Source organism: Eublepharis macularius, chromosome 2, assembly GCF_028583425.1.
Source record: "Eublepharis macularius isolate TG4126 chromosome 2, MPM_Emac_v1.0, whole genome shotgun sequence".
Taxonomy (NCBI): Eukaryota; Metazoa; Chordata; class Lepidosauria; order Squamata; family Eublepharidae; genus Eublepharis; species Eublepharis macularius.
Window position 1 is genome coordinate 233,243,158 of NC_072791.1, and position 121,896 is coordinate 233,365,053.

The following is a 121,896-nucleotide window of genomic DNA, read 5'->3' on the forward strand; positions in this document are numbered from 1 at the left end:
CAAAGATCCACCCATTTCAGTTGATGTAGATCATGATCAAAGGTTTCAATATTCAGCAAGTTTCGGGAAGAGTCAAAGAAATTGTAATTGCCTTAATCTGTCTTCTGGATTTAAAATAGCTTCATGTTTCAGAGGGAAACTTTGATCATGGTAATTTGTGGCATGATTTTTCCAGTATGCTCAACTTATATTTAGCCATTGTGGTTTGGCCCTTCAAAGCCTGACATTGTTGGTATAGATGGACAATGTCTTTCCCCTGCCAAGTCTTTGATCTGATACAGGCCAGGCTTTCTTTGGAGTTTCCACGGGGGGGGGGGAGGAATCTCCCAGGTGTTCTCAGGAAGTCTGGAAAGACCACGTCCAATTGGGAGCTCTCGAGCACTCTTAAATCGACCACCCATTTACCCCCTTCCATACGTTTGCAAAAAGTTGGGGGTGGGGTGGAACCATGGCTTTTTTTCAGCGGGAACGTGGTGGAACGGAGTTCCAGAACCTCTTGAAAATGGTCACATGGCTGGTGGCCCCGCCCCCTGATCTCCAGACAGAGGGGAGTTGAGATTGCCCTCCGCGCCGCTCAACAATCTCAACTCCCCTCTGTCTGGAGATCAGGGGGCGGGGCCACCAGCCATGTGACCGTTTTCTCCGAGGGCAACCCACTGAGTTCCACCACCTCTTCCCCCCCCAAAAATGGTCTGGGTGGAACTGATGACAAGGAAAGCTGGGGATGGCTGGTACCAAAGCAAGCTTCAGCGGGAATACTGGCACAGCTTTTTGGAACAGGGAGTTTCTGCCCTCCCTGCCTGGTGTTCCCCAAACTCCAAGATGTGCCAAAGAACAGCCTCATCTTGACTCGGAAACTGATGTATTGCTCAGAGGATCAAGGCCATTTTTATCACTTGTATAAACAGAAGTGCCCTGACCTGGATAGCCCAGGCGAGCCTGATCTCATCAGACCTCAGAAGCAAAGCAGGGTTGGCCTTAGTTATTGGGTGGGAGACCTCCAACGAAGACCAAGGTTGCAGAGACAGGTGATGGCAAAACCACCTCTGCAAATCCCAGCAGGTGTCACCATAAGTCAGCTTTGACGTGTTGGCACTCTCCTCCACCATAAACAGAAGTATTTTAACAACACTTACTTCCACATAATTCTTATCATGGCAACCTCAGGGAAGGGTTTTCAAGGCAGGTGAGAATCAGAGGTGGTTTGCCATTGCCCTCCTCTGCTGAGTCTTTCTTGGTGGTCACCCATCCAAGTACTGACCCTGCTTACCTTCCAAGATCCAACGAGACTGGGCTATACCACACCATTCTACACCCCCTTAGGATTTTAGGATTCAGGAAATTTTCAACCCAGCCGTATCATGCTATTTAGTCAACTCTGCCCTGCCCTCGTTCTTGCAATGTATGCCTTAATGTAGCCATTTTGTCAGGCCTGGAGTTCTAGTCAGTGCCCCCCCCCACAAATTCTACCAGCTAAAAGTGATGGCCACCACTCAGAAAGGATCCCTAAAGCCCCTGTTCAAGGTCCCGGGCGGAGGCCAGATCAGGGTGAGCGGGGGAAGGAGCCCCCTCTGGCCATTCTGGACAGTGGATAGGAAACATCTCACTTGAAAGCCAAACATTTGTACTCGGACCCAAAGCTCATGTTCATGCTGCCTGATCATGGGGGCAAAGGTGGGTAAGGGGCATTTGGGGGGCACCCTGAAGGGGAGTGGCGCATCCCCTGGTGCTTCCCATTGCCCCCCCTGTACATGGCCACATCCCAAGGGATATTTTATTTATGTAGCAAATTTATACGCCACCATCTTCAGAAGAACTGCTCAACTTGTCTTGCAGCACAAAAACAAGTAAAATCAATTAAAACCACCCCCCAAACAAACCTAATCAGCAGTTTAACAAAAATCCCAATCCTGCCACCATAAACCTGCCCGTGGTGGCTGCATACCTTTCCCAAGGCAAGATCCTCTTCCCCATCGGAGAAGGGAGGAGGGGCAAGAGGCACCGTAGACGTTCCTCTTTGCTGCAGAGAAAGATGCTCTTTTGATACTTGTCCACAATACTCTCCACTTGTGTCGCTTTAACATCACCCTCAGCAATCTGACCTTTTCCTTGAGGGGTTGTTTGATCTGCTGGGGAAACAGCCATCCGGACTAGAGTCCCGTTGTTTTGTTGGGATACCGTCCAGCTGAAAAGGCCAGAAGTTTGCCTGCAAGAATGGATTTAGCAAGAGATGACGAGCAGCAACTCAGCAGTTAAAAGCCCTTTCCTTTCCTGGCACAGCTCTTTTGGCCATAGCCTTAAGCTTGATCCTACGTTAACAAACAAACAAACAGTTAAGTCTTAGCTGTACATCAACAAAATAGCAGGTAAACACAGGAGTAAGAACATCAGTATATTTGCATTCTATGTACAGCAGGGGCACCCAGCCTTTTTGAGCCTGTGGGCACCTTGGGAATTCTGAGACGGGGGTGGCCACAACCACAAAATGGTTGCTGCAGGTGTAGCCAAATGCAAAATGGCTGCCACAGGAGGTCAAGCCAAGCACAACTCTAATAGAAATACTTCAACATATCAGAAAGAAGCTCTGCTTAACAGGATGCGTTTAAAACCGAACAGAATGTTTAATAAAAATACTTTCTTACATACAAACAGCTATCTTTCACTCATGAAGAAAGGATCCTTGAGCCATGATGGCAGCTGCTGCCCAAAGCAATTTTTACAAATCTGTTCAGCCAATCAGATCTCCACTGGCCAGTGAGAAGCTCTGTTGGGTAAAAGTCTCCCATCTGGCCCTATCCATCTTCTAAAACATTTGGCGGGCACCAGGAAACATGTCTGCAGGTGTCATAGGCACTTCCAGCCTTGAAAGATAAGACATTCTTAGGCTGTTGAGGGGTTTTTGCCTCTTGCCCAACGCTGTTCTTGAGGGTCCTGTCTTCCAACTGTGACCTTTCAGAGAATTCTTTGGGCTGCAGCAGCAAGGAAGAGGCAAGAAACTTCTGTTCTGCCGGCGGACTTGCCTTCTGTTCATGAAACACCCCCTTTGGATCCTAAATCCTAGATGATAAACCACTGTGCCTCTGCATTCATTAACCCTGCATTGTAGTCCAGTTGCATGTGTCAGGGTCTGTTTGTATAGTGCCTGAAAGGAAGCAACCTGAGTAACGCCATGTTTAATTCTGTAGTTGTTTAGTCTTCTTTTCCCTCTAGGCCCCACCACCTGCGAGGAGCCGATTCCATGGGAGAGGATACTGTCTTATCTATTCTTCAAGCCGATTCGACCTTGGCTGGTGTTCCCACAGAGAACTCTCCTGCTATGTGAACTCTGGGGGGAGGTTGGGCTCTGAGAGTGTGAACTGTAACAACTTTCGTTCTGTGTCTCATTCCTAACAATGCTTTGTTCAGCCAGGATCTCTAATCCTGGAATATGGACGTCTGGGCCTGAATGCTGTCTTTCAAAATAAAACCTTTTGAAATCAAAAGACCTTGTCTTCTTGCAGAAGGGAGTAAGACAGACTCTCGTGTCTGGAATGCCATAGTCTGACAGCGTGAACTACTAATCACAAGGATCCTTTTTGAAGGAGGTGCACTAGTCCCTGGCCGCCGGTGATGCTCAAGACTGGCCGAGAAAGGCTATCGTCATGCCCAGAGCAAAAGCCTGCCTTGCCAATGACCTTTTCTCAAATGAGGGGCTGGTCCATTTGAGCCACTGCTTTGTACCCCTCTTTATTTCCAGCTCTTATCTCAGAAGCTATTTCCTAGCAGTGGCAAACGGCTAAGAAAGGACGGGGAGATTAATAGAAACCATCTTTGAAGACTGCATAGCCCCTCTGCCCCAGCACAGGGTAAAGAGTGTTACTATCAATTATTTTGTAATAACTTTTCTGTCCCCTCTTCTGTTTGGATACGTTTCCAAACAGACCAATGTGATTTTTAACAGTTATTGGCTGGTTGCAAATAACCCTTTCCAGGCCAAGGTTGTAAAGCAGCTAATGGTCTTGTGATTGCAGACATTCCTGGATGAAGTCAGTTATGTGGACGATTCGTCAGGATTCAGAACCGTCGACGACGACTGGTTGCCTTGGAACCAGATGGAGGATCTTTGCTGAGAAAGAAAAATAGTGGTAGCATGACCCGTTTGTTATCTTGGTCCTCCCTGTGGCTTTCAAAACTGTTGACTATGAGTGGAACTACAAGTGACAAAAGGCACAGGTTGGACACTTGTCAGCTTCCCTCAAGTTTTGATGGGAAATGTAGGCGTCCTGGTCTCGCAGCTTGGCTCTCCAACTGCTGTCCCACGGACTTTTCAACTGTCACTTGTCCAACATTCCGCCAAGCTGCCTACATTCCCCATCAAAACTGGAGGGAAGCTGACAAGTGTCCAACCTGTGTCAGGCGTCACTTGTGGTTCCGCTCTAAGATAACCTCCTGGACCTGTCCTCCAGGACTAGATTTAGAGGCTCCAGTGCTCTGGTGGTTCTATTCCTATCCACCTACTGTTTCTAGAAAGTAATGCTGGTTCCGATGCCCAGAAAGTTCTGTTTTGCCTCCCAACTATATGAAACTGCTTCAGGGAGGTCATTCAGTGACTGGTAGTGAAATTAACTAGCTGACAACATGAAGCTCTATTGCTATATTCATTGGAGATTTAAGTGCTGGAGCTCTCATGGGCCGGGTGAGAGACAATACATTTAAATATGATAAAACCAAAGATTGAGGATTCAGCCTGCTCTTTAGGAGAACTTTAACCCTATCTAAGGCTGTTTCCACACTGCTTACCGGCCATGGAACATCGCACCAAGCTCCCAGAATGACAGCGTCTTCCTGGCGCAATTTCGTGTGAGAACTGCAGTTCTCGAGAGAAATCATGCCAGGGAAACGTTCTGGGAGCTTGGCGTGATATTCTGTGGCTGGTAAGCAGTGTGAAAATGGCCACAGATAAAGTTCACACCTTATGGGAATTGTTACATTCAGCCCTGGACACCCACATATCTGTGACACAAAGCACTTACAACCAGCTTCAGGTTATTTGCCAGCGGCTCCCTTCCTGGAAAAGTGGGACCTGGCTAGTAACTCTCTGGTCACATCCAGGTTTGACTACTGCAGTGTGTTTTAGGTGGGACTGAACTTGAAGAATGTTAAAAAGCCACACTAGCTGCATTCTGAACCAACAGTAGCTTCTGAGCAGTAACTGTTTCCGCCCCCCCATAGAAACAACAGTCACTGCAGAGCAGATTTATAAAAGCCGTAAGACCACCCTAATTTTCTTAGGAGACAGTGATGGCCACAAGCATATATGGTTTTAAAAGGGAGTTAGACAGATTTATAGAGGAGAGGTCCATCAGCGGTAACTAAAGGGAATCTTCATATTCAGAGGCAGTCAACCTTTGAATACGAGTGCTCGCAGGCAGCAACAGAGGATGGTCCTGACTAGACATGGGCATGAACGGAACGCCCCCCCCCCCCCGAACACCCTGTTCGTCGATCGGTGCCATCCATGAACAACGAACATGGACGAACATGAACTGTTCCCGGACATGTTCGTTGTTCGTGGGGGCCAGCCCCCCCAGCCCCCCCACTTAGCCCCCTCCCCTCAAACCCACTTACCTGGCCCTTTAAAGATCCCTTTAAACTGTCAGCTGGCAGGGGGGATTCCCCCCCTGCCAGCTGATAGTTTAAAGGGCCCTTTCCTGCCAAGTGCAAGGGGCAGGGCCCTTTAAACACCCCACAAACTGACCGTCCCAATGTCCAATACCCACCACATTTGCAGGGGACATAGTCCTCACTGTCCTCTGAAGACCCCCCAAGTTTCAGAGAGATTTCACCCCAGGAAAGGCATGATCCACGGGTCTCCCCGTTGGGTGTCATTTTCTCTTCACAGTGGCAAAAACGGGACTCTCTGCTGGAAGTACTTTGAAGGGTTAAAGCCAGAAGGAAAGCCAGAAGGATTTCAGACAGAGTTCAGTCCCTCCCTGTCTCCGGTTGCCAAGGGGATTGATTGCAGCAGATGCCAGACTGTCTGGCTTGCCAAACGGCTGCTGAAGGCAATGAACGAGGCTTGCAACGACCACCTGTTCGTTTAGGATGGGGCCTCACGAACAGCTTGTTCGAGAACAGCAGATTAGGCTGTTCGTGGGTTTTTCTGTTCGTAATTCTGTTTGTGCGCATCTCTAGTCCTGACATCCAGTCCCTGCTTGTTTGGCCTGCTAGAGCAACCGGTTTGCCACTGGGGGAAACAGTATGCTGGACTAGATGGACCACCGCTTTGATCCAGCAGGCTGTGCTTATGTTCTTCATTCAAAGGTACATGTTTCAGATTCCAATTCCCACCCACGGGTGGGATTTGTGGATTCCCCATTGCTGGTGCGGCTGCAGATTAAGTGCAGCAAGTGACAGGGTTTCCACATGGCAGGTGCCCCCCCCTGTTTCCCTGCCTCGATCCTCCAGAAGTGGCCATGCCCCCTCCCCTGGACCCCTGGGACTTTTGCATTTTTTAAAAAAAAGAAATAGGCACTAAAATATTGTTATACCAATAAACCATTGTAATGATAGGTGCAATGATCGATGCAACAGGTTCTCTGAATTCTGAATTTCCTTTCTTAAAAGGGCAAGTCTCTAGCTCCTTCCCTTGTGAAGATAATACCTCCCCCCCCCCCCACACACACAAAACAGCCATCCTGTCTTTAGTGTGAGTCAAAAAGCTGGTTTGGGAAAGATTGGAGAAGAGCTGAGGAACTCCCTGGAGGTGCAGAAATGCACTGTGTAGCTGTGGGGAAACAAAGGTGGGGACACTTCCCCAAAACACTGAACTAATAGAACCAACTTCTGTTCACTTCCATGATGAACCTTCAGCTGTTAAAGGACTTCTGTTGTACTCCACTCGTCAATCTAGTATCAGCCAGCACATGCTCTGAAAGGCTGGCTGTCCATTGCCTTCACTGCCTGTGCGTTAAACAATTGTATGGTGTAATTTCCTGGATCTGCCTGATGTAATACAAGAGAAAATGTGTTCCAGTTCTAACTGCTACGGGTATTTCATTTGGACGGCATCACCTTGAGCCATCCTTTAATGTCGATTTTAAAAAGCTTCTGGAATCTGACAGTCAGAACTGTGTAGATGTCAGGTGTTCACCTGTCATACCCAACAAGACCCTGTGTAATGTTTGTTTGTGCTCTGATGCTCTGGGTATCACTAAAGGCTGAAGCTATTTCTTGAGGGGGGGGGTGAAAGTACGCAAGGGAGGGGCCGTCTCTACTGTTATCTGTCTGTTCTCCTACACTCCTCTTGCCTGAGCCTGGGAAGAGGTGCTTGCATGAACGCCCGTGACCTTGAGACTTTTCCTACATCAGCTCTGCTCTTTCCTGCCTCTTGAAGTTAGCTGACCGTTACCTCAAGTGGGTGAGGATTATAGAGAAACGGCATTCCTGTCAAAAGATGGAGTAAGAGCTGGAACTGATAGCTTATCAATAAAGTTCTTTAACTCATGCAGTGAAGTCTTTTTGAGGGTCACATGGCAGATCCTTACAGTAACATTAAATTTAACCCAACTGACTATCTGTGCAATCCCAAGGGAAGGTGTGGAAAATGCACAGGGAGAGAACTAAGACTTGTGTGGGCTTAGATGGCACTTATGTGGGCGTAACCCCCCTTCACCAGCGGCCGCCTGAGGTGCACTACCACAGATAGATCACCGCCGGCAGGCATGTTTGTCGGCCAGGTGGAGGCATAAATGCGGTGCAAGGTCCCATGCCGGCAGTGGAGGGGGCAGGCCACAAGTTAGTCAACTTGCAAAGCCACTCCAGGCCCAGGAATGCCTCCTGCAGCGGCAGAAAGTTATGCCATGAAAAAAGGAGGTGTACCCCACAGGCGCCCATTGAACGGGAAAACTCGGGCCATCCTCCTGGCGCCCTGCCCTGCCCACACAGCCCGAATGGGGCATAGGATGGCAACTGCTGTGGGGACCAATCCATGTGCGCTTCCAGGGTGGGCAACCCCCCCTCCTCGCATCCAATCAGCTGCCCATGCACCCTACATAAAACAGGGTTAACATACCTGTAACTTATGTTCATCGAGTTCTTCTGTGCCGACACACATGGGTACTGCGCACGCGCAGGCCAGCCGCCGGAAGATTTTTTATCGCTTTCCCAGCTCCGAAGGGGCCGTTTGCCGCGCGCCTCAGCGACCGTTTCCCGCCCAAACGGTCACATGCTCCTCAGCGGCCAACGGCCCCTTCCCTCAGTTCTCCCTTGCCGCCGCTCAACCAACACACAGAGCCATAGCCCCGATAAGACTAGAGCCATAGCCCAGCCATAGTACAGCGATCTGTGTTGGAGTTCACAGCGGGGTAGGAGGGAGGGTTGTGTGTCGGCACAGAAGAACTCGATGAACATAAGTTACAGGTATGTTAACCCTGTTTTCATCTTCGTTCTTCTGTGCCTCCACACATGGGAGAGTACCAAGCTTCACACAATAAGGAAGGTGGGGTGAAATCCAACTCAATTTTATTATACAACAAGAAAGGAACAAAACAACATATATACACGTACCCATATATTACCACAGAAAATATATCAACCCCACAACATCCAGCAAGTATAAATACATATCAATATATATATATATATACACCATATACAGCGACTTCACCTCCCCATTGGAGTATATTAACCAGCATACTCCTAGGGAAACAAGGAATGGAGGACAGCCCTTGCAACAGCTACATCCTCATTGGCATTTACATCCACAGCGTAATGCCGTACAAAGGTATCGGCGGACGACCAAGTTGCAGCCCTGCAAATATTAGCTAAAGGTATACCCTTGAGCAGTGCCGAAGACGTCGCCTGGGACCGTGTGGAGTGAGCCCTGACACCCAAAGGACAGTCCACCTTAGCCGTGGCATAGGCCTTCACAATGGCTGTCACAATCCAACGGGACACCGTCTGTGCAGACGCCCTGCGGCCCTTGTCCTTCGCCCCGAAACACACAAAAAGGTAGGGACTGTTCCTGAACACCCTTGTCCTCTCCAAATAGAAAGCCAAAGCCCTCCGCAGATCCAAACTGTGGAGGGCCTTTTCCCCTTTAGTTGAAGCTTCAGGGAAAAATACAGGCAGAGAAATCTCTTGTGAAAGGTGGAAGGTTGACACCACCTTGGGCAGGAACGAAAGACATGGTCGCAAGACCACCTTATTCGCATGAAAGCGAAGGAACGGGGGGTCTGCCCTAAGAGCAGCCAGCTCGCTGACCCGTCTGGCAGAAGTGATCGCCACGAGGAATGCCACCTTGTAGGAGAGTAAGTCCAGAGGGCACATAGCCAAAGGCTCAAAAGGGGGCAACATCAACCTGGCCAGGACCAGGGAGAGAGACCACTGGGGCACAGGGGGTGACACAGGCGGGTAAAGATTAAGCATCCCCTTCAAAAACTGGCGAGACTTATGGTGAGAGAAAACCGTGCAGCCATCCACCCGATCATGGAACGCAGAGATGGCCGCAAGGTGCACCTTCAGAGATGCTACACTAAGGCCCTGGTCTTTCAGCTCGCAAAGATAATCCAAGACCATCCCCAAGGGGCTATCGAGAGGCGCCACCTTCCTAGAGGCAGCCCAAGCCTCAAACCTACTCCACTTCGCCTTGTAGGCACGGCGTGTGGAGGGCTTCCTAGCGTTCAGTAGGACCTTCCTGACGGGCTCAGAGAAACCTAGGGACGGGGCCGAATCCGCCAAGCGGTCAGGTGTAGTTTCCTGGGCTCGTGGTGAAAGAGCTCCCCGTGTAGGAGGAGATCCCTCCGGGGCGGAAGGGCCACGTAAGTTCGGCCGGACATCTCCAGCAGCTTCGGGAACCAGAGCTGCCGTGGCCAGAACGGAGCCACTAAGATGCAGTCCGTGTTGTCCCTCTCCACCTTGCACAGCACTCTGGGTATGAGAGGGACGGGCGGAAACATGTAATGTAGTCCCCGGGCCCAAGTAAATTGGAAGGCATCCCCAATAGAGAGGGGATCGCTCCCTGCCCGAGAGCAAAAGACCTCGGCCTTGGTGTTTGACGACGTCGCAAACACGTCTATGCTTGGGCGACCCCACTTCCGAAAGATCGGCCCAGCGTACTTTGCGTTGAGCCCCCATTCGTGATTCAGCATGTGCACCCTGCTGAGAGTGTCCGCCTGCACATTGTCCGACCCAGCTACATGAATGGCGCGAAGCGTCACCCCATTCCTGATTGCCCATTCCCAAATGAGCGTGGCCTCCCTGCAGAGGATCATGGACACCGTGCCGCCCTGTTGGTTCAGGTAATACATAGCGGTAGTGTTGTCCGTCTGCACCAGCACCTGATGGTTCTGCAAGATTGCTGTGAACGACATAAGTGCAAAACGAACAGCCCTCAGTTCAAGCACATTAATATGGAGACCCTTTTCTCTCTCAGACCACACATCCTGAACACATAGCTCCCCACAGAAAGCCCCCCACCCCTGCAGAGAGGCGTCCGTGGTTACGGAGAACTCGGGATGATGGAAACCAAAAGGGGTCCCTTTAAACAAATTAACATCCGACAACCACCAGTTCAGAGAGGATATAACGGCTCTGGGAACAGAGAATTTAGCAGTCGGAGGATGCTGTAAAGCATTGTATCTCCTCACAAACCAATTCTGGAGCGGGCGCATCCGCAGCCTCGCAAAAGGGACCACCGGAGTCGCAGCAGCCATATGCCCTAACAAGCATTGAATCATGCGCACTGGCTGATAGCGATTCCGTTTAAACAGGGTTACCAGTCTCTTCAAAGAACGTGCCCGCTCTGGAGGCAATAAAGCCTTGGCCTCCCCTGAGTCGAACACTGCCCCAATATAAGGCACAACACGGCTAGGTGACAGCTTAGATTTTTCAAAGTTAACCAGGAGGCCCAAGCGTTCGCAAGTGTCTAGCACCAATGCCACATCTTGCAGAAGCTTAGCCTCCGAGCTCGCCGTTATGAGCCAATCGTCGAGATAGGGATAGATGGTACAGCCCTGCTCTCGAAGAAAGGAAACCACAGGAGCCACGCACTTAGTAAACACACGTGGGGCTGTGGAAAGGCCGAAGGGGAGAACCTTGTAACGGAATACCCGCTGCTTGTAAACGAAGCACAGAAATCTCCTGTGCTCCTCCAAGATCCCCACGTGGAAATACGCGTCCTTTAAATCCAGGACAGCGAACCAATCCCCCTTCCTCAAAAGGGCAATTACAGCAGGCAGTGTGATCATTCTAAACTTGGTGACCCTTAGAAAGGCATTTAGGCCCCTAAGATCCAAAATCGGACGTAGACCCCCATCCTTCTTAGGGACTAGGAAGAACCGGGAAAAGAAACCCCTCACAGACTCCACAAAGGGCACCTCTTCCACAGCACCCTTAGCCAAGAGGGACCGAATTTCATCCTCCAGCTCAACCAAGGTATTATTCACCGCACTCAGCGGTGAAGTACACATCGGCAGCTCAGTGAATTCTAGCCCGTACCCCTTATCAACAATTGTTAAGACCCATGAGTCAGATGTTATTGACTCCCATTCAGACAAAAAAGGACTGAGTCTGTCCGAAAAGTTCAGGGCTGCCGCAGGGCCGGGTCTTCAGAACTGCCTTCCAGCCCCTTGCGGATCTTTCTGCTGGGGTGGAGGTTGAGACGAGCGGGGCTTGAACGGCCTACGCCTCCTGCCCTGGTGTTGAGCTGGGGTATACTGGCGCTGCGAAGTAGGGTACTGCGGATAGTACGGACGGGGTTGGTATCTGCTGCGGTACTGGTAGGGATTATACCTCGACGAGTACCGAGACTTGAACGTGGACCTGTCCGCCGGAGTGACCCCCAGGGAGCGAGCTGTTTGCCGGTCCTCCTCCTTCTTCTTAAGCGCCTCGTCGGTGGTGGTAGAGAAGAGGGAGTCACCCTCGAAGGGCAGACGTTCAATCTTGGCCCTCACCTCCTGCGGGAGGGCAGTTGACCGCAACCACGAGTGTCTCCTCAGAAGCACCGCTGACGCCATACCCCGAGCCGCCGTGTCAGCTGCATGACTTCCAGCATTCATCTGTTGTTTTGATAATCGTACTGCCTCCGTCTGCAGCAACGACACCACCGCCTTCTTGTCAGCAGGGAGGTCAGTGACATAGTTGGCTAGCTTCTCCCATAGGTAGAGCTGATAGCCCGCCATAATTGTTTGATAGTTGGCTATCCGGAGGGCTAAAGCAGCGACTGAGTACTGACGCCTACCCAGTGCGTCCATTTTCTTTCCCTCCTTATCCGGTGGTACGGAGGAGGACCCCGACCTCTTGTGCTGAATCTCCTCGGCTATCAAGGATGATGGTGGAGGGTGCTTGATGAGAGACTGCCACGTCCCTTGTTTGATCTTATACATCTGTTCGATGCGTTTGGACGTGGCAGGCAGGTCTGATGGTGACTTCCAGACCTTGTCGATGATCTCCTCCAAGCCCTCCAACATAGGAAAACCTACTGTAGCCGGGTTCTCTCCATAGATTCTGCACAGCAGCTTGTCTTTCGTCTTCGGGACCACGGAAGATACGTCAATCTCCAAGGCCTTGGACATGCGGGCCATTTGGTCTGCATAAATCCGCAGGTCCTCGAAGGGAGAGCTGGTGGATGGGCCAACATTGTCGTCTGGGGATGGTTCAGAGAACGACTCAGAGCGGTAGCCGGACCCCACATCCTCGTCATCCTCATCAGACGGAAGAGCTGATACTTCGTCTCCTGGGAAGGGTGGGGGCAACCACTCACGACGGCTAGACGACGACGGCCCCGGATCCGATGATCTGAAGCCAGGCGGAGCCCCTTTCCACTGGCACCGAAAGGCCTCAGGTAGATCTGTAGCCTGTTGATGACGCGCAGCCACAGACCGTTCGGATCCGACTCGCTCGGATCCGACACTCCCCTCCGACCAGTACCGCTGACTACGGGCAGACTGTGCAGGCGAAGGATCCCTGGTCGCCTCTCGGATCCGACGACGCGGAGCCGGGCTCGATTCCGGTGTTGGCGAACGCCGCCCACTCGACAGGACCACATAGGCCCCGGGATCCGGCACCTCTTCTTCAAGGAGGGGACGGTCAGGGGAGTCTAGGTGAGGCGACGGCGTAGGTGGAGACACCAGGACCACCTCCTCTGCAGGCCGGCGCCGAGGGGACCGAGAACGATGTTTGGTCTTCTTAGCCTTCTTCTTCGGCACCGATTCGGAGGAAGCTTTCGGAACCGATGTCCTCTTGGTCGACGCCTTTCGCGCAGCCTCCGGTCCCGGGACTGACGCAGGCCTTTCGATCGACGCCGGGGCTGATCGTATCGGATCCGACTCGCCCGGTTCCGGCCTCGGAGTCGACCTCCCCGGTTCCGACCTCACCGACGCCGACTTGTGCGGGGACTTCGCAGACCTCGCCACCGAGCTTGCCCTCGATGCAGGCTTGTCCGCCGGGCGGGATGTAGCCACCGATTTTGAAGAGGCTACAGAGCCCGCTCGCGACCGGCTCCCGACATGGGTGGAGGTTCGACCAGCCTTCTCCGCGGCCCCAGGTTTCTCCGCCTCGGAGGGCCCAGGGGCGTCCAAGACCCGCTGCCACAGTGAAGCCTTGAGGCGGGCGGACCGCTCCTGCCTGGCTTTATGCGTAAAGCCCTGGCAGATCTTGCAAGTGGGGACTACATGTTCCTCCCCCAGACAAAGCAGGCAAAGGCTATGTCCATCCGTTTGGGCCATTTTTGCACGGCACTGGGCACAGTGCTTAAACAGGGCTGTAGAAGCCATTCCAGGGGCAAACCAAAAGCGAAGTCACACAGTCCGGGTCAAATACCTCACCGAGATCAGTCCGTCCAAATCAGTAAACAGAGAGAAGTCAAATCCAGTCCAAGTCAGTCACGAGAAAGCAATCCAAAGCAATCCAAAGCACAAGAAAAAAGCACGGAGCTACAAGCGAACGTTCTCCTCAAGCGGCGGCAAGAAGAGAACTGAGGGAAGGGGCCGTTGGCCGCTGAGGAGCATGTGACCGTTTGGGCGGGAAACGGTCGCTGAGGCGCGCGGCAAACGGCCCCTTCGGAGCTGGGAAAGCGATAAAAAATCTTCCGGCGGCTGGCCTGCGCGTGCGCAGTACCCATGTGTGGAGGCACAGAAGAACGAAGATGAACCTCCAGCTACGCCACTTATGAACTCAGGTAAGTGGGTGGCGGCCGAAGGCTCTGCCTGGCAGCCTTCTGCCGCGGGGACTTTGTGCACAATGCAGGGAGTGGGTACACCCTATGGCGGGTCACGAGTGCACTGGGGGGAATTATCAAAAAATTGGGAGCACTTTGCACTCACTCAAGGGAAGAAGGGCAAAGCCCAGGGAGCAGTTTCCCACGGCAGCCCGCATCTCACACTTGCCCCTGAGAGGGCAGGATGAGGGATGGATTCTGCAGCTCTAACTGCAAGTTGCCTTGCTCCTTTTCCAGCTGAGGGACATTGGCAGGAAACACGTCCAGAGAACCTCTTCACCTTTTCCGGTTTAATAAAATATATGTTGAAAAATAACAAACTGCCTGTCTGTTTCCTTGCTTCCTGACTATGACAGTCACCCCCCCCCAACTCCCATGAATGTCTTTTACCCCCCCCCCTCCCTGGGGTGGGCTCTGCTGCCAGGAGGAGCAGGTGTCAATTTGCACCCCACCCAGCTTCCCTGCCCCTTCCCCCCCTCAACGTAACTTCAGGCAATGGGGTGGGAATTTGAAGCGTGGCTCATGAATGTCTGGCAGGGCGGTGGTGGTGGTGGGGGCCTCCGCTGAGGACTTTCATTCTCTGATAGACCAAGCTGCTGGCATCTGACAAGCCAGGCAGATGACCGCTGCATGTGGGGAAAGGGGGAGGCTGCTGCCAGGCGGTGGGGGATGTGGGTGACATCTTGGGATCTCCGGGGCTCCTCCTCCAGGAGGACAGACCACCCTCCTTTTCGTTGTTTGCAGAGGCAGGGATGGGCTTGGGAAATCTGGAGTGGAGAGGGAGTGGACAACGGCCCCTGGAGCAGTTTCTCTGCTCCCACAGGTCATCAGTCCACTCTGGAGGGGGAGGGGCGTCACCCCAGGACCAGACCATGGCTCTCATGGTGCAACCCACTTTCTCGCATCTTTGTGATGTGCTCAAAAGGCACCGCCGCAAGTCTGTGGATGCTTTTCAGTCCCATTGGGCCTTCTGGCCTCTTGTGTGGTTTCCAATGGGTATTCCTGTCACTCACTGAAGAACCCGCCCCCCCCACCTGCCTCTCCGGAACCTAGGGGCTGATCCCAAGTGCTGTGGGCTTCAAGTTCGACCCTCACTGGGTCCTGCTGTCTTTCTGATTCCACTTTTTGGGGAGGAGGAACCTGTTTCTCACGGTGGTGGTGGTGGCGGCAGTGGGGGGATTTGCAAGCGTGCGGAGGTGCAACCACCAGTCTGGCCCTCATCGAAAATAGGGGTTGGACAGGTGAGAGGGTGGGTGCCCAATCCACACCTTTAGTGTTACCCCTGCCTCCCCCCCAGCCCCCACAGCAGGGATGCCTGCTCCCTGACAGGGGGACGGGGGTGTTGATAGGCAGCCGGCATCGTGGCCTCCCCATTGGCTGTGCCCCTCACCCGCCTGTCAGGGGAGAGGTGCAGCCATTGGCTGGTGTGGGCGGGGTTGTCAGGGGAATGGCGGGCGGGTGCTCTTGGTGGCAGCCATGCTGCTGTGGCTCTCCTGCAAAAGTGTGCATGTAGATACCACAGAAACCTCGATCTGGCCACATTTTGCCAACTGATTTTTTCTGTTGTGAGAGCCAGAAAGACTAACTATAAGCAAAGAAGAGTTTTGACTCTCAAAAGTTCATAGTCTGGAAATCTACAGCTCTCCACCTGAAACTGTAAGCGAAGAAATGAAGCAGTGACATCTACTGGACAGACCACAGAGGTGTCACCAAAACAAAACAGAAACAGCCGTTTCATGAAGGTGATCTTTAATAAATGGATTAACGCATCATATTACAGCAAGCCTCCCCCCAACCTAAAGAATAGTTTTTTTAATGTTCTGATCCAATTTCTTTGTGTCCATACAGTCTCTTTATATAGGTTCATATATACCAAAGCATTTTGTTACAAGTATTCATAGAAAACTCTGTAGTGGCTTTCAACAACACCAGCTTCCACAGTGGCATCCGCAGAGGATTAGAGGAGCAGGGACCTGCGTTCATAGTCCTACTGTTCTGTAATACACAACTTAAACAGCATAGCAAGGTATGGGGCAGCTTATACAAAAGTAGTAAAACTGATCATTTATAAATTTAATATTACAGCAAAAATATGAGAGAGGCCACCATATTAGCAATCAAGAGACCTCTGAAGAGATGAACATCGGTGGGGTCCTCCTGCCCTCTGGATGTCTTGCTGCAGATGTGGGGCTGGCAAGTAACTTGACATTTTCACAATTAGAAGAGATACACAGCATCATATTCCACCTTCTACAAACATCAAAATAATTTTTTAAAAAATCTAACATTTGCTCATTGTCCTAATTCCAGCTTACTTGGAGCCGAGGGAACTCCCTAATTCAACAGCCATTGAAAGTTGACCCTTGACCTTATAAACATGCCAATAACAATGCATTTCCCCCAGTCTGAAAAGCAAACATGTTTAATATTGTTTAAGGGATACAACTTAAAACACATCTGAAAAGAGGATGGAATTGCCATTTGTTTTGTCAGATTCCTTTGCAATTAAAATCTGAATGCCTAGCAGGTGAAATTTTAAGTGCTACAGGTATGCCGACCTGATCGCAAACTGCCAACCGCGGTATAGTGCATACCTGCTACTGGTGTTCAGTAGCGTTCTTTGATGGACATGAAGACTACAGGTTACCAAATCTGAATCAAGAGCTTTAAAACTATCTAGGAAAATATAGGAAGTAAAAATATTTGGACTGCAATCCTAAGCAGAGTTATAGCCTGCCGACTCCATTGAAGCCAACGGGCTTAGAAGGTTTGACTCTGTTTAGGATTGCACTAATTTAGCTGGGCTTTGTATTCTGTGATCTTGCACTGGGTCCTGCTCTGTCGTGTTCAAGTATCACGTCCCCTGAATCCCATTTGTCTTTTAGACCTAACTGCACATCAAGCACATCAACTTTCCATGCCCCTTCATTCTGCTCTGGCCCCAGCCTAGGAAAGTCCCTGCCACAAGGTACTGTAAGCCCCTCAGGACCATTTGTTCCAATCTAGTGACTTGTAAAGCAGAACTGCAGGTGGTTTTTCAACATGATTCTGCAGTACAAGCTGTATTGAAAAAATGCAAAGGGTATGCGTCAGTGGAACGCTGAAGGCTATTATCTAATTTCTGTCAAAACGTTTCATACAAATATTGACTATATGAAACTCATACTCTTTAACAGTGCCAACTACTGCCATCCCAAATCTTCAATTTCACTGGTTATTCTAGAAGAAGAAAATACAGAAAGCTGTTTAATATGGTTCTTTGGAACTACTTCGCATTTTGATTAAAACAGAACTGCACTGGACAAAACGCTTTGTTCGGCTTTCCCCCCTTATTAATCCCTATTAATTAAATTACAGTTTTATGCAAAGAATTTTTTAAAAGCACACAGGAAGTGTGAAAAATGGAAACTGGCTTTTGGGTTCTGCACCAGATGCCCTGCTGGGGCCCTTCTGAACCACTGAAAAGGCCACGCCAGAGACTGAGAAGAGCAAGAGTCTGGAGGCACCTATAAGATTAACAACATTTGCGGTGGGGTGTGAGCTTTTGTGAGTCGCAGCTCACTTCTTCAGATGCCGGAGACTGAGACCAGTTTAGGCAGAAGCCACATGGGACAGCAATTACAGGAAAGAGGGGAATTGGGAGAGACTGAGCAGAGGCGCTGACAGGATCCCATCGGCTGAGTCTACAGGGCAGCGGCTGTGCTGTTGTTACCCACGGGTTCCTCGACGAACACAACCAGCCCTTGCGAGATATTCTCGCAGAGGAGAAGCAATTATTTCCCCAGGTAGCAAGAAAGGCTGGTGGGAGGGCGGGGACAGGGTGCTCAGCCCCTCTCTGCCAGCCATCTTTCCTCTCCAAACTGCCACCCTAAAGCAGGGGAAGGGAAACAGGGATCGGTATCTTTTCTCAAAGAGGAGGGAAAGCAGGAACAAGGTCAGCAGTCTGACTCATGATGGTGCAGTTGACTGTTACATCAACGCATAACTTGAAGCTCAAATCAGGGCTCAAACTGAAGCTCAAATTGTTTACATTTGATGGCCAATGGAAAAACTATTATAGCTGTAGCCCACTACTTATCATTTTTCATACTCATGCAATGTGTTTTGAAAATTGCAGTGGAAACCTGAGGAATATTATCTACTGGAAAAAAAGTTATTTATTAAGAGATGTTCTTCTGCCTTAGACAGGTTGATGTAACTGGTATTCATAAAGTTTGGAATGATGCTACAACCTGTGAGTAAGCACACGGAAGAAATCCAAAACAGAAAGGGGCCCCTTCTGACGCTGTACCCATCACCATGTTGCTGGCAAGTCATTCCTTTCACAGACATGAGTATAAAATTTTGTTTTCAGATTTATGCACCCTACAGCATTCAGTATTTTAAAATGCTTCAGGGAAATGCTGGTGGCACTGCAGAAGACTCTGCGGACTTATCCCTTTCGGGGCCATTCCCTCCAGAAAAAGGAATCTGCAGCGTTGCCAGTGAAGCCGTTCCTAGATGCAAGTGAGGAAGTGACAACAGGCAGCGCTGATCAAGACATTTGCAAAATCTAACACAAGACGCGTGCTTTTTACATTGGCTTCTCTGTGAATTAAAATCTTGATTACTGTAGTGTCTTTTTAAAATCTTTCGATTACTTCTACAACTTAAGCACAACTACAAGAGTGCAATTATTTTTTAACTTGTGCACTGTTTCCTTTCCCCTAAATTACAGTACAACAAAACAACGTTTGTTGGAAAAATTACAGGGGGGAAAGATGAATCTACCACACTAGAAAAATAAATATTCTCTGACTTCTTTAGTAATGGAACTTTGACACAACGCTGCTATCCATTTGTCCAAATTTGTCTGCACAAAATAGCAGAAGGAATGCACTTTGTGATGACGTATATTCTGCATTCAAAATAGAAGTTCTTTTCTCTGCGAATGACTCTACTGATTGCTTTCGGTATTACTTCACTGGAGGGTATTGGGTGTAGGGGGGGGCGGGCGGGCTACGCAAAGATTATCCTGCAGCTAAACCTCATTTTCAGAGTGAGGGAAGGGATGGTGTATCACTTGAGCAAAGTTTCAGACTTGATACATCCAGCTATGCAGATGTGCAGACATCAGCGACACTAAAATCCAGCCAAGGAATCCTTGTCAACAGATCTCCCCAGCAACCGCCTTCAGCCTCATCACCGTTTGCCCGTGTGGTGGTGGAATCCTCCGCCGAGGACCTGGCCTTTCAAGCAGAGCCTTTGCAGTTGCTGAGCCAGATCGAGGAGCAAAGCCCTGGCCCAACCCAGCCGCTCTGGGCAGCCTCATTCTGGGTCTCCATGCAAGTCCTCCCACCAGGCTTTTTTAATGCGTGGGGCGTGTAAAGGAGGCCTCCCGCGTCCTGGCTTGCTCAGGCTGGGAAGATGAGCTCTTGGGGGCTTGTCTGGGGCTGTCCAGCTTCTTCTTCGAAGACTGGATAGCTTTTTCCAGAATGCCGCTTTAGAACTCCCTGCATAGATTCCGCCCCCCCTCCTATTTCCCTAAATTTGCCTTTCAGGGCTGAAGCAGAGATAGCAAAGCTATTTTAACAAGGTTTTAATCAAACCAATTAAAAAACAAGAAAATCGCCACCTGCTCTGAGTTTCACTGGCCGTTTTCACACATGCCCTGGGAGACTGTGCAAACTCACGGCATGAAGCATGATTTCCCAGCACGCCCTCCTTTAATGGCCTGATGACGTCAGAAAAGGGGCCAATAAATGCCCTGCCCCCCCATTTCCCTAAATTTGCCTTTCAGGGCTGAAGCAGGGATATGGCAAAGCTATTTTAACAAGCACCACAGAGCTTCTCCTGGAGTTTTATCATAAGGCATGCTTTCAGGAATTCCTGTCTCCAAGGGTATGGAGCTGTTCCCTGTGAAACAGACTCAAACTCAAATGTTGCACTGATTTCTTGAAACTCAGTGTTGGCAGGGCAACACTTAGCCTGAAAACTGACAGCCACAAGTATTCCACTCAGCCATAACCAAGGACCACAGGGCTACAAACTCAGTACATGCACAGCTCCCACAAGCATGACAGATTCTAAAATTCTATCTGTATTTATTGTGCTGAGTAACTCAACTTACCTAAACCAATCTAAGAATATTCAAATGGGCCTGAAAGAAGCAACTTATTCTGACACTAAAATTATGCAAAAATGGGTCTAGCTCTGCGTAGCTTGATGCATGCTACAAATGCAGAGAGCAGTGGGCAGGAGAAGAAGGAAATAAACCAATCTTACAGTGACTGAAGAAGAGCATTAAACAGCCTATCAGAAGACAGAATAATCGGTTGTAGGGATTCTGGTGGGTGGACAGAAGAATCTTTGCAGAAGTCTAGGGCTGTGATAAAAACACACCCAAGACTCTCCTTCAGAACTGTATCATTGAGAAAATCTAGCCATCTCTCTTTTTTAAAAATGTCTGAACAACAACTAAGACAAAGGGTTTTAGTGTCACATTTATCCTGAATGCCTACCCTAGAAAATGATGTTTTCTCGTTATAGGATGAAGTAGTACTCAGTCACAATGAACACTGGTGTGTGTGTAACCTGAAGGAATGCAAACCTTTTCACAACACACTCAGACCAGTCAATTATAGTGCATAGAAGCTGACTGAAGCCAACCTGCTCTAAACCCACTCTTTAGGCAGCAAAAACAACAGAAACATATTATCTCATCACATGACTATCAGGCCAGTGAGTCGATGTTTAATTCTTCTACATAAAACAAAAAAAATCTACCTACAGTAAAAGTTTTAAGATAATTTATATCCAGATTAGGTAAAAATGTACTTTTCAATATACACTGAAAGCATTCAATTAAGGAAAAATGTACATAAATACAAAACCATATTTAAACTGTGAAAACTGTGTAAAAGATAAAATGAAAAATGGTAAGACGTTTAGGCCAATTTCACACACAAAACAGTTGCAACACTCACAAGTTTCTTGATTTTGTGAAAGAGATTACTACAGATTAGCCATCCCAGCTAGAGTTTTGATGTCTTGTGAACCTGCCAATAGGAAGCATGTTTGTTGAGTAAAAAGCTTATTGGGCAGATCTCGATGATCTGTACCAACTGGCCCTTAATTAATTATATTTGTTCAACACTTTCTTGTTAAGAGTTTTTAAGATATGCATGATCTATTGTGGAGAAAAATTGACATCTGCTAATTTGGAAGGATGAAAGGAAGGGGAAAATGTTCTTTATGATCTTTTAAAGCCAGCCTTTTCAAGGCAGGGAAATTCATGCCTTAACCATGACCTTGGCGCGCGCACACAGCCACAGATGGAGAGAAGCAGCTGCTTCAAACTGATTGTGCTGTGCAAAGTTCACAGTTGAGGACCACTGGTGGCTGAACTGTTAGACTTCTTTTTTTAAAAAAGGTTTTAATTTGAAAAGGGAAAATGTTTAGAAGGGTTGAAAACACAAAGCATACTGCAAACTACAGACTATTGCACATTTTAACGTAACACAAGTGAAAAGTGGGGCGTTCAAAAGATAATACACTCTGTCACACAGAAACATACAAACTAGCTTTTGCACAGAACTCAAAATGTGAAGAGCAGACACCACTGCAGCCAAACTTGTCTTATTAATTGGCTTACGCGTTTAGTGACCTTTAGAATCCGGTCCAAAACTGATTATCAGCAATACATTTTTTTGTTTTCGTTTTTTAAAAAAAAAATATTTTGAGACCACAGCATTTGATACACCTATATATAATTCTGTGGTCAAAACGGACAGATGTAATTTTGCAATACTAAATAAAAGTGCAAAAAAACTTGTTAAAAAAATAAAAACAAAATTAAAAATATGGAAGCATAAGCTAAAAATTGTCTGCATAGCTGAAATCTATTTAAAGCAAGTCCTCGGTAAGGGATGCTGACAGGAGAAAGCAGTTGTTGTTTTTTTTTAAAAGTCTTCCGTGTGTTTAATAGGATGCAAAAATGTCATTTTTTGTCAGCTTTCGAACAATTCACAGACAGTTCACTCCTGCATCTTTAGACACCATAGTGGTGGCCGTACCTCCTTCTACGAGATAAACAGCTGTGCTGGACTTGGAACTGACCACTCTCTCACTACCATTATTGTTGACCTCACAGTCCAGGGGTTCAGCGGAGATGACCCACGTGGAAGGGCGCCACCGCTTCAGGGAATAGGGTGTTTTCACACGTTTCTTGATCTTTTCTCCTGAGCCGGGTTTGCCATCTAGGGATGACTCACTCACTAAAAAAAGAAAGAAAGAAAAAAAGGAAGAACAGACAGAGCGTCACACAGAAGAAAAGACCACAAGAGAAGAGGCACCAGAAGAGAAGAAAAAAAAAAACCCTGGTCAGAAGCAGTGAATGATAATATAGATAAGATTCGGCACTGAGCTATTTCTGGCAGTAAGTAACACCCAAAGAACCAAAAAATAAATTAAAAAGGCCAGCTCATCTTCCACAGGTAACATCACAGTGCAATCCGATGTGGAGTTACTCCAGTCTAAACCTGTTGTTTCCAATGGATTTAAAACCAAAAGACCGCACAAGACATAGGATTGTACTGTCAGTCACCCGCTTTGCCACATTTCCCCTGCTCTAGGAGGCGATGTCCCTGTTTCCCTTGAAGGTAAGCAAACACCGGCAGCAAGCAAAAGATTCAGTCGTTTTCTCAGCACTCACACCTCTGGGAAAGAAGGCAGAAGATGTTACTGAGCTGCTCACAGTTCTTTGACTGCCTAGTTTGCGTAAGCACAATACTGGCAGGCCTAAAACTCTGGAACTGAAAGGATACTCTTGACTGGAAATTTAACTGGGGAATTATAGCACTGGGAGTTACGTCTGCCTTGGTGCCGAGAGCCTGTGACAATCTGGGCACTGTGACAATCTATGCCAACATACTTAAGTCCTCATCAAGATCTACTGATAAGTCCCACCAGGACTCACACTGCATACTAAAGCCATCCAAAACATTTGTGGCTGAGAGATCCAAGGAGTTGGGTCTCTGTGCTCTTCTCGTGTGGGTCTGTCCAGAATTTGGTGCTGTGCTCTGGTCGCTACGGACAGTCACGCCTTGCACTGGACACGGGTTACTGTTGTTGTTGTTGTTGGCATTTGGTCGGCCGTTATCCAGGGACCGCTCTCTCCTGTCCACCAGACGGTCCAGAATGCCCTCGTCCTGGCTCACTTGCTGCTCTCTTCTCAGCAAAGGCTCGTGTTCATCCGGGCTCGAGTTGATGTTCAAGCGACCGTCCTCCCCACTGAACTGGTTCTGCAGTATCTCCTGGGCCCTGTGTGCCACCGAGGCGGCCGCCTGGCCAGAGGGCACTGTGCCGTTGACGTACTGGGCTGGTGCAGCGTGAGAGTTCACGGGGTGGCTCCTCCCTGCCACTTCATTTGTGGTCACTGTTACCACGTGGGGTTCTGCAGCATTGATCGTGTTCATCTTGGCAACTCCAGTTTCTACTTGCTTCAAGTTTGATTTGTGCTTCCCTCCGAATTTCAGCCGAGGCTCCTTAGTGTTTTTGGTGTTTAAAGGCAGGCTAGTAGGCCTCTTTGGGAGGTTCTGCTGCTTGGGAAGAGGGTAGACCTGAGCCGGCCGGATGTCTGGAATCAGACAGGCTTGACCGATCCCAGCTTGTGCAAAGTCTTGTTGCCCTGTGGCTTCTACTGCCAGTTTTATCAACGGGTACAGCAAGCTGGAGCTAGTGCTGCTGAGTGGATCTGGGCCACTGAACTGCTTAAGGGAATGCTCCATCAAATTCTCATCAGAGCTTTCCTTTAAGTTCTTGTCCACTTCCTTTGGATCCAGCTTGTTGGTCTCCAAGTCTTCCTCCGTTAACTGCAGACAAACAGGAGTCGGCCCAAGTGGCTGCAGGCCATTTGCAGCACCGAGGTTGGTTTCTCCTGAGTAAGGCAACTCGGATATGGTGGTCATGCCAGTGCTTGGAGTCAGCCCCGTTGTGTTGGTGGTGGTCGTGTTGGTCGACAAGCTCGTGACGCTAGTCTCTGGGCTCGGAATACGGGTTTGTGCTTGCTGCCTCTCATAGTTGATGGAGTTCCTGTTCTTCTCCCCAAGTGCCAGCGGTGCCGTGGTCACTGAAAGCTCAGAAGAAATATTCTTCACTATGCTGTCAGCGTGATGAACGGAGTCCTCGATATACGACGAGGAAGAGTAATCTTGATACGGTCTGATCTTTGGCACACGTCTGTGGTGTGACAGATTTCTTTGAAAACAAAGCAAAAGAAGAGCAGTGTTAAGTGGGCAAAACATTCTTTCAGTTTAAGTATCTCATTCAAACGCAAAACTGGTCGTTCCTCCAGCAAGCATAACAGGCCTGGGCATTCTGCTGTGAAGAGAGCAGTGATGCCAGAGGCACAGGACGCCGTGGGAGATTCTAGGGGGCCTCCCTCCTTCCTGGTCGGAGGCCGTTGGATCACTTTCCAAGTAGACATACGCCAAAAATAACTTTTAATCACGGCTATCCTATTAATAGCACTGCTATTTTCATCCCTCTTTATTAAGTGGGGAAAAGGATATTACTAGATAAGGTTCAGTGTTAGTGTGTGCGGACCTTGGTCTAGGAGAGCCCTCAAAAAGTGAGAGTGGCACGCAACAGCTGCAACTATTTTGCAATACTTTTGGGGGAGGGGTGTGTGTGTGTGCGCCTGTCTGACTTTACCTCTCAAGCCCTTACATGACGTTGGCAGTGAAGGAACCGTGTTCTGGATCGGTTTTCTCTTGGAGACAGAGATAGGCAGGCCTTTTCAGAGCGCTGCAGTAACTTCAGTCACTATCTGAGACCGAAGCCGGCTAGAACAACAGGCACACCTGAACGGTGCCAGAACAGAAGTCGTGTTTCGCAGGGTCCCACACTAAGCGACAGAGCAATTTAGACAATGTCGCACTATGCCTGGTTATAGGATGTGTGGCCATTTCAGCTCTTGGGGACAAAGGGGTCTTTCTTCACAGCATGCCGTGATGGCGTTTCAGCGTCTCCGTGATGCGCCTGCAAGTCCTTTCCCAGTCCCCGTACTGCAGCAGCTTGTTCCCATGCAGCACATGGGAACGAATGGGAAACATTTGTATTTTAATAATCAACCTTTGAATTTCTTGCTGCAGAGGGACAGGTCACCTCATTTTTCTTATCATTATCTGGTTAGAAATGCAAGCATGTTGGATTGGGAGTGGTAACAGGCAGCTGTGGAACAAATCATGCCACAAACAATCTTCTGAAGGGCCCGTGACACTCGCAGAGCCACACTCCACGCCACCAATCGTAGCGTGTCTGGAGGCGCTATCTAAGGCGGAATGGCATTGGCCCAAGTACCAAAGCAGTGGGGTTGAGGAATGAGAAAACACGACACTTGTAACCGACACACAGCTTGGCAAAAGGCACATGGGCTGAGAGGTAACTCAACTCATCCCAAATCGACATGCAAGTCTGGCGCGGAGTAGTGGCTGAAGGGGATTTGAATCCCGGCTGTGCCACGAAAGCCTGCTGGGTGCTCTTGGGCCCGGCGCGCCCTCCCGAGCATGCCCACACACAGCCTAACCTAGCTCACAGTGTTACCATGAGGATAAACTGGAGGAGGGAATGATGTCAATCACTCTGACTCTTCACTAGTGAGAAAGGCAAGATATCAATGAAGTGAATAAAAATAAAGTAAATAAGTCTGGGATCGAATCCTGGACAGATATGATTACATACCGCTCATTCTGCATAGCTGTAGACGTCGGGTTCACGGTTGGGCTGACAGATTTATTCCTCTCCCAAATCATCATGAGTTCAGCCATTCTCTCTTCGGCGCACTGGGCTGTCAGCCGCGCTTCTGCATCTTGATCCCAACAGTCTTCGATTGTCTCTTTCAGCGACCTCACAGCCTATAAAATAAAGTAACATTCTATTTCCCACCCCTTTGCTAAACTTACTAACCTTTAATACACCTGCTATAATTCTATTATTGGGTTATTAATTCTTAAAAAGTTACTTTTAATCTGTTATATTTTTGAAAGGTTAGGCAGTGCTACAGAAGTAACAGTTTTTATAATAACGTCACCATGAGCACACTTGTCCACAACCTGCCCTGGGGCAGTGAAGATTCTCTTTATCTCGCTTACTCTTTCCCTGGCAGCAATTGTGCCAACGGGCATTTGACAGCAGTGTTTCCAGTAAGAAACTGCAGTATGAGTCCTTTCATTATTAGGAAACTGGGAATGTTTCTTAATGTGTGTTGACTCAACAAGAAGTTTTGGGGGTGTTTTCAGTATCATTACAACGTTTCCAAATGTGTTACTACATCAGCAGTAGTGACAGTGATAGTTCAAAACACAATCTTACGCACAAAATCCTACTAGAGAGGCAATGAAACGATAACTGGGATATCAAGAATGAAGATGCTTCCATGTGTCTGCTTCTATGGTGAATGTTAATTACTTCAGAAGCAGAGAAGATCAAGGAGGTTTTCATCAAACCAATAAAAAAACAAGAGAATCGCCACCTGCTCTGAGTTTCGCTGGCCGTTTTCACATGCGCCCCAGGAGATGGTGCAAACTCACGGCATGAAGCGTCTTCCTAGCATGATCTCCTGGCACGATCTCCTTTAATGGCCCGATGACGTCAGAAAAAGAGCCATTAAACGGGATCGTGCTGAAAAATTGTGCTAGGAAGACGCTTTTATGCCATGAGTTTCGCGTGATCTTCTGGGCGGCTGGCCGTGTGAAAACGGCCACTGTGTTGGTCCAATACTGAAATGATACTTTCAACTTAGAGTCCAGTTTGTTTCATGGCATACTAACATATAGCAATGGCCACACTAATTTGGGCACAATCGTAAGTAGAAAAATTAACATGGTATACACTACTTCCAAATATATAATCCTTAGAACATCCTCACATTTTTCACTTTAGTATCACATTTTTTACCCAATAAAAGCAGCAATTACGTTTTTGAACAGTACACAAATGCTCCCCTGCCCCTTTGGCTCCATGTTGTAGAAGCTTAAATATTATCATCAAAAGAACAGAAAGGAAACCTTTTCTACTGCTTCTCTCACCAGGCTGTTCTCTTTCCAGGCCTCTGGGAATTTTGGTCGTTGCTTTTCCCTTGAAACAAGGACTTGCATATCTTCAAAAGTGGGATGGTTTCCAACTTCCATTTGGAATGCTGTCTGGAAATCCGGCACAGACTCCCCTGTTCATAGAGAAAGTCACAAATATATTAGGATGAAGTACAAAAAACAACCTAAGAAAATTACCTACGCTCTGAAATGTCAAGATGTGGTACAAATGAGGCATTTTCTTGTATGTTCCTCTCCTGTGTCCGAGCTAGGACTTGCCCTGTAATCTCAGATTAATCAACCTCTGATTTACCACAACAGGCAGACATGTTTCTTGTTTGTTGTGCTGGCATATTCCTGCCCCCTCACCCAAAGTGAAAATGACTTCCATGTGAAAAGGAGCTCCCATTGCCTGTGATGTTTGAGTGCTGGTGCCTAGACCAACTTAATTTTGCTTGCCTTCCACAATCTAGGATTCTAAGCTAGCCTTGGTTTAGAATCTTAGCTTGCAAGTGGCAAAGAAACGCCAAGTTGATCACGTGCCTGCATTCAGGTATCACAGACATCCGGAATTTGTTTCCGCGCTCTGCCCAAGAAGGGAAAGAAACAGAGGCCAGGGGAGTGCACGGGCATGATGTGTGAGCTGCATCTGCACCTCTCCTGGCAAATGAGGGCTTAGTGTGACTTCCGAATGCAGCCAGCGGAAGTTTTCAAAATTCCTCCAACTGTGCACAAACTTCTTCCCTGCTCACAGCATGGCCATCTAAGGTGATGGCCTGGGAATAGTGTCCAGCTGAAGAGAGCCAAGACTGTTCCACTTGCAGATGACTCTGACCTTAGCTAGATGGATCTACGTTTCAAAACCCACACCAACAGGCTGCAGTGGCACTTGCAATAAATAAGGGCTGCTGAGTTTCAGCTGCTCAGCCCAGCAGGTCAATGAGTCCAAGGACATTCTGCAGCCCAAAATACATCCCAGGAATCTGCTCTAAAGGGACAGAAGACCCCCAAGAGTAGCACAAGGGGGAAATGGGAGGTCTTCAGCAGGAAGGCGGGGGAGGGACTGGCAAAAATCACTCCTGTCTACAGAAAAGCTCCTTTATGTGAGAGGATGACACATTCCCTACAGGGGGTGGGATCCCTGGTTTTTCCTGGTCTCCCCACTGTACCAGTGTCCTGTCTCTGCAATTCATGAGAAGCCTCAGGAGGGGCTTTTGAAGGAGGGGGGCAGGAAAGCCCCGTTCCATGCGTGGAGCTCTGCCTGGAACAGTCTGGGCCCAAACCACCTCTGCCCAAGCACCTGGCATTTCACTCTTCAGCATGGTGAAGTTTTAAGGGCAAGTCTCAATGGCAGTTCTCTACACTTCCGGTTTGCCCCAGAAGCAGCACCCAAAACATCGAGATGCCATACTGTGTGGGGTTTTGTGTACGTTGCATATTGTGCAGTTTTGTGCCCGTGTGGTATAGTGGCAGCGATGGACTAGAGTGGATGAAATGAGTGTTCAAATCTTCCCTGTCTTCTGAAACTCACTAGGTTGCCTTAAACCTCTCTGCCTAACCTACCTCCCAAGTTTGCTGAACTAGGCACACCGCTCTGACCTCCTCAGAAGAAAGCAGGGATAAAACTCAAACAAGCATTTCCCCCATGTCGTTTGTATAACTCATATAGGAGCTTTGCTTCACCCAATCTACCATGCACTCTGCAAAGTGCAGCTGCATTTGGAGGGAAGGGATATACCTGAAATGGCATCACAGAGCCTCGGAAAACGTCTTGTGGATAATGCCCTTGGTATCCGTTCATCTGTACTGCCAGTAAGCACGTAAGCTTTCCTTAATGCCTAAAGCTTATTGGTAGGATTAACTTATTAAGTGCAAGGCTACAGTATTTCAGTGCAAGGCAGACAAAATCCAACACTAGGGGGCAGCGGCTTAGTTGTGATAAGCCAACAACGGACTTGGAACTGAGGGTTAAGTATTTTTTTTTTAAAAACCATAAGCTAGCACAAATGTAATCAGGATAGGAAAATTTCAGAAATTCTTCCCTTACCTGGGAATAGGTCAGTGCATCTCATAAAAATCTCCCAGTAGATCAAGCCTAGTGCGTACATATCGACTTGTTTCAGAGCCGATTCGCAGTCTCTCAAGTTCACTGCTCCTTCTAGCACTTCAGGGGCCATATAGCGGATCGTACCAACCTGTAACATACATTGCACCATTCTTATACTAGCTCAGTAAATTCTCTTCATTGCTCGTAGCTTTTAAAAGAAGTCCATAGACAACTCCCTCCCACCTCGCCCAGCTACGTTCCCGTTCATCCTCAAGCTTAAACATCATCCACTTGAACAGAAAGTTCTTTCTTGAGCAAGCTGGTTTGTCTTGGACCTGTTGCACTACATTTAAAGCACAACAGCTACACCCCTTTTAGTATACCATCATTCCCAACAATGTCTTTGGTGGCGGGTTCTAATATTTCTGAAATCACCATGAAACATTAAAGGCCAACAGAAGAATGCTGAGCTAAAAAATCTGGTATTTCCTTGACCTCAGAATTAATGGCAAAACCTCTCTTATTTCCAGCAGGTGCACGGAGGGGGACAGCTGCACACGCAGGCCAGAGATCCATAAAGGAACACATTTATTCATACTCATTTATTCATATTCATATGCATCTGACGGGGAGAGCTGTGGTTATCGAAGGCGCATACTGCATTGGAATTGGATGGTCTAGCTGTTTTGCTGCTACAAACTAACACGGCAAACTCCTTTGAAGCCAACTGATCCCCACACCAAAAGGAGATGTTTACATTTACTAGCAAAGGAATGTTTTGGTTGCATCCTCCCTCTCCCCCCCTAATTGCATCTTCTCTCCCCCCCCCCTTCTTTTATTGTAGCTTATGCTACAATAAAATTGGTTAGTCTTAAAGGTGCTACTGGACTCTTTTTGATTCATACTGAGTAGGTGATAAGGATCAGATCATTTCTCTCCTCTCTCCAAGAGTAACAGGAAATTAACAGGAGCAGTTTCTCATCATTTTTAGATAATGGTATGCGGCAGAATTTTGTACCACTCTTTGTGAAATGCCAAGTGGTAGATCTGGTATTTACGGAAACTGCCAACCTCGAGATTACCACAGAGGAATGGCATTCATATTGCCCTGTTCTCCTGAAATAAGCATCCTCTGGGTTACTAAAACAACAACAACAGCAGCAACAGCGAAGATCAGTTCCTCTCTCTATTTTCTCCTTCGCGGTCTGGTCACCAACCACCATTCCCACAGCCCGGGGGGCCCTCTCTTCCCCGCTCGGGTTCAGCACACAGTGGATGAAGAATTGGAAGGCCAGTTTATCATCATGAGTATGGGTTTTTTTTAACGATCACCGTATGAATGGGGAAAAAATGACACCCATCACAAGCAAGGAGCATCCCTTCATCCCTCCAAGTCACTCAACTCGACTGCATCAGTGACTATGAGGATTAAGGCCAGATACTCACAGCATACCTTTCAGAAGTGAGAGACACACCCATGCGTGGAAACAGACACGTCTTGAGCCAGGGTGGGTTCTAGGCTTTGAGTTTTTTTAAAGTATGCATTCAGTTGCAAACCTGGCATCCCGGGTGTCATCTCCACTCTGGTGGGTAGAGAGAGGAAGCGCCCCTCTCTTCCCAGCTCAAAGAAAGCGAGCAGCCAAGCTTGCCTTGCAGTCGGCAGAAGACGAGGGGGCCACAACTACACAGCCCTTCCACCAGCTCACTGGAACCAAATGACTCCCCATCAGCAGCAGGCCAAAGGAGAGTGAGGGTGAGCAGACCCTGCCCCATCTATTTACTGGGGCCAACGGCTGCTTGTTTCGGCTCCTCCCAGCCCTGAGACTGCCAGGGGTGAGATTGGTTTTACAGGGGCAAAAAGGTCCAGGTGAGGAATTGCCCCTCTTACTGGCCCAGCTGAGACCAACTGTATTTCCATTCCTTTTCGCCTCCTTAAGTGGGATATAAGTACAGAAAAACAAACGCTAGCATTTCTCCCCGCTGACAAGACACATTTGCACTGGGCCAGGCATGCAGGACGCAGGAAGCGTTTCGACCGCAGCTTCCTTTATGCAAAATACTTGCAAGGAGCCACTAAGAAGGGGCTGAAGTCCTTCCTCTGAACATGCAGACGACCAAGCCGTGCCTGACACACCTGCCAGCGCTCCCTGCCCCACAGCTGTCAGGCAGCTTCTGCCTCCAGAGGGCAGAGAACTCTCTCAAAGCTCTCCCTCCGTTCGGGGAGGAGCCGCCCCACGCCGGAGGCTGTCAGCGAGGTGGTGGAGGAAGTGTCCAAGCAGCTTCCTTCCGCGCCGCGTTACTTCACACCGTTCCCACTTGCAGCCTCCATTCATGCTCACCTCACTGATGGCAGCATTGTCCTCCTCACCGGGGCGCACCAGCCGATTTCCCGTCAGTTTCATGGAGAGGCCAAAATCGCTGATGACGCACGTCCCGTCGTTCTTTACCAGCACGTTGCGGCTGTTCAGATCCCGATGGGAGATTGCGGGCTTGTAATGGTCTGTTGGGAGTATATGGAAATGCTATTTCAGATTGCAATCGTCTCTCTCACTGGGTCATAAAAACAAATATAGGCATTTAAAGGCAGTAAACAATTCTTTGCACTTACAGGGAGACCGTATAATGGGAATATTTCCCTGCTCTATACTGCATGAGCGGCCGTGTTGGCCCTGTCAAAGGAGAAAAAGTACAAAAGGCTGCTCCCTCCACAACAAAGAGTCATTTTGTATTTTAATTGAGGGGGGGGTAAGATGTATATTTGAGTAATTATTTTGTATCTTTTTTTTGAAAACAAGAAGTCAAAGAGCCCCCCCCAGGAAGCCTTCTGCAACCACCACCCATTTCATCTGGTCAATTGCAGCCCAAAAAACCCAAGTTCACTCAAAGAGAGGCAAATGGCACCCACAATCCCTGCTTAGGAGGGTCTTGCCTGTATGCTGTGCACACTCCCCCACACACGCAGGGCGCTGCCATGTATTACCAGGCACAGAGGAACAGGACCAAACCTTGCGAAGAGGGCCGCCTGTCTCATTTTCAGTTTACCCCAGCAATGGAAGCAGAGGTAAAGGGAGACGAGGTCTTCTGCCCATGGAGCAGAGGCAAAAGAGCTGCAGGAGTTCAGCTGTGGAAGCTGTTTTGCTCTGCAAGACTATCTGGTGGTCCTGAAATAAATCTGTGCAAGGGAGAGCAGTCTCGCTCGTAAATTAGCTCCTGTAAGTTTTGCTGAAATGTCTGTAACGTTCTAACGTTGTCACGGCTATACTGTTGGGTTTTTTTAAAATTCTCTTTGAATTTCTATCTGTCAAAGGAAATAGCTTTGGAAAGGTAATACAATTTTCAATGTAATTTGTTACCAAAAAAATCAATCTGTAAATGCCTAACAGACAAAACTGCTGCAGAATCCTACTATTCTAGAGATAAGACTAATGATGATTTCAGAGTTAATGAAGCACATGAACTTGGGAGCAAGGAGGCATCTGTGCTAGCCCTGGATGATTTAAGCACCTCACTCTTCTGTTTCAGAGAAGAAGGAATGGCTGCAGTCAGAAAAGACAAGACCCCCCAAGACACGGACAAGCCAATCATTCTGCTGCAGACCTAGGCTCGAGCCATTTGATGGCCTGGCGCAAAAATGTTGTTATTATTTTGGCACCTATTTATATTGAATTCTTATGCTAGGCTTCCTTAAAAACATCCTACACAAAAAAGCAGTTCTTGAAATGTAAGCGTGTTGATTTACTTTCAGCTTCTCAGAACGTTTTTCTCAGGTTCTGTATTCCAAGATATGCTTGGCTGGATCCAGTAGAAAAGTGCATGGAAGGAGGTGGCAGAACAGACTGTCCCCCACATCCCCCTGAAAAACCAGGCTGCCGCCTGTTCCCAAACCCCTCTCCACAAACACCAGGCACCACAGCCCAGCGCCCAGTCACTGCCCCCCTCCTCTTCCCAGGGCGGAAGCTGCCCGCGGAAGGAAAAGGCGGCAGCAACTAGGCCTGATTTCCCCATGGAGCTACAGCACCCAACTTACGATGCGTTTTGCTTAGGAAGCTCCGTCCTGACCCTCCAAGCACCAGGCCATATGGGAAGCGGAAAGGTGGTGAAAGATCCGCTCCACCAATCCTCAGCAGCAATGACTAAGGCTGTATTTTACCTCCTATGCATAAATATATAAATGCCTTTAGGCATTTTGGCCTGAAGCCTACAAATGGCTTACAAAAAACAAATACATGAAAGCCCAAGGAGGAATAAAAATAAAACAATAAAAACAAAACACATAAATAGGACAGTAACAGAAATACCCGTGTCATCTTAAAACATGGGCCTAAGAAAATCTTACAATTTTACTGCCCGGTAGTCGGTCTTATCTTTATGCCACACACCCCCCCCCCCGGCCCGTCGTCACCCTACCTCCTCGAGGTAACTCTGTGTGAAGGTAAGCCAGGCCTCGAGTGATCGAGTGTGCCAAACGACAAGAGCTCACCCAGTCACTGGTGTGGAGGCTCAAATATCTGCATAAAGAACCCTGGAAAAAGAATAAGGACATGCCCTTGGTTAGGCACAGCGACGCAGACGGGCGCTTCCAGGGGTTTTCGGGACCACGGGGGACTTGTGGGCGTCGTGCCAGTGGGGCCAGACCAGCGCACTGGCTGCTCAGCTTATGTTGGAACTGCTCCATGCTCACACAGTCCCCTGCAAGAGATCCTTCTCTTTTAATGGGGAGGAGTAACAAGGAGTGGATTTTCAGACGCCCTCCTGCTCCCGCTTAGGGCGGCCTGGCTGAGCACATCCCTGATGCCCAAGCTCAGCGCCTGGTGAAGATGCGTCCTCCTGAACGCAGCCCGAGGAGCAGGCCCCTCCAGACCGGGGCCGCACAAAGGAAGGCAAACACGCCTTTCCGCACGAGTATCACTGCACACACTTGTTTTCAGTGCATAATTTCCCCTCTTCAAATATTTGCACAATAACACAACAAAGTGCGGGCAGAAGAGAGCAGATTTTTTTTTTGCACTCACTATTCTATTCTAAAATGTCAGCTGAATAGTGGCGGAAGGAAGGTATCTCCCCACCTGACTGCACAACTTTCAGGTATGATTTCACTGTGATGACAGCTGTACTCCAGTCCAATATTTATCTCCCCCCAATAATTAATTTTTTCCATTTTTCAATCAACTAACTATTGTTGAATGTGTTATACCAGAGATCCAGGGGGGAAAGTTAGAAATGGCATTAAACAACGACATTCAGTACATGAATGCTCATATAATAACAACAACAATAATAACATCTGATTTATATATCGCCCTTCAGGACAACTTAACGCTCACACAGAGTAGTTTACAAGTGTGCTGTTATTATCCTTACGACAATCACCTTGTGTGGTGGATGGGGCTGAGAGAGCTCTGAGAGAGCTGTGACTGGCCCAAGGTCACCCAGCTGGCTTCAAGAGGAGGAGTGGAGAATGAAACCCAGCTCTCCAGATAAGAATCCTGCCGCTCTTAACCACCAAACTGGCTACATATACATTTACTAGCAAGATGATTACTACAAACATTGTTTAAAATTCAAAACAACAATATTAATGCATATTTTAATCTTGTTATCTGGAGCCTTGTGAGTGGAGCAGTACTGGGAACATAAGCGGGGAGGCAATGACATTCTCCTCCGCTAAGACAAGATCTCTTCTACAACCCAAAAAATCACACTGCCAAAAGAGACACTGGAGGGTGCCACCGGCTTCCTCATCCCCTCGTGGCACTGAAGTGTTCGCTCATCACATTGACCCTTGCTGGCAAGTGCTCAGATGCAGCAGTGGGGAGCCCCCTACAAACCACATGCCGATGTGAATGTTTTGAGCTAGGAAGGCTGGGAGAAAAGTAGCGCCCAGGCGAACTGACACACAGCGTTCTGCTCCAACTATTTTAATTGCATTGTCTCTCTCTACTGATAAGATCTAGACACTGGATCAGGACCGCAAGACATGCAGCAATATCAAGCCTGCACTTAATTTAGTCAGGTGATGTCTTCAGAGCCATCAGCTTAGCACCGATTCCCTGTTTTGTGTGTGTGGTGAGAGAGAAAGAGAGAGAATGAACTGAGCCTTTCCTTTCCAGCAAGTGACTGCTGAACAAAGAGAGGGACACACAGAGGTATACGCAGACGCTTATAGGCAGGACTCTGGACTGGGGATATGGTAGTCTCCCTCCGCGTGTCGGCTGTCAGGTGACAATCCATGCACCACCCTGCCATCGTTACCCACGGGCCCACACTTTTACTTTGCCCCCAGAAGATTCATCACTGAAGTCTCGTAAGCACCGAGCTGGATCCAGCCATTCTGTGAACGGAGCCAATAGGATAGATTTCTGCTGTTTTTCCTTGGGGAAAGCATGGGAGTAAGCACAGGAGCTAAAGGAAGAAGAAAAATTGCTTCCTTTTGCATGAGTGGACTGAAAGCCCAGAGAGTAAATTTAAGTCCTCTGTGTTGTGTCCCACACTATTCCTGAGGTTTCCCGAACCATCAGGAGTTGCGTTTCGGGGTGTGGGCATGCAGGCATCTGTACTAGGAAGGAGAAGGAAGGAAATATTCCTTCTGTAAATCTGAAAGATCTGCTGAACGACTGGATCCAATGTAAAGTTAGGGGCACTTAAAACACAGCGGAGTTATATACAAGCTCTGTTTATGCCTATCGTCGCCAGTGAGAGATGCTGTCTGAACGCAGCCAGTGCGATGAGGGTTTTCATACCCCTCTTTGGGGTCAGCGAGACAGTGCAGGGCAGGAGGCTAGCAAACTCTGCATGGTTCCTGTACTTCATTTCCCCCCATGGATCCAGCCACTGAAAACCCAGAATGCTGGGATATGTCAAGCCCTGCTGCAGGCCTATTGTTGTTTAAGAATACTGTTGGGCATTTATGAAAATGCAAATACTCATGCAATATTTTTACATTAACCATGACAAAAGTTTGTTCTCTTTAGGTGTCTAACGTAACACTTTGAATTATTACTTACATTGGGATAATATTCCATTACTAATAAATATTCCATCCGCCCTTCTGTACCGAATCTCTCATCCCCTACAATGAAACGGGCAATGTTGTCGTGTTCCATCAGTGGGATTCTGTAGATGTTCCTCTCGTTGATAAAGTTCTGGCGATTTGTGAAAGAAAATACTTTTACAGCCACTGCACGCTCATCTAAAGAGCCTTTGTAAACTGCTCCATATCGCCCTCGACCAATCAGCTGAGAAGAAAAGTATAAAATAATCACTGGCTGCACTTCAAAGGAACGTGGGATATACATTCTGGCAACAACCCAAGGCAGCGTTAAGTGTATTTGGTTTAAATGAGCTTAAACACACGCATGCCTGTACTGAACTTTCAATTGCCAAGTACCGCATTTCACCGTTGCATGTGCAGCATTTATTTCTGAATCCAGTGGCTGGAATCCAGACAGCCAGGCATACAAGAAGAGGATACATACAGCATTCAAGGGCTGGTGGCTAAATCTTGCACGGGATTAATACTGGTCTGCGTCTCCAGGAAAAGTGTTTGGGGGGCTGTTTTACCCTGAGAAGTTCCTTTGCATACAAATACAAAGAAGGAAAGAGGCATCCCGTGGGGACGCTCAGCACCTTGGCAGACTTGTGCATATACTAGCATTTGCCTTTCTCGTGGCCGGCTGCAAACCCAAGAGACCTCTTCTCTTCTTAAATGTTCACCCGTCCTGATACTGCAGAACAGTGAATGCTTGCTTCTAGAGCACTCCCTGAATTGTCATCAGCCTGCCTGCTGTGGAAAGGTTCCAGAGTCACTTGTACTGTGTTACGTGACCATCTGATGGCAAGCAGATTAGACGGTTTGTACAGTGAAGTGCAGAGATCCCAAAACTCCAAAAGGCGTATTTACCTCCAGCATCTTCAGATTATCTAAGTCTAACGAGGGTTCTGATGTTGCTGCTTCCATCATGTTCATACTGTGCAGACCCTGTTTACGGTCCCCTGAGAAAGAAGAGCCAGACATACTAGAGGTTAAAGACCTGGTTAATTGTACACATCAAAACAGCCAGGTTGGATCCTATCACCTGTTTACTGCAAGGGCGCTCATGGATGCAGGTCTTTCTGATTTCCATCTTTCCCCAGCAGCCTCCATCCTGAGATCTCTGGAAAGCTGACGCTCAGATTTATGGGAGTTCTGCGAACAAAATGTAACAGGGCATAGGGTCCCTCCTCACTCTTCCGCTAGCAGAGCTTCTGCAGATGCAAGAGGTTCTACCAGTGCAAGGAGGAAGTGGACAGTGCGCCCACCACCCATGCCCCATAGCATTTTGTTCATGGAGTTCCCCTGCCTTTACTCTTCAGAGATCTCCAGAGGCTGCAGGAGGAGAAGGAAGAGGTGGGGAAAATCCATTCTCATAAGCACCTTCTCCCCATGCTTTGTAGGATCTAACCTGACACCGATAGTAGCACTGCCTGTTTTGACCATGGGTCCATTTATCCAAGATACGTTTTTCAAACATCTTTAAGAGCTACAGAAATGGAAGACTGGAAGCATCAGCAAGGGCGGCAGCTGTAAGCTACACCTGCAGAGGTCATCTGGAACGGCCACCAGTGTCCTGACTGAAACGCCTGCAAGAAGTTTATCACACAGATCTTATCTACCACAACAGAGTTTCTTCACCAGTATCAGATGCCATCAGCAAGATCCAGTTCTGGCAAAGAACCTCCCCACAAGACAGGAAGAATCTACGTAGCTGAAGTGGGAGTGGGGAGACAGGAGGAACCTTTCATTCTGTTGATGGAAGGGCCTTCCATTATGGAAAAACAAAGAAACCGGGAATGAAGATTTTGGTTGTTGTGGGTTTTCCGGGCTGTATTGCCGTGGTCTTGGCATTGTAGTTCCTGACGTTTCGCCAGCAGCTGTGGCTGGCATCTTCAGAGGTGCAGCACCAAAAGACAGAGATCTCTCAGTGTCACAGAGTGGAAAAGATGTTGGCAGGTCATTTATATCTACTCAGGAGGGGTGGGGTTGAGCTTAGTCATCCTGTAAGAGTTTCCCAGGGTGTGGAATGCTAATGGCGGGAGGCTTCACTGTATCCTGAGGAGGTTCTTTTGCATATGGATTGGTACTTGATGTGCTAATCTTCTCTGCAGGGCTATTGTCGGGGATAGAATGTTTTGTTAGCCTGGTGTTTTTCAGAACTGGAAACCATGCTCTGTTCATTCTTAAGGTTTCTTCTTTCCTGTTGAAGTTTTGCTTATGCTTGTGAATTTCAATGGCTTCCCTGTGCAGTCTGACAAAGTAGTTGGAAGTGTTGTCCAGTATTTTGGTGTCCTGGAATAAGATACTGTGCCCTGTTTGAGTTAGGCTATGTTCAGCCACTGCTGATTTTTCAGGTTGTCCAAGTCTGCAGTGAAAACATGAAAGACATTGGCATTGTGACACTGAGAGATCTCTGTCTTTTGGTGCTACACCTCTGAAGATGCCAGCCACAGCTGCTGGCGAAACGTCAGGAACTACAATGCCAAGACCACGGCAATACAGCCCGGAAAACCCACAACAGCCATCGTTCTCCGGCCGTGAAAGCCTTCGACAATACAATGAAGATTTTGTTTTAATTTTTCGAAACTCATCGAAACTTACCTGCGAGCATCCTGTATCCGAAGAAAAGAGCAACCACCAAAACAGCCAGCACAGATACTGATGCCAGCGCAATGACAATTGTTTCATCTCGGTGAAATGAATGAGATGAATCTGAAAGAAAGGAAGAAGTCTGTGATGCCCTCTTCGTACTGCACAAGTTTTTCAGAAGGAATCTGATATCCACTACAGAACAAATGAGAGCATATCTGTTGTATTTATGATGCTTCTAACTGCAGGTGAGAATCTAGGTATCTGCCTTATCAGTCCTACAAGTAGTCCTTAATCAGTCTTAAAAACTCTGTGGATCGACTATCATTTTAACTAATACAGTGACTGATGCCTCAGCGTATGTTGGCAGGGGTAGAAAATGCTTCTGGCAACCCTTACTGTGGGTTTCCAGGCAAGAGACTAACAGAGATGGTTCGCTATTGCCTGTCTCTGCATAGCAACCCTGGTCTTCCTTGAAAATCTCCCATCCAATTAATTACTAACCAAGGCTGACCCTGCTTCGTTTCTGAGATCTGATGAGACTGGGCTTGCTCAGGCTATCCAGGTCTGGGGGCGTGTATATCATGCACCTCTGAAATAGTTAATGGGGCCAGACCAAACATCATTTTATTTGAGAAAATTTCAGAGTATTTCAATTCTTTTCAAATATCTAGCACAACATAGCTCAAAACGTATGCCATGAAAAACATCATTGAAAACCACCGCTGTTGAGGAGTTTAGTAAAAGATGCGGCAATGCAAAGCCCAAGGGTTGGCACTGCGCGGGGAATTTCACCTCCTCCAGGCTAACTTAGAACAAACTCTCCTCACTCACAGTTCATAAAGAGAGAACCTCTCAGCGGGCTTACTCAAAAACAAGTCCCACTTTAGCCTCAGGAAAGTATTCTTAGGGCTGCAGTGTTAGTCTTACCTACTTTGAATGATCTAAACATAATGGGTTTGCTGGTTTTTAAGAATATTTTAAAAGTAGCCCATTTAATACCAACTCAGAAGCGATGTAAGCATCCTGATCATCAGTTTAGTCTTTTCTCACACTTCTAGGGAGTCTTTGGGAAAGTATCTTGACAGCATTCTAAAAGAGCGGGGGGGGGGGGGGGGTTCCTTCCCTTCCTCTCTGGACAGCATCGTCTCCATGAAGCCCCCGGAAGCCCCCAGCTCCTTCCCCTCTGCCATAGTTGAGAGTAAACTATTCTGTTCTGGTGGATGCAAGCTCCACCTATGCATCCCAAATCACACAGTCCCTTGCTCGCAAGGAGAAGTATATTTAATTCCTCTAATCCCCCCACAAAATGTCTGTCTCTCTCTCTCTCTCACACACACACACACACCCTTGGCCTCTAGGCAGTCTGCACCTCCCACCTTCCTCATGCTGTCAACTTCGGCCATGTTCAGCACAGGCTGCTTTGCTTTTTGCCTTACTATGAAATGAGGAGGAGAGGGGGAGAGGGCAGCACACCTCCTCCCTCTGGCCCGGCCCTCCTAGCTGTTGCACACAACCTGCGGTCTTCTTTCTAGCTCTTTTACAGAGTACAGTTCTCATAACATCAAGCATAATATCAAGCAAGAGGACGTATCACCTCTTTGCTCACAAAAAGATGGCGCTTGCCCCCTTGGGACCAGTCACAGGCTCTCTTAAGTTAACTACTCTTGCTTTGCCCCTGCTTCAAATGGGCTTGGCCGGCTTCCACCACAGACTCTCTAACCTGTCCCCCACCCCTGTCACAAATATATGCCTGTAATTGACTCCAGTGTCCTTCTTATCACCTCCCTGCGGACGAGCTTCAGCAACGACTGCAAATCCAGTCTGATCAAGCTGCAGTTGTCTCACACAATTCTTTAAATACACAATTGTTTAATTATTCATATTTTGCTTTAACTTTGAGAAAGAAGTTTGGGCTACATTAAGTTACTTCAAGGATGAAGCCAGCATCTAACTGGTCTTTGCACAACTCAACATCTTATAGTTAGAGCTTCTCTACAAATCACTGTGTGCAGATTCAAAAGGTTTATTGCTATTACATTGGTATTGTCAGTTCCAATATTAATGAGAGTCTCAGAGGAAAAAAATAGAATAACTCTTAGGCTTTAGTAATGGTTTGTGGCAAATACAGGTTATGATTTGAAGAAGAAAATGAAGCTTAAATTCATCTCTAATCCCGTCATTGTCTAACACTCCGCAGCACTAAGCTGATTTTCTGGGTATGGAAAAATATAACTGATTTTTTTCACTGTGATGACTTTATGCTCAATATATAGCTAATCAACTAGCTGGAAAAATCATAGTGACTGTTAGAGCTTCTATGAGCCTTAATAACTGCTAGAAGCCCCGAGTTTAGTAGGTTTACTTCTAATGGATTTTATGCTACAAATGCCACATATTTGTTAACTGTGGGTTAAGAGGCTCAGAAAGGAATAAATGCTCCAACTAGAGTCCCTAATCCAAATTTTTCTTCCCAGCTTAGTCATTTTCTGAAAAGCGATGTTGGGAAATCTTTATTCTACAGATACTCTCTCTCTCTGTGGATCAAAGGATTATACTGACTGTAATTAAACTGAAGCAGTTTCATTTTATTTACAACATGTCCTAGATTGCTGTTCACAACCGTTAGTTTAAACACACATTCAAAGCATAGCAAGATGTAGCCTTTTCATGGGTAGTGGGAGAATTTTTGTATTCTTTTATTTATTTATTTATTTATGTGAAACACTTTTATGGCACCTTGTCACCCAAATGGGGTCCCCCAAGGCAGTGAACATTTGAACATTAAACATTCTTCCACTGTTGTACCAATCCAGCAATTATTCACTGGCAGCCATTTTATGCAGTTTCCCCTTTGCAAACAGAGACAGCTACTTCACGACAGCAATTAAGACGGCATGTTGCATTGAATCAGCTTCACCATCTGAACCATGGCAGAAGGTAGATTATCCAAACACGTCTTGAATTGATCACATACACTCTACTGACTTCCCCTTTCACGGTCTTAAAGGGGGGGTACATTTAAGTCCAGGCACTCTCCTGACAAGCTGTACTCCTGCAGGCAACTATACTTTCTTTTCATGGATCATTATATTTCCTCTTGGAGTTCTTTCTCTGTGCAGATAAAGTTCATCAGAAAGCTTGAAGAGCCTCTAGCAACCCTTAGCATCTCTTTGACCATGGTTGTATGAAGTCATGAAATTAAGATGAATATCACCACCACACCCCCAACTTTGACAACACTGTAAATCTCTGAAAGGTAGATAAAGTATCTCTCTTTTCAAGAACAGGACAGGGAGGATCACTAAATTAAGCTGAGGAGCAATGTTTGGGTCCAACAGCACTTTAGAGACCAGCTGGATTTCCAAGGTATGAGCTTTCGAGAGTCAAGCTTTCTTTCTCAGATACTCTTCGACTATAGACCAACACGGCCACCCACCTGAAATGACATTAAATTGTGGTAGTGGAGGAATGTTAAGGCACAATCTCTTGCCCTACAGTACTATAAACATAAGCAAACATTGGGTGTCGTAACCCATTTGAGGCATGCCCAGAATCAGTGCTTTGCTCCTAACGATATTACTATCAAGCAGAATTATAGATTCCCAAGAATCTGTATCTGGATTCTGTATCCAGAATCAAATGGGGGGGGGGGGATTCTACAGATGCTATTCCCTTCTCACCCACTTTTTTTTGGTCTCACACAGAACCACTGGGGGGGGGGGGCGTCCCCTATCCTTAAAAAATGTAATTTCATGCTATACTGTATACACAGCATTTTGCAATCATTTCAGTAATATCCTAAACATTAATTTACTTCTGATGTTTCAATGAGCGATTACATTAATTACATCCCTCTGTGAGTATAAGCTTGAACTATCGATAAGTGTTTGAAAAATGTCAAGAAGGAAGTTAATCAGCTGGATTGCCGGCGCTGCCTGTTTTATACTTGGGCTTATTTTACACTGTTTTTCACCTACTCATTGTTCCACAGGTAAAAGCTCAGTGCAAGTCCATCAGTTGGTAGATGAGGTAGCAAAACCCAGGGCTGCATCTGTCTGTCCCTAAGAACACATCCACACCCCATCACAGACGGTCCTATGGAGGAGAAGCAATGGCAGCTGAACAACAATCCGTTCTACGGCACACGGGATACTTCCATGGTGCTGCTGCTGCTGCTGCTGCTTGAAAGGTGTGTACTATAAAACAGCCAAGTACTGCCGTCTTGCCGACTGGGCACAGGTTATGATGATGCCGAGAGGTCGTGCAGGCAGCTAACAAAGGACAGACTGAAAAGTATGATGGACACTGAGAAAGCAAGGCTGATCTCCCTCAAGCCAACACCTTCAGCTTGCTTCTAACGAACAACACGTACTGAGACTGAACCAGAGTTAGTAACTCTGTTTAGGATTTCACTTTCAGTCTCGGGTTGGGGGGGCGGGTGGGAATAAGGATTTGGTGTTGAGAAAAACTGGAAAATTGAAAATTGAAACTGGAAAATTAACCTAACCATACTTAGGTTATGTGGAGCAGGAGAAAAAACTAAGTGAATGACATTTGGATGGACATTTCATTTCATTATTCTACTACAGTTTGTCTACGGGTGAGGGGAGCCAATAAACCAAGGAGGATATTAGAATACTGATAGCTAATCTCAGCTCAGAGTTGACAGGAATACAAATCTAATGAATGATAGATAATAAAAGTGGGCTTTTGTGCAGTCGAGGAGGAGGTGTGCATTTGCTGCCAGTTCTACTTGACATTAGGGAAAGGAGGAGAAAGATAAAGGAGATGGTCTAATCTCAGCTAGACTATAAAGGTATGAGACTTCATACTTTTATAGTATTACAGCACAGACTGAAATCAAATGACGATGGGAAACAATCTCTCATCCTCTTCTAAGAGGATATGTGCTCTTAAATTAACATCAAGCAATCAGCATGGAAACTCACAGTTACATCATATACACAGGCATATGCAAAAGAGATTTTCCAAGTGCTGGTGAGTTTGTATGCAGGAACTGAATCTAATTTTTCATACAACGGAAGTCATACTACAAAAGAGAAGCGTTATCAAGCAGGATGCAATTGTGCGCTTCTGGAATGCTATTGAGATATTAAGACAAAAGGGTGTGGAATAAAGCAAACTGATTTTGTGTATTTTTTTCAGCAGAAGAGGGTTGCACGGCAACCTAAGTAGATACTTCCTCTCTTAAAGGCACAGAGGTAGCAAGCACCTTTAAAAGCAAACTCCACGACATTTCTAATTAAGACATATATTTAGTAAATGATTGCATTAGATGATGGTTTTGAATATACTGCAGAATCCTTTATTAACCCAGCAATTCACTTCGTCCAGCCTGAGCACTGCTCGCATCAGACTGGAATTGGACACCTCCTCGTCAGAAACTCTTGTGGCTGCAACTGCAGAAAAATCAGCAACGGATGGGTTACGTTCTGTGGTAGATTCACATGGCCTTGTAAATATTATCTCAAACGTGTTCAGCACAGTGTTGGATGAATTTTAGTCATGTCTACATAACCAAAGGATACAAGAACGGTTAAGCTGTTATCCCAACTTAGAAGTCCTGGACTTGTTTCACTGATGCAGTCTAGGGATCATTGTCACTGGTTAACTGCTTGTGTTTAGTGCTTGCCCCCCCCCCGCCCCCCTTCAGTCTAACAGGGAGGCCTTGCAGGGGTACCTCAAAGGCCAGCATTTTCTACACAGAAAGAACTACCGTGTAAGAAAACGGGACAGCAGGCAGTTTCTAACATGAGAAGTAAACTAAAATACCAGGGAAGGTATTATACTGCAGTCGTATGTGAAGATCTTTTTAGTCATACAACCAAGATCAGACGGAAGAAGCCATTTAAATAGCCATTTAAATGCTGAATACTTGTGGCTTCTCCCCTGTATCACTTTGCTTGAAATACAAAACACAGAGAAGGCAGTAACGACAACATGGTTTCTTTCAAACTCATTAGAATATTATTACAGTGCCTGCCACGTGTGTCTGTGTCCAGGCACGAAATGTCTGCAGCACGGCAAACTGTTCCTGAGGTAGTTGCACCCCAAAGAACAGAGTTCCCACAATGCTGCTTTGCAATTAATAGGGATGTGTGTGAACAGGTGCAACTTTCTAATCACTTTAATAAAACTAGCAAGTTAATCTGGAATACCCTGAATTTCAAGAAACACACACTAATAATATTTTGTGTATGCATTGTTTCTGTGACCAACTTTCAAACAAAACTGAATGTCAAAATATGAAAAGCTATACCATTTAAAAAAAACTGATTCGGGTCTTTAACAATGTTAATCAGCAGAGCATTTTATTTAATTAAATCAGGTTCTCAAATCATTACGCCATATGACTAAGCTTCCTCTAAAGTCAGATTATAGCTGCATTCTGGGGCACTTGATAGCATTTCCCTTCAATGTAATAATGTAAACTAATTTGAGCTATCTTTAATTAAGCGCAGTTTATTAGTAAGTTGAACATCAAGTAAAGCAGGGCTATACCAGCTACAAGTTAAGCAAAGTTACTGAAAACATACTAGGAGGCTGACCTAAAATAAGTAAACATGACAAAATATCTCATTTCTTACGCCTTCATTCCAACGTGTCCCTTAATGCGGGTGTCTCCGATATGATGCCGCCACGGCATCCAACACCTTTCCCGGCACTCGCCAAGTGTTTTTAGAAAGTGGGTGGGGCTTTTGCCAGGAGGGCTTCTGATTGGCCACTAGAGATATAACTGGATGAGCAGATTTTTAAAAAATGCTTTTGGCAGCAGCTGCCATCATAGCCCAAGGATAGTCACTGTATGACCAAAAGTAAGCTGTGTTTCAGGTAGGCAGCAATATTGGTCTGTAGTGGGACAACAGGGTTTGTGTCCGGGGGTGCTTAGAGTAAGGGATACAATATATATAAGATTTAGAAGAATATAGTTAAAAATAATTTAAACGATAAGATGGGTTAAGGGTTGGAAAGCTGTTGGAAGTCAATAAGGAGGGGGGCGAAAGGGGGGTTGTTGTTATAATTTAGGTAATATGGGGAATTTATGTAAAATTTATGTACTCACCAATAAAAATTTTTTAAAAAATGGATTTGTGTCCAGGAGCAGCTGAGAGACTAAAAAGATGTTCAGGGAATAAACTTTTAAGAGTCGAAGCTCCCTTCTTATTAGTGAGATGGATGATACATTTTTAACAAACTGGGAATATATGCAAACAGGTGGTGGTAGGGGGGGACAATTTGAACACCCCCCCTTTTTTCAGGATCCTATAAGCAGTCAGGGGCTTGAGTAGACCAGTCTCCATTCCCACTCCCTTTTCCTTTTAACTGTCTCTCAGCTTCTCTCAGTGCCCCTGGTGCATATTCAGTCCTCATCAGGACATTTTTTGTTTTGCTTTATGATTGTCTGCATTACTGAGAAGAAGTTCTCCAAGGTCACAGAACCCCCCAACCTTTTCTGAGGGTTGTGCTAACTGAATGTATTAAGCTAAAAATCAGTTCTACAATTAAAAGCAGGTGGAAATCCATGAAATAAGTCAAGATGTGCTCCAAAGCATGCATAGATATTAACTCTGCTGAAATCAGGGTGCCTGGAAAGATTTATTACGCAACTGTTTCTTTTACTAATGATGGCCCTCTGTAATGAGACTGCAAGCAGACACTTATTCAGAACAGAATATCCCTTCATCATACAATCTGAGTGGGTGTTGGATGAAACAGATACATTAGCACTTCATTCTTGCTCCCACAGGTACAGGGGGGAAAAATAAAGATCCTAGAATATAGTCACCAGCTTAAAAACATTAATTCTTGGGGTCTTAAAAGAAATATTACAACCTTGCAGTTATACTAGAAACTGATACTTTCATAATTAAATCAGATATAGGACCAGAACTGAAGGCACGTTTAGTGTTTGTAATTAACTATGCTAAGCAGTTATGCAGTGAAATGGAAGCTATACTAAAACGCAGCCGTCGTGTGAGTTTACCACCCATCTTCTGCACCGGATGCCCCCAAGTCCTGGGGGTTTTGCAAACTGGGAAAAGGTTCTTGTTATCCCCTTTCTCAAACCACACATAATTTTATAAACTATCACTTCCTCCCAAAGTGAAAAGTTTCAAACACCAAGTCCTTCCTTACAGGGATGGTGTTCTTCTAACCCAGTAATTATTTTGTTGCCCTTTTCTGGCTCTCCATCTTATTTCTGCAGACAAGGTGATCAGATCTGCGGACAGTATTCCAGATGCAGCCACACCACAGACCTGCACAAGGGTGTCACATTTAGAGATGGGCACGATCCCAAAAAGAATTGCCGAGCCAGCTGATCGTGGACGATTCCGACTAAACGATCCACACCGATCATCTCCCATTCCCGATCCATGGATCGTGGAGGCCAAAGCGGGACGTGCTGCTATTCCCAGCTATGTGGGAAGGTGGGTGTTGGCGGCGGCCACCAGGCCCGGTGGGCACGGGGAGACGGCGACAAGCCGCCTCCCCTCAGGCGGCAGGAGGTCTGGCCGCTCGCCAGCGGCACCCCCCATGTGCCCGCCCGCCAGGCCAAAAAGGAGCGTGCTGGCGAGAAAAGAACGGTGGGTGATGCCGGCAGCATCTGTGTTTGTGTTTGGCCGTCTGTGTTTGGCCGTCAGAGCTGCCTATCAGGGTTTGCAGGGATGAGATTGGAGTGCCCATGGCTACGGAACACCCCCTTCCCCCTACCACCCCTGGCTGTCTTCTCCCAACTGGTGACTGCTTTGCTGCTCCGTGGTTGGAAGGAAGCCTTGCTGATCAAGGAAAGTTGGGCTTCCATTCGGGTTTCCAGGGCAACAGAAGGAGAGGAAACACAGCTCAAGCATTCCCCTGGCTCAGTTGCCCCGGGAATAGATTACTGGCGCCTGAGTGTCTGGCTTCCCGATCGCTGGATCGTTGGCCGTGGCCGATCACGATCTGCTGAGTCACAATCGTGCAATCGCCATTATTGTGGTTTTGGATCATAATGCGGATCATGCCCACCTTTAGTTACAATACTAGCTGCTTTATTTTCAACTGCTTTCTTAATAATCTCTACTAGGGAATTTGGCCTATTTCACCACTGTGGCCCCAGGGAGGCCCGCCTGGCATCAACCAGGGCCAGGGCCTTCTCAGTCCTGGCCCCAGCCTGGTGGAACGCTCTGTCTAATGAGACCAAGGCCTGGCAAGATTTGTTATCTTTTCGCCGGGCCTGCAAGATGGAGCTGTTCTGCCAGCCATATGGGCGGTGCTAGGCGGAGCCGCCCTGGCCAGTTGATGATGGATTGGGCCCTCCCCACCACCGATACCCCCGTTTTAAAAACTCTTTTACTGCAAAGATGCTCTGAAGTTGATTTAAATCTGATCAGTGGAATTCTGTGCTGCTGTGTTGATGTTTATATATGTATTTTAAACTGTGTAAATTTGGATGTTTTTATGGTTACTAATTTATAATAACTGTTTTATATATTTTAACCTCTATGTATCTGTAATCTGCCCTGAACCTGCTGGAAATGTGGGGAAGGCGGAATAAAAATCGAAAATAAATAAATAAATAAATAAATGAATAGATTAAAATACTCAGGTGACATTTTTATTGCGCTGTCCACCATGATTCCAAGATCTCTTTCCTGGCTAGTTACCACCATCTCTAACCCTATCAGTGCATATGAAAAGTTATGGGGGGGAGGGGGTTTGCCTCACTTTATACTTGCTTACTTGAACTCTAGCTTGTCACTTTCTCGCCCACTCACCAATTTGGAGAGATCCTCTTGGAGCTCCTCAAAACTGACGTTTGGTTTTCATCCAAAATAACAACAACATTCAATTTATATACTGCTCTTCAGGACAACTTAACATCCACTCAGAGTGGTTTACTAAGTATGTTATTATTATCCCTACAACAATCACCCTGTGAGGTGGGTGGGGCTGAGAGAGCTCTGAGAGAGCTGTGACTGACCCAGGGTCACCCAGCTGGCTCCAAGCAGAGGAGCGGGGAATCCAACCCAGTTCTCCAGATTAGCATCCAGCTACTCTTAACCACTATACCAAGTGGCTCTCAAATTGACACCATTTCTAAATTTGGCCACTTTACTGTTCACCCCAAATCCATGATAATTTATGAACAAATTAAATAAGCATCAGCCCTAACACCTTGCTACTTTCTCTCCATTGTGAGAACTGTTCATTTACTCCTACCCTTTGCGCCCTGCCATTTAACCAGTTACTGTGAGATATTGCTGGAATGATAATAGACCTATTCAGTTATAACTTTTCTCACTGCAGAAAAATAACCAGTGAAAGAGCATTCGTTAAAAACTTACAATCACACTGCAACATCTATAAATGGATTTTTCAGTAAAGTCTTGCAGGCAGGATGCTAAATTCCTGTTCACAGATGTTTCCTGTAAAATCCATGTGGATTTTGCATTCGGGCATGTTCTTATAGGGTCACCACAGGTTGGAGACAACTTGACGGCACATAACACACACACACACACACACTCTTATAAGGAAGGAAAGTTCTTTACTGGAATCAACCCAAAATATCTTAAACATTGTTTTCTAAAATGTGGCAAAAATTGGAACAAGAGAGTCTTGTTATCGCAGAATCTACCCATCGCTGGACAATTGCAAAAGGTTGCCATGTACGATTCCTTATCTGAGTGCCCTTTTCCTCGCTCCGCCCGGTGTCTGAGTAATGGAATTTCCTGCTGATGCAACTCCTGGGGTGAATAGCAACAGAACAGTCATTGCTCCGTGCTAGTTTGGTAACGAAACACCCTCCCAATATTTCACAGATTAAAATAGGTACCCCATGATAGAGTAAAGACTGGCGAGGGCAGAGGAAAATATGTTGTGTGTCATGGGCAGAAAGTGAGAATTAATGATATACATTAACATATAACTCCAGATTACAAAGGCGGAGCAGATAAAGCTCCCAAAACAAGGAAAATGACATTCAAAAATAACTGAACAGCCAAAGATGTTGGCGCTCCCCAGCTGTGTCCCAAATGTGAATTAAAATACACACACACTTGCTTCTTGCAGAGAGCTTCCCCAGGCCTCTATCCAGAGTTACTACACCTTTTGCTTTAAGAAAAAAACCCTGCCCTGAATGGAAGGCATTTAGTATATGCTCAAAGGACTGTTGTTGTTGTTGTTATATTACATTTATATCCTGTCCTCCTTCCATTGTGAAACTCAGGATTGCATAAATGGGTTCCCCAGAGGTCTCCCCAACAAAGGAACTGACTGATTGATTTAGCTTCAAGCAAGACGGTCTTCTGACCATCTTCTAGCATCTCATGTCAAAAAGTGTGTCGGGGCAAGTCAGCAGCAGAAGCAATCTTTGCCTTGCCATAATAGTAAGGCTGACTTTTGTGACTAGAACACGATCCCTCTCCGGACCGTACGTTCTTCTGCTACTCCAAAGAAGGCCAAATACCAAGTTCCCTCCATCTCCCTCCTCCCCATGCTCATCTGCCCTCCGAAGCAAACACAGAGCTCCACCAGTTCTGCCTTGTAGCTAGAGAGAAGAGCAAAGCCAAGCCATAAGAAAGGACTTCACGACGGAGACAAGCGGTCCTGCTTCGGTTTTTGCAGCCCCGCCTACAGTGAATGATCACACAGAGACAACCAGGGGAAAATCTGCAGTGGTGCTACTCCATCATCTCAATGTGTATCTTTGAACTTTTCTAAAAATGATTTATTTACTTCGTTATACCCTGCCTTTCTCCCAATGGCAGCCCCAAACAGTGTACATTCTTCTCCATTTTATTATTGATGCAGCTAATTAAGATGGGAGAGACAGCTCCACATCTGAATATATGTTGTAGGGCATATTTGGAGTGTTTAAGATTGAGGCTTGCTTTACCTGATCCAGTGAGCATTGATTAACCTTCCTAAGAACATGTGCATTTTTATAATCTGTGAAGAATAAAAAACCCCTCTGTGTGTTGACTGCCTGGTCTTTCATGCCTTTAGGTTCCCTGTGTGTATAAAAGCACACTGTGTTCCTCTAAGCCATTAAACCTGCTCCTTTCTCCAGTATTCACAGCAAGGCAGGTCTGGCAAATTTAAGCAGCTCGTGTGTGCTTCTATGCGACGGCAAGGCCTGTTGAAGCAGGCGCTTCCTGCATGTGGATCAGAGCGGGAGCCGCCGTCTGCCTTATTGGAGCCTGGGATGTTTCTGTTTACGAATCCTGGAGCCAGGCCGGGGCACTGACTGGAGGCGTGCCGTCTGCTTCCTTGCGACACTCAGCCTTTGTCTGGGTCTGCGTCAAAGAAAGAACCCGGCCAGGCTGCTAGCAAAGGAAGGGGCCAGCACAACGCACCAGCCCAGGCTCCCCCCCACCCCACCCCCACTCCCCTTTTTCAAAAAACAGCCGTGTTCAGAAAGGTGGTTTCAAGATTACTGGACTTCTAAAAAACACAATATATCTTTCCAAAAGAAACGGGGTGGGGGAACTTGGCTTCTGCCACAATGCCTCCTAAAATGAATGCAACCACAACGCTTGCATTCACATTTGGCTACAGGGGAGAAGGGATTCCCAACTATATTAAATCTCCAAACCCCATGTGCTCCATATGATAAAAAGGGTAGTTTTGTCATAATATATACCTGAGCAGTTCAAGTTTGAGTTCAAAAGTTTGCAACTAGTGGATACAATAAAAGCTGTAATTGTAACCGTATCTTTTGTTTTTTAAAATAAAACCCTTGTTCTTAACAAATTTTTTAAAAAAACCTCTCCCCTATTTAACAGTAACCCCCTTCGTGCTTTGTTCTAGAGCTGCACATTTTCTCCTTTATTCAAACAGATGTATTTTGTAGGCTGGCCTGCACTGACACAGTGATTTGGCAATCCAACAGTGGAGTGAAAACAAAAACAGATGTTTTGAACCGATCTCTCATACTTGTGGCCTTGGGATTCCAGAACAAAGCTAGCTACATGTGGCTTAAAATCTAAGTGTGCAAAAGTGCACCTGATTTTCAGTCCTTGTACTGAATCAGGTGTCCTTTCAGTTTTCTGCAACGGGCATAACATTCAGATAGGGGGCCAAGCACTCTACTGCATGAGACACATCTGGCCCACGACTCTTCGGTTGTTCTGGGATGAGCTGATTGACATGGATGCCCTCTAGAATTTGATCAAGAGTGAATAAAAAGCTACATGCTGTGAAATCTCTTCCTCATGCTCCACTGTCTCTACAATGTCCACTGCCGCCCTCACAGATCAGAGCATATTCAGGCAGAATTAAAATATGCAGCTATGCTACAGCCTTCAAGCTGTCCTCCACATAGGTGTGTATGCGATCTGGCTTTAAAAGCTTGCTACCATATTGGGGGGCGGGGGGAGAGAGACACGGCAGCAAATACCTTATAGTGCATTGCTGAACTGGGCAGGAACATGGGTTAAGCAATAAGCATACCTAGCCCTCCTAGACATGTAATGGACTACAAATGTCTCTCCTTCTCTTTTTAAAATAATCTCATTATTTCAGGTGGGCCCGAAAGGCTGCTGGAAACATCGGTATGCGTTTGGGTTAATATAAAAATGCCACACAGGTGATCGAATCCAGGAGACTTCTAAGAACATCAGGTGCAAATATGCACCCATTTGACATTAAAAAAAACATTTCCATACATTCTTATAATAGCTATTATCTTTCCTGCAAAAAAACCCCAGCTTTAAACAAACATCAGAACTCATTACTAAGCCGGTTCTAACAGAAAATGCAGCAAGCAAAAAGGCTCACAGCTTACTAAATGTCTCAGTTTCTATAGCAACTGAGCAATGTTCCTTTTATTTATGTTTAAAATGTTATTTTCAAATATACATGAAGAGTACAGAGCAACATTCATTATGGAGATCCCTGAAGGACAAAATGTGTTTGAAATTGTGGAGGTTAAGTATTGAAATGCTACAGATAGTTAATGAATTAACAGGAGAAGATGAAGTCATGTAAGTACAACCTTGGGACCTTTTGAGAGTATTATGTTTTACACAATAAACAGGTTACTCTATTATTGTAGAAGCACAAGATGCCAAGGTAAGGGTAATCTTTGCCGCAATGTTGTATTTTCCCTGAATTCTAATCACAATTATGTTGTTACTGAAAAAAAAATACATGCCAGGCTGCCGACACATCAACTGCAGCCGTGAAAGCTGCGCTGAATGTGGTTGCCCGATATGGGCAAGTAGTAGGGGGCAATGCCTGCGGCATAATTAGAGATAAGCCCCGCACGAAGCTGCCCTATGCCGAATCACACCAGCGGTCCATCGAGGTAAGTACTGCCTTCTCACACTGGAAAAAACTCTCTAGGGTCTCAGGCAGAGGTTCTTCAGGTCACTACCTGATCTGTCTAACTTGAGATGGCAGGGGCTGAACCTGGGGCCTTTTGCATCCCAAGAAGATGCTCTGTTGCTGAGCCGCAGCCCCTCCTCACAGGCCAATGACATTTTGCTACTTTTTCATTCCCTAGAGAAGCCACAGGACTGCTCAGGGAGTTTTAAAAAACTGCCCCCATCTCAAACGCTTTCCCCTGTAACAGTGGTGTGCCATTTTTTGTACAGTGGGTTATTTTAAGGTACAACAGTCACACCTTGCTCATATCCTCTATTTTAAAATAACATGCAGGCGAGTTTCACAGCAAGTCTATGCGTGTCATTAGGGTGGGATGGAATAAAGAACTGGAGTCAATGTCAAGTCTAAGGGGCAAACTGGATTTTGTTTCATTGAGAAGACCTTTGTCAACCAATTATGGGCCCAATTAAAGGCTAATGCCGAAAGTTCCAATGATCATCATAAACACTGAGAAATTATCACAAATACTGGGGGAAAAACTTTCAGCGTATAACTGAGTTCCACTGTTAGCAACTGGCTCACAACTGAACACAGACACAGTGGTCAATGCAAACTCCAAAGAATGAATGGAATTCGTGAAATTCCTTTTATTAGGACCAAATAAAATGTCACAATGTTTTGTGTCATTTTGGTTGGTCCTAATAAAAAGGATTACATACTTTTCATTCTTGTTTTTTGACTTCCATTTTTGCCACCCAACAGTTTTGCAAGTTAAAGGTTGGGATACACAACAGAAACTCGCATAACATTCTGGAGGATTTGCGCCAGTGGGGAAAATCAAGGTAGATAAGCAAAACCAGAAAATTCAAAACGTGAAGTTAAAACACAGCCTAACCACTGAGTTTCTCTCATTTTAGAGGAGTTGACAGTTAATCCTAATTTAGAGATACGGTTTCACTTTATTAAAATAAGATTTTCCCTAGCAGCAGTTAGCTGAACTACTGTGACATCATGGAATGTTCACGAATATTCTAACCTGTCAGCAAACTGTTGGCCTAATGGGCTTAACATTAGAAGAGTCTGTGTACTGCTGAGGGGGAAGGGACAAGGACAGGTGAGCAAACCTAATCAATATTACAGGATTTATGTGCTACCTTCCTATGCAAAGATGCTCAACTAAATATAAATATAAAAACAGAAAAACAGTACAGCACAAATATAAAAACAGTAAACATAGTGGCAGTTGAAAGAAAGTCAGCCCAAAGCCTTAACTAATACCAGAGTTTTGACAGTCTTGATTAGTTTGTTTGACGACTGCTCCATGAAACAGGCACCACTGCTGAACTCTTAGAGCATATGCATAGCATTCAGAATGCTTCATATATATTATCTCGTAATCCTTACAATAACTCAATACAGGCCGTCTCCTGGCACCTTGGGAGCTTTGGTGGTGGGCTACGGGCAGAGATGATGTTGCACCACACGTCAACGTCAATTCCGGGTGAAAACCCAGACGTGACGTCAGCAGGTGAAGCGACACTCTGGAATCCTTCCCCCAAATATCTATGGTATTACCATACAGCACCACCAGGTGGTGATGTCATTTCTGGTTTTTCACTGGGAAGTGATGTCAACACATAGCACAATGTTATCCGTCCCATCCCACCCACCCCACATATTTGTGGCCTGCCTAATTGTTGATGAGGCTGAGGCTGATGGAATGGCTTGTCTAAGGCCTCTAAGTGAATTCACAGTAGAGGCAAGATTCAAACCAGAGGCTTCCCAATCTGTAGCTCAGATGGCATTTGGGCATCATACTAAGCTGTAATTAGACTCTAATTTGCTCCAGTGGGCACAAATGAAGTTTATTCATTCATACACTCCCCTTCTTCTCTCTTCCCTTCTTCTGCAGGGTATGAAAAGACATTGTGATGTCTCAATGCAGGAACCTAGGTTATCTGATTTGCTCGCTTCCCACATGTTAGAAAATTTGAATTGGCTCTGAATCCCAGATAGCAGAAGCCAACCAATTCTCCCAAGAGTCTGCATTCAGACAATACAGGCATCTGGAGTTTGTTTTAGCATTCTACATAAGAAGGGAAGTCTTTGTGCCCACTGAATTAAACTGAAGCTGAAGTCTAGCCTACTGTGATGTCTGAATGCAGTCTCAGTCTTTCAGCCACTGTGCTAAACCACCTTTCATGAATAAAGGGGGCATGGAAGAGAATCTCAAAAGATTTACATGAGGGCACATGAGACTCACATAGAAGGAGCAGGTCTCTGAGAGATACTGCAGTCAGATTGTAAAGGGCTTTTAAAGTAAAAATCAGCACTCTCAATTTGGACCACAAGCTGACTGACAGTCCATTAAGCTATTTCTCAACAAGAGCAGCATGTCCTTAACACCCACCTCCAGAGCACATCCAACTGACAGCATTCTGTACCAGCTGAAGTCCCATACAGACTTCTTTAGCAGGTATGGATGGCTGAAACTAAACCCTGCTCTTCAACAGAGGGGTTCAGCCAGTATCCCAGCCAGAGGTGATGAAAGAAATTCATAGCTATGGCCACCGCATTACTAGACTGCCATGTATAAAGGAGCAAGAGAGAGGACTTCCCTCTAGGCTTATTCTCATAATGGCCACACCATGGTACAGCTTAGAATTACATCTGAAATATGAGTCTGATGTAACATTATCTGAATACCGCAAAGATTACTTTTCTACTAAACTGTCCAACAATTTCCTCATTGTAGTAATTTCTCCCTTTGTGCCTGATACTAAATGTTTAGATTAAAATTGTATATATCTTAGGGTAATTTTAGGCTCAGCTTTGAGATATTTAAATACATGCTCATATCAATATATTGTAACTTCAGGAGATAGCCAGGACTCTTTGAATCTGAAGTCTGCCTAGAATCTACTGTGATACAAGCAGCCTACTATGGCGAATTAACCAACTGTAAAACAGCCTCTAGAGGCACTTGTAGAACGCAAAGTCGACAAGGGAAGAAGTTCTCTGTTCTTGGTTTTACAATAGATTTTCTGTGCAACCCATATCAAGTCACAACAAGTTACAAACAGCCTGCAAAATTACAGGTCATCAAGAACAGGCAGAATATACTAAAATCCAAAGTGCTCTGGAAATACAGACGACAACTTCCTGGTGTCGAGTACAATCCCGTAAGACTGCAGGGACACAATTATGATTTGTGTTTCCCTGAGCAACAGCATCATAAAGGGTATGTTTAAAGAATTAGCCTGATCTGAGTACAACTAAACAATACTGTTCCAATGTTATACTGGATCAACAAGGTATATAACCTAACAAGTTGTAGATAGTAAGACACGACAGTTCTTTGATTTCTCATCTAAAACTCAGTGCATGGCTTATAGATTCTATCGGTCCCAATCCATGCTTCCCCAAAATTATTTTTCAACCGGGAAGCTCTCACAGGCGGCAAAGGTCTGACTCACTGAAGGGCACGGCGTCAGTGGGATCCGGTGGGAAGTTCTCTGTGAAGTTGACATTGCACAAGTCAGTGCTGCAGCAGCAGAATCGATACGTCCCGTTCTGAACTAAAGATGGGGGGGTGGTTACGATGCACTCCCCCGAGTGACAGTCATGGGGATCCCCTATGTGAGACCAGCACCCTGAGAAAAGAAGCCCACAAAACAGGATGTCGTGAGTGGCAGGCACGGCTCTCATATGCCCCTCCCTCTCAGCTCCCTCCCCAAATTCTTTACGCCATGTCCAGCAAAACTGGCGAAAGACGCAGGATCCCACTGGCCCTAACCATGTAAGAGAACTCTGAGGGATCGCTGAGAAAGCTGGACGTTCATGGGACGGTCCAATCAAAGGTGGTACATTACTTTAAAAATATTTTTGTTTATGCTGCTTCCCATTCTGCTCTTTCTCTGCAGACTGAACCACCAGTAGTTCTGTCCGTCATTCTAACAAGGAAAAGTAACAAGCAGACAGGAAGGCTCAGGAGTTCGAATGCAACTGCACTGAAGACACTTTCCGTCACAGGAGTTTTGAAGACTACTGGCATAGCTGTGGCACAATCTTCCGCACGGATCCACCTAGTCTGCGTGAAGGGGTAAGAGGGCTGATAATCACCTGCAAATCCATTCAGGCAGCAGCACCTTCAACCTGCCACCATGTTCACATACCGATATTATTTCAGCTCCTTCTTTATAAAGAGTCCCCTATTCCAAAAGAAAGATCTTGTTCAAACTGAACAATTCAGTTATGCCAATATGCTTCACTCAGTGAGAGGAATAAAACAAGGGATGAGAGCCACAGAAAAATTAGTACCTGGCCATATAGATTTTCTAAATACTGCAGAAAAATCAGCAAAGTCATTATTGTTGGCCATTACCTTGTTTCACAAGATGTATGTCTCCTTCTCGTGTTTTCTCCCAGAGACCATAGCAGGTGCTGCCTTTCATACACAGAACTGTACCATTCTCTTGAGAAATCCGACTTTCACTAATTCCATGATCATTTTGATATGGGTCCCTGAAAGCACAGGTTGTCTCTTCACTCTGGGTAGCTAAAGAAGAAAACAAAACCAAGTTCAAATTACAGATTGCAATTTTAAATCATAGAATCATAGAGTTGAAAGGGGCCATACAGACCATCTAGTCCAACCCCCTGCCCAGTGCAGGATCAGCCTAAAGCATCTCTGACAACTATTCATCCAGCCTCTTCTTGAAAACTGCCAGTGAAGGGGAGCTCACCACCTCCCTAGGCAGCTGATGCCACTTTTGAACTACTCTGACCGTGAAAAAGTTTTTCCTAATATCCAGCCGGCACCTTTGTGCATGTAGTTTTAGCCCATTGCTTCGCGTCCTACCCTCTGCTGCCAACTGGAACAGCTCCTTGCCCTCCTCCAAATGACAGCCTTTCAAATATTAAAAGAGAGCAATCATGTCCCCCCTCAACCTCCTCTTCTCCAAACTCAACATTCCCAAGGCCCTCAGCCTTTCCTCGTAGGGCTCAGTCTCCAGACCCCTGATCATCCTCGTCGCTCTCCTCTGCACCCTCTCGATTTTGTCCACATCCTTTTTGAAGTGAGGCCTCCAGAACTGCACACAATACTCCAGGTGTGGCCTGACCAATGCAGTATAGAGAGGGGATATGACCTCCTGCGATTTTGACGCTATGGCCCCTTTGATACAACCCAGGACTGAATTAGCCTTTTTTGCCACCGCATCACACTGACTGCTCATATTCAGTTTACAGTCCACTCTTACCCCAAGATCTCTTTCACATATACTACTGCCCAGAAGTGTATCCCCCAGGCATCATGATCCTAGGCATCATGACCAAGTTGGAATAGTGATCTAGGGCTTTCAGAATTCCCCATCTTTCAAGTGATCTCCAGCTGCCTGTTAAGGACTTCCACTTGAAGCAAGTGTAGTCTATTTATATGCATGGAGAAACTGCCATTTCTTCTCTGATTTTTAAGAAATCAACTTCTAATCCAGCAATAGTTCCACTTCCCCACCATCAAGCCAATCTGTCCGCCACTCCTCTGGTGGCTCTCATCAGCCACCGACACCTTCAGTGGGTCTGCTCCCTAAAGAGATGTTGCTGGCCCCTGCATCCAGGCCACCCACTACCCCTGTGTTCCTGCTGAGGGAAAGGGAAAGTGGTACTGTGTGTGGAGTGATGGGGAGGGGACCAGAAACCAGCTACCTTGGCTCCTTTCAAGCAACACCAATTTCTCTGGTACTGCTGTGTCAGCGCCCGTCCAGCTCCTAAGTACTAGGTCTGATTCCTAATTGCCACGTACCACTTCAAGGTCCTGGGAGAAGAATTTGGGATTTTATCCTTAGAGCACAGGGGCCAATATAGAGCAGCTGTTCGTCACTAGCTACAAATATCCTCTGGAAGAGGACAGAAGGAGCTGTTCAAAATCCTGAACTCCCCCCCCCCCCTGCAAAGTTCTGAATGCACCCAAAGTCTTATACGGGACCATATCCCATTTTTGGAACCATTAGCAACCAAGCGATGCTGAGCAATGCTGCTGAAAAAAACACTTAGTGGCCTGCAGCAGTGCCACAAGCTTGGTGCTTTTTTATGATATTCACAATGAAGATGCTTTAAAAATTCAGTAAGCGAGACCGGATGTACCGGAATACATGCAGTCCCAGACTACATTATCTGTAAATCTTAGATCATCATAATTAGCTTTCCCAGTGAGTGCACATCTCCCCTGAGCTATAAAAGATCAAAATATCTTAAGATCCCTGGGATTCAAAGGAATGTCTATACTTTTTTTTAAATACACACTAAAAATTGGGGCATAGCTTATAACAAGACCTTTTCATATTGATTTCGTCAGAAATGAGGGGGGGGTCCCCTTAGAAGAAGATAACTCAACTGAAAGTGTACATAATTTTAAAATGATTATATCTATCAGAACAACAAGAACAATAACTGCACTCACTCTTCTAGGCAGATTACTGCCCCACTCAGAGCAGTGAACAAAGTCAGTGTTGTTACTATCCTCACAATGTAGCTGGGGAGCTGGGGTTGAGAGGAGTGGCTTACCCAAGGCCACTTAGTGAGCTCATGGCAGTAGTGGGATTCGAATCAGCACTGCGCCTATTCGCCACCCAAGCACTTAACCACTATGCTACAGCTTCTCTTGTTTGGAGTAGATTTTTCATAGACACAGATTTTAATAGTGGGGCTGGTTTGATTTCAATGCTTGGAAAAGTGCTCACTATGACTTCTAAAATATCCTATCATTAGAGATGGGCACGAAACAAACTGCAAACCAAAATTCATGACGGAACGGCTGGTTCGTAGGCAAAGAAACACGTGGTTCATGGGGTCACGTTTTTACGAACCAAATGACTTTTTCCTACCATTCCGTGTCCGGTTTGCCAGACTCTTTGGTGCCATTCAATACATTGCCCAGGAAACAGTGGCCAGTCTTTTGGTTGCCCCCAATCTGAGGCCTCCAGGCTTGATCAGCAGCTGTCTCTGCCAACTACAGAGTTCCCATTCTGGCCCATCCAGCCAGGAAAAGGGGGGAGGGTTAGAATCTCTAAGGCAACTGAGGAGATGGACCTTCAGTAGCCATGGTAACACCAATCTCTTCCCCCCAAACCATGTTAGGCAGGTCTTTCTGCCAACCAGAGTGCTCCTGTTTTGTGGGCATTTTATATAAAAGGGAAAGCTCTGTGCCTCGTGGTTTCAGTTTCAGCAGAGAGGGAGAGGAGGTCTTGCTGGAACTTGGCTTTTGAGAGAGATTGCTTGGGATCTTTGGCCTGCACTTGTTGCTGGAAAAGGGACTGAAAAGCCCTTTCTTTTTTCTTGCCTTTTCTTACTGGGGAGGTGTTTGGGAAAGGGTGATTTTTTCCTCTCTTCCCCCCCCTCAACCTAGTCTTAGCTTTTCACCTCCCCCCGCCCCAGCCTAGTCTTTGAGTTGAACTAGGTCCTTGCTTGACTGAGTGAGGCCTATCTGCTTTTCTATTTTTCTTTCTCTGCTTTTTGGAGGGCCTCTCTTCTGGTTTGGTTTGTGGGGGGTTGTGGGTTCCCCCCCCCCCGCCAGGGAGCCTCATTTTTCTGTTTGCTCTCTATGTGCACTTGTGTGGCGCAGTGCAGTTTGCCCTTTTTCTGTACACTCCTTCAGTGCCCTTCACTTTTATTTTGAGCGCCTCTACAGCCAGGGCCAGTGACTGGGTGGCGGTGGTTTTGGGTGCTTGGGCCTCTCGCCCACTGACTCACACCCTCACGGGGTTGCTCTACTGTCTCCACTGCGCACACCATCAGCACCCACGGGCTCTATAACTCGGAGATCCATACTGCAATCTTCAGCAAACTTGGGAGGGTGGCTGGAGGAGAGCCTGCTGAAAACTCCCTGCAAGTTTGGGCTCTCTGAGTGTGAGGGGGCCTATTCTGGGCCCCCATGAACCACGAACCGGTTTGTGAACCGGGTCAAGTTCGGCAAAGTTCGGGGTTCATGAAACTGGACGAACCATGACCCATGCGGTTCATTTTTTTTCAGGTTCGTGCCCATGTCTACCTATCATTAATTGCCTTGCTCAGATCTTGGAAACTGGCTCATTTTGGGTCTTACTCTTTTCCTAGCATGATTGTCTTTTCTAGTGAGTCTTGTCTTCTTGTGATGTGACCAAAGTACAAATAGCCTCTGTTTCAACATTTTAGCTTCTAGCGAGAATTCAGGCTTGATTCGATCTAGCTCAGCAACACATACCAAAATAGAAAATGGACAGTTATTGTCCCACTAAACTGCATTAAATTATAAGTTTTGCATCAGAGTAAAAATGTGATGCCATTTTTTAATATCAAATAGAAAATGTGTGGGCTATCAGGAAATACTAACATTGTACAATGCTTAACATTTCTGATACCTAGATAACTGTTTGAATGTTCATTGTGTTTCTCAATCATTCCCTTTCAACAACTTGAAACTGCTTCTTGACATTTATTAACCCAGAGTAAATACACAAAACTGAGGTCTGAAGGAGATTTAACCCTTTACCAACAAAACACAGCTTCGTTAGCAAAGCGACCTGCTGTTTCCTATACTCCTCTGCCGTATTTCCTCCTTTAATCTCACATTCAGAGACCTTGTTCTTTTTAAAGCTTACCTATTTTGTCACTCAATAATTCTGATTTTGTTCTATTACCTATTTAATCTCTTACCCTACAATAACCGACTATCCCAAAATTCGAGTCCTAGCTGAGTTACTAGAATAGGATTACCAACCTCCAGGTGGGGCCAGGAGATCTCCCAGGACTACAGCTGATCTCGACACCACTGAGATCTGTTCATCCGGAGAAAAGGAGACTTATGATGGCTGTATCCTGCTGAGGCCTCTCTCCTCCCTAAGCCCCACTCTCCCTAGGCTCCACCCCCACAAATATCCAGGAATGCCCTAACCTGGAGTTGGCAAACCAACACTAGACCAAGTTCAAAATTTATCTTTGCCTACTGTTTAATAACAACAACAACATTTGATTTATATACCGCTCTTCAGGACAACTTAACGACCACTCAGAGCAGTTTACAAAGTGTGTTATTTATTATCCTCATGACAATCACCCTGTGAGGTGGAGGGGGCAGAGAGAGCTCTGAGAGAGCTGTGAGTGGCCCAAGGTCACACAGCTGGCTTCAAGTGGAGGAGTCGGGAATGAAACCTGGCTCTCCAGATTAGAGCCCTGCTGATGCTCTTAACCACTACACCAAACTGGCTCTGTACAGACAATGATTTCTACGGGGACTTCTGTCTGACTGCTAGAGTCATGGGTAGACATGGGCACGATTGGAATCATGATGTGAAAAAAAACCCCGATAATGGCGTTTGCGCCATCGTGACTCAGCTAATTGGTTCCGTCCACGGTGACCGATCCAGCATTCGGGGGGGGGCTTGATCGGGGGGGGCATCGTGATCTAATTGGAGAGCCAGACACTCAGGCGCCAATAATCTATTCCCCTAGCAACGGAGCCAGGAGAATGCCTGAGCTGTGTTTGCCCTCCTTCTGTTACCCTAGAAAACCGAATAGAAGCCCAGGTTTCCTTGATTAGCAGGCTTCCTTCCAACCACGGAGCAGCAACCCAGGGGAGGGAGGGGGAAGGGGGTGTTCTGAAGCCATGGGCACAAAGATTTTTTGCTTTTTTAAAAAAACGGGGCTTTGTAGGAGGAATGGGTGTTTTTCTGTCTGTCACTCTCTGTTTTTAACCTGCTTTTAAAACACTATTTTGTGGGGGAACCTCATTCACGGTTCTGTGTGTGTGTGTTTAAAATATGCTTTTTGAAGACTGGCTGCTTGCTTTTAAAATTGGGTGGGGAGGAACGGAGGATTCTGTCCGTGCATTTTTTAAAAAGCTGGCTGAAACATGTTGACAGGGTGTCTCTCTCTATTTGGAGAGGCAGGGATAGATCCCCCCCCCTCTACTCTAAATGTGTGTGAGTGTGTGAATCAGGGCCGGATCAATGGGGGGGCAGGGGGGTAGTCTGCCCCCAGTGCCACCAAAGAGGGGGCGCTGGGCGCAGTTGCCAACCCCAGGAGCGTGCCTGGGGAAAGTTGAATGGCACGGGCAGCCTCCCAGCCACCCATGCTGCCTTTTGCCTTTCCCGCAGGACAAGGGGCGGCCGGCTTGCGGGAAAAGCAAAAGGCAGCACAGGTGCCTGTGAGGCCGCCCACGCCGTTCGTCTTTCCCCAGGACAAGGGGTGCGTGGGCAAGCTGGCCGCCCCTTGTCCCGGGGAAAGGCAAAAGGCAGCGCGGGAGGCTGGGAGCCCTCCTGCGCCGTTTGCCTTTCCCCAGGACAAGGGGCGCGCGGGCAAGCCGGCCACCCCTTGTCTTGTGGGGCAGGTAATGGCGCGGGCAGCCTCCAAGCCACTAGCGCTGCTGCCAGCTCCGCAGCGCACCGGGACAGCCGGCTTGCTGCGTGGGTGGGTAGGGGGACGACCCAGGAGTGTGTGCGCACAAGAGCCTGACTATGGTTGCCCTGGGCGCTGGCAACCGTAGATCCGGCCCTGGTGTGAATGTCCCCTCCTTGAGGGGAGGCGGCTCATTGCCGGGTTAAACTCCCCCCCCCGTCTGCTCTAAGTGTGTGTATCTGTGTGTGTGTGTGAATGTCCCCTTCCTCCCTGAGGGGAGGCGGCTCATTGCCGCCTCCCCATGCCTGCCGGGCCTGGCAGCCGCTGCCACCAACCACCATTCCTATATCGCTGGAAACAGCGGGGTGCCTCCCGCTTTGGCCTCCCCGATTCCCGATCGGAAATGGGACTTGATCGGTTAGAATTGGTGACCTGGGTTCAGCGGCAGCCCGGATCCATGGCTTGATCGGTATTTTTTTTTCGGATCGTGCCCACCTCTAGTCACAGGCCTGATCTTGCTTCCATAGTGATACCTAGTCAAACATACTGAAATGAAAGCCTTGCTTAAAGGGGGATAGATTTATTGACTTAATTCACTGAGCCATGGTTATTTAAAAGCAAGGGAGATTTTCATTAGCACTTGAGAGAAGGAGCACAAGCACACACACTTCAAAAGGCAACGTGCCAAATAAGGCGCATATAACACTGTTCTTATGCAAGCTGCATTGGTTGCCAGTGGAGTACCGGATCAGATTCAAGGTTTTGGTATTGACCTATAAGGCCCTGTGTGGACTGGGACCAGTGTATCTACGGGACCGTCTCTCCCCATATATTCCCCAGAGGACACTCCGATCAGGGGACAAACAGCTGTTGGTGGTCCCTGGCTGCAAGGAGGCCCGCCTAGCCTCGACTAGAGCCAGGGCCTTTTCAGTCCTGGCTCCCACCTGGTGGAACACTCTGTTTGCTGAAATCAGGGCCTGGCAGGACCTACTATCTTTTCACCGGGCCTGCAAGACAGAGTTGTTCCGCCAGGCATATGGCTGAGGCTGGGCCTCCACCAGCCTGGGAAAAAAAGGGGTGTATAAATCTTAACCCTCCCTGTGAAGGCTGTCCACCATCCTGTTTTAAATGTGTTGTTTTTAATGAACATGAATTTTTAATTGTATTTTTAATATGCTGCTATCCACCCTGAGCCCACTCGCGGGGAGGGCGGAATACAAATTTGAAATAAAATAAAATAAAGCCTTTTTAAAAAACATAAGCTAGTGTTTTTTTTGAAATGGTAGCATATGGACTGTGCTAGAATGGGGAGATCCCCTTTTCTAAAGGGCTTTATGGTCAAGCATTACTATTTCACATACTGAAAAAGATTCACTAAAGTAGTACTTTAAAAATAGCTTCAGGGCAGTGAGCATGGGGGAGCAGCAGGATTTGAGTCCAGTGGCACCTTAAGAGACCAACTAGATTTTCAGGGTGTGAGCTTTCACAGCTACGGCCAAAGCAGACCAGTAGATGCCCACTGCTTTCAAACCAGGCCTTACCCATGCCTATTACAGCACCACTAGTTATAAGAGGGCTTTCCCAACATGCAGCAAGCTGCTAACAACTGCAGAGCAGAACCATTTTGCCCAGAGACCACAGCAGGGCAAGGGCTGCTCTCCAATACAAGACTCTGAAAGCCATGATCTGCAGTACCGCTGAATTGTCAGCCTTGAGAAGTTGCACTTCAGTTGTGACATCACATTCACCTCCATCACACAATAATCTCTCCTGTGTTTCTAAAGCAGTACCTTTGCTGCAGAAGAGGGGTCCTGCCCAGGGCATGAAGTCTGTAAGAAATAACTACGGTAATATTTTATAGCACCAACACTATATAATCTGCAGTCTCTTCACACCACATACTCCTCTCAATTACCTTAGAAAGTACTACATTAATCTGCTGTGATTTAAGTTTAAATACCAGGGAGACATCCCCCCCGTGGGTCAGTAATGACTCGGTGCTTGCACAGGGGACTACCTTTACCATTTTTTACCAAGGAGAAATTTTCTATCAACTAACATTACTTACTTTTTCCATTTTTTAGATATCCCCAAAGACAAAAGAATTATCTAGCAATGTGTGTTCGACTGAACAATGATTGCGATTTGCGTGTACATAATTTTATTCTCAGGAATAGATGCTTTGCGCTTGGAACACTTGGCTGGCCTCTGTTTTCTGATCCTTGGCACAGGACTGCCAAAGAAACAAAGAGAGGATGTTGTTTCTATCTTGAGTAACAAAGAACTAATCAAAAATGTAAGTTCTACTGCCACAACTTTCAAGGGAGGAAAAGAACTATTCACTGCCTCAAGTGCAAATTATTTGTTCCTTGTGAAATCCTGATGATTCCAGAATTGGACACAAAGAGTGGAAGTCAGGATAAATTATGACGATAGGTTTGCTTGTATTCCTTATCTGCTTGTTATTTATGGGATTGTTCAGACATTCAAAATGTTCACTGTGTGATATCATCTGACTATCCTTGGGAAGACACTTGTGTGAAGAGCCTCATGTGTTACTTGGCTCCCTCCATGAAACAGCTGCAGGCTCCTAGATACAACTTGCATAATAGCAGAAGCACATTTTTGCTGCTACTGCAATTATGGAAACTGCTTCTGGGAGAATTTGCAGGGCGTGTGTAAGTGTGTGTGCGTCTCATAGAATAACATTCTTGATTTGGGCTCAGTTTCTTTTCCTCTATACTTCACATAAATCACTGAGAAGATATTCTGTCCGGCCTGTTTTCACTCATTTTATGCATGTGACACTGACCTTTTTATATCAAACATTTACCAGTGTCTTTGCTGAACTTACTTACTTACTGAACTTACTACCCCCGCTCAGCTCACCAGTTCATCAAGATCATGTTGAGTTTTACGCTCCGTGATCCAGTTTGTTTCAGCAGTTTGCCCAAGGTTCCACCTTTCTAAATTTACTGGATCTTATTCGGTTCTAATTTCCTATCCTCATCATGCACAGCCACCCAGTTCCTACATGACTGGCACTGCTCCGGTTTCACCTACTCACCTTGCTGAATCACCCCTTCCCAGGCCTGTAGGCCACCTGTGCTAAGTGGGCCTCAGCAGCCCCATTAGAGTTGCCAGCTCCAAGCTGGGAAATTCCTGGAAATCTGGGGGATGGAGCCTGGAGAGGGGGGGAGGTCTCAGCAGGCTATAATGCCATTAAGCTCCCCCCTCCAAAGCAGCCATTTTCTCCAGGGGAACTGATCTCGGTGGCCTGGAGATCAGTAGTCATTCTGGGAGATCTCCAGCCACCACTTGAAGGTTGGCAACCCTACCTGGGACATTCTCTTTAAATATTTGAAAGGCTGTCATTTGGAGGAGGGAAAGGAGCTGTTCCAGTTGGCAGCAGAGGGTAGGACTCGAAGCAGTGGGCTAAAACTACATGCACAAAGGTACCGGCTGGATATTAGGAAGAACTTTTTCACGGTCAGAGTAGTTCAAAAGTGGCATCAGCTGCCTAGGGAGGTGGTGAGCTCCCCCTCACTGGCAGTTTTCAAGAGGAGGCTGGATGAATACTTGTCAGAGATGCTTTAGGCTGATCCTGCACTGGGCAGGGGGTTGGACTAGATGGTCTGTATGGCCCCTTCCAACTCTATGATTCTGATTCTTACACATGCTACTCTGTACGCGGCCCAGTCCTCCATTTCATCACCTGCAGGGGAATCACTGTTCACGTTTGGAATCTATCCCCAAAGTTTTGACCGTTTATAAGGCTAACAACCAGCTACAATGTGAATGCTCCCATCGCTATTTGCTTCGTCTCATTCTGCTCCTAGGGACAGTCTGCTTACTAGTCTGATAAAGAGGTTTGTATACTGCACAAATCACGCCAATTTAGTTAAGGGGGTATTTTTTAACTAAACAGTTGATGAAAAATAACGAGCCAGCACAGAACTTCCCAGTGCCGCTAGCTATTTCTTTCCAATCCCTACCCTCAAATTAAACAATCCCTGCCTTTTTATATTCCACGTTAAGGCTGTTTCTATAATCCCCCCAAAAGAAATGTGTTATATGTAATGCAACACTAGGCCAAAGTTCTTGTTAAATCCAGACAGATCACTGCAGTCCATGTTTTTAACCAAAACAATTACTCTTACAATTACTCCTTTGATTAGTGAGGCATGATGTGCTCTTTACAAATAGCAACACTCCATTGTCCTCCAGGCACTTGCAAATTAACTGCTCCTGCTTCCCCCCACCCACCTCCCTCCAATATGTTTCAAGATACAGAATCAAGCCAAAAGGGCTTGCCATCTCTTTCACGGCTGTCCAGTCTATTTCTATGGACGCTAAATCCCAAGGCCTGTGCGACCTGGAAAGGGGGGGGGGGGCTGCAAGTGCTTGACACTGACAACCCTCCTGCCCTACTTGTGCAGTCCCAGGCAGAAAGCCAACAAACACAACTGAAGCAAGCAGGCCCCTGGAAACCTCCCTATAATTACCAGTGGGCTCCCCAACTGAGCAGAGCCTGCTAGATCCACTCTTTCTAGAGTTGTCAACTCCAGGTTGGGAAATTCCTGGGGAGGGACCTTAGTGAGCTATAATGCCATAAAGCCCACCCTCCCGAGCAGTCATTTTCTCCAAGGGAACTGAACCCTGTAGTCTGGACATCAGTTATAATTCCAGGAGAACTCCAGTCCCCACTCTAAATCTTTCCCAGACTCTGAAAGCTAAAAATCTACACTTGGCAAGCATGGCTCACACCCAAAGACCAATGCCATTACCAAAAGAAGTCTACCTTTAAAAGAATTACAAAATTTAGGGAGAAATCATAGGTGGGTATACTCAGAAGTCTGTCCCATTTTATTCAGCAGTCTTATTCCCAGGAAAGTGTTCACAGGATTGCAGCCAAAGCCCTCCATTTTCACAACACAGCAGCTGGGCCATTAGGCAGGTCTGTACAACTTATGATCCTCCAAGCTAAACGCAAGCCACAACCCAAGCAAGCCAAAAACGTGGCAGCCCTATCGGGGGCCTGCTTCAACACCTCTTGTTATGCTGCCTGCCTGAGACAGCCGCAACACACATCTGGGACACTGTACTTGAATGGGCAGCCTGGATAAAAAGACTATTACACTGTTTTTTACTTTTCTCTGCCGAATAAGGAGTTACTGATTGTTTTTATAGCAATGTATAAAATGAGCAGAGAAATCCACTCGTGTGTCATCTAAAGGAGCAGAAATTGTACTCATCGGGACCACAAAGCGTAGCATCCAGACAAGAATAAAAGAACATGCAAGACACTGCAGACTTGGACAACCGGAAAAATCAGCAGTGGCTGAACATAGCCTAACTCAAACAGGGCACAGTATCTTATTCCAGGACACCAAAATACTGGACAACACTTCCAACTACTTTGTCAGACTGCACAGGGAAGCCATTGAAATTCACAAGCATAAGCAAAACTTCAACAGGAAAGAAGAATCCTTAAGAATGAACAGAGCATGGTTTCCAGTTCTGAAAAACACCAGGCTAACAAAACACTCTACACCCGACAATAGCCCTGCAGAGAAGATTAGCACATCAAGCACCAATCCATATGCAAAAGAACCTCCTCAGGATACAGTGAAGCCTCCCGCCATTAGCATTCCACACCCTGGGAAACTCTTACAGGATGACTAAGCTCAACCCCACCCCTCCTGAGTAGATATAAATGACCTGCCAACATCTTTTCCACACTGTGACACTGAGAGATCTCTGTCTTTTGGTGTTACACCTCTGAAGATGCCAGCCACAGCTGCTGGTGAAACATCAGGAACTACAATGCCAAGACCACGGCAATACAGCCCGGAAAACCCACAACAACCATCGTTCTCCGGCTGTGAAAGCCTTCGACAATACATCAATAACAACGTACTTGGTAAATTGCTCTGAGTGGGCGTTAAGTCATCCTGACGGGTGGTATATAAATTGAATGGTGTTGTTATAACAGAATCGTAATGTTTGGAATGATAAAGGGTTCTTTTTAGATGGAACTACTGCACAAAAATAAATTAGTATTGTTCTAGATCTCTCATTCATAAGAGAAAAACTGAAATCTCATGTAATAGAGCTCTCCATGCAGTGGCCTCAGCGGATTGAACGACCAATTCCTGCCATTAAGATACATGGATAGCCACATCTATAACTGGATCTCGATCTGTTTCCAGTAGGACTGGCCAGGCCTCATGACTCAGAGCGCTCCGATAGCCCTTAGACTGCTTCTCTGGCCTCCCAGGGGTGCAATCGTCTAGATTCTGAATGCACATTTCCTTTTACATTTTTCCTTAGTAATTAGTAGGGCTGATAATTCTTCCTGCATCTTCTCCTTATGTTTACTGGAACTTTCAACTGTCCATCAACCATTTCCATTAACCAGTATTACATGACTTGGCCCATTGTCTGTGAAAGTCAGAAGCAAAGAATGTCATATCCCATTTCCCCACAACAATGTTCTTGGGTACTGACAATGGAAACTTTAATAACACCATTTGCCTATTTTTAAAGACAAATCTAAAACAGATGTTAGGTTAATCAGAAAAAAATGTTTTCCCATGGTGGTAATGACTCCATGAAATCAACTAAACAAACATATATTAGTACATATGGGAGTATGGAGTAACTTGCTTAATTTTGGGTAATTGGCATGACACACAGGAGGGACATTGTGATTTTTGAAACTGCTTGATTTTAAGCCTGTGATGCATAATTTTAAAACGCTGAAAGAAGCAGCTATGAAATTCCAATGAAGAAATACATTTTTTCCCAGAAATAATTTTTTATTTTGAAGTTCATGTTTTCAACAGGTATAAATAAAACATGTTGATACCCATGGTATTATCTTCAAAAAGTTCAATCCAAGCAGGAGAAATTCACTGCCACTTATATTGCATAAAATTCAGCACTTAGCCAGAGTTTTGGAGAAACCCTTACAGTCCTCTTACCAGTAAATGAGGTTCCAAAGAGCATTTTAAACACAGGTACCCCCCCCTCTCTCTCTCTCTCACACACACACACACACACTAATGCCCTACCATTGTGGAAATTCTTCAATTATATCATCTTTTTCTAGAAGGCATTACATCATCTTCATTCTTAAAAGCTACCTTTCTGATTTCTAATGTGGTATGTTACTTACAGACAATTTTTTCTAATTTTGTTGTGGAATTTGTCTAATTCCAGTTTCCAGCTAAAGATGCTTGGCAATTAAAGAAGTTACTGTGTGCAATACCCCAGGGCACTGCACTATGCCTCCCACTGCCAAATTTCCAGACATTCATTTCTAAATTCTATGATGCATGTATATACCAAACAGATAAATTCAGACCACATTTTTCTAATACTGAGCAGAGGCCCATGACGCTCCACACACTAGAGACAGAATTCACAAGTACAGCGGCTCAGAAGAGACTGGAGAGACTGACTGCCCTCAGCAACTGTGCAGACAGAAGGCAAGCGGAATCACTTTGTATCAATGAATCCCTCCCTATGTTCTGGTCCATTTTTTAGTTGAACACACAGTAAAACTAGTTTGATATATCATAAGACATCTATGGACTACCACAATGGCCCACATGAACCATATATTATTTTATATAGTATTTTTCAAACAACTGCAGTTTTTACACAGCATTTTTATTTATATGACATGCTAGAATTTGGCTAAGGGTTCTAGCTAGTAACAGTTTCCAGTGCTCTGTTTCACTAAACTCTCTGGTGAACTCTCCAATGAAATTCAAGGGATTCAGAATCCTTTTTAGCATTTCTCTCTAATAGCTGAACTGCATGAGACGAACTACATATGAAGAGCATGAGTTGGGTCCCACAAACTTCCCTGGGAGGGGTAGTCATACAAAGACCAGCTGCTCAATATGATACTTCGCTGGGGAGAATTGCAACTGGGAGGAACGTTCGGTGTGTGTGTGTGTGTGTAAAAAAGCTGAGGTTTTTTGAGTGCAAGAGAGAATCCCAGTCCCTCCCATTCTTCTTCTCCCGGCTTTTTTCCTGCCTCCTGTTATGTCACCCGCGCCCCGAGCTCCCAGAGGATGTTTTTGGGGGGGGGGGGGGGAGAGAGAGGGAGAGGGAGAGAGAGAGAGAGAGAGAGAGAGAGAGAGAGAGAGAGACCCTCCAGCTGGTTTTTTTTAAAAGACTACAGTTCCCAGGGAACTTTGCAGGACCCGACACGTGCCCGTGCTTCTTGTATAGTTCCACTCTATGTAATGGATAACTAATGTCCCTAAAATCTTAATGTGCCTTAAGCCACTTGAAATCATAAAGGATAACCGAACACAAATTCAACCACATGGGTTTATCAACTGTTTCACAACAGTATTTAAAATGTATTGCTGCATTTAAGTATGATGCGATCCTACACTTTCATGAACATGCAACAATGCAGTAAGAATCAGAGTCATGCAGTAGCTGCAGAACAGTTATCAGAACTGGAAGAAACAGAACGGTCTTATCTTTGACCTGCGCTGGAGTTCATGGGCTTTTCTTGATTGGCTTTTGTTTCTCTGAGCTACACTTGCACTAAACATTAGAAATACAGCCGCCACAGAAAAAAAGGCAAAGCAATCCCAACTTCCAGAGCATAACTATTTTTCAAAATATAAAACCTTAAAAAATAATTTGACATTTCAGGGTGAAACTCCAATTTCCTAACATGTGCTGTAATTTACTTGCTGTAAGTCCATTCCCTCGAGTAAAGATAGGTATACTGTGCTGAGCTTGAGAAGACCATATTCTCATGCTACACAGCATTATGTAGCATCATGTAAACTACCACTGCCGACAAGCCGCTGCTTCCCAAGCAAGAAAAGGAGTGCTTATGGAAGTTGCCGGGAAAATGCAGTTGTGAGGCTAGCAAGTACAGTGAGAGAGGATGGAAGACGGGTCATACCTAGATGTATAACTTGTACATTGCATTTTAAATGTTGTGTTTATTTCAGTTAAAGCAGTAAAAATCATTAGAAGCTGCACCTCTAGTGCCATGACTGGAGCTGAGGCTCCCCATGTGGAATGTGGCCCTTAAAGAAGCCACAAGGAAGCCTGCCTCTGCCCAGTGATGCCCCCCTCCCCCACACTGGACATTTAATTCCTGGGCTGTTTTAAATGGGGCTTATCTAACGATGCCATTTTGATGCCCAAGAAACAGGGCAAAAACTTCCGTTTAGTATTATACCCACAGACCCTACAAATATGCTTCTGGCAAATAAAAAACAGCATCTCTGCCACTTCAACTGCATGAGAACAAATATACTGCTGTTGATTACTGAAGAGTATCTAAAGACTCCAAAGATTAAAAGTGATGTATTTTAAAGAGCTGCAGCAATAACGACCCTGTTCTAAGTATACATGCTTCTGCACACCTGTGCATGCGTGAGTACACGCAAGGAAAGAGACAGATGTCTCAGATTCTGTAACAACATCTTGCTCTGAGAAATCACTTCTTCTCTGGTTACAAAATTCCATTAATAACAGAACAAGCGTAATTAACAAAAGCCCTGTGGGTCATTAATGGGTCACCAAGACTTCTTCCTGTCTTGTAAAACCCCAGTGCTGATGCTCTGTGGCCATTTAAATAAAAACGCCTTCTCTGTGAAAATCCTTGGTGGGCCACATACTGGCCTGCTTACCGGATCTAAAGCATTCATAGAGCATGTAACCTGTTAAATACCTCCGTCGCTCAGTTACTGAGGAGCACAGCTGTATCAGTTTGTTTAATACAGAAAATCCATATAATTATTAATCTAATGATCAAATATATTTTGCCCTTCAATGAGAAAAGGCATGTTCAGGATGAAATTATAGGCAAAGAAAAGCAGGTCTCAGACCAGTTGTCTTAATGAGAAGTACACCTCAACCAACGCTAGAAATGAGATACGACTGCATAACTAACTTCGAGTGCAATCTTATGCAGAGTGCAATCCTACGCAGGGTTTAGGCTGGAGTAACCCTGCACAGGACCACACCATTACTCTCTTAACCAGCAAAAAGGACAACACGCTTAGGGGGCGTCTTCCCGCCTCCTGCAGGTGACCTGCTTTCTGCGAGTCCGCACGTTCTGCAAGACGGTTCTCTGTTCTTCAAGAAAGAGGCTGAGCCCAAAAATACGGTATGTCCATCAAACATCACAACAGTATACTTGTTTCTACCATCTTCTTCATATAATAAGCTAAGTTATTAATTAAATCGCATCATTTTCTTCCTTCAATGAACTCAGGGCAGTATAGCTGGGCTTTCCCCCATTTACTTGTAGGGCTGAACTAGACATTATGGCAACCATAGGTCTGACCTGTGGATGCGGACCGTAATGCTGACCGTAAAATGGCTGAACGCAGCCATCTTAAAGTGTTCCCCCGTGTGCCTTTTCAAGTGCTGAAACTAACCCCCCATGGCTTACCTGATCTAAAGCATTCATAGAGCATGTTTCAGCATGTGAAAAGGTGCTGAGGGGGGAACAAGATTGCCTGGGCACGCCCTGCTGTGGGCCCCCTTAGGGTCAGACTCTTGCACCATTTTTAAATGGCTGAGGTCAGCTCTAAAAGGGCATCAGAACCCACAGGCAGTGCTCCAGCTCCTTACGTATCACAAAACCAAGTGAGAAGCCACTGGGCTGATCACCAAGGATGGCACAGATACTAAGCAGCAGTGGTTGTTTTTCTTTATTAGTACTTGGATAGGAGTCCACCAAGGAAGTCCACGATCGTTGCACAGAGGCTGGCAATGGCAAACCACCTCCAAACATCTCTTGCTTTGAAAACCCTGCAGGGTCACCGTAAGATGCCTGCGACTTGACAGCACTTGAGACAATAAGTGCAGCACCAATTACATGCTGTGCTGCACTTACTGTCTCAAAGGAGGCATTCATGCAAGCGTTTTTTTAAACATGTTTTCTTGAAGACAGACATCTCGATCCTGTATGTGTGTAAACAGCTGTCAAGCCATAGCTAACTTAAGCCATCCCCTGCTGGGGTTTTCAAGGCAAGAGAACAGAGGTGGTTTGCCATTGCCTGCCTCTACACAGCAACCCTGGCCATCCTCTGTGGTCTCCCATCCAAGTACTAACTAGGGCCAATCCAGCATGGCTTCCAAGATCTGGTGAGACTGGGCTGGCCTGGGCCATCCAGGTCAGTCTAGATCCCATTCAACATCTCAACAAGACAGATCCCAGGATGCAACAAAAAGAACCCACCTTCCAAGAGCCTCAGAGGACACCGCAGCTTCATCACGGCAGCCACTTTGTGGGCTACTGTAACTAAGCACAAGTATATAACCAGAACCCTGGGCAGAACAGATTCTTCTTAAATGTGAGTATATCAGTCCAGCTGTAGGATTAGATCTCTGCCCAAAAAAAAGGCTGTCAACCAATGCAAATGGATGTGAATGTAGGCATTCACAAGACCCAAGTGGTTCAGCTGCAAATGAGCACTCTACTGGTTCCAATCCCACTACTGCCATGAGCTCAGTAGGTGGCCGTGGGCAAGCCCCTCCTCTCAGCCCCAGCTCCTCAGCTGTATTGTGGGGATAATAATAACAGAAGCTTGTTCACCTCTCTGGGTGAGGCACTAATCTGTCTAGAAGAGCGGTATATTAGCGTTTCTGTTGTTGTTATACAGACAATGCTGCAACCAGCTGCAATCAGATACACTTCACAATGTCTTACGTCCCAATAATCACAATGCAAATAAACAGGGCTACAGCAGACAAAGCTAGTATATACCTACAGCAATTTGCTGTATCTGATGAAGGGAGCTCGGACTCTCAAAAGCTCATACCTTGGAAACCTAATTGGTGTTTAAGGTGCTACTGGAACACGAACTCACTCTCAGCTATCCACCTGAAGCAATGTGCTCGGATGTCTCTGAAAGACAGCAGCAGCTTGACTGGATAGTTAAATTAACTGGCCGCATCTTGCATAAATGGAGGGAGAGGGTCCTGAGTCTTAGCTTGGCTTAGTATACAGAAACACATTATTTGAAGTTGTCCCTGCCTCCGCCCATTTCCCTCAGCATGTCTCCAAGAAGCAGAGAAGGGAACGGCCCAGCTTCTTGGTTTGTGTCGGACAGTCCGAAGTTAGGTTAGTTCCAATCACAGATCCACGTTTTCTGCATCTTCCAGAAGATTTGGGAGGAATCAGATCTCATCTATCATGCGCAGCTTCATATGAGGGAGACCCTCCCCACCCCCTTTTGTGATGGGCAGGAAAGCATCAACAATTAATACACACATTTGTAGTGCTTCCCAATGTTCAAGGACTTCACATGACTTAAACTGTAATCCTGACAAATCTGCAAGATAGGCCACAGTTATTGCAACAGGACCTTTCATGCTGCTCAAGCCAGTCTGAAGCCATCCTCCAACTTAAGCAGCCTTTGCATCGCAGAGTGGAAAGATACAGATCAGTATTCATGTACCATAGAGGGGATACAGACGGAGCAGTTTGTCTAAGGGAGAGCGATTGTGGCGTTGCGGTTAGAGTGTCGGAATAGGGCCTGGGAGACCCAAGTTTGAGTCTTCACTCTGCTGTGCAAGCCTGCAGGGTGAGGCCAGTCGCACGGCCTCATTCTAACCTACCTCAAAAGGCTGTTAGGATAAAATGGAGGAGAGAATGTTGTGAGCCACTTCCGGATCACCCTTGGGGAGAAAAGTAGACTATAAAGTAAATAAATTAATGCCCATAGTAGAGATGGGCATGAAACCAACCACGGAACAAAATTCTGGACAGAATAGCTGGTTCGTTTGCAGAGAAACACACATTCTGTAGGACCGTGTTTTTATGGAACAAACGACTTTTCCCAACCATTCCATGGCCAGTTCGGAGTTTCACAGACCCCGCACCGGTTTCAGCCCATCGGCACCAGTTTCAGCCCATCGGCTGAACCCAGTGCAGGGTCTGTGAAACTGACAGCCCCTTTCTCCTGCTGCCCAGGCTGTCAGTTTTACAGACCCTGCACCAGTTCCAGCGCGGGGTCTGTGAAACTGACAGCCCGGGCAGCAAGAAAAGAGGCCATCAGTTTCACAGACCCCGCACCAGTTTCAGCCCATCGGCTGAACCCAGTGCGGGGTCTGTGAAACTGACAGCTCCTTTCTCCTGCCGCTCTAGCAGCAGGAGAAAGAGGCTGTCAGTTTTACAGAACCCGCGTCAGTTTCACAGACCCCCCCACGCCGGTTTCAGCCCATCGGCTGAACCCAGTGCAGGGTCTGTGAAACTGACAGCCAGAGTGGCAGGAGAAAAGGGCTGTCAGTTTCACAGATCCCATGCTGGGTTCAGCCGATGGGCTGAAACTGGTTCGGGGTCTGTGAAATTGATAGCCCCGTTCTCCTGCTGCCCAAGCAGTAGAAGAAAGGGGCTGTCTGTTTCAAATGCCCCGCACTGGCTTCAGCAGCCAGTGCGGGGCGGTTGAAATGCCACAAACCATGAACCAATTCATGAACTGGTAAAAGGTCAGAAGTTTGTGGTTCGTGGAATGCTACGAATCACGTGGTTCAGGTTTTTTTGGTTCATGCCCATGTCTAGCCCATAGACAAGACTTCTGGCCTTCCTAGAGTTTTTTTTTTTTAATTAATGGCATCAAAAGTTAGACACTCATCATTCTGACAAAGCAATGGTAAGTTTTTATGGAGTAGAGTGATTAAACTGAAGATGGATATGTAGAATATTTTTTTAAATGGATGAATATTTTCAATTTCCACTGAGCAACGAGTTTGAAGGAAATCTACAAGATGGCTTTCTTCCAATAGCAATCTTTATAAATCAACTTTCTCCTTGGTTGGCTAATTTTTTTTATATTGCTCAGACAACCAGAAATAGACCATGAATATAGCTGTTTAATGTAAGACAGTCAATATTTTTTCTTGGAATAGTTTCAACTTGTGTTTTTAAAAGTTGCATATTGCCTGCCCCCACAAGAATAAGGTATTATTTTCTATTAATAACATTTAACTGTTACATTGCATATACGTATTTAAAAAGCTGAGGCACCTTCTAAAAATCAGTTATATTACCAGAGACTCTTTTGCTGCAAAATGGAATACGCATTCTATTCTGTATTTATTATTATTTTTCTGTGTACATACACTTTCAAAGATGCAAAATCCCATGACTTTGTAAGACTTGTCAAAAGAGCTCCATAGGGAAAAGTGCACCTAAGCACATGTAGAGTCCTCCTCTTTTAAGGGATTCCTTAATCACTTGTCTAGATGTTGTGGAAATTGGTTCTTGGCCTGACTGCCTAACTTCACATATAGTTGCATTACCTAAGAGGTTTCCTGGGATGGACTGGCTGGTAGACCTTTGACCACATGGGAGGTCTAGACTTTGCTCAGCATTTGTGGTCTCACCAGCTATAACCTACATAATGGTGCCAACCAGCCACCCACAAGATTTTCTCTTAAGGGAAAAGAGCTCGACAGATTAGCATGTGGACAGTCAAAGCAACATGCTTGCACAGTGTTTGACATATACTACACTACACATGCAGCTGCTACCCCATGTGATGTGTATGAGCACTGTCATAGCAGTTGTGTGTGTTTGATTAATTCTTCATTTTCCTGGGCTCAAATCCTTCTCTGCAAATCTGTCATTAGTAAAAAATCAGATGGATTAATTTAGAAATCTACAAAGTATAATGTTGTTTCAAAATACTGTGAGGTAAGTGACTGCTGACCAGCAGGAAAGTTTCTTATAGCAAAATGTTACCAAACGCTACAATTTATAATAATAACAATAACATTTGATTTATATCCTGCCCTTCAGGACAACTTAATGCCCACTCAGAACAGTTTACACAGTATATTGTTGTTACCCCCACAGCAATCACCCTGTGAGGTGGACGAAGATTTAAAAAACCCAGAAGAATTTAATAATTAAGGAAAGGAAATGTTTTCAAAAAGTAGTTAATGAGTAGTTTCAATTCAAACTCCTGGCTCAGTTGAACAGTCTGAGGTGGATCTTAATTTATTAGTTCTAATGGACATTTTATTTTTCTGTCTAGGGAGCCCTCTCATAGGACAAATCAATTTATTAAACCACTGCATTAGAATTTTAGAGATTAAACCACAAAAACTGTTTTAGTGCTCATGACACCCCACAGCTTTGAGCTTTCAGAGTATCTGTGTGACATATTCCCCCCCCCTCCCAAACCTGCACGAAAAGGGTTTTTTAAAGGTTAGGATGGAGGGGCAGAACGGAAATGAGGGCTGACGGGGGGGGGGGGATGTGGTTTCCCTTTCCCCTCCACAGGTTCACAGTTATACAAAATATGACAGACAATATCTGACTATTCATAGCCTTACTCTGATATCTCAGAGAAGTGTCGTTTATACCCAAAGTAAAAGATTTTCAAATTAGTTCCATGCTTTTTAACAACAAAAAACCCTAACCAATTAACTGCCCCAACAGAGGTTCCGCTGAGGTGGCTTTTTTTTTTTCAGTTTGCTTGTCAAGCAAACCACTTACCATAAACCAGTTTTTTTAAAAGTTATGAACCTGAAAATAAATAGGGTTTAGCTCCTGCAAAATTCTTCTGCTCTGGCCAACTTCATTAATTGTCATTAGTTTACATTACAAAGAAAATTTAAACCATTGGTTGCCCTCAAGAGATTCCTCAGCTCACTCAAATTAAGTTTAGTTCCCAGGAAACAGAAGAACTCCTGTTCTGCTCCGGACTCTTTCACCGGGAGCAGCCGGAATCGCTTAAGTGATCTGCCACCAGACAAAAAGCAACATTGTTCATCAACACCCGGTTCTTGTAATGACAGTTTATCTTGTTCCAATAACTTTCACTAACTTAAATGAGATGAGAACCCTCTAAATTTTAACAAAGTTATTCCTCACATTAAAACATATGTTCATTAGTGAAGAATTTGTCGTTAAATGCACAAATTATATTTCACTGAAATGAGTATTTCTAAATTGCTTTGGATGTATAAACAATGTAAATAAATATAATTGCAGAGACAGAATGTCCCACGAGCAGAATGAAGAAGTGTGACTCAGTTTTAAAGTTATTAAACACAAAATGCAAATTATCTGTTCAGGCATTTAGGAACACACCTTTTTAAAAAAACTTGCAATGTGCTTTCCAGGCAAAACGTTACAATTAACACCCCCTCCAAATCTGAGAGAACCTCCCACTATTCTGAAGAGAGAAACATTCTGAAAAATGTTTTCTTAACACCAATTCACAAATCTTTTTAAACCCCCCTGCAACCCCGCAAGCCCCCCCTCCCACTTCTTAAAGCTTAAGGAAGATTTCGGCTGCTAATTTGCAAAACAAATCAGCTAACATAAACAAATACCATCTCTTGCAGCTGCCTAACCGCACTGTAGCCAATTACGCTCCCTCCCACCCACCCCCAGTCACTGAAAGCTTTCAAAAGGAGGCATGAGAAGTCAGAGAGGACAGCCAGGCAAGCGTATCCAAGTAACACACTCCTCAAGCTATTCTACCAGCTCAATGCACATAAAAAAACAAACAACGCACAGCCCCTGCCACTCTAGTTGCCTTTGGACTGAGTCGGCTTCAGTTTGCAATTGTAACTTTGCAGTTGCTCCATCCGAGCATTAGACAAGGAAGAACTTTCTGATATTCTTTTTGAAAAAGTGACCTTTTAGATCCTGGCTATTTTATCAACACTGTTGTTGTAAGTTGACAGTTTGCACCTCTCTATCACTCACCTAATGAAGAGACAGTTCTGTTTTAGAAAAAAAAGCCAATTTGCTTATCAAACACCAAAGACACAAAATTGTACTTAAGTTTTTACATTATATATTGCTTTATCAAATGTGTATTTTTAGCCAATAAAACCCTATTGTCTTCTACTGATTTCTTTAATTTTTTAAAATTCACACTCCAGAGTTTTCACTAAATCATTTCATTTATGATTAATGATTCATGTTTGGACATTCTCACAGGAGCATAAAAGTTGTTCTGGCACATTTTAATCTTACATTCAGGGCACACATTTTAGAATTGTTAAAGGGAATGCAAAAGGGAATGAAATGGATCATTAATAAATAAATTCTGGCAACAGAAGTGTTACTTGTGTGAGCTGGTGGACACTGAAATCCAAGATTACTTCTAAGATTCCCATTAGAGCCGACAGGCACCGTAATTTCTTGCTTTCCCATCCCCGCCCCCCCCCCCTTTGGTTCTCAGAGAAAATGCCGAGGTTTCTTCCAATGCTCCGAATATCTGGCTAGAGTCCAGGAAGCACTTAATAAAGCCCCGGCAACTCCCTTACATTACTGACGCCTCTACAGAACCACAGACAGCCCTAACTCACAGAGAAGAACCACACACAAAGCTATATCGGACACGGGTAGTAGACATTTAGTTCCAATACGGGGGGAAAACCCTCCAAGAAACAGAGTACAAATTTACTCAAATGCTTTCAGTGCAATTTCAAATGTTTTCCTCCTCACTCCACACACTTCATAATGTTGTAACAATTAATACATTCAACTGCAATAGAGAAATAAAGAGAACAACTCAATGCAAACTGGCAACATTTTCAGATGCAAATGGAAATTCCACATTGTTGAGAGTTATTAATATTTCCACCATCATGGAGAGCAATGGGATACAGCAAAAATGAAATAAATCACTATTCACATTTTGTTCAATAAAAATGTTATGCTTTGCGAGTATGCATAGGTGAGATTTCTGATCGATACCGGCATGTTGAACATCATGCCAAAATGTATCTCTGATATTTTACATGTAGATGAAGGGCTCCACCCATGACAGCAACGCTAAATATTTTCCATGAAGACCTCACAAGAACATATATGCAGATTTCACTTTATCCACTATCCAGTGCACTTACCTTTCAAAGAATTGCATGTGAATACAAATTTTATTTTAAATGACCCTACTGAGGTCAACTAATGGTTTGTATCCCTCTCTCAAAGGCCCGGGATAGATAAATAGCACTCACCATCCTGCAGTTAGTTGTATGTAACTGTTCTAGCTCCTTACAAGTCATTTTAAATAGCAACCTCTAATACAGCAGTTTTCTCTGAGAACTCTTTGCACCAGTTTTTGCAGGTGTGGAGCAAGAAAAAGAATGCAAGCGGGTTGCTCAAGGCAGTCCCAGCTGCCAATTTAAGGACGGAAGACTGAACTGCTGGTCTCAAAGGAGTCAGAATAACTTTAACATACATACAGACTCTGAACTCTATTACAGCTTACACTGCTGAAAAATACACACCGTAAAACTTTTATTACTCTTTGCTCCCAAACCTCACCATACCTAAAACCTGACTGCTTTACATTACCACTGATTTATGCCCCGAGAGCCTTCTCCCTACATCCCCTTTTAAAAGGCGTGGTGGGAAAGGGGCCTCTTGTGTAGCCAGTACGCCAACTGTGGTACAGGGGATTCAATTGCAATCCCTCACACGGGGCCAGCAGGTGCCATGGTGCCTGCCAGTGTCTTCCCCGGCATGCAGCTTGCCTCCTCCTGACCGCCCCGCTTTCCTTTTCAAGACCTCTTTGGCTTTTTGTGCTCCTGAAGTCCAGACACACACACTCTCACTCTCTCTCTCTCTCTCTCTCTCTCTCTCCTTTGTCACCACTCACATTCCTTCTGTCCCCATTTTCTCTGCCTCCTTTTCTCTCCAGTCTCTCTGTCCTTAACCCCTGCACCCCGCACCCCTCCTCACAGCAGGATCAGAGGTGAGTTAAAGGGAATGGGAGCAGGAAGAAATCGCAGAGGTGATGGAATCCGAGCTCCAACGGTCTCCTGTGACATGGGAGCAGCAGCCACTGCTGAACGCTACTTCACCGTCGTGCAGCAAGAAGGTGGGAGAGAAAAATGTGCTGTGTAAATGAGCTCACATCCCAATAAATTATTCTTAACCCATCAATCAATACGATGTGCTATCAAACTACAACATTTATTTCTTTAGATCCATGTATTCACTATTCCCCATAGAACAAGTGATTGGAATAATACAGCCTCATCTATACGTATATATAACAGTAATACTTCATAATACCTTCATGTATATCAACGAACTCTTCCTAGAACCTTCAGAGTCTTAGACCATACAGCCTCTAGGCACTAAACATTTGCTTACTAATACTCATTACGTGTTACAGGGTCGTAAACACCAATTATCTCAGTCCACAGAACCAAAAGCACTGAAAAGTAGTAGTCGCAGTTGCAAATTGCAGTGAGCCCCTTGGGTTTCCACTCTACCTTTGCTTCCCACCTGCCCTTGTGTATGGCCAGCTAATGGAACATTTTTGCTTTCACACCAAACCATGTCCAAACTGCAAGCTGCAGTTTGTGCTCTTTTGCCCAAACCAGGATTCCCAACCAAGTTTAACCAGTGGTTGAAATCCTGGTTTTCAGTGAAGAAAGCAAGCCCCTGTTTAAACTTCAGATATAATAAAGGACAGTTCAGAACCAACACCAAACAACTGTGTGAAGATCTTGTAGGCCTGGACAGCCAGCGAGGCACACTTTCAGAGATTCCGGGCTTTGAAGGTCAATAGCAGCAGCAGCAGCTGCTGCAGCACAGGTAATATTGCATCTTTCTACCAGCCTTTTAGGAAAGGGGCTGCTGCCTTCTGCACAAGCTGCAGCTTCTTACTCCGTGCATGTGTGGACGCAGCAGGTGGCTGGAGCTCGGGGTGGGCTTTCTTCGCTGAGGTGGGGCAAGCAAAACCCCCAGTCCTTCTGCTGCTTCCCCCTTGTCCTTTCTGTCACTTCCCGTGTTTACTTTCTTTTCTCATGGTGACAGTTCCTTTCTCTTTAGATCTCAGAAACTAAGCAGGGTTGGCCTTGGGTTAGTATGTGGATGGAAGACAGGGTTGCCAGTCCCCTGCTGGGGGCAGAGGATCCCCCCGTTCCCATCCTCCACCCCCGCCTACCTGGCTGGTGGGGGGAAAGGCGGGAGAACATGCCTCCTGGGGTGTGCTCCTGGGGGTGTCGCATCGCCCCGGCAGTGTTCCTGTGCTCTGCAGCGGCCTGATTCAGCAGAGAGAACTGCCCCAATACTTCTTTTATCCAGCGAGATAGCAGTGTATTTACTCCCTTAGCTTCTTATAGAGAAGGGCCACTAACATGATTCTGGATGTAGCGTGAACGTTTAGTGTTAACAGACTGCTACAAAAATATCTTACCAGTATAATCAACTGTTCCCAATTTCCTGAGCAATAAGTTCATACAATATTACAGTATTTTTATTTTTATGGTTATAAACACTGGGTCACCACGCCCTCAGACGGCTTCAATTCTCACTGTGTCACTTGCTCCTCAAAATCTCTTTTACTGCTCTTATAAATAGGTTTCAAATATCTGCTAAGCTTAAAGTGAGTAACAAAATATTAATAATAGTAAAACTTAGGAACATCTTGATAGGCAAGTGACAGCTATCCGAATTCAGTCACAAGCAAGGTTGGGGGAAAAACCCATTTCCTGGGTACTAGTCAGCATTTTGGACATCCAGGACCAAGTATTTAAGATAATGCTCCTTGGAACTAAATTTATATAGATAGCATCACATGTATAAAAATTAGGAAACCAGGCTTTGCAGCTTTCCTGAAATTTCAATAGAAAACTTAAAGACATTGAATTAAATGCAAAGGAAACAGAAATTATCACACCAAAGAAATAGCAATAAAAACACACATTCTTGCATTCTTTCTTCCAATATTTTCCTTGTCCACAACAAATAAGATATGGATATTTTTTCCAAGATGCAGCAGTTCAAAGCTGCGTGGACGAAGGATCCTCTTTGAATCATCAAAGACTATTAGAGCAGAAACACTGGCTTTGACACTTTAGGGCTACATATAAAGGCCCTTACACTAAATTACTCTGACAATGGCTAGAGACCAGCAGCTAGATTAGTAATCTGAATGAGCAGTAAAAATTTGGTTCCGGCAAAATGGATTTCTAATCTAGTATCAACCATGATCTTATTTCGATTTAGCTGTATGCCAAGTAAGAAAATGAAGCTGTGCATAGGAAACAGTTAGGAGACCATGAGAATCAACCACACGACGTCTCCTTTGCCAGTAATTTAGCTGCACGTTATTTAACCAATCTAAATGCTGCCAAGAGGCAGCTTGATCAGGCTTGATATATCGAATCAGAGCCCCAAGGACTAGATATTAAAAGCGTGTGCTCTTATCTAAAGAATTTACCATCTCACTCTCAGATATTTAGGCTTTCTAATGCTGTAATATTACAACATATATTCATATGCTCTGCAACACTGTTAGCCTCCAAATTAGCCATACAACTAAGATGAACGTTTTTACTAGCCCACCGGAATGAGACCACCATGAAAATACCTATTCCATGGGACAGTTTAGTTAACGTCTACTATTCACCTTGGTGGTTTTTCTGTACCCCTGAAATCTATCTGCAAATCACTTCGCCCTCCATCTCTGACCTCCAGGTGCTCAGCCTTCGGCTTCTGACCTAAGAGCCCATCCTGAGTCCCTCGACTTCATAGCCGTTGCAGCTTCTGAGCTCCACTATATCTCTCTTCCTTCCTTCAGCCCTGTCCCTGACAGAAAATAGGATTCTATAGGATGATTTCTTTTTTAATAGAATGTTATTAACATTTTAAAGTTAGGTAAAAAGCACATGGACAAAAAAGGAAAGAAAAAATTAAAAAGAACAATCACATAAAGCAAAAGAAAAAAGCTTATACATATATAGACAGGAATACATACTAATTTTCTATTTGAAAAGGTCTAACAATATTACATGTTATATACCAAGTTCAAAGTTACCATAGATAATCACTTTCCCTTTTCATCCATACATTCCTTCCCTCTTCCTAATCTTCAAAAACACAGATCATTAGTTCATTCCTTTCTGTTTCTACGAGTTAATAAGGGACTTCCAAATGCTCAAATAATTATCTAATGTCTTTCCCCTGATTAAAGATGTCAATTTAGCCATCTCAGCATAGTCTTCTTTTTTCTAGCCAATCTTCTATTGTAGGTAATGTTGTGATTTTCCATTTTTGAGCATATAATAGTCTTGCCGCTGTTATCATATACAAAAATAGTATGCCATGTGTAGCTTCCAGTTGTTTATACATTAATCCCAGCAAAAAGGGCCTCTAGTTTCATTTGAACATTAGTCTTTAAAATCTTCTGAATAATTGAATGTTCTCGTTTCCAAAATTGTTTTGCTTTGTTACATGTCCACCATATAGGTTGATTTCTGATGGGACAATAGCCTGGCTTTGCAGTTGGGGATTGAACTTTATTACTTTTTGGTCCTTCCATATCTCTAATTCAGTTAGTTTCAGATATGCGTGTGTCCTGATATGTTCAGAACACACACACACACGTTGCTGCCTTCCAATGCAGCTATTTTCACAGGTATAGAAGCTTGTCAATATCAGAAGCATGTAAGTTAATAAGACCCTAGTAAGAATCCTGCTGGATCATACCAAAGGTCCTTATCTTTTTGCTTTGAGTAGTGACCCACCAGCTGCCACTGTGAAACTCACAGCAAGTGCCTGAAGGCAACAGCCATCTCCTGCTGCTGCTTACCTAACAGATTACCTCTAAAAGTAGAGGCTCATTTTAGCCGTGAAACACTGAATGTATTTATTTATTTACATTACTTATAGTCCACCTTTCTCACTGCAATTCAAGGCAGATTACTCAGTGTGAGTCAGTGTAGTTAATTTCAAAGACATTTCAATAAACATGTAATAGGGTGCATACATGCAAATTTGCAAAGATTTAAAACCAACAGAAATCCAATACAGAGCTGAAGAAATGCTGAAACAGAGCGGAAGCAATTCTAAGACTGACATATTAAACAACACAGGAACTACCTGGTAGGATCATACTTACAGCAACAGTAGTAGAGTCCACATGATCTACCATACTTCCAGCAATAGTAATGAAGTCTATATAGTCCCTCCTATCCCGTTACTGATGGATCTCTTTGAGACCACTTCCTTACAGTGCAGCCCTCCTATCTGAGTCAAAAGCCCTCTTGAACACTGTTTGTGGAAGGCCAGGAGAATGGAGCTTTCCTAACCTCTTCAGATAGGCCACTCCATAAAGTGGGGGGCCGCCACAGAGAAGGCACGTGTACGGGCAAGCTGTTGACTTTGCCCACGTGCTCGGTGGCACCAGCAGAAAGGCCTGTTCAGATGGCAAAGCTGCCATGATGGAACATAGGGAGAGAAGTGGTCTCATACGATAAGATGCATCAAAGCCATGAAGAGCTTTGTACAGGACAGGCAATACTTTGAATTGACATCAGTATCTGTTAAGTAGCCAATGGAGACAGGTGGCCCCACTGTATGGATCAAAAATCCATAAAGGGGGACTACTCAGGACTACAGTATACCTGGTCCCACAGGTTTGCAAAAAAAGAGTTCAATAGGAATTAATTGGAAGGACACACACGGACACGGACACACAAAGTAGACCATGTTATCTGTGCTTGTGCACATGTCACAACAACAATCCAGCTGACAGCTTAGAAACAAACGACTGAGCACACTGGGGACAGAGGGAAGAAAAAGCACGCTCAGGCAAGGTTGGGTAGGGGGAAGAAAGCAGAAGCTAGGGGAAGTGGAGTTGCATCCTTTCCAATGTCCTCTCGGGTCACCCTCTTCAAATGTTCCTGTCCAGGTTCCGGTCCAGTCAAGGAGCAGAGTCTGAAGCACCCTACAGGGAAGTTTGTGATGCCAGGGTGCCAGGCTCTGGAAACAGCAGTGCCAGGAAGCGGGCAAGGTCCAGACAGAACAAGGCCAACTGGCCAGATGTAGAAGCTGCACGTGCCCCACCTGAGGACTTCTCTCCCCTTGTGGCAGCTGAAGGAGCCGAGAAGGACATTCATGAAGAGGAAAAAAAGGGAGGGAGGCGAGAACCCCCATTTATCTCAATCAGAAGTCTACAAGATATGGCAAGAGCCCCACCATGACGGGAATACACAGTAAATCAAAAGATATCACAACACAATTGCAGCACTCATTTTACAATACTGTTGCTTACATTTATGGGGGGAAAAGATAAAAGTATGTTTTTTAAACAAATGTCCTTGCACTCTGATAACAAAACCAGACTGTTCCTGCTGCATTCAAAAAAAGAGGTGCTTAGTGCCCGAATCGTAGCGAGAAATGAAAACAGAAGGGAAAAATGAACAACTATCTAGACATCTTTTTTTCCCCCTTTTTTTTTGCTGCAATGGATTTGATAAATGCAATTCCTGTTTGGCACGAGCAGAACACCTACAACCCCCTCACATGAAATGTTAAGGTGGCACCCTCGCCAGCTTAAACAAGCCACTACGCATGTGCAAGGGAACAATTTAACTTACAAATTTCTGCATACTTAGAATGTTGTATTTTAGTATTGGGGAAGGTTTTTCCAGAAACGCCAGCAACTAATTTGATTTATAATTCCGTAGTATAATATGTTTTAATGTAAAAGAATGTTTCATAATCTTTTAAAAAACAGCAGATGCCTTTAGTTAACTGTGAAGCAAAAGTAAATGTATTCTGTTGTAACCTTGAATGTAGTCTGTTGCTGGAAAAAAGAGCCTTTTGTTTTTACAAGGGAAACTCAACTTTCAACCTGCATTTCACCACTGGATAATTGTGCAGCTGAATTTCTTTTTGCAGTCAAAAATGAACGAACTTAAATTAGTTGACTATTTTGCAGAGTCAAGGAGCCTTTCAACTAAAACAGCCTTTCAACCTGCCCAGAGGGCTTGGCAACAATATTTACATTAGGTTAACGAAGCAGAAAAACAACAGGATCAGCAGCAGCACAACCGAAGGAAATGCAACGAAATGTCTACCTCCCCCACGGCCGCTATGCTGGCACGATGCCGACCCAACAGCACTCAGCTGAGATATTGCACGCCGAGACTAAATCAGGAGATTCCATCTCCTTATTAGTTGAAGCGCATTATGAAAGCCACTTTTAATTTAATCTTCTTGCACAGTCCTTCGTCTTCGTCATAACATTAACATAAATTTAAAATGTGTATATTTACAAAGGTTTTTAAAAATTGCAGTTATTTAAATGAAAATATAAATTAATCTGTACTAAATAACACAGCGGTACAAAACTCATAGTACAATTCAGTTAATTTGCCACGAAGTTGTCTCTATGTATTATTTTACTGAGAGGCAATTCAGCTCTATGGGTGTTCCAGCCCCAGATAGAACAAGGGATGCTGGGACACAAAACCACATTCGGAGACACCCACACATGCACCAAAGCCATTAACTTCTGCCAGCACTCATACAAGGCCACTGGCAGACAGGCGTGATCCTTTTTTTTGCTGACATCTCAATCCTCAATACTTGGAACCTCTCAGAATGTAAACCTTTGGTTGTTTTTTAAACCACTTCCTCTCCCTCAGAGCTATGATCCAGAGGAGTTAGCTGTGTTAGTCTGCAGTAGCAAAATAGCAAAGAGTCCAGTAGCACCTTTAAGACTAACCAACTTTATTGTAGCATAAGCTTTTGAGAACTTTTCAAGCTGTGGCTCTCGAAAGCTTATGCTACAATAAAGTTGGTTAGTCTTAAAGGTGCTACTGGACTCTCTGCTATTTTTCTCAGAGCTGTAACTGCTGCTAACACTCACTCCAGTAGGATGCAGAAGTGAAGAACTACCAAGCCTGGGTTTGTGGAGGCTAGCAAGGAAGCAGGACAGGCTCCCTCTACACACAAAGGCAACCCCATGAACACACACCTGCCGGGCCAGTCTAGCTCTGCTTTTATTTATTCTGCCAATTCACAACATCTTGGGATCTTCAAGATGGATTACAATACAAAGAAACATAAAAACCCAACAACACAACAAAGGCATTTAAGGTAGCCAAGGTACTTCCATCCACCACTCTAACTACACAAAAATGCTCTCTAGGTGTGGTATGCCTCAAGAGAGACCAATCAAACCAAGCTGTTACTCAAGAAGAAGACTTTTATGGACGTTATCTAAAATGAATGGAAAAATTTGTAAACAAATAGCTGATCTGCAGAACATACTGAGGTGACAAGAAACATATTAGATTGAATGGTGCCATGTATTGGAGTGATATAATATGAACTTCTTTTCCCCACCCCTTTTATTCCGTATTCCTCTTTTCTTAGTAAAAAATAAACAACCTATTATTAAAAAACAAAGAGAGACCAATCAACAACTTGGATTTTTTTTTCCAGAAAAGCAGGCTATAAATACTGAAAAATAAACTTTCTTACTGGCAGCAGGGATGAACACAGGTCAGATGGGATAGGATGGAAGTGTTCCTATGGGGGGCAGACTATGTCCAAGGAATAAGTTGAAAGAAATGTAGGAAATTTTCCATGCACCTATAATAGTTCTAGAGGTGGGTTTGATGAGAAAAGTTTGGCTCCACCATCTATTAAGCATGAGAATCACAGTGCAGCAGAACTAAGGAGAGTCACAACATGGTGGTGCGGCTGTCAGAGCACCAGGCTAGAATCTGGGAGACCCAGGCCCCAAACACCAGGCCACTAGGGAAATGCACTGAGTGACCTAGGACTACTCACGCTCTCAGCCTAATCTACCTCACAGGGTGGTGGTTCTAAAAATGAAAAGGACAGAAGAATGTTGCAAGCTAGTTTGGTTTCCACTGCTGAGAAAACTGGGGTACATCTAAGTAAACGACTTCATTTTAACATTTTAACTTTATATTGATGCTGCAGCAGGGGGGGGGGGGACAATGAAAATGGAAATGATCCAAGCCATGATAAGATACTGGAAAGGGTTTTTTTAAAAAAAAAATTCAGTATAACTATTTCTGCATAATTTTAAATGAGTGCTATTGCTCTATGTTTTTTCTTGCTATAATACTGTATAGAAGTTTGAACAGCTGTATAGTTAAAGCACTTTATAGTGTGATCCCTAAAAACAATTACACCCTTCTATGTCTATTGAAGCCAACAGGCTTAGAAGGGATCACCCTATTAAGGCTTCAGCAGTCCACTATTATAATAAAATGCTTGAAAATTCTGTCGGTCATTAAATTAAGACTACTTGTCCTGTCAGCGTGAAATTTGGCACAGACAACCGATATGCAGGTCTGTTCGATCTGGCCACATTTCAGATAAATCCAGTAACAATGGCTTAGTTATGCAAGGTTTTTAAAAATTGCCACCAATTTTTTCCACTTCTGGTTTAACATTCTGTCAAAAAATTCATAAATATTCCAGGGCTCTTGTTACCTGGTTTGCTGAAAATCCATTTGCATTTAATCACCTTACAAGGTTTCCAAGTTCCCATATATAACATTAACTGAAGTAAGGGCAAGTTACAAGTGTGTGTGGCCAATGAAGCAAGTCGTCTGTGTGGAATATCTACCCTAACAAAAAGCCACAGCATGGCTGCATGCCCAACCAACACGGAAAAGACAGCCTGACCTGACACAGTAGCAGAGCCGAATATCTGGATGGTGAGTGGAGGAGAGGGAGGTGCACACACCCGCATGTACACACCCACAAACATAAAGACCTACTCACAAACTGCTGCTGCCTCTTTCCCTGCAATTCTGAACACAGCAAGCTCCAGGGTTCATGCAGGGATCTGGGGCTGTCAGTAATCGAAGCCAGTAAACTGCTTGCATTTTCTACTCAATTTCAGGCAGCTTGTTTCTGTAACATCCCCACACTTGTCAATTGTACCCTCTCGTAACTGAAACAGACAATTACAAAAGGAGCAAAACAAAGACACTCAATAAACCCCTAAAACGTAACCTCAAAAGATTGTTTTTACACTTCACAAAAATGCAGTTGCATCCTTGATGAACAAAGTAACAACAAACCATTTTTTTTAAAAAGGTCTTTTAAAACCTCTAGCTTTTGGCACACAACAGGTTTAGGTTTAAAGGGCTTTTTTTACCATTGGATAGGAGCACTGTTGCATTGCTGCATTTCTGTGAAGAGGCAAGGGGGGGGAATACTCCTGCCTATCCCACCCCAACACAGAAGGCTCATTTAATTCAGCTGATTTCCCCCCCCCCCACACACACACACAAAACAAGGAAATCCTAAGTCAAAGACCCTGCAGTTTAAAAATGGAGTTGAGATGCTTACAAATTTATTCACAGTCCAAACAAACATGGTCATTGTGAGCAGCACAAACATGGTGCGCATTTGGTGCTCTCTTATAACCAGGGCTCGCTGTGGCAATTCCATCCACCCCAGGCTCTTACAGCACCAGTTCTTTCCCTCATCAGACTGGGGGGGTGAGCTTTGTACATGGAGTTTGCATTATATAAATGTTTAACTGGAGTTTGTTTACACGTCTAACAGTGCAATCCTGAGCAGAATTACTCCAGTCTAAGACCGTTGACTTCAATGGGCTTAGAACAGAGTAACTCTTCTTAGGATTGCACTGAAAGTTAATGACATGTAACAGATGTCAGTTACAACAGTGCTGATGGGGGGGGGGGGGTTGGAGGGATCTATAAGCATAAGGCAAAGCATAACTGCATATATCTTGAGCTGCAAGCGAGCATAAAATGTCAGACCATATAATGCCCCGATTGCTCACATGGCACAGAAATTAAGAGAGCAGATTGGCTTACCCTTTTCATTTTTTAAAAAGCAGGAATCTATGCTTAAACTGAAAGCTTAAACTGAACCCCAATTTTGAAATCTATACATTGCTCACACAGCTAACCTTAACATTTTTTGAAATGCCTAAGATGTAGACGGCACTGTCAATGAATAAAATGCATCAGATCGTGCCAATATGTTCACAAGCCAGACAATGTAGATATGTGACTCTTCTACATCTACCCTCACTCTCTCTGAGAAAGGCAGACTATAAGGGGCAGAGAATCTTCTAATAACACATAATATAGGAATTAATTTAATTCAATTTTCCATAGATTACTGAATGAAATTAAGACAAAGGAATTTAAGAAACAACACTAAACAGACCCTTTCTCCCCCTCCCACTAGACTCTGTTTCAATCTCTTATCCCAATGAGTGCGCGCACGCACGCACACACACACACACACACACACACACACACACACATATAAAACACAAGCTTGGTGAGCAGCTAACCTACAACAACTTTTTTGCTGCAAGATTATAAACTGACATAACGTACATCTTTAAACTACAAAAAGGAAGCTAGCTGTTCTCCAGAGATAACTGATCCAAAGCCTTTCAACTAAAAAAGCTCATTAATTCAATCAGCATGCCAAGGCTGTCAATTAAAAATGATTTTCAAATATACTTACTATTTTATTCTGTACCATTCTCACTGGGAAAAGGAGTCAGAGGGGAAAGGGTGGGATGGGGGAAGCCACCATTTTGAATTCAGATGTGTTTTCAAACTCATGCTTCATGGAGATATACTTGTCAAGAAGCTAATTGAACTGGTGTAGATCTCTGGCTGTACACACAGTAGGAAGGCCAGCTTTACCTTTACCATAATGCGCAAAATGGTCCCAGGTACGGGCGTTAAAAGAGTTACTGGAAGTCAAAAGAAGATGAGCCTATTCTGAGTGAAATATAGGGGAGAAAAATAATAAAATTCAAGTTTATTTTCCAGAGTAGTCATAGGCAATAACAAAAAAAAAAGTAAATGGAAAAGCTGTAAGCATGAGAGGCCACGAAGCAATTGATTACTTTCATCATGCTAAGGCATATAAGGCTTCTGACTGAGTTGTTACTTTCTGGTATTTATTAGCCAATAGAAAGTTAAGCTTCTGAAGGTCAGATCCATTTTCTTTGCTCATCCACATCTGAGGAAGAAATTTTATCACAAATGAAGTATGAATGAGACATTTAAAAAACTAACGAATGAGATCCCCTATTTCTCCATTAATAAATGAATAGAAAAGAGGGAAATTCAGCCTAAACCTTGCCGGTCATATTGACTGGAAAAATGAGAGAGATGGCAAGAAAAAAAGTCTCCAGGACCTAATCTGGGGGGGAGGGAGGAGATGAAATACAAGAGGAACCAAAGAAGAAAATAAAGTACAGGGTGTATATCATGAGTGAGTGGGGCACTGAAACACAGCACAGAAGAGACATGCTACGAGGTCACAAAAACAAAGCAAGAGCCAGCTGGCCAATATGAAACTGCAAGTTTGTGCATATAAAGGACCAAAGAAACGTTTTACTTCCTAATGTAAGTTTTCTTTCTAGCAATCAGCAAGCATTGCAACATTAAGCTATCAAAAACAAACAACAGATACACTCCAGAGCAGATTAATAAAAGATTACTGCGAATCACTCCAAGTAACTGATTACAACTGAAATGACCGGGGGTGGAGTGGGCAGTTCCGTACCGTTCCTGGCCTGGCCGTGTTCAAAACAAATGAGGAAGTAGAGAAGAGAATGAGATCAAAGGGTTCTGACCCAGCATCCTCAGTTGAGTCGCCAAGCCCAATTCTGCTGGGTTGCCAACCTGGCACGAGGTGGGGAGCTGCCTCTCGAAAGGGGGGGGGGGGCAAACTGGAGCGCCTGCATGAAGCACGAGTGCCACCCTGCACAAAGGCGGAGGGAAATCACGGGATGGCACCAGGAGGTCGCTCAGCCGTGGAAGGGGGGGGGGCTCCTCTGTAGCTTGTTCCTCACCACTTGGGTTTCTGTTTCCTGTCCTCCCCTCTCAACCTGCCCGTGCTCCGGACCCTGATGCCAGCCAGCTCCTCATTATGCCTCCCCCTCTACCTGCCTGCCATGTGTTTCTGATGTCGTGTGACTTCCTTGTATGCACTTCCAGCTCAGTGGGTCTCACTGTCCCTGGGTCCTTTCTCGAGAAAGCTGAAGGTTATTGGTACAGATAGCACACATCACGCATCAGGAAAAAAAACCAGATCTATGCACACTTAGAAAGAGTGAACTGGAAAAGCCAAAATCGTATCTGTTGTAGTTCAGAATTCTCTGCATTTATGGACACGACCACTCAAGAGTATTTCTTTGACTTAAAGATCATAAAGCTACCTTAATGTTTCTATGGCACAAAAACATGAAACAACAGAAGCAGCAGCACAGACTTCTTTAAAGCGGCTGCATTTTACCAGCTATAACCTTGACACAAAATCTCCAACTAGGAAGGGACAAATAATAATTGGATAGAAAAGCAGCCCTATGCAAAATGCCAGGTAAGGAAATGGCAACTCGGTCAAATAAAGGCAGGCGTGTTCATATTTCAAAATATTCAATATTCTGAATATTCTATGCCCTCAAATGGCAATGTTTGCCATAAAAAAATCCCGGATGCGGAAATAAAACACTTGCCTTAACATAGTGAGTGAGTAAAAAAGGCAACTGGGTTTGGCAGGGCAATTTGTTACAGCAGCAATTCAGAATTCGGACAGCTGGGACTGGGAGTAGCAGGTGGCTGGTCCTTTGCAACTCCTTGCGTTCCTGACCTTTCTGACGTGTTTTTAGCCTTCACAAGCAATACTACTACATCACCACAACCACTTCCTCCATGTGTAGCTTCTGATATTTAATCCAGATTCTTCTTATATAGGCTCTTATATTAATCAGAGCATTTCTGATGGAAGTTTTGTGGTATGTCTGCACTGTGCTGGGCTACCAGCTTTCTGATGACCTCTAAAGAAATGCTCAAAATAAAAGGATACCCTATTTTAGCTCTGAACTTCCATGCCCTCTACTCTATCGTTTAACTCTGATATGGCCAGACTTCTAATTATCTTCTTCTATGCCTGAAAGTAACATTCCATTTTTCCTGAACAAAGAGTTATTTATTCCTTAAGTTATTCATCAATTATATCTCCCAGCAACCAGAAAATACATTTCTTTTGTTACATTACAGAGGACAGGAAAAGTGGAATACAGCTGGAGAGCTACGGAAACCAACTAAGAACACTGCATGCAGACCTATGCCAGTTTCCTTCTCGCTGTTCACATGCCCCCAAGAAGATATGTTCTCCTGGAAATAGAGGAGATGAAGCCCAGTGTTTGCATTTAGCATGAAATCTGGTTAGCCTATTCTTGCTCGTGTGATTCCAAAGCAGTTATGAAAGTGACACAAGTACAAATCACCTACATCAAGTCTATGCAGAGCCATTCCTTGGAGACAGTGAATTGCAATGACTGCCCCAGGCCCCATGCTTTGGGGTAGAGACCCTTCTCTAAATATGCAGCGAAGCACTTAGGCAGCATGACTCTCTGGCCAAGTCATTGGCAGTGGCCTCAAAAGATTGAGCAGAGGTCTGGAGAGCTTGTCCCAGGCCCTGCACCCTCTACAAATGGCCCCAAGTCTCTGAGTCCGTACAGAACAGACCTTTGGACACTTACCGTGAAGGGTCTTTCTCCTCTGAAGAACGGAGGACATCTTGGGTGATTCCCACTATCCAATCAGGGAGGCAGGAACTCAAATGTTTCTTCCTCTTCCTGTTGGTACGTGGGTCGCCCCTTTCCCTCAGTTTGGACAACTCCACGAAGCAGTGCACCAACTTCCGTAACTCCAAACTATCAACTGGTTAACTAAGAGGAAGAATAAAATGGAAGAAATATACAGAACTAGAAACAAACGAGAAAACAGAAGAGAAAGAAGGCAGAAGACGAAGACCCTTGGGAAGGCAAGATGTCCTCCGTTCCTCAGAGGAGAGGAACCCTTCACAGTAAGTGTCCAAAGGTCCGTTCTCCCTGAGGTGGAGGACATCTTGGGAGCTCCCAAAGCAGTTACGTTCTTTTGGATGGAGAAGGCTCTTTGGTATGGATTATATGTTGCAACACTCTTCTTCCGAAGGCTGCATCCACCGAGTTAGGCAAGTCCAATCTGTAGTGTCTTGTGAATGTAGACACAGAAGACCACGTGGCTGCCTTACACACTTCTTCCACTGATGCCTGATTTCCAAATGCTGCGTTGGTTGCAGCGCTTCTCAAGGAGAAGCTATAATACCTTTGGGAACCTCTCTGTGTGCTGCCCTGTATGCTTCTGCAATGCAGGATCTAATACATCGACCTATGGCCACAGATGACATTCTCCTTCCTGTGTTGGGAGGTCCCATGTTTAAGAAGATGGAGTCCGTTCTTCTAATGCTCTCTGTCCTGATGAGGAATGTTTTGAGGGCCCTTCTCACGTCCAGACAGTGCCACTCCCTCTCTCTAGGATGTGCAGGCTTTGGACAGAAGGACAGCAGGTAGATCTCCCGTGTTCGATGAAACCTAGAGTATGCTTTTGGGACGAAGGTGGGGTCTGTTTGCAGGACCACATTATCCTTGTGGAAAATGCACAGGTGGGGTTTTATCGACAGGGCACAGAGTTCTGATATCCTTCTAGCTGAGGTGATAGCCACTAGGAATATGGTCTTTAGTCTCTGCCATTTCAGAGGAATGTCCTTTATAGGCTTGAAAGGGGGTTTTGTTAGTGCCGTAAGCACTGTGTTGAGTTTCCACGTTGGGAAGCAATGCACCGTTGGTGGACAATAAGGTTGCACCTTTTAGGAAATGCCGTACATGAGGATGCCTAGATAGTTTTATTCAATCCGAAGGAGGGAGAACTGAGTCCAAGACTGCAATCTGTCTCCTCAAGGTAGCTAGCTTTAGGCCTGAGTCCAGTCCGTCTTGCAGAAACATGAGTATTGCGCTCAGATGTAGAGGATCTACCTTTTTTCTTCTGGACCACCTAAGGAAGGCCTTCCAAGAAGTATTGTAGATCCTGATGGTCGAGCTCTTCCTAGAGGCCAACATGATGTTCACCACTCTAGGTATGTATCCCAACTTAGCTAGGGATGTCCTCTCAACTTCCATGTGGTCAGGCATAGACATTCCGGATACGGGTGCCAAAACGGGCCCTGATGAAGCAGATCCGGGGTCAGTTCGAAGTTCAGTGGAGGAGCTGTTGCTAACCTGTGAAGTGTTGAGAACCATGGTTGCCTCGGACAGCAGAGAGCTATCATGATGACATGAGCTCTCTGTTTTATTATCTTCCTCTACAGTTTGGGAAGAACTAGAACTGGTGGGAAGGCGTACAGAAGTCCCTGAGGCCACTGAGAAGTGAGTACGTCTTGGTGCGCTTGCCGCTGCCTTTTCCCGCCTTTTCTTTTTCTCACTGTACAGCACTGCACTCAGCCTCCAAGCAGAGCCGCACTGCTGATCCATCATCCGGAGCTTGCAGTCTAGCCTTCCTAGTGGGCACGCACGGCTGAGAAGCCATATCATTGCTGGGAGCCCAATCCAGCCATGAAGGCAGGACGGCACCGGTAATCTGGGAGCCCGTCACAGCAGCGGCAGTCACGAACTCCGCTCCCTCCTCTTCGCCCATAAAACTAGCATCAGGGCCCATCCCGTGGCCAGAGCTGAAAATGCTCCTGGATAGATTTCCTCTCCAAGGGAGGCACAGCAAGAAAGGAAAGGAGAAGAGAGGAGGGGGAGAGCTAGATCTAGTAAAGGAAGACAGGAGGGAGATGGAGATAGCTAGAGGTGAGGAAAAAGTTAACAAGCCTAAGAAGCAGCAGAGGTCTGCTGTTGCTTCTGCACTCCCTGCAGGCAGGAAAGAACTGAGGGAAAGGGGCGACCCACACATCAACAGGAAGAGGAAGAAACATTCGAGTTCCTGCCTCCCTGATTGGATGGTAGGAATCACCCAAGATGTCCTCCACCTCAGAGGGAGAACACCTTCCCAACCATACCTTATTCTTACCCAGTCTAAGCTGTATTCAAATGAGATACTTTGAAGGGAAATGGGTACCAGAGCAAATCCTATTAAAACTAGTGTCTGCTGGCATCACACCAGCAACATCACAAGCATAGAAATCAATGTTTTACTAAGTATACGTTTTGATTCAGCAGTATGGAATTTATGCTGATTTTCTAATCACAGGAAATTCTATTATGTACTGAGAGACAGGTATGAGATCTGTGTCTGGTTGCCTACATTTCTTCAACAATATTATGTTTCCAAGAGACCAAAGACATCTGACATTATTTTTTTGTTTTTAAAAAAATGTTGCAGATAAATGGCAGCAATGAAACCCGCTGGCTCAGTTCAAGGGTAAAATTAGGTTCCAATTATGTACAGCACTAGGAAGCGCTCTTTGTAAATACACATTCAGCCAAGTTCTGAGTTTCATTCCAGAAAGGAGTTTCCATTTACCTGGTAGCCTCTGGCAAGAAACAACTGCTTCTAGGCAAGTAGCAGAGCTTGCCTCCTGACTCACTTCCTTACTGAACGCCTCCAAGTTCTGCACAAGTGTTTTGTAAGGCCTATTTGAATCTGAACTTGCCAGGGATGGGGCTGGCTTCTGGGCTGTCCCCATTTCTCTCTCTAGCCGCCAATTGCCCTTGCTGACAAACTGCCACCAATTCCATCCCCTCTGACCAAGTGTATGTTTGACTGGGTAAGGAAGAGGTTAAAAATGGCCAGGGAAGGGAAGGAGAACCCTACAGGCAACTAAATTGGTCAGCTAAAACTAAGACAATCTAAGAAGTTAAAGGACTCTCTCGCATGCAGGAGGGAATTGTGAAGGCAGTAGGTGAGAAGAAAAATAGGGGCAAATCTGGCTGCCTGGGAGTCTGCAAATGAACCCCCCCCCCCTCACATTCCATTTTGGAAATAAGGTCAATAAAATCCATTCATAGTGGACAGCCATGGTTTTAAGAGATTACAAGATTTTCAGGCATTTAGTTCTTCTAAGAAGGGTAAAAATAATTGGTCCCTCCAAATTTGGGGCCACTGTGACAGGCAAAGGTTTTAAACTTTTAAGAACAATCTCCTCAAGTCCTAGGGCAGGGGTGGGGGACCTTTTTCCCCATGCGGGGAGGACCCTTTATCCTGCGTGCGTGACGTCACTCTCAGAAATGAGAGCGTCACTCTCAGAAACGTAACTTCCGGGAACGACGTCACACACGCGGGAGAAAGGACGCTTGTGTTCCCTTTCTCCCTGCCACTACCACTGCGGCCCGCTTGTGGCAGCGGCAGCAGCTCTGTCGCCAGTACCAGTGCCCCCCCACTGTTGCTGCGGCCACTTGCTCTCGCCATGGCAGCACAGGCTGCTTTCACCAACTCTGTGGGGCAGTGGCGGTTGCAGCGGGTGGCGCTGGCAACAGCAGGCGGTGGCGGCAGCAAGAGCCGCCTGCTCTCGCAGTGCGGGAGCGCGCCCCCTGGAGAGGGGTGTCCCAGGGAATGCGCCCCCCACCAAGTGGGTAAGTGGGAGCAAGGGTGAAGGGTGGGAGCTGAGCGGTTTGCCTGCAGCTCCGCTGCTCTCTGTGGGCCAGCCCAAATGACTTTGTGGGCTGTATACGGCCTGCAGGCCGGACGTTCCCCACCCCTGTCCTAGGGTATGATCCAGCTGAGGTTAAGGACTTCTATATCCCATAAAATTCAATGGGAGCAAGCTAAATGCTTGCTTAACTCCTCCCCATGAAAAAATCAACCAGTGTGACGTAAGCTCAGCTGGATCCATGCCCCGGTGGCTTAAGCAGCACACAAACACTGGGACTGGATTACACGGCAGCTCTTTCTGCTTTTGACACTTGCAGAACCATCCGAAGAGGGTTTACTTGGAAGTACATCCCATTTTAGTCAATAAGGCTTACATCCAGGAAAGTGTTCTTAGGAGTGCAGCCTTGGATAGCCAGTTGAGTGCTAGACTGAGGAGAAACATACGTAGTTGCTGTGGCAGATACACAGCGCCCACTACGCTGTCTCTCATGTCATGCTAGACAGGTTACAAGATAGTTAGCAATGGCTACTAGCTCAGAAGCCTATCATCTACAAGGGGTATGGAGAGTCCACTCACGCTGGTTGCCCTGAAAGGGGTACAGTATTTTATCTGTTGCTGTTTTCATGACTGATTTTAAGTTGTATTTTAATCAATGCTGTATCTCGCCCTGAACCCGCTTGTGGGGAGGGTGGGTTAAAAATAAAATAAATAATAAATAATATTAGCCCAATTCTCCATGAACTTGTCTCTCAATGACTATTAGCTGCAATGGCCTTAATTAGGACCCCCGATGAGTATGTATACTTGTGATTACTAGGGGATAGCCACGGTCTTTCCTTTTTTGTCAAGTATCAAGGATACCAGACTGTCCACTAGGTCTGACATAGCAAGACCATTTTAATGACCCTACATCAGAGGAACTGTTTGCACATCATCTCTTTGGAGCTGGTGGCATTTTCCTATGACTTGTAAATGGCTGTCCCAAGAAGCCACTCTAGACCCTCGTTTCCTGTTGTGCACACTTGAAATACTGCTGCATCAGTTGAGGAGTCACCAAGACAAGAAAAGCTTTTGTCCTGTATCCAGCCACATTCTGCATCCAACCATGGTTGGTCTAAAGGCTTAAAGACACTTTTTCTTAAGGTAGCAGTGTGTGTGTAGCAATTTCAGCTCCCCCCGCCACTGCAGACCCCCACTATGCTGTTCCTGACTTTCCACTGACCCAAAGAATAAAGGCGGGCTCATCAGATGATGGTCAGAGAGGGGAATCAGCTGAAAAGACCACCCACCCACCCACCCCATCTTAAGAAACCTTAAGAGCTCTTGAGTCTTCAGTACTGTGTGCCTTCATACAGCCCGTCAGTCTTTTAAAAAACAACTGATGTAGCCAAATGTAACAGTGGCATCCATTCATCTGGCAGGTACAGAGATCCTTGTATACAGCCACATGAACGGAACTGCATAAATGCGTGAATACGGGTGCATATTTCTTTTACTTTTTCATTTCTTTTCATTAGTATTTTGCTTCAAATCAATGCCACGTTAATTAAAGCAAATAAAAGCTCAATAAAACAAAATGATAGGACCAGAAAACCGCTGCTGACTTTCCAAATCTGCTTAATGGTGTTTGTTTTGTCCTTGTTTTTAAAAAGCTTCCTTGTTTTGTCATGCTTTTAAACCCTGAAAAACTTGAGTGAGTCTATTCTGATTTCATTATATGTTTTAGTTCATCACTAGCGTGTTACTACTTGTGAAGAATGTTTGTTTACAGTTTCTAAATAAAAGTGAGCAATGAGTGATTGAGTCTATTACCTACTGAGCAGGCTGCCAAAGAATGCAGTCTGACATTGGCCCTGCGGAGCCCTATAAGCAGCATGAGGAGGGCCTTTGCCACAACGGCAACCAAATTTCATATGAAATCAATATTACACACTTGCTAGTAGCCATGCAGAATGGAAGGATATCTTGTATAACTGGCTTCAAACTCTAGAATTAATGTTCAAACACTTCAAAATAAATAGGATTCTTGGCTTATTAAATAACATGAACTTCAGCATTTCCAGGGTTCTGGCATCCAAGTTATTGACAGCTGCTTTGAAGATGGGGAGAGGAGTGCTGGGGGAGGGGAGGGGAGGGTTAACCCTTTCATCCGCTGCTGTTCCCTGATCCCAGTCCCAGTCCCAGTCCACAGAGAGCTCCACAAGGGAGCACCCGCCCTTCCTCCAAGGAACTGTGGGCAGGGTACATGGTTCTCTCCTCTTCTGCTTTATCCTCACAACTCCCTTGTGAAGTAGGCTAGGCAGAAAGTGTCTGACTCAAGGTCACCCGGCAGGCTTCGTACCCGAGAGGGGATTTGACCCCAGCACTCCCCCATCCACATCTGACACACCGACCGCTACATCACACCAGCTCTTCAACATCCACAGCTTATTGGTCCAGCTTTAGTCCATCCACAAGACATGTCTCTGTGAAGTATACACTGACCAGAATGCACGTACTCCTCCAAGATCCTCCAACTCAAGGTCACCACCAACCAGAAAAAGTCCCTCAGTGTCACCTACCTTAAAAGTACTTCCTGCAGAGGCTCAAACCCATGAACTGCTGAAGCAATGAATCTGTGAATTAAAGGAGGCCACAACAAGGATGCCTGGTGAACAGAATCCACCCATTGTGCCTAACACAGTTTCTAGACCAGCTACCGACTCGTGCAGTACATTTGGCTGCAGGCCCAGGTTCAATTCTGCCTAAAGGAAAGACAGCACCTGCAACAGGGATGCCTCCAAAAGGTCTATGTTTTCACCTGCCCCAGGGGACAAGTCCCTGGTGTGTATATTGCTACACAGCAGATCTTCATGACGTCTGGATAGCCCAGATTGATGAAATGCTCCTACTCAGATTCCAAGGTTTCCTGATCAAATGAGGAATTGGTAGAAGTGGAGGGATGACATACAGCTCTCTGTGGCTAAAAGGACATTAAAACATTTACCCATTCCGCTCCTGAGCACGTGCATCTAGTGAAGTATCTCTGCACCTTGTGTTTTTCTGAGGTGGTGAAGAGATCTTTGTCGGGAGTTCCAGCCGGAGAGCAATTTGCTGGGAGGTCCCCTTAGCCCATGTTCTGCAGACTCATCCAGCTGCTCAAGCACTCTGCACTATGCTGATATGGTCCACAATTCTTAAGCGTAGTCAGTTTTCTGCCCATTTCAGCAGATTGTCTCTTACTGCAGGGACCTGGATCTGGTTCCAGTTTGACCACTGCCTTTGCAATGGAACTGTTCTTAATAGGGCTTTGATATGGCAAGTCCTAGGGAGAAACGATGTGCCTTTCTTCCACTAACCAGAAGGCCCAAGTTGAGAAATGAGCTCCACAGCCCAGAAGGGTGCAATTTGCAGTGACCTGAACTTGGATGATGGAAGTTATTTCCCTGGAACAAATGTTCTTTGTCCCCCCACCACAGGGTCCACTTTGTGCAGATGAGCATGCTGCTGTGCTAGAGAGGGAGAAATCATTAGAGGGGTCTAGCATGAAACTTGGCCCCGAGAACAGCTTCTAAACAAGGGATCACAGACTGTGTCAGGAATATCTGAGCCATCTAGGGCTGACCCACACCTTCAGCTTCTGCACCCTTTCCATAAGGAGAGCGTCTTCTGTGATGCATCTCTGATCAGCCTCAGGTGAAGGAGGTATTAAGGAAGCGTCAGTGTACTTCCAAGGTCGAGGATGAACTCAGGTTTCCTGAGACAGCAAGCTGCTGTTCCTCTCACAGGGCATTTTTTCCAGTGGGTGAGTGGATGAGAAGGTTGTGCAAGTAGGGACAGAAGCATATCCTCCTGGTTCTGACCACTCAGCACTGACCCTAGACTGAAGAAGGTGGCCTGATACTGGTAGCGTTTTTCCTACCATATGAACTGGAGGTACTTGCGATATTGATGATTTATAGGAATATGCAGCCACGCTTCTATGAGCTCCAACTAAGTGAAATTTGTTCTTTTGAAATACCTCTCCAATAGACATTAGTATTTTCATATGGAAGTGCTTCGTCCATCCAAATTGGGGTAAGGAAGCCTGAGCAGATTTCCCAGCAAGAAGAGTATTGATCCCCTGCCATGATTAAAGGAAACGGCAGCAGCATCTTGCCTCCAAACTCTGGGAGGGATCACCCGTCGATCACAATTCTCTTCTCTTACTGGGGGTGGGGTGGGGGATTCCAATCCCTTAAACCTTAGCAAAAACCCGAGAGCAACACAAATGAACTCAGAGGCCACCAAGAATGAAATAGAACAACACTCTGCAACTGAAGTATATCATAATCCCAGGCTACAGGATCATAACTGATGTACTTTGAAAGCATCTTTAAATGTAGTTTAATAATATATTTTCAGTACAATTGTATCTTCTCAGATGAACCCAAATCCCTCTTCCTTTTTTATCCAAGTGTGATTACAAAATGATTTTAACTCTAAGCCTAAATATATTATTATGGCCTGCAACCCATTTTACATGTTTGTGTTTTAAAATGTAGAGTGAACTAACATTGTGATAATTCATGGATGAATCCAAAGAAAAAATCTTGGGTACAATCCCTTTGTAGTAGTATTGGGGGGGAATTGCTGTGATAAGGCAAACAAGCAGACTTTGTGAAAAAGGCAAGGAAGTCTGTGTGGTAATGGTGTAAAAATTCAGGCACACCTGGAAAGTTGATTATAGAAGGAAGAAAGGAAAAATCATTTGAGGACCTGCGCGTCTATTCAGATGACACTGTAAGTAGCCAGCTTATTAACATTCAAGCACTATACAGGTCCAGCACACCCAGGCTGGTTTCACCAGTTCCATGGATATAATGAAGTCATAATTAGCTTGAGTTGGTTTTGAACAAAAAGAAGGAAGAGAAGGCTAAGCTAGGAAACTCAAATTTGCAAAATGAAATGGACACTGTTTTATAGCAGCCAGCTGAAAAAAAAATCCTTAATCAAGAACCTCAGTATGTTATGCTCTCTCGTGCGTTTTTAACTATACCATACAGACAAAACTATGAGCTTAGACAAAAATGGGTGAATTCTATTTTCTCCTATGCCAGGTGAAGAATTCTGATGCTAAACATCTTGTGATTAAACTATCAAGCTGCGAAGGGCACAAAGAACTGAGCCTTTGCATCTGAAAATAGCCCATGCCATTTTATGGATATTTTCTCTGGTGTGACAGATGCATCTCTATTACACTTCATCAAGCCACTCTCTCCTTGACCAAAGACATTAAACCCTCTTAGCCTAAGGCAATCAGAGAAGCCCCATCCATCTCTTTGGGATCCAGGTAATGAGAGATCAAGGATCAACGACGCAGCTCCCCTGCGGACTCAAAACTTGGACTCGTGTGCTCTTCCAAGTTCTGGAGTCATTATTTTCAATGGGGAATGTATACGAAAGTCTGGGGCAGTTGTGTACGATAATAGCACCAAATCTGCACAGAACACAGAACACGGTGCTCCCTCTAATTGAAAGCTCCCTAAGTTTCAAGCAGATTGAACAAAGGTAGTCCGTTTTATAGACCACTAAAAGCAGGTCTTGTGCTGAGCAGCTCTACTCTCTACTAATTCCTAAACTGATTCAAACCTGCTATTTTCATGTATATTTTCGGCTTGGAAATTCTGTTATGCACACTCCTATTAATTACATTTCAAGGACAGTACAGAGACAATGAACAAGTTCTTCTCTATTGTACGTATATCCATACCACAGAATGCAGGAAAGCTGTTCAAGCTAGTAACTGACTTGGCCTTCAACACTTCCATCTGGAGGCTGAAACATCTACAGCCTTGCTCGTAAGCATTTACAAAGTACTCTGCAGATGAAGTTCTCATATTTAATCTGAATTGTAGGCACAGGGGGTGGGGCAAAGTTAGAACCTGCAGTCTCCTGCTTGTGTCATATTAGCAGAGGCCAACAATGAGTGGCCCGCATCCTGGTCTATCTTGGCTGATTAAGGTCAACCAGAAGAAGCTGGACCTCTCGTTAAAGCCACCCCCACAAACACTCAAGAATCACAATGTTAGCTGTAAATTCTTTACTAAGACTAGGTGGTGCACATTGTGAAATGTTTTCAACAGGTTAGGCTATGAAATATCCTCCCACAGTATTTCAGTTAAGTTCTTACACACAAAAAACTTATTTCTGCTTAGGATTTTTTTTTTTTAGTGAATTGGTTTGAAACACATTTTTATTACTTTGCAGTTTGGGGGAAGCATTACTACTTTTAGACATTTACAGTATATTGGTCAGATGGTTTTTTATTTACTAACCACTGTTTTAACTCAACTAAGACACAGGAATCAAACATCCTTTGCTTTGGGAAGTAACTGGCAGCTACCCCAGGTAGTGAGTGGTGCTATCTGGGCCAGATGGCTGCTTTGGCAACTGTAAACAGGATTGACATAGTTCGTGTCTTAATCTGTGTACCTCTGGTTAATGCTCATGTGTTTAGGAGCAAGGTCTCATGCCTGTGTTTTGATTTCGTTTAGAACCCTTTCCCAGAATGGGATAGTACAGCCAGCAGTGAAGTTAATCTCCTATCTCATCACATTGTTTCCAGCAAGCTGGGCTGGTGGCTGATATGATATGGGTTAATTTTTGAGGTGTCATGTACCAATGTGAGATGATTTTGAATGCTTGTAAACTTTCAGTTACAATAGGAGATATGACAAAACATTTGCGTTTGAAGAATGCATTGCATCTAAAGGAAGATGGCATAAGACAAGTCCAGATTCTAAAATGATTTAACTGCACATGGGCACCAGATCAATTTACTGGTGTTTACAAACACCCAAACAAAATTTAATGTTGACAACAGAAGTCTGTATGTTTCACAACACTCACTGTATGTCATGTTCTGAAAATATACGGTCATGACTATGTCTTGTGTTTGTATTACATATGCGCATTCAGCAATAACTGTGCTTCTTTTATTAAAGTAACCATTCTACTGAAAATAGAACTTAGCTAACAACTGTAATTATTTGTGAAGATCTGTAGCTGCGCCTTGGCATTTCTGACACAGAATAGTAGTTGGAAGGGTCCCTGAGTGCCATCTAGTCCAAACCCCTGCTCAGTCCAGGAAATTCAGAGTTATAACATCTCCAGTCGTGTGGCTTATTCAGCCTCTGCTTGAAACCCTTAAAGGAGGGAGAGCGCCTCACTCTGGTAACTGGTTCCATCGTTAAATTGCTTTAGAGCCCGCTTGCAGGGAGGGTGGAATACAAATTTTTATATTTATATATATATATAAATATATAGATAAACAGATAAATAAATAAAAGGTTTTCCTAACGTTCAACTGAAATCTACTCTCGTGTATAAAGTCCATTAGGTCCCACTACTGTCCCCTCAAGCAGCAGAAAGTAATTCTTTGTCCTCTTGTATAAAGATGCCAAAACATCCCAAAACACTGGAACAGATTCTCAGGCCCCTCCCATTTTCAGCACCTAATTGTGATGATTATTCAAGGAAATATAGGTGCTCATGGCAAATAATCTAATTACATCTCTCATGCTGCTTACAATAATTGCAATCTGTTGAACACGGGCAAATTATGCAACACTCGGTCTATGTTGTGGAGACGTGGTACTTTGTAGCTGGAGAGTAGTCACAGCTCATCTGATGAACAGGGTGAGATACATTCCATCCAGCATCCTCCTTATTTTTCCATCTATCAGCTCTTGAACAAGAGCAGGCCAGGAAAATATGCTTTCTATTTCACACTTTTTTAATTTCAATTTGGATGTGAGAAAGCCAGACTATGAAAACTGCAACAGCACTGATACTTGTGTGTGTGTTATATGCCATCAAGTCGCCTCTGACCTATGGCAACCCTATGAATGAGAGAACTCCAAAATGCCCTATCATTAACAGACTTACTCAGATCCTGCAAACTGGAAGATATGGCTTCTTTTATTGATACCCAGAATGTCTGAAAATATTGCCACTGAATACCTATAGTGTATGGCATATAAGAACACCAAAGAGTCTAGGGTATCTACTTCACCCTTGGTAGTGATATACTGCTCTTTGTAACAGCAGAATTTGCTGTGAGGAAAGATGTCTTCAGAGGATCTGACTAAGTAAACATGACCCTATCTAACAACTAGGTTAATGATAAGAAACTGGTTTAGCTTGTGTTATCCAGATAATAGGCCAAAATATCAATTTTTACATTAAGGTTTTCTCATGTCGCCATGACTTGATGGCCCTTCCCTTCACCACCATAATGCAAGGCCTTTATGTAAATGAAGTCAAAACCTAGAAGAGGTTTCCTAAGACCAGTGGTGAGTGGCCATGCTTTCCTAAGACCAGTGGTGATGAGGGAGAATAGGAATGGGTTTCCACAATGCAATGAGCCCAGTAAAGAATGGAAGTATATTTAAACTAGCGCTCTAGACCCTTTCCAGTCTGGATTCAGACCAGGGTATGGGACAGAGACAGCACCAGTAGCGTTAGTGGATGATCACTGTCTGAATATAGACAAAGGCCACACCTCTTTATTGCTCCTCCTGGATCTATCTGCAGCCTTTGACACAGTAGACAATGCCATCCTGTTGGGGCATTTAGAAACAGAAGTGAGCACCAAAGGATGTGCCCTGGATTAGTTTAAATACTTTCTCATGGAACGGACTCAAAGGGTTGCTGTTGGAGATCAGCTGTCTCCAGAATTGGAACTATCTTGTGGGGTTCTGCAGGGTGCATTCTTATCTCCCACATGTTATTGAACCTCTATGTAAAACCTTTAGGAGAACTCATTCACAGCCATAGAGTTGGATGTCATCAATATGCAGATGACGCCCAACTCCGTATCTCACTATCCAGGTCTCCACAGGATGCAGCAGAAATCTTAGATCGCTGCCTGACAGCCGTGGTGAAATGGCTGAAAAATAACAAATTGAAATTGGACCCAGACAAGATTGAAGTGATGCATATTGGGAAGGCAGAGATCTTGAAGGACACTGTACGACCCACTTTCGACGGAGTTCATCTGATCCTTGCAGACTCGGTTAAGAGACTAGGGGTAATACTGGATCCAGTGCTACTATACTACTAGAAAAACAACTTAAGGCAGCCACAAAAAGGCTTTCTACAATCTCACTCTAGCCTAGAAGATGGCTTCTTGACCTCAACACTGTAGGCTCTGGTATATTTTAGGAATGATCTTCAGTCTGATTAAGGAGTGAATGAAGAGTTTATTCAGGAACTACAACTTTGACAGAAAGGGGAGAAACAGAATAGATACTAACTACTTCAGTAAACAAGGAGAAGGAACTGCTGGGAAGAAGCAGGAAGTAGCCAGTTTGGTGTAGTGGTTAAGAGCACGGGACTCTAATCTGGAGAGCCGGGTTTGATTCCCCACTCCTCCACTTGAAGCCAGCTGGGTGACCTTGGGCTAATCATTGGAGCTCTCTCAGCCCCACCCACCTCACAGGGTGTTTTGTTGTGGGAATAATAATGGCATACTTCGTAAACTGCTCTGAGTGGGCATTAAGTTGTCCTGAAGGGCGGTATATAAATCGAATGTTGTTGTTGTTGTTGTTGTTAGCCTAAGAATATCAATCTGGGGACATGTAAGAAGGGTCCCACTCTGCCATCTATTTAGCTGTCAGGCCCACTGCCCCGTACAGGTATTCTGTGTCTTCTGCCTTCTCTGTAAACAAGACATTGTATTTCCAACAAACACAGCCAGCCTGACCCCCAGGATCCATGCTATGGTAACATCAAACTTGACTATTGTAATGCACTACACATTGGTCTCCCATCTAAGTTAACTAGGAGGCTCCAACTGATGCAAAACGCTGCAGCTCAACTGTTAGCAGAAGCAGGAGCATGAACCTCACACGCCCATCCTACAGTCACTCCATTGACAACAAAAAACTTGAGGGGAGAGCAACCGAGTAAAAAACTGGGTTGGAAGTATCTGGGGCTATTCAAAGTAACTCGCCTGATTAATAAAGTGATAGTTGAACTTAATTTGCCTAAAAATCTCAGTGTCGTGGGCTGGTCCAGTAGCGAGGTCAGAGTCCATTCCAGAGTCCAGATAGCAAGGTCAGGCAATCCAAAGATCAGTTAACAGCAATTCCCGAGGGCTAGGCAAAGGCACGGTCCAAAGGTCACAATGGTAAGGCAAGGGCAAGGCCAGGTTCAGTGGAGTGGTTGCAGCACGAACAGGATTCCGACATGTTACTTCCACGCCTCCTGGTTGTCTGTGGCAGGGTTTTATAGGCAGGGTTACCTGGTAGATCCTTACAGCTACCTATCAGTTACTGTGCTTAATTCAAGATATTGGTTATTACATACAAAGCTCTTCACGGCCTTGGCTGGCACACCTATGGAACCGCCTCCCTCCCTATGTCCCTCCAGGGCAGCTTCGCTCATCTGAACAGGGTCTCCTGCAGGTGCCAGCCTGCACATGGGTGGTATCAACAGCAGCCCGTACATGGGCTTTCTCTGTGGTGGCCCCTACCCTATGGAACAGTCTGCCTGAGGAGGTGAGGAGAGTACCCACTCTCCTGGCTTTCTGCAAACGATGCAAAACCAAATTATTCAAAAAGGCTTTTTTACTCACATAGGAAGGAAGTATTGTAGGGAGGGGGGTCTCAGATGCTTCGCTAATGAGTTAGGAACCATAAACTTCACCACTGTGTTGCCTTACATATTATCTGTGGCTTTAAATATGTACTCCATATACTACCTGTGCTTAATGCTGTCTAATGTCAGTCCTAGAACTGATTATGTTCTGTTTCAGCAAATGTCCTTGACACTGTACACCTTGAGTCTCAGGGAGAAAGGCAGATTATAAATTGCATGCATACATACATAAACTCCCAGCATAAGTTAATATGAGTTGATGTTTTCAATCTCATGGCATCCCTTATCAATGTCACTGAATTCAATCCTTGAGGGGGAAAATCTTGACACTTCATTTAGATTATAAGAACATGATATGTGTTTGATATTCATTATTACTCTGCAGAAAAATACATCGTATTTTTTTAATTACTGAAAAAGAAATCAGATCACACATCAGTCTCCTATGCAGGAAAAGTTTTAAAAGCAGCTGTTCTTATTTTCATTTTAGTCTTGTGGCTTGAAAAAATGTCACTTGTATGCAAAAGAAATGTTCATAGTGTCTATAAAGCTACTATAACATAGGTGATCAAGATTCTGCCCAGCTAGACAGGAAGTCAGTAACTGGAATTCAATTATTATTTATTTATATTAAAGTGTCTGTCAAATAGGCTTACATCGACCCCCTAGGAACTTTCCACATAAATTTGATAATATGGCAGAACAGTAACAAATACAGATGATGCTTCAAAATAAAAAACTGTTATTCAACAAAATCAGTATGGAACGTTGGGCACTTAATACCAGAACAATCTGCTACACATATGAACAAGGAGCTGCCACAATTCAAAATGGATGGGGGGGAAGTGACAGACATTTTCCTGGCTACTTCCTGCGCCCTCCCGTCCTAGATCCTTGCGTGAGTTAGCTCTATGGGATACCTAGAGTTCCAACCTTATTCACCAGTGTGTAGTGGTTAGGAGGCTGGAGTAGGCTGGCCCAGGTTTAAATCCCTCCTTCGCTATAAATCCACTTCAGACCAGTCACTCGGTCAGCCTAACCTACCTCACAGGGAGGTTGCAAGGATAAACTGAAGAACGGAAGAAGCATTTGCAGCACCATTTCCTGGAATGAGGCGGCCAGGGAAGCCAGAGGGATCTTCAGTGAGGGAACTACAGGCACCTCCAGATCACCCGTTAGCCAAACCGTTTTCTTCTCACAGGCATCAAGACTCTGAGATCCTGACTATAAGGACGACAAGGACAAGCAGGACTCATAAAAAGCCATTTGCTGGACAGGATTCCCCTACTGACTCCCGTATCACCACGCTGGCTGCAACAAGGAAGCAGAGTCAGGTCTCCAGAGGCCTTAAAGGGCTTTGCCAGGGTAAGGGAGGAAGCGGCTCTCAGATCGACAAGACGCATTCGCCCCTTTCCCGTGAAGCCAGGCCAGTTAAGAAGTCTACAATCACAACAATAACCATTAGGCCACTTCTTCATCTCACTGCCACAGCATACTGAACCAAGACTTCCCCTTAGTCCCCTCTAGTCCCACAAGGACTAGAGCAGATCCCTTCAACAACGTAACACAGCGACCTGATCACAGGCAGCCATAATGTCCCTAGAGATGAGCTATGGGACAATAAAAGATACTTTTAAAGATCCAAGTTTCCTTGAAGTTTTCCCAAGACAATTCAGTTATTACATGACAAACGGTGGATTTTCAACTAGGTGCTCAGAGACCAAAAGAAAGAGGAAACTTTGATTGAACACCTCTGTGACTAGAATCCATCACTAAATATACAAGATACCAATCTTATTTTTACTTCATAACACTATACTTGACAAATGATATAGTAGATAAAAGCCTGCCCTGCACAGTTCAAAGTAGCTAATCTACAGTTCATAGCAAACCATTTCTTGCTTTCTTTTCAGCGTCTTCATCATCTTTATTCTTTTCCTGTACGAATAGGAAACTACTAAGAACTACAGCATTTACTCAAATGAAAGAGAAGCCCCCCCCCGAAGATAATCCACTAAAAAAACCCAAGGGGGCATCTTAAATTCACATACAAGTCAAAGTTGTCCAATAATAAAAATCTTTTTTGGAAGGGGGGGGGTCATCTTACTTCCAAGTAAATATGGTAAGGCCCACCAAACCCTCCATTCTTTCAGAAGACAAATCATTATTTAGCATACTTAATCCAAATTTGTGCGCAACCCTGACTGACATGAAGCATCAATTCTGAAAACAGAAGTGAACCAAAAAAAGCAAAAATGAAATTAACTAAGATGACAACATCCACCCTGAGCCTGAGAAAGGTGGGCTAGAAAATACATTCCTTTATTTATTCCATCCTTAAAACAGGAGATTTAGAAACACAGTAAGATGTGACTGTTCCTAGATCTGCGTGCAAAAAGAAACGTGGTTAAGTTAGTAAACCACCCCCCCACCCCCCCCCCACCCCACACACACAGGTAGTTTACAAGGAAAGGGGAAGAGAAAAGAACTATCACTTTTCTGACCTCTGCCAGGAATGTCCTGGAATGCAAGTTCCCACAAAAACCACATTCGGAGTTTTTGGATCAGGTATATCTCAAAAAATAAATCTGATACAAAAATTAAATATACACCTCCAGTTCATAAGATACAGTGTTACTACTATCATCTTCAGCATTAAATACCAATGTATCTAATTCTCAGTGCGCTCAAATCTGTGGATGTGTAGATCAGTAGTCTGGAGGCTGAGCAGACAAAACAAAACTTTTTATAAGCCTGGAAAAAGCTCCATGTTTGAAGGGAAAAACAAAACCTTAAAAAACAACTGAGGGGTTAACCCCCCCCCCTCTCACCCCAATAACAGAACCAGTACCTGTAGCTTTAAAAAAACCAAATGCCCTTTGTGGCTGCTTCTAAACCACTGCAACCGTACTACCAGCTGAAGTCTTGGTTTCTGTCAGTAAAAGACAGGAGGAGGGGGCAGGGCCCTTTCCAGGGGTGTTTTGGCCTTTGAGGATGGACTCGCTGGGAGAAGGAAGCAGGGAAAGGGTTAGGATATGAGGGTTGCAAGGAGGAGGAAAAGAGGAAATCGTGGGGGGGGGGAGGATGCAAAGGGGAAATGAGTACCCTATGCAAGTTCTTGTGCGTTCCCATCATGCAACTTGTTCAGTCACCATTCTCTCAATTACCTTACCCAGAAATTGAAGGTTCAAAACCGGATGGTAATTGCCTAAATCAACAGGCTTGAGAGATGGTTTCTTCAAAAGGGGTCATATCACTGCCTCTTTCAAAGCCCTTGGAAAAGTCCCAGTTGACTTATGGCAGCTCCAGAGGGTTTGCATGGCAAGAGATGGACAGAGGTGTTTTTCCATTACCTACTGCTGCGTAGCCCTGCATAGCCCTGGCCTTCTCCGGTAGTCTCTCATCCAACTACTAATCAGGGCTGACCCTGCTTAGCTTCCCTGATCTGATGGTATCAGGCTAGCCAGGGCCACTCAAGTCAGGATACGCACACAAAATAAACCACTCAGTATTTTGCCAAGTAATTAGGCCACAGGAAAAAAAAATCTATGTTTTTGGGAGACTACATTTGACAGCGGAAGATATACTTGTGACGTTTAAACAGAATATTTAGTCTCAAAAATTCTTTTTTTAAAAAAAAAAGTTGTAGCTTATGGAACTACCAAAGGCGGACATAACAGGCACCAATCAAACAGTCATGACATAGCTAAAAGGTCAGCCTGCTGTTCAATCACTTCAGTTCAATATTACCCAAGAGAAATTATTAAGTATGAGTAAACCATCAGCTAGTTTTTACATCACACTAGGGAAATGGACAGCACCGTCCTAAGCATTTTTACACAGAACTGCTCACCGTTCACATTTTTTAAAGCAACGTTCTGTATTATCCTGTAAACCTACTTCATAAATTAAACTTTTCCTGTCCTCTTACAGAGAGCAAGCCCTCACTACACCCTGTGGTACTAGCAGTTAATGTTTAAAATGGAAGGTGGGAGACACTGGCTTATGCCTGCAGTGGAAGACGGGAATCAGCAGAAATTGCTGCCCCCTTTTCCAAAGGCGGAAGATCCCTTAAGTCTCCGGAAATGTGTGGATGGATATAAGCCAAAGTGCTCATTAAAGGATCTAAGTAATTAAGCAGGCCCTTTTAATATAGTTCTTACAAAATCTCTCAAGCATTTTGTATTATCTATTCAAGAATAATTAGACAAAAGCAAGCTATCTGCTACCTCACTGGTATTATTGATGGGACTACTTTTAGGTTGCCAAAACTTGTGACAAGAATATGCACAAGAAAAACAATAACGTGTAATAAAGCCTCAACACTTTAGAGCATTCTTACTCCTGAATCTTTCAAGACAGCTTCTGGCAGCATCAAGTTTCTACATAGTGACCAATGAACAGTGTTCCTCTCCGCTAATAAGGTGTCCAATAACCCAGCCAGGGGCTCAAAAAAAAAAAGACATTACTTTGAAAATATTGAAATGCATTTTTACAGAAGATACATGCAAGCCTTGCATAACCGTGCATCAATGCTTGTTTCAACTTTGGTTTTCTTATTTCACTGCAAACACTGACAGCTCATTATTTGTTTTTTAAAGAGTCCAAGCACATTGTTTCATCCCCATTCAAACATACTTGGTAATCATGAAGGACTCTCGCTATTTAAAGGACTGTGAACAAAGATCTCTTGCATATCAAGAGATGTCTTAAAATCATATATCATATAGAATGTCTTAAAATCATGTATTATCTTGTATTCTATTCTGATTTTATACGAGGCTTTTATAAAATATGAACAGTTAACAATGTGAACACACAGCCCCCCACCTAAATTAGACTCGGATAAAGACTGCACTTATTTGTCCAGCAGAGTCTTTGAGAACAGACCCACTCCTCTAGATCAGCATTCGAGAACTGAAACAGGTCCCCGATCCCCCCGCTGCGCATTCCTTAGCCGAAACCCGAATATCGGCCGGCCGCACCCCTTTCGCCGTACCAGGCTGCGAAGCCGATACAACCCACGGAGCGGCAGGGCCAAAGCGTCCCAGCGGACCCCCCCCCCCCGCTCCTTCCTCCCGGCGCCACAGGGGCTCGCAATCCAAGCCGCCCACCTGAATCCGTGGGCAGACCCGTCGGAGGCGACACCCCCCGGCTACTTACCAGCCGCAATGCCGAGCAGCAAGGTGGCCCCGGCGAGGAGCAGCGCCCGCCGAAGGTGCTGCAGCGGCGGCGGCGGCAGCGAGGCGCTCATGTCGGGAGGGGGCCCCGCAGGGCGAGGGAGACGCAGCAGCAGCAGCAGGACGACGAGGAGGAGGAGGAGGAGAGTCGAATAACGCGAAGAATTCACGCGGCGAGCGGCGCCCGCCCCGCTTCACAAGCCAGCCGGGAAGGGCGCGCGGCGGAGGCGCGGCGGCGCCCGCGGTCTCACTCCACGGCGGGGCTCCGTCTCCATGTCCCCGGGCGGCGCAGGGGGCGTCCCGCGGCTCTCTCCTCCGGGCAGGCGGTCATCCCTGGGCGGCCGGGGCGCCTCCCTCCGAGCAGCCCCCCGGGGCCAAAGGCATCCCCGGCAGGCGCGGCGAGGCAGCGGGCGTCGCCGCAGAGGCAGGCGCGGGCCCGGGCTGGAAGGCCCGAAGGGAGGCGCGGGCGGGACACGCCGCCGCCGCCGCCGCCTACCCGAGGGCGAGGGCGGGCCGCCGCTTCCCGTCACTCCGCCTCGCCGCCCGGGCCAGGCGCCTCGGCCGCCCGCCGCCCCATGCCGGGGAGGGCAAGAAGGGAAGGGGCGGCCCCGCGCTCGGCTCCGGCAGGGCCTCCCCGGGCTCTCTCCGCGGCCTCCCCTCACGGCGCCCGGGCCGCCTCTGGCACGCCCGCCCCGCCTGCCTGCCTTGGCCCGACCGCCGGGCGAGTGTGAGGCCGGGCAGGCGCCGGGGAGGGACTCCTGCGCTGGGCTGGGCTGGGCTGGGCGGGCGAGGCGCGGCCGCTTCCCTCAGACCAGACACAAAGGGGAGTCGCCTCAGCGCCGGCCCCGGGCGCCCCGCACGCCCCGCCCCCGACCACAGAGGCGGCCGCCGAGCGACGCGCAGAGCGGCCCTGCTGCCGCCTCCTCGGCGGGCGCGGGAGCCAGACCCCGGGAGGGGGGGGGAGTGAGGGTTCTCGCGGGCCCGCCCGCACCGCCCGCCCTGCTGGGAAGGAAGAATTCCGCGGTTGCCGGATGGGGCCGGGAGGAAAAACCGCGCGGGAGGGGCGGGGAGGAGAGGAGGGGGCGCTTTCCCCGCCCCCTCCTCCCTCGGCCGCCCCGGGCCTCCCGCGCTCTTCCCCCGCTGGGGATGGGCCTTGAGCCACTTGTGGCTGGCGGGCCTGGCTTGCCCCCTACTATATATAGATTTTCTTCAACCATACACAGGATTCTTGAAATAGTAAAGAGTCCACTAGCACCTTTAAGACTAACCGACTTTACTGGAGCATAAGCTTTCGAGAACCACAGCTCTCTCTGTCAGGTGATCGTTATGCTACAATAAAGTTGCATCTGACCAAGAGAGCGGTGGTGCTCGAAAGCTTATGCTCCAGTAAAGTTGGTTAGTCTTAAAGGTGCTACTGGTCTCTTTACTATTTTGCGACTACTGACTAACATGGTTAACTCCGCTGGGTCTTTGGCCTTTGGATCCTCGCTAACGCTATGTCTTTGTAAACGTGTGTTTCTTTACCCTAGGCTAGGGCATTGTTTATGGAAATGTAGCAGTCTCAGACTGCGTAATCCACCTTGAGTCTCAGTGAAAAAGACGGACTATTAATCACATAAGCAAATAAAGAATAAATAAATTTGCCAGCTCCAGGATGCGAAATACCTGGAGATTTGGGGATTAGACACATGGTTGCCAACGTCCAGGTGGTGCCTGGGGATCTCTGAAAATTGCAGCTGATCTCCAGGCCGCAGGGATCTCTTCCCTTGGAGGACATGGCTGCTTTGGAAGGGGGACTCTCTGGGATTAAACCATGCTGAGGTCCCTCCCCTCCTCAAACCCCGCCCTCTCCAGGCTTCACCCTTAACATCTCCAGGAATTTCCCAACCTGGAGTTGGCAACCCTTGCAGCTTGGAGCCTGGGGAGGGTGAGGTTTGGGTAGGAGCTAGAAGTCCGCAGGGTGTAATGCTACCGAGCCTTCTCTCCAAATAAGTACTGAGTAAATGAGTATTTAAAGGATTGTTTCCTTTTGTCCATCTGGAATCTACTGCCCATCAACATCATTGGATGCCCTTAAGTTCTAGTAAAGAGTCCAGAACACCTTTAAGACTAACCAACTTTATTGTAGAATAAGCTTTCGAGAATCACAGCTCTCTTCGTCAGATGCATTGTCAGAAGAGAGCTGTGATTCTCAAAAGCTTATGCTATAATTAAGTTGGTCAGTCTTAAAGGTGCTACTGGACTCTTTACTATTTTGTAACTACAGACTAACAGGGCTAACTCCTCTGGATCTACAACCATTGAGTTCTAGTATTTTGGAAGAGGGCTGTTTGTTGATTGTATGCATCAATTGTTTCTAAAGCTTGGTTTTCTGATTTCTGTAATCCAGTGTTTGCATTTCTAATGCCATATATTGTTTTATTCTCTCACATTGTAACAGGGCCGGATCGAGGGGGGGCAGGGGGTAGTGTGCCCCCGGCGCCTTCAGGGAGGGGGCGCCAGGAGCAGCTGCCAGGAGCATGCGGGCAGCAGCACGGGCAGCCTCGCAGCCCCCCAGGAGCACGCAGGCAGCCTCGCAGCTGCTGGGAGCACACAGGCAGCCTCACAGCCCCCTGCGCTGCCTTTCACCTGCCCCACAGGACAGGGGGCAGCCGGCTTGCCGCGCACCCTGTCCTGCAGGGCAGGCAAAAGGCAGCATGGCCACCTGCACTATTCGCCTGCCCCGCGAGCAAGGGGCTCGGACTAAGGTTGCCCTGGGCGCCTGCAACCCTAGATCCGGCCCTGCATTGTAACCTGATCTTATTACAGTGTTTATTACATGTCATCAGCTGTCCTTACTGCTTTGCTAAATTTTGTAATCTGCCTTGAGTCTCAGCAAGAAAGATGGACTATAAAGTTGTTACCCTACTTTCGTGGTCTGCAGTAGCTACCTTGTTTTGCATTTGTTAGCACAAGTGGAAAAATGTCTCAAGGACAAGTGCAAGAAAGCGGTCTACATCTATAGACACTCCTACGCAAAGAATTTCGATCAATTAGGTGATAAACTAGATTCATTTGAAAAGAGAATGGAAGAAATTGAAGAATACATGAAGTTGCAGTTATTATCTTAAAGGAGACACAGAATCCTGAGGAAATGAAGAGACTATGTATTATGGTTGTTGTGGATTTTCCGGGCTGTATTGCCGTGGTCTTGGCGTTGTAGTTCCTGACGTTTCACCAGCAGCTGTGGCTGGCATCTTCAGAGGTGTAGCACCAAAAGACAGAGATCCACAACAACCATCGTTCTCCGGCCGTGAAAGCCTTCGACAAGACTTATGTATTCTTAACTGAAAAATTGAAAGAGAGAAAAATTCAATGTCCCAGTGTCCAGAGGGGTGCATTTTATAAGCCCCCCAGAGTCTTTAACAATGATTCTCCGTGTTGCAGACAGAAATCCGTCAGGTGTAGCAGACAGAAATCCATCTGTGTCTCCAATGCAATTAGATTGGTATCTTTTTTGTAGTTGTAGTTTCTTCTTTTTCAGGTTGGTGGAGCAGTGAAGCTGGAAGGGGCCCCCGAAGGGCGCCCCCCCCCCCGCCCTACAAGCTGCCAGCAAAATTAGCTTGTTTCATGTGATATCCACTTCCTCAGGGGCCAATCAAACGACCACCACACAAGCAATATTCAAAGAATCACCGGAGAAACTCTCACGTGCATACAATTCAGCGAGTGCACTGGGCATTTTGGCTGGGCGTGTCACGTACTTAAAGACCCTACACCTAGTGCAAAGACCATTTTGGTGGCCCAAAACGAGGTGCGATGTGTCGCAATATGTTTCCACTTGCTAAGTGTGCCTGATGGGGAAGAAAAGGGGAGGGAAGTCTCCTGGGTTACTTCAGCCACTTGAAACTCCAGCCCGGCCATGAGCCACAATTTCTAAGGACTTAGAAATTGACCTTTTACTGACCTTCCTGCCTGCAAGGGGAAGACAGTTGTCATGTATGCCACCATACCTGCCATGATTGTATTCTGCATTTTGTACTGATCAGTGCTGCACTGTATTCTGTATACTCATCTGAGAGTGTCTTAACTGCTGATATTAATTGCAGGAGAGCCAGGGGGCCCCTCCATTATCTGTTGAAAATACGTACTTTCATTTTCCTAGCAAGTGTCCTTGGAGAGAGCTGCTAGCAGCCAACATTGTCACTTTCCCAGAGACAGATCTCCTTTGTACTTCATGTAGTCTAAACTGCTACTGTGTTCCCATGCAACCTCTTTGGGGTTTTGTGCCAGAATGCCAATGGATCCAGGAGGGCGGGAAGTTTTCCTATAATAGCCAGACCTTTGAATTGTCACTTCTGCCAATTTCTGCACCTTTGGGTGAACACCTGTACTGAATGGATCTCAATAAAGCTGCTTCAACTGGAACACCAGCGTGTTAACTGTGGAGGGCTTGAGGGACCGAACTGCCAGGGACTGACAATGGTGATTCTAGAGGTGGTGGACTTATTTTCAAAACAGGCCCATTTCATACCATGTTCTAAACTACCAATGGCAAAAAGCTGGCCGCTTTGTTTATGCAGCATCTGGTCCGTTTGATTTCTTTTCCTGAGAAGATAATCTCCAACAGGGGGTCACAGTTCGTGGCCAAATTCTGGAGGGAGTTGTTGCAGGTGGTGGGGATAGTAAAACAAACCACGAGGGCAAGCACTTCCTGCTAACATGGTGGTGGGGATAGAGCAAAGGCTAAGCTCCGTCCATCGTTCCGAGACCAATGGACAAACTGAAAGGGTTTATCAGGTGTTGGAACAATTTTTAAGGTGCTACATTAATTATCAGCAGAGTGACTGAGTGAACTTTTTGGTTTTCACCGAATATTGTTACAACAATAGCATACACAGCTCCACGGGAGCCTCCTCATTCAAGATTACTCAAGGGTTTGAGGGAAGGGCCATGCCGTTTATACGCACCCACAGTGAGAGCAAAGGGGGGGAGCTGACTGAGTGGTGGACTAAATTAACCAACCAATGGAAAGTGATCAAAAGAACCCTGGACAAAGCCAAAAAGGACTACAAGAAGCAAGCAGATCGGAGGCACTCTGCTCCCTGGAGTCTGAAAGTGGGAGCCAAAGCTTACGTCTCCACCAAAAATCTACAGAGGGAGCAGCTGAGTAAAAAAACTTGGGTGGAAATATTTGGGACCCTTCGAGGTCATTCGGGTGATCAGTGATGTGACTGTGGAGGTGAAACTGTCAAAGAACCTAAAAAATGTTCACCCTGTATTTCATTTCAGCCTCCTGAAGAAAGCTCCGTGCCCTGACCTGTAGCATCCAGATCCAGGGGTCCCACCCACCCCTCATTGTGAATGGTCAACCTCACTACGACGCTGAGAATGTTTTGGACTCTAAACTGAAGCGTGGGGAATTGTATTGCTTAATTCAATGGGTTAATTTCAACAAGAGTAATGTTGAGTGGGTAAAAGCTTCTGATGTGAATGCTCCTACGCTTGTACGACAATTTCACAAGAAGTACCCGGGGAAGCCCGGGAGGTTTAGTTAGAAGAATCTTTCTGGGGGCAGTATATCAGATACACCTCCAGCATATCTGTCATGCATTATGGATTTCTTGCTGCAGGGTTTAGTGTACCTCTGAGAACATGCAGAGGGAAACCTGTTTTGCTGATTGGTTGCTAACTGCTTATCTTGCAGGTGTTTTCATTACGATTTCCTGGCAGGCCTGAGAACGCGGCCTTGAAGTTCCAGCAGAGACGGCACCAGGCTCCTAAGAGACTAAGCAGAGCCCATCCTTTCCCTCCTCCCAGGCTCTGCGCGCCAAAATCCTAATGGACTTTCTTTCCCACTGGGGGCCAAGGACTTTGACCTATAATTAACCTTGCTTTGCTACCTTGAGCCACTTTAGCCAATGCTCCTGTCATAGCATCTTGATACTGGTATTCTCCTTTAATAAAACCAACTTTAACTCATTCACTCCCGTGATGCAGTGAAGTGTTTTGCAAAGTTCCTGGCAAGACCTGACAGTAGGCAATGGCAAATCACCTGTTAATCTGTTGCCTTGAAACCCCCAGCAAGGATCACTATAAATTGGCTGCAACTTGATGGCACTTTACACACACAGAGCAGCAGGTACAATTATAATCAGAAAAGGCCCTACAGTTTCAATTAAGAGTCCTTCATGCCTTTTACGGCTGCAGAAATAATCTTCCTAAGCTTCTGTGTGCATATCTGGCACACACCTTACAGCTGATGGTGTGCAGCCATATTCTCAAA

General features: G+C 45.6%; 1 protein-coding gene across 2 annotated transcripts; it reads right to left on the bottom strand.

The window, feature by feature from the left end:
* Nucleotides 1-15,929: 15,929 nt before the first annotated feature.
* On the bottom strand, nucleotides 15,930-115,923 carry BMPR2 (bone morphogenetic protein receptor type 2). 2 transcript variants are annotated; one of them, XM_054971774.1, is made up of 13 exons: nucleotides 115,615-115,923; nucleotides 57,655-57,828; nucleotides 56,747-56,923; nucleotides 38,949-39,059; nucleotides 37,215-37,306; nucleotides 36,319-36,549; nucleotides 33,722-33,836; nucleotides 31,654-31,814; nucleotides 29,315-29,462; nucleotides 27,265-27,401; nucleotides 25,919-26,091; nucleotides 23,154-24,433; nucleotides 15,930-22,452 (listed from the first exon to the last, which is right to left on the bottom strand). In XM_054971774.1, exons 1-13 carry the CDS (start codon nucleotides 115,703-115,705, stop codon nucleotides 22,202-22,204), a joined length of 3,141 nt encoding a protein of 1,046 aa, XP_054827749.1. In that variant the 5' UTR covers nucleotides 115,706-115,923; the 3' UTR covers nucleotides 15,930-22,201. The 2 variants fall into 2 exon arrangements, with proteins under 2 accessions (XP_054827749.1, XP_054827750.1); XM_054971775.1 differs by lacking the exons at nucleotides 38,949-39,059; nucleotides 56,747-56,923; nucleotides 57,655-57,828; nucleotides 115,615-115,923 and adding an exon at nucleotides 37,888-37,935.
* Nucleotides 115,924-121,896: the final 5,973 nt, after the last annotated feature.

Coding starts and splice junctions, on each gene's coding strand:
- BMPR2 (XM_054971774.1), bottom strand. CDS start 115,705: ATGAGCGCCTCGCTGCCGCCGCCGCCGCTGCAGCACCTTCGGCGGGCG. Junction 26,092..27,264: donor CCTGGAAAGAGAACAGCCTG/GTGAGAGAAGCA, acceptor TTTATTTTATAG/GCTGTGAGGTCGCTGAAAGA. Junction 22,453..23,153: donor GGATGGCTTTAGTATGCAGT/GTGAGTCCTGGT, acceptor TTCTTTTTTTAG/TGAGTGAGTCATCCCTAGAT.